The sequence below is a fragment of the Orcinus orca genome, chromosome 3 (genome assembly GCF_937001465.1).
Source record: "Orcinus orca chromosome 3, mOrcOrc1.1, whole genome shotgun sequence".
Classification (NCBI taxonomy): domain Eukaryota; kingdom Metazoa; phylum Chordata; class Mammalia; order Artiodactyla; family Delphinidae; genus Orcinus; species Orcinus orca.
In genome coordinates this window covers 24,604,056-24,748,234 of record NC_064561.1, presented here as the reverse complement: position 1 = coordinate 24,748,234, position 144,179 = coordinate 24,604,056, and positions in this window count along the sequence as shown.

Below are 144,179 nucleotides of genomic sequence, written 5' to 3'. Positions count from 1 at the left end.
TTTCCACTGTCACCTCCATAACATATTTTATTCTCAATAAATACTTGCTAAATACATGAATTTAGAAGAATTTCAAAGGGAAAAGAATTCCCAGATTCCTGGCTTGTAACTTAACCAGAGTTGAGCAGCAGAAATGAAAAGAAAAAGTAGAAGGAAGAACTCTAAACCAGAGACAATTTTCTTGCGTTATTGCTCGCTTTCTGAGATTTAGTCCAGAACTCCATGTAGCACGTAAGGTCATTGCACCTCTTGTCAGTATGGCTGAACTTGTCAATATCGTCTCAAATTACATAAAAGGAAGAGCACTCAGACAAGGTGTGGTGCTACTGTCACTGTGTGTATCTCTTGCTGGAAACCACATGGCTCTAGTTATCGTGCTTCTCCATAACTGAAGATGTGCCTTCATTAATTCAACCAGACTGGGTGCCTCTCTTGCTTGGCCAAGCTGGCTCAGGCTTTCAAAGAACAGATGACTTCATCTTGGCTCAGAAAATGCTCATTGCCCTGGCTGCATGGTGTTTTAGCTCTGATTTTAAAATCAGATGCTCACCCTTGACCTTCTCAACTTTCTGAGCCCGTTGAGCTGGTAATGGCTTTGACCTGGTGCTCACTAGCTTTGTGGAACCTTTCAGGACCAGGTAGGTACACATCACTCTGTCTGTAGAAAGCAACAGGATGGCAGTTGGCTACTGTCTGAGCTGAGAAAAACATATTAGGGTCTGAGTTGACATCTTTTGCTGCAGAAACTGGGCTTAAGGACTGACTTTCTCATCAACTCTTTGGGCAGCATAGAAAATGAAATTAACCTGACTTGAATAATAATAATAATTATTATTATTATAAATATAAATTTATAAATTAATTTTAAATACAAATTGTAAAAAATAAATATAATTATAAAATAATGCACATTTATTGAATGTGGCAGACCGAAAAATGGCTCCTCAGAGACGTCCATGTGCTAATCTCCAGAATATGTGAATATATTTGGTTACATGGCAAAGGGGAATTAAGATTGCTAGTCATCTGACTTTAAAATAAGGAGGTTATCCTGGATTATCTAGATGGGCCCAAAATAGTTAGAAGAATCCTTAAAAGTGGAGGATGGAGGCAGAAGAGACCAGAGTATATCTCTGAACCAGCAGAGCTTGTGAGAACCTCAGGCCCACCTCAGACCAAGTGAATCATAATCTTCATTGGAAGAGGATCCCTAGGACCTGGGAGAATAGCTTCTCCAAACTCTGGCCAATGATTGTCACCAGACCTCCTAATTTTTCCAGAGAAGCCAGGAAATTGGGATTTTTATGCGAAATGTCTTAGTTTTTTAATTCTTTGTAAGATAAGCACAAAATTTGGTCTGTGGGCCACTGCTTTGCAACCCCTGCTCTATTATACTTCACTCTACTTCTTTGAAAGACTTGGGATTCTGGTCCTGGTTTGAGCATTGGTGAGATGGTAATATTGAAGAAATCACTTCTCCTTTGTCATTGCCAACTCACTCATCTGCAAAATGAAGGTGGATAATAACACCCATTGCTTTATCTCTCATGAAAGTTGGAAGCAGTGGGTTTAGTGCATTCTTCTCAGATGCAAACTCAGGTGTTCATTTCAATCATTTTTATTAAAGAGTCAGTTAAATAAGCATTAGCCTTAAACACCGTTGGCCTACCGTACTATGGATTTCTAAAATTTGCAATGAAATAGAAATAAAGCCATAAACCCCAATGTAGTTTAAATGAATTATTCCTATTGAATGTGACAGATGGCTGCTGCTTTGCTGCCATGATCGTGAAGGCTGAGACACAAACAGGGCTCTGAGTGCAGTGGCTGATGGACCTTTGGGTTCAATATGCTAAGGCTATGCAAGTCATATGGGGTATCCCAGTCCTCACACCATTGTCTCTATTTACATCACTGCAATTTTCTTCATAGGGAGGCCGTGACATCATTTGGTCCTCACATGTCACAAACTCATGTCTGAGATGTGATGTTGGTCTTTGTTCCATGGAGTCAACACATTCTACACCTTAAAGCAAGCACAGGCACTGAAGTCCCACAGCTGTCTTCTACTCTATACAGGTCACCCCAGTGCCCCACAGCCAGCTCTCAAGCTTATATTAATTTTAAGCAGATTATCAACAAAATGAAATTTTAAACCGTTATTGACATCCCAGGACCCTCAGAAGATAATCGTGGATCCCCTGGGGTTCAAAACCCAGTTTACGGAACAGCAGGACTAGGGAGAAAAGCAAAGCCTCCACAGAGGGACTGGCCCGAGCCTGCATTGCTCCTCTGCCCAGAACCCACTGCGACATCTCAGGCAAGACCCCCACCGCTGAGCCTGGGTCGCCTCATTTGTAAAGTGAGGATAGCAACAGTACCTACTTTGCAGAGTTTTTGTTAAGACCAGGTGTAATGTTGTTAAAAGTGCCTGGACCCAAGCCACAGTAGCCTCTGTTATTGTGGTGAAGATCACAGGCAATGATGAAGGTGGAAGTGTTTTGAAGACTGTAAATGGTTGTTTAGACGTTAGTGTTCTGCTATTATATCAAGATGATGGTTAAAAACTAAGATGAGCTTAAAGTATGACCTTCTTCTGGAGATTTGCTTTTCAAAGAGATGCATGCATTAAAGCTAAAGTGATATAGCTTGGTAGGAAAATTTTTGTGTGGCTAAGTGGTATGGTAGGGATATTTTCAACTTGAAGGGGCTTTGGTAAGCATACTGTGCAAGCCAATTGGCCCAGAAGATCTATTCTTAGGTTATAATTTGGTTCCCAGGGTGGGACAGCATATTTGATGAACAGCTTCTCCTTTCTAAAGGAAGTGGCATTTGCCAATACGAATTCTGAGTTCTTTGCTCACTGAGTAGAGGAGAATGTCAGTTCTTTAGTCCCCTATTTTTTTTTTTTTTTTTTTTTGCGGTACGCAAAAAAGATTTTTCACTGTTGTGGCCTCTCCTGTTGCAGAGCACAGGCTCCGGACGCGCAGGCTCAGCGGCCATGGCTCACAGGCCTGGCCGCTCCGCGGCATGTGGGATCTTCCCGGACCGGGGCACGAACCCGTGTCCCCTGCATCGGCAGGTGGAATCTCAACCACTGTGCCACCAGGGAAGCCTTAGTCTCCTATTTTTAATAAGCATTTCTTTCATTGAAAGCCAAGTCCTAAGTAACTCACCTCTCCCCGCCCTGCTCCCAAAAATATCAACATTGCCAGCTGCCCCTTCATTCCAGGAGTGGTATTATAGAGAGACCAAACTGCTTGTGAAATCTCAAGTGACTCCATTGTGGTACCTTTCTACCTCTTTGATTTAAATGTCCATAAACATGAACCCACTATGTAAACCACACCCCTCCCCTTGGCACACAGTGGCTGAGGTCTTCACTCTTGGTCTAGGACCGCTTCCGTATTCTTCCTGGTGAGAGCAAGTGGCCATGTCCACATGAGGGCCACCTGTCCCGCTCTGGCCTTCCTGCTTTCATCTCTGCTTCTTGACTCCATCTCTTAAGCTTGAGATTTTAACAAGGACTCTCCTGGGCCTTGACTCTAGGCTTCATATTTATAGCATTTTCAAGTGGTATTTTCAAGACTGGAGGAAGCACGCATGAGGGACAGAACCATACCTTCACTGGGCTACGTGGCATCTTCAGGGTTTGATCCAGTCCAGACAAAGAATTTAGCCAATTGCTTGGGCCCATTGCAGCAAAAGTGGCTTACAGCAGGCACCCAGCTATGAAATGAAGGTCAGTTCTTTTGTCACTTAACAGAGAAGACATAGTAGTAAAACTGCATTCTTACAGGCAGCTATAGCCCATTCTGTGCTAATTATAAAATGGAAGTCATGAGAAAGAGAATTTTAATGGACTGGAAATTGCTACAAATGATTATTCTGTAATGTTATAAATTTTACTAATACAATGTATCCGGGAGCATAACTGTCTGTAAACACAGGTGATTAGGGTCACCTTCTATTATGTTTCTTTGTCAGTTGTTGACAAATTGTACCATGTGTATTCACTTATTCTTTACTTTTTCATTCATTCATTCAGCGAACCTTTATTAGCATTTACTAAGTCTGAGACTTAGACTTGGATTACGGTGGTGAATTACGCAGTCCAAGAAACAGTGGTTGCCGCAGTGTGAGGAAAACTGAGGAGGAGTTTGGGTCTTGAGTATCAGGTGACCAGATGGTTTTTATCAGGCAGAGGCTGGCAATACCTGTCAATTGAAAATGTTCATTCTTCTTCCTAAATTTCTAAGAGGTCTTCTCATGACCTCTCATGAGAGGTCATCTCTTATCTCATGCTCACGAGTGGATGTTGAATTTTGTCAAATGCTTTTATTGCATTTTGAGATAAGTATATGACTTGTATTATTTAGTCTGTTAATATGGTGAATTACAATGATTGATATTCAAATAATAATCATGCCAGAGGCTGGCCTTAGTTATGGTGAGAAGTGCACAGATTGGTGATACATTGGGAGGTGGAATCAACAGCCAATTAGGGGGCTTCCCTGGTGGCACAGTGGTTGAGAGTCTGCCTGCCGATGCAGGGGACACGGGTTCGTGCCCCGGTCTGGGAAGATCCCACATGCCGCGGAGTGGCTGGGCCCGTGAGCCATGGCCGCTGAGCCTGCGCGTCCGGAGCCTGTGCTCCGCAGCGGGAGAGGCCACAACAGTGAGAGGCCTGCGTACCACCAAAAAAAAAAAAAAAAAAAAAAAAAAATATATATATATATATATATATATATGTATATATATATCTTTATTGGAGTATAATTGCTTTACAATGTCGTGTTAGTTTCTGCTGTACAACAAAGTGAATCAGCTATATGTATACATATATTCCTCATATCCCCTCCCTCTTGAGCCTCCCTCCCACCCTCCCTATCCCACCCCTCTAGGTGGTCACAAAGCCTCAAGCTAATCTCCCTATGCTATGCAGCAACATCCCACTAGCCATCCATTTTACATTTGGTAATGTATACGTCAATGCTACTCTCTCACTTTGTCCCATATTCCCCTTCCCCCTGGGTCCTCAAGTCCATTCTCTATGTCTGCATCTTTATTCCTGCCCTGCCACTAGGTTCATCAATACTGTTTTTTTAGATTTCATATATATGTGTTAGCATCTGGTATTTGCTTTTCTCTTTCTGACTTAACTTCACTCTGTATGACAGACTCTAGGTCCATCCACCTCTTTACAAATAACTCAGTTTCATTCCTTTTTATGGCTGAGAAATATTCCATTGTATATATGTACCACATCTTCTTTATCCATTCATCTGTTGTTGGACATTTATGTTGTTTCCATGTCCTGGCTATTGTAAATAGAGCTGCAATGAACATTGTGGTACATGTATCTTTTTGAATTATGGTTTTCTCAGGGTATATGCCCAGTAGTGGGATTGCTGGGTCATATGGTAGTTCTGTTTATAGTTTTTTAAGGAACCTCCATACTGTTCTCTACAGTGGCTGTATCAATTTACATTACCACTAATAGAGAAGGAGGTTTCCCTTTTCTCCACATCCTCTCCAGCATTTATTGTTTGTAGATTTTTTGGTGATGGCCATTCTGACCGGTGTGAGGTGATACCTGTTGTGGTTTTGATTTGCATTTCTCTAGTGATTAGTGATGTTAAGTATCTTTTCATGTCTTTGTTAGCAATTTGTATGTCTACTTTGGAGAAATGTCTATTTAGGTGTTCGCCAATTTTTGGATTGGGTTGTTTGTTTTTTTTGATATTGAGCTGCATATGCTGCTTGTATATTTTGGAGATTAATCCTTTGTCAGTTGCTTCATTTGCTAATATTTTCTCCCATTCTGAGGGTTGTCTTTTCATCTTGTTTATGGTTTCCTTTGCTGTCAACACATGGATTTTTTGAGGACACAATTCAGTTCATAGCAATGAAGGATATTGATCTGTAATTTTCTCTTTTTTTAAGGTTTTTTTAAAAATTCATTTATTTTTATGTATTTATTGTTGGCTGTGTTTGGTCTTCGTTGCTGCATATGGGCTTTCTCTAGTTGCAGTAATCAGGGGCTACTCCTCGTTTTGGTGCATGGGCTTCTCATTGTGGTGGCTTCTCTTGTTGCGGAGAATGGGCTCTAGGCTTGTGGGCTTCTGTAGTTGTGGCACGAGGGCTCAGTAGCTGTGGCTCATAGGCTCTGGAGTGCAGGCTCAGTAGTTGTGGTGCCCAGGCTTAGTTGCTCTGTGGCATGTGGGATCTTCCCAAACCAGGGCTCAAACCCATTTCCCCTGCATTGGCAGGCGGACTCTTTTTAAAAAAAGATTATTTATTTTATTTTATTTATTTTATTTTTGGCTGCATTGGGTCTTTGCTGCTGCACGCAGGCTTTCTCTAGTTGCGGTGAATGGGGGCCACTCTTTGTTGCAGTGTGCAGGCTTCTCATTGTGGTGGCTTCTCTTGTTGTGGAGCACAGGCTCTAGGCGTGCGGGCTTCAGTGGTTGCAGCACATGGGCTCAGTAGTTGTGGCTCACAGGCTCTAGAATGCAGGGTCAATAGTTGTGGCACATGGGCTTAGTTGCTCCGCGGCATGTGGGATCTTCCCGGACCCGGGCTCAAACCCGTGTCCCCTGCCTTGGCAGGCGGATTCTTAACCACTGCACCACCAGGGAAGTCCCTGATCTGTAATCTTCTTTTCTGGATATTTGTCTGATTTTTGAATCAGGGAAATGTTATTATTAAATAGGTTCTATTTTCTCAAAGAATTTGTATAGAAGTGATATTATTTCTTTCTTAAATACATTTTAGAATCAGCTTGTTGATATCCATAATATAACCTGCTGCAATTTTTATTGGGATTTTATTGAATTTATAGATCAATCTGAGAAGAACTGGTAACTTGACAATATTGAGTCTTCCTGTACATGAACATGGAAAATTTCTCCATTTATTTGATTCTTGTTTGAATTTGTTCATCAGTGCTGCTTTTCTCTAATGATTGGTGATGTCGAGCAACTTTTCATGTGCTTTTGGCTATTTTCCTCCAGCTTTCTAAAGATTAGTGTTTATATGGTATATATTTTCCATCTTTTCCTTTTTTTCTTCCAGTTTTATTGAGACATAATTGATATACAGCCCTGCATAAGTTTAAGATGTATAGCATAATGATTTAACTTACATATATAATGAAATAACTACCACAATATTTCATGAACATCCATCACCTCACACAGATACAAAATAAAAGAAAATGAAAAAAATTTGTTTTCCTTTGTGATGAGAATTCTTAGCATTTACTCTCTTACCAACTTGCATATGTAACATACAGCAGTGTTAATTATATTTATCAAGCTGTATTACATCCCTAGTATTTATTTATCTTAATTCCTGATGCACTACATAGTGATTCAATATTTCTATATATTACAAAATCATCACTGTGATAAGTCTATTTACCATCTGTCACCACACAAAGACACTACATTATTATTGACTATATTCCCCACAATGTACATTTCATTCCCATAACTCATTTATTTTGTAACTGTAACCATCCTTTACTTTTTATAGCATTCCCCATATTTATTCAGAAAATATATTCTTTTTTTAAATTAAGGTATAGTTGATTTATAATATTATATTAGTTTCAGGGGCAAAACATAGTATTCAATATTTTTATAGATTATACTCCATTTAAAGTAATTATAAAACATTGGCTATACTCCCTGTGATGTACGATGTATCCTTCAGCTTATTTATTTTATACATAGTAGTTTGTACCTCTTAATCCCCTATCACTACCTTGCCCATCCCCCTTTCCTCTCCGCACTGGTAACCACTAGTTGGTTACCTACATATGTGAATCTGATTCTGTTTTATAATATTCATTTTTTTATATATATTTTAGATTCCACATATAAGTGATAACATACAGTATTTGTCTTTGTCTGACTTACTTCACTAAGCATAATATCCTCCAGGTTAATTCATGTTGTTGCAAATGGCAAAATTTCATTCTTTTTTTAAGGCTGAGTAAAATATATATACCACATTTTCTGTATCCATTCATCTGTTGATGGACACTTAGGTTGCTTTCACATCTTGGCTATTGTTTTTTCTTTTTTTGGCTGCGCCGATGGCATGCGGGATCTTAGTTCCCCTACCAGGGATTGAACCCATGCCCCCTGCAGTGAAAGTTCAGAGTCTTAACCACTGGGACTGCCAGGGAAGTCTCCGTATCTTGGCTATTGTAAATAACGTTGCTATGAACATTGGGGTGCATGTATCTTTCTGAATTAGTGTTTTCATTTTCTTCAGATATATGCCCAGGAGTGAAATTGCTGGATCATGTGGTAGTTCTATTTTTAGTTTTTTGAGGAACCCCCATGCTGTTTTCCACAGTGACTGCACCAATTTACAATCCCACCAACAGTGTACTGGGGTACCCTTGTCTCCACATCCTGGCGTTTGTTATTTTTAGGCTTTTTGATGGTAGCCCTTCTGACAGAGGTGATAGCTCACTGTTGTTTTGATTTCCATTTCTCTGATGATTACTGATGCCGAATATCTTTTCATGTGCCTTTTGGCTATCTGTATGTTTTCTTTGGAAAAGTGTCTATTCAGGTCTTCTGGTCATTTTTAAATCAGGTGTTTTGGTTTTTTTGATATTGAGTTGTATGAGCTGTTTATACGTTTTGGATATTAACCCCTTATTGGTCATATCTTTTGCAAATATTTTCTCCCATTCAGTAGATTGTCTTTTCATTTTGTCGATAGTTCCTTTTCTATGCAAAAGCTTCTAAGTTTAGTTAGGTGCCGTTTGTTTATTTAAAAAATATCCTTGGCTTTTAATCTATTTGTGTCTTTATATTTAGAGTAGGTTGCTTGCAGCATATAGTTGTGTCTTTTTTTTTTTTTTTTGCGGTACGCGGGCCTCTCACTGTTGTGGTCTCTCCCGTTGCGGAGCACAGGCTCCGGACGCGCAGGTCCAGCTGCCATGGCTCACGGGCCGAGCCGCTCCGTGGCATGTGGGATCTTCCCGGACCGGGGCACGAACCTGTGTCCCCTGCATCGGCAGGCGGACTCTCAACCACTGCGCCACCAGGGAAGCCCAGTTGTATCTTAATTTTTAGTCAAATCTGAAAAAGTTTATCTTTTAATTGAATTCTGTAGACCATTATTATTGATGTAAATATCGGTATGTTTGGGTTTAAATCTACTGTCTTGCTATATTTTTTCTGTTTGTTAAATCCATTTCTTGTTTATTTTTTCTTTCCCTGTCTTCTTTTGGATTAGCTGAGTCTTTTAAAATGTATATAATTCCATTTTATCTCCATATTTGCTTATTAGACATCTTGTTTATGTTACTTTTTAAAGTTGCTCTAGGGTTTACAATAAATACCTCTAACTTACTGAAATCAACCTTCAAATAACATTACAACACTTTGTGTTGTGTTAAACTCTTATAACAGTATAGTTCAATTTCACTGCATCTTGTCCTTTGTGGTGTTATGTTACTTCTAATAATACATTGTTGTTAATTTTGCTTTCAATAATTAGTTTTAAAGAGTTTAATATATGAGAAAAACGTCTTTTATATGTAGCCCCATATTTACCACCTCCACTGTTCTTCATTCCAAATTTCCATATGATATCACTTTCTCTTTTCCTGAACTTTTCCTAAATAACATTTCCTATTGAATATTTAAGCTGATAATGTTTGTAAGAGAAATTATTTACTTTATATTCATTTTGAAAGTGATTTTCTCTGGGTGTAGTAATGTAGCTTAATAATTATTTTCTCTTTCCCCCCCACCCCCAGTACATAAAACATTGTTCTCTGACTTACGTAATTTCTGATGAAAAGTAGGCTGCTATTCTTATCTTTGTTCCCTTGTGTGTAATGTCTGCAATGTTCTGTGTGTAATGTTTTTGTTGCTTCAAGGATTTTATCTTTATTGTCAGTTTTGAGTAATATGATAATGATGCTTTTCTTTGTTTATTCTGCTTGGTGTTCTCCTAGGTTCTTGGATTTGTGGGTTTTCAAAATGGGAAACATTTGGCCATTATTTCTTCAAATATTTTTTCTGTCCCTTCTACCCACGGTCCTGCCATCCACATACTTTTGGAACTCCTTTTATGTGCATATTAGACCACTTGATATTACCAAATATTGTCCAATATGTGAAAACCAATTTTTAATATGTTTTGCTAGTTGTTTAAAGTGGGAATATACATTCTCTCCCTTTTACCCCATCATAGCCAGAAGCATACTGCCTTATCTCCTTCATTTTTGTTTTGTTTCTTCCATTTAATGTTACTGCAACTCAAAATAAATCATTACTACCCAAAGAGACACGTATGGTTAATCTACACTTGATACAATCAAATACTTTAAAATAGTATACACACTTATTGTCTTTAATAGCTGTAAATCTACAGAGCATCTAAAATTGTTGCAATTTGCTGATGAATTATAGACTTTTAACTTAGGGGAGGAGTAGGGGGTGGGGAAGGTGTGTGCACTAAAGGAGAACATATTCCTTAGAGTGGTGATTTCCACCAGAGCTGCATATTTTTTTTATTGGCATATAATTGCTTTACAATGTTGTGTTAGTTTCTGCTGTACAACAAAGTGAATCAGCTATTTGTATACCTATATCCCCTCTCTCTTGGACCTCCCTCCCACCCCCACCCCCTGTCCCACCCATCTAGGTCATCACAGAACGCCGAGCTGAACTCCCTGTGCTATACAGCAGGTTCCCACTAGCTATCTATTTTACACCTGGTAGTGTATTTATGTCAAACCTGATCTCCCAATTTGTCCCACCCTTCACTTCCCCCCCTGTGCCTACATGTCTGTCCTCTACATCTATGTCTCCATTCTTGCCCTGCAAATAGGTTCATCTGCACCACTTTTCTAGATTCCACATATATGTGTTAATATATGCTATTTGTTTTTCTCTTTCTGGCTTAACTTAAACTCTGTATGACAGACTCCAGGTCCATCCACATATCTACAAATGACTCAATTTAATTCCTTTTTATGGCTGAGTAATATTCCATTGTATATATGTACCACATCTTCTTTATCCATTCATTTGTTGTTGGACATTTAGGTTGTTTCCATGTTCTGGCTATTGTAAATAGTGCTGCAATGAACACTGAGGTACATGTGTCCTTTTGAATTATGGTTTTCTCAGGTTATATGTCCAGTAGTGGGATTGCTGGGTCATATGGTAGTTCTACTTTTAGTTTTTTAAGGAACCTCCATACTGTTCTCCACAGTGGCTGTATCAATTTATATTCCCACCAACAGTGCAGGAGGGTTCCCTTTTCTCCACACCCTCTCCAGTATTTACTGTTTGTAGATTTTTTTGGTTAAGGTCATTATGACTGGTATGAGGTGATAACTTCATTGAAGTTTTGATTTGCATTTCTCTAATAATTGGTGAAGTTGAGCATCTTTTCATGTGCCTCTTGGCCATCTGTATGTCTTCTTTGGTGAAATGTCTATTTAGGTCTTCCACCCATTTTTTAATTGGGTTGTTTGTTTTTTTAAATATTGAGCTGCATGAGCTGTTTGTATATTTTGGAGATTAATCCTTTGTCCATTGCTTCATTTGCAAATATTTTCTCCCATTCTGAGGGTTGTCTTTTCAACTTGTTTATGGTTTCCTTTGCTGTGCAAAAGATTTAAGTTTAATTAGGTCCCATTTGTTTATTTATTTTTTTTATTTTCATTACTCTAGGAGGTGGGTCAAACAAGATCTTGCTGTGATTTATGTCATAGAGTGTTCTGCCTATGTTTTCCTCTAAGAGTTCTATAGTGTCCGGTCTTACATGTAGGTCTTTAACCCATTTTGAGGGGTGTTTTTGTGTATGGTGTTAGGTAGTGTTCTAATTTCATTCTTCTGCATGTAGCTGTCCAGTTTTCCCAGCACCACTTATTGACTGAAGAGGCTGTCTTTTCTCCATTGTATGTTCTTGCCTCCTTTGTCATAAATTAGGTGACCATATGTGCATGGGTTTATCTCTGGGCTTTCTATCCTGTACCATTGCTCTATGTTTCTGTTTTTGTGCCAGTACCATACTGTCTTGATTACCATAGCTTTGTAGTATAGTTTGAAGTCAGGGAGCCTGATTCCTCCAGCTCCATTTTTCTTTCTCAATATTGCCTTTGCTATTCAGGGTCTTTTGTGTTTCCATACAAATAGTAAAATTTTTTGTTCTAATTCTGTGAAGAATGCCATTTTTAATTTGATAGGGATTGCATTGAACTGTTGATTGCTTAGGGTAGTATAGTCATTTTCACAATATTGATTCTTCCAATCCAAAAACATGGTATATTTCTCCATCTGTTTATGTCATCTTTGATTTCCTTTATCAGTGTTTTATAGTTTTTTGAGTACAGGTCTTTTGCCTCCTTAGGTAAGTTTATTCCTATGTATTTTATTCTTTTTGTTGCGATGGTAAATGGGATTGTTTCCTTAATTTCTCTTTCTGATTTTTCGTTGTTAGTGTATAGAAATGCAAGAGATTTCTGTGCATTAATTTTGTATCCTGCAACCATACCAAATTCATTGATTAGTTCTAGTAGTTTTCTGGTGGCATCTTCTGGATTTTCTATGTGTAGTATCATGTCATCTGCAAACAGTGACAGTTTTACTTCTTCTTTTCCAATTTGTATTCCTTTTATTTCTTTTTCTTCTTTGATTGCTGTGGCTAGGACTTCCAAAACTATGTTGATTAAGAGTGGTGAGAGTGGACATCCTTGTCTTGCTCCTGATCTTAGTGGACATGCTTTCAGTTTTTCACCATTGAGAATGATGCTTGCTGTGGGTTTTTCATATATGGCTTCTATTATGTTGAGGTATGTTCCCTCTATGCCCATTTTCTAGAGAGTTTTCTGTCATAAATTGGTGTTGAATTTTGACAAAAGCTTTTTCTGCATTTATTGACATGATCATATGGGTTTTATTCCTTAATTTGTTAATATGGTGTATCACATTGATTGATTTGCGTATATTGAAGAATCCTTGCATTCCTGGGTTAAATCCCAGTTGATCATGGTGTATAATTTTCTTAATGTGTTGTTGGATTCTGTTTGCTAGAATTTTGTTGAGAATTTTTGCATCTAGGCTCATCAGTGATATTGGTCTGTAATTTTCTTTTTGGGGGGATATCTTTGTCTGCTTTTGGTATCAGGGTGATGGAGGCCTCATAGAACAAATTTGGAAGTGTTCCTCCCTCTGCAATTTTGGGAAGAGTTTGAGAAGGATAGCTGTTAGCTCTTCTCTAAATATTTGATAGGAGTTGCCTGTGAAGCCATCTGGTTCTGGACTTTTGTTTGTTGGAAGATTTTTAATTACAGTTTCAATTTCATTACTTGTGATAGGTTTGTTTATATTTTCTAATTCTTCCTGGTTCAGTCTTGGAAAATTGTACCTTTCTAAGAATTTTTCCATTTATTCATGGTTGTCCATTTTATTGGCATATCATTGTTGTAGTAGTCTCTTATAATCCTTTGTATTTCCCTTTTTATGGTTGTTAGTATTTGCCTTATGTTTTGAGATGCTCCTATATTGGGTGCATAAATATTTATAATTGTTATATCTTCTTCTTGGATTGATCCCTTGATCATTATGCAGTGTCCTTCCTTACCTCTTGTAACAGTCTTTATTTTAAAGTCTATATTTTCTGATATGAGTTTTGCTCCTCCAGCCTTCTTTTGATTTCCATTTGCATGGAATATCTTTTTCCATCCCTTCACTTTCAGTCTGTATGTGTCCCCAGGTCTGAAGTTGGTCTCTTGTAGACAGCATATATATGGGTCTTGTTTTTGTATCCATTCAGCCAGTCTGTGTCTTTTGGTTGGAGCATTTAATCCATTTACATTCAAGGTTATTATCAAAATGTTATGTTCTTATTATCATTTTCTTAATTGTTTTGGATTTGTTTTTGTCTTTTTTCTTTTCTTCTCTTGTGTTTCCCTCCTAGAGAAGTTCCTTTAGCACTTGTTTTAAAGCTGGTTTGGTGGTGCTGAATTCTCTTAGATTTGCTTGTCTGTAAAGATTTTGGCTTCTCCATCTAACCTGAATGATGATCCTTGCTGGGTAGAGTAATCTTGGTTCTTGGTTCTTCCCTTTCATCACTTTAAGTATATCATCCTATTCCCTTTTGGCCTGAAGAGTTTCTGCTGAAAAATCAGCTGATAATCTTATGGGGATTCCCTTGTATTTTATTTTTTGCTGTTCCCTTTCTGCTTTTTTTAAAAATTAATTTATTTATATGTATTTTTGGCTGTGTTGGGTCTTCGTTTCTGTGCGAGGGCTTTCTCTAGCTGCGGTGAGTGGGGGCCACTCTTCATCGCGGTGCACGGGCCTCTCACTGCCGCGGCCTCCCTTGTTGTGGAGCACAGGCTCCAGACGCGCAGGCTCAGTAGTTGTGGCTTATGGGCCCAGTTGCTCCGCGGCATGTGGGATCTTCCCAGACCAGGTCTCAAACCCGTGTCCCCTGCGTGGGCAGGCAGATTCTCAACCACTGCGCCACCAGGGAAGCCCCCTTGCTGCTTTAAATATTTTTTCTTTGAATTTAATTTTTGTTATTTTGATTAACATGTATCATGGTGTGTTTCTCCTAGGGTTTATCCTGTATGGTACTCTCAGCGCTTCCTGGACTTGGGTGACTATTTTCTCTCCCATGTTAGGGAAGTTTTCTACTATAATCTCTTTGAATATTTTCTCAGACCCTTTATTTTTCTGTTCTTTTTCTGGGACCTCTATAATTTGAATGTTGGTGCGTTTAGTGTTGTTTCAGAGGTCTCTGAGATTGTCTTCAATTCTTTTCATTCTTTTTTCTTTATTCTGCTTCTCAGAAGGCAGTTATTTCCACCATTCTGTATTCCAGCTCAATTATTCATTCTTCTACCTCAGTTATTCTGTTACTGATTTCTTGCAGTGTATTTTTCATTTCAGTTATTGTGTTGTTCATCTCTGTTTGTTTGTTCTTCAGTTCTTCTAGATCTTTGTTAAACCTTTCTTGTATTTTCTTGATCAGTGCTTCTATTCTATTTCTGAGATTCTGGATCATTTTTATTATCATTACTCTGAATTCATTTTCAGGTAGGTTGACTATTTCTTCTTCATTTATTTGGTTTTGTAAGTTTTTAGCGTGCTCCTTTATCTGTGACATATTTTTTTGTCATCATTTTTTTTTTTTTTTGATATGTGGGATTGTGTTCCTGTCTTAATGGTTGTTTGGCCTGAGGCTTCTAGCACTGGAGTTTGTAGGCTGTTGGGTAGAGCTGTATCTTGGTGCCAAGATGAGGACCTCTGGGAGACCTCACTACGATGAATAGTCCCTGGGGTCTGAGCTTCTCCATTAGTCCAGTGGTTCGGACTTGGAGCTCCCACCGCAGGAGCTCAGGCTTGACCCCTGGCTCATGAACCAAAATCCTGCAAGCCACATGGGGTGGAAAAAAAAAAAAAAAGCAGAACAATAACAAAGAGTAAAAAATAAAATAAGATTAGAAAACTAACAGATATGTTAGAAAAAAGAAAAATATGGGTGAAACAACAACTGGAATGTAAAACAGAATCACAATAGCAAAAAAGACAAGAAAAAAAAAAGGCGGAAAAAGCCTTGGCTGTTGGGGATGGGGCTTAGGCAGGGGTGGGGTTTAGGTGGTGGGTGGGGCCTATACTTAGGACCCACAGGTCTGGAAAAGGCCCTGGGCAGGGCGGCAGGTGGGACTTAGGCTCAACGCAGCAGGAGGGGCTCAGGAGTGCCTCTGGCCTCGGAGGGCAGAGGACCAGCTCTGGGACCCCACCAGGCTCCCTGGGTCAGAGTGCGTGGTGAAAATGCTCATGGCGCTTCCCCTGATCCCCTAGCCCTGGAGGGTCTCCCTATATCTGCCTCTCTCCCCTCTTTCCCCCTCTTCCCTCCCTCCCATACCCCTAGGACCTACGTAACCAGAGGGGTCCCTGGAGAACTAAGGACAAGGTCCAGGAGCCCAGCAGGCTTCCCGGGGCCTGAGTGGGTGGGGAAGTGCCCTTGGTGCCTTGCTTGATCCTCTGATCCCAGAGGGACCCTCTCCATCTGCCTCTCATCTTCTCCCCCTGCCTCCCTCCTACGCCCCTAGGACCCACATGGCCCGGAGAGGGCCTTGGAGGGTGGAGGACCTGGCTCGGCAGCCCAGCAGGCTTCCTGGGGCCTGACTGGGTGGGAGAATTGCTAGGCATGCTCCGCCTGATCTTCTGAGCCCCTCAAGGTACCTCCAGGCATGGGAACACTTCCCCTCTCCCAGCCACCCCTCAAGGGCGCTGGTCCTGTCTGGCTTCCACTTCTCCTCCCTCACTCCCCCCCACATCCTACCCTGTCACTTAGGGGTTCTTCCCATCTCCTTGGGCATAGAGTTCCCCCACCAGCATCCGGCAGGTACCCTAGGTGTGGGGAGACATGAACTCCGCGTCCTCCCATGCTGCCATCTTGACTCTGCCCCCCACACTCTTCATTTTTGAAAGTTTTCCATTAGGAATGGAATTCTGGGTTGATGGTTCTTTTATGCCTTTGTACCTTTAAAGATGTCATTCTATTGTCTTCTGATTTGCATAGTTTCTGATAAAAATCTTGCTATAATTCATATCTTTGATACTCTATAGGTAGTGTACTTTTTCTCAGCTGCCTTCAAGATTTCCTTTTTATCTTTGGTTTTCACCAGTTTGAATATGTTGTGTATAGGTATTTTGGGTGAATTTGGATGGGAGGAGTATTTATTCTGCTTGCAGTTCCTTGAGAGTTTTGGATACGTGGTAGATGTCTTTTATCAGTTTTGGAAATTTTTCAGTCATAATCTTTTCAAATATTTATTCTACTCTATTTTTTCTCTCTTCTCCTTTTGAGATTCCAATCATACACAGGTTCATCTAGGTATAGCTGGACTAGGAGTATCTTAGAAAAGGATTCAGGATAGGAAATCCATTCCTAAAATAGTCTATCATAGTTATAGAAAAGGAGGAGCAGGGAACATCTAGGTGACCATGTTATAATGGGACTTTCCTTGTTGAAGAAATGACGTGTTTGGAAGGGGGGATCCTGCTTGGAACCAGTGGCTGGAATCAGCCTGTTTTTTCACTGAGTAAACTCAGACCTCTGACTCAGTATTCTTACTAAACTACTGATGGAAGAGATTAAATGTCCCAGGTCATCTATGTTTGTCTCCTTTTATACTATATGTCATTTTTACAACTGAACTATATAACTTAGAGAACATTCCATATAGTTAATATAGAGTTACCTCATTATTTTTTCAAGGCTGCATTGTGTGCTGTTGAATAGATGTAAGCTAATTTATCTAATCTTAACTGATGGACATTTAAAATGTTTTCAACTTATTGCTAGTACATCAAACATCTCAATTAACATTTTTGAACCTGTATATTCTGTATGCTTAGGCAGGAATAGTTGGGAAATTTTGCTGTCGTTGTTTTAATTTTTTTTTCAGAATCCAGTTATACCTGACTGAGTCCATCATGTAGCTTAATTCACAGCATGGCATAATGTCCACATAAAATCTCTTAACTTTAAAAAGTTTTATTATCGTTTTCCACTTATCACCTTCCTCATTACCACTATTTTCACCACAGGCATCTACTCTTGTATATCTTGTGTGTCTTTTCTACCCACATTTCATTGTTCATTTCTATTATATGTGTATCTCCAAACGCTTAGTGTTGTTTGGGGTATATTTATACTTATATTATGCTTTAACTTTATACTTTTTCTTATTTTTATGCACATTGTATTTTTGGAATCATTCCACATTGCTCTATGTCTATCCAGCTCACTTATTCTGACCATTGCACAGAATTCAAACATGTGATAACTACGGTGGCAGGAAAATTCCTGGCAGCAGAAAGTATATTCAAACAGAATATACTTTTATAATTTGGAAAGGTTGTGCTAAGATATTTTCAAAATGGCTGTACTAATTTTCAATCACAACAGTGTAAGACGGTTTCTGTCTGCCTCCATTCTTTCCAACAAGAGGAACTATCAAATGTTTTAGCATTTGCTAGTTTGCTGAATGAAAATGATATTTTGTTGTCTTTTCGATTTTCATCTACATAACTATCACTGTACATGGGCACAGGTTCTTATGTTTGCCAGTCACTTGTGTTTCTTTTTATTTTCAATTTCTTATTCTAACACATAGCCTTCCAATGTCCTCAGCTTGACAGTATAAAACTATGAGAATTTCCAGCTTGAAACTTGGGTGATGATGAAATTTGAGGTCATTAAAAGCTTAGGTGTGTTGTGGTTCCTGGGGCCAATAAAATAATTGTTTGGATGACTGTGTTGTAGAATTGTAGACTATGGACATGAAATTAAGTTAACCAATATGTCTGACCAAAAGTCACTGAGGGCCCATTTTAGCTTAATTGTGATGTGTTCTGGCAGCTCCTCCTCGTTTCAAAACTCACAGGCATGCCTACTTCCTGTTCATCAGGCACATTAATTTGTCTTGGAGCTTTGTGGAGAATGAGACACAAGACACGTCAAGACACATCTGGTACAGTACAAGGATTTCTCTTAGCTTCTCCACCCCCCTCTCCTGCCAGACTTCTCCCCTTCCTTGGAGACAGACCATCTTCCTTATAGAAGAGGCCTCAGGCTTCCTTCCCCTTTGATACGTTTTTGTTAATCAGTCCTAATGCTCCATGAAGTCTCCACCCCCTTCACTGACAACTTGGCATTTGCCTTATGTGACATCTTCAAGAGTCCTTAAGACAGCAAGGGAGGTGACAGAGAGGGCAGTGGCAGGGGGAAGACCGAGGGAGGTCAGGCCCATCGACAGCAAGCGGCATCTGTCATGAAGAGGTTGAATTAGACCCTCGTCCTTGATGGGAGCTGATGTTCTGTGCTGTCGGTCTCTTGGCAGAGCTGAACCTGGCTTCACCTTATGGGTAGACACTGGAGCCAACACAGTATCTGCTTAATCTCAGTAGCCATGGTTAGTGTAACGGGGAGCAAGCCATGCCATCTAACTGACTGTTATAGTGGGGGGCCTTTGTTCTGCTGAGTACTTGGATGGGATTGGGTGCGCAAGTTTGGGGTGCAGCTGGGAGCCCTAGAGGGACAGATGAGGTCATGAGTCCGGGGTCTTCTCGGGAGAAAGCAAAGAGAAAACTACTTTGTGGGGAGGGTCTTTATAGAAAAGCATGTGTACTGGGATTTGAGGTTGGCAGCTGTGTGCCAAGTGAGGTAAATCTTCCATTCAGTAAAGTCACACACTCAGGAATATGGGGGTGTATGGAGGCTATGGGAGGAATGAAAATGGTCATAGAAGCATGTTTGGGGGGTTGTGCCTAATATGTGCCAGGGACCGTGCATTTCATGGGTAATCCCACGTCATCTACACAACATTCCCATAAGATATTTTTATCCCTGATGTGCTTCATGATCCTACTTTTATATTATTAGTCTTACAATAGCCCCAATAAATTGTTCTTTTCTCTGCTTCAGCCAGGACTAATTTATTTTGCAAAGAACAGTAACCTATTCAAATTATCTCAGAAAAGGTGGTTCTCAGTAGGTCACAAGGGAGTATCATGAAAAACAAAAGCAGGACATTGACTTGGGTGTCACGGGAAGTAGAAGGCATTGGGCCACCCCTTTCTTTCTCTCCGTTCCTGGGCTGTATGGCTTCTCTGCTGATCTGTTTCTTCTCCTGCCTTTCTCTGAAGACGAGTTTCCAGCTATCAGCTTTCCAGCTGACACCTTCCTAAAAACTGATCCTAAATCCCAGGCTGTCAGCTGCAGGCTTATCAATGTCCCACTGGAGATTTTTGTGTCTCTGGGTCTAGTTCTGATAGGAGGGAATGTGATTGGCTCATCAAAGGTCAGGTGGCTATATCTCAACCAATCACCTGTGGCCAGAAACTATGGGATGGCATAGTTCCAGCAGGAGCTAAGGGGGTGCCCTGCAATGTGTCTGACAGAATGGGGAGCCAGAGATGGAAATGCTTTGACTCCAAGGAATGGGTGGTGAGTAACTAATCAAGGGCTCTGACAGTTGGGACCAGTGGTAAAGATCGGGTTGGGGATACTTTATGTTTATTATCTAGCTGTCTCCTACTGTACTTTTGGGTGACCAGCCTTGGATGGTGTAGTGGAAGTTATTTGTTGAGAAATAAATAATCCTAGAACTTTACATTAGGAAGAATCATTCATCAGGGCTCTTTGGTTCATAAATAACTAACCCAGCTCAAAATGGGTTCAACCTAAATGTTAATGTAACTGAAAGGCCCAGGTGTCCTCTAATGCAGCCCCCATGAGGCCTCAAACCAGGTCATCCAAACTTAATCTCATTAATTTTGTGGTTGTTCCCTTCATTGCTTTCTGCATATAATGCATTATTTCATGGCCATCTACCATCTGTCTAGATTCAGCTTCCCCTTCTGGCTGGAAAACTCCTAGTCATCCTTCAAAACCCAGGTCAAATGTTACCAGCCACTCCTTGTACTTGCTGACTGGCCACCTGGCTCCACGCAAAGCTCATTGCTCTTTTTTCAGGGTCCCCAAAGCCATTTATTCATATTCTAGCACAAGACTCACTGCACTAGGTCACTAGCATGGTGTATGTATGTATGTGTTTTAATAACCTATGTGGAGAGATGGTAGGGCTCTCCAAATCTGTACTTTTCCTCTTTATCTTGGTCACATGGTTCAGTCACATTTTCCAGCCCCCTTTATGTTAGGTGGGGCCACATAACTGAATTCTTGTCCTACTTAATTGCCTGCCATTTTCAGGCCTCACCCCACCCCCTTTCCCCCACCAATCATCTTGCACAATCCTTCTCTGTGGCCACGTGTAGAGGATCTGGATGTGCACGCCAAGACCCTAGAAGGTGGTTAACCCACTGTATGGAAGGATACTGAATCCTCAAATGACGACATGGAGCAGAGCACCGGCAAATTGAAAATATTGTGAGTGAGGAAGAAACCTGAATTGTATCAAAACAACATTTTGATTATTATCTATTATTGTATAACAAGCCACCTCCAAACTTAGTGGCTTAAAACAAATGCTATTTTTAATTGCACGCAATTCTTCATGTGGGCTGGGCTTAGCGGGTAGTTCCTCCTCTGGTCTTGCTGCTGGTTACTCACGCAGCCCGCACGTTCAGTTGGTGGGCTGGCTGGAGGCGGGGTTCAGGTGGGACACTAGGGTGCAATGCTTCTTTCTCTCTCCATGTAGCATCAGGACCTCTCTCCTTCCCCATGGCCTCTCGTGTGGTCCTTCGCTGGTCACTCCGACAGCGTAGCCAGACATCTTGTATGGAGCTTATAGGGCTATCAAGAGTGGGAAAGTGGAACCTCCCAGACCTTCCTAAGGCTTAGGCTTGGAATGGACCCAGCATCACTTCTGCTGCATTTTCTAGATTCGGGCAAGTCACAGAGCCAGCCCAGTTTGAGGGAGAGGGCTGTATCAAGTGTGAATACCAAGAGATGTAGTTTATTTGGTGCCGCTGATGTGACAGAACCCCACAGCCATGAGATGAAGGGCTTGCTTGTCACAGCAAATGCCTGTGCTCACAAATCAATGCCAACAGGTCAATGTTTCCCAAAGCGTTGTTCTCTTGTTACCTTTATAATGTTTGCACTTTCTGGGTACCATCTTTAATATTATTTACTTAATGTTTCTTTAAATCTGTTAACTTAAAAATACAGACAAATTCATTGAGAAATACAATTCTGTATTCCTACCATCAATAAAGGGCTGAAAGTGCAATTCCATGTTTCTTCAGTTCTCATTAAAATAGATACATAACTATTTTTAAACATTTATCAACATATCCCTTAAAGTCTTCTTGAAATCATCACAGATGGGTCCAGCCCCAGGCTTAGAGGTTATACAGATGCCCAATGAATTTGGTTGAATTGAATTTTATGGAATTTAAACCTGCTTTCCTATAATTCATTCCCACTAATCGCCACCTAAACCCAATCTGATTCCTCCTCTGTCTGACCGCCCTTGAATATTTGAAGAATTCTCAAGGAAATGTTCTGAACACTCTAATTCCTTCAACATATCCGGTTTCCTTGAAGCAGCATACCACTGAGCAAAAAATAACCTGGCCCACTGCACGAACCAACTCCAAATACAGAAGACTGCCCTGACACTCAACGTATCTGCCCTGTGGGGTGGCTGAGGTCCTAGGAGCCAGGCGGCAGGTGGGCAGACATGGTGATGACACGTCTTTTCTTGGTGGTGATGGCAGCCAGTGTGTTCCTCTCAAGCCTGGCTCTGTTTCCATAACAACCACTGTGGTGACCTTACCTCTCCTTGTCCCATGTCCCCAGGGCTTGGAGACACTGCTCCAGAATTCACATCCCTACAGAGGTCTGATTCTAGTGGCTCCTACTCTGTGCAGCTGCTCAGACGAGACCCTCACACCTTCTCTGGAGGATCTCAGTTTCTTCCCTCACGCTCTCTCTTTCTTTCTCCCCCCTCTCATTCCTTTTCACCACCAAGGCACTACCTTTCTTTAGTTTCTCTCCTGAGTGTTCAGAATACACTTACCATGCTTTTCTTGTGGGTGAAGTGGCCCATGCCTCTGCTCTCTTAACACTGCAGGAATGGGAATGGCTCCGTTGGAAGGTTCTGGAAAGGAGACCCCTGGACACTAAAGAGCTGGGACATTTTCTGAGTAGGAAGGCATCATTAACCAGTTATGGTTTGGCCTCTGTTTCTGATTCCAGTGGGAACCTGATGTGATTTCTAAACTCTAATTCAGGGACCTTGGAAGCCTGGGAAAGGTGTAAGGGACATCCCACCACAAAAGATTTCATTCTTAGAGTCCTGTGGTCGTGGCTCGGTGAGGCAATTGAGGCCCAGATAAGAGGGCCTCATTCTTTCAGGAGTACTGCCTATACTCCCCCATGGGGACCAGACTTCAAGTGAAGCTTAGCTCCACCAACTGCATGAACTAGGCAAGCCTGGGGGCAAGTCCTGGCCCTACCGCGCGTGGGTGTGTGGCTTTGAGCAAGTGGCTTCTCCTCCTAGGGGCCTCACAATAACTGGGTACGTTTGACTTGGGCTGTCATGTGCTTTCTGTGCTGAAATGCAGGGGTTCTCAAAGTTTATTTGGCTTCAGAATCCTCTACACTTGGTATAAATGCAGATTCCCGGGGCCCGCTCCATTTTTAACTCCATGATGTGGAGGTGAATCTGCCTCTCAAAGAACTCCTGGTATTGGGAGAGATGGTCCCAGGTCAGATTTGGAGAAATTCTAATCTAAGGTATAAATAGCTTGTCGGTGGAGACTCCAAACTTCCACCAACTGTAGGCATTCTGCTCCCCAGCAAGGCCTACTCACTCGCACTCACACCTACTGTGTGGTGGGCTGTGAACTAGACACTGGAATAAGGAAACGAGGGAGGACAAAGGCACACCCTCAGCTCACAAGGAGGCCTGGCTGGAGGGAGCCCCACCTAGAAATATGAGACAGGCAGGTCTGTGTGCTGCTAGTGCCCTCTGGTGGTCAAATGTGGAACCACCGGTACATCCCTCTGGGAACCCTTGATTCTTGGTTCACTTGAAGAATCATTAACGACCACTAGGGCCATGTGCGACTGGGAGGAAATGGATTTGATCAGTGCCACCTCTTGATGCAGGTAGCCAGGTCAGGTGGAAAGCTCAGGAACCCTGGAGTCAGTGAGATATGGATTCAAACTCTTTCCCCATCACATCTATTTGTACAGGCCATTAGCTTTTCTGAGTATCATTTTTCTGATCTGCAAAATAAGCATAAGGGAGGGGGGATATTCCACCCCTGGGAGGCCTTGAACTTCTCTCTCCTCTTGGCCCTGGGTTTTTGTCCCTTCTCCCCTGATGCCGAAAACTTGACCTCTGTGCACTGGTGCTGAATCAAATCTTGGAGACAGAGTTTTGGGTGAAGTAGAAAAGAGGAGCTTTATTGCTTTGCCAGGCAAAGGGGGACACAGAGAGCTCAATGTGTCCCAACCCAGGGGGATTTGGTGAGGAGTCTTATAGCAGTGGTTCAAGGGCGAGGCTGCTGATAAGTTTCAGGGTATGTGCAGGGCCTGCATTCCTTTAATCTGGCCGCAGGTGGTCTCTTGATGAGCTTCGGTGTTTCTCGAGGTTATCAGGCTGTGACCTTCTCTCTGGAATGAAGAATGCTTCATCAAGTAGTTAGCATCTTCCATGTGTTGGGGGGTTTAGTTCTGTAGAAGAGAGCAAAGATATTATTATGTGTATCCCTTGAGGGGGAACCAGGACCCTGCCCCAAGGCTGCACTACTGTTTCTTTGTTGCTCCTGCCCTGTCTCTGCATCCCCTCCCTTCCCTGATTAGCAACTGTTTGCATCTGCCCTTTGGAGCTCAGGGAAGGTCACGGAGGCTGAAGCCTATTTCCTACAAACAAGAACCTGGGGACACAGAAAAGCTTCCATGCCCAGGAGCCCCACAGGGTCCTGCTCACCCCCAGCCACTGTTTAGGACCCACCTTTGTCCTGGGAGCCTTAGGTAGAGAATGGCCCTCCCAGATGTGCCTGAGAAGACTGAGGGTCCTCGGTGAAAGCAATGATCCGTCTTCCCTCTAACAGACACTGGCCCCTGTGCAGCCCCGACCAGGCCGGCACGAGGCCCCCTGACCTTGTCCTGGTGGTGGAGGGGGCGTCCCAGTCCCTGCAGCCCTCCCAGTTACCATCCTCGTGCTCTCCCTCCTTCTTCCAGCCTGTGCAGTGGCTTCTGTAGTCTGGGGAGCTGGAAAATTTCCAAGTGTGCATCGCAATTGTTCTGCTGTATATAATCACTGGCTTTTGAACTTAAAATACATAAATGTGTGATTTTCTTCTCTGATGCCACCATGACTGGCACCGCCCAAGGCAGTGGGTGATTCTCGGTGAGCTGTCAGGCTGGGTGGGAGCGCAGGCCTCAGGGTACAGGCAAGATGCATCCCGAGTGCAGAGATAAGTAAAAGCACGTCAGCTGGTACTTGAAACCTTATTGCACACATGCTGATGAAAATGCCACCTCCCAGAGATGCTCTGAGGGTGTGTGAGACTTTACAAGGAAGGTGGCTGGTGCAGGATGGGCACCCTTCTCTTTTCCCTAAAAGCTAACTCATCTGATGCCCATTTTGTTTTTTCCTTCAAAAGGAAGTTTCTTTTGCTGTTTTCTCTTTCAGCAAATGCAGAAAGGCTTGGAAGACAATGGAGGCCTTTAGCAAACTGGAAAGGTTATATAGGGAGCATCTGCAATGAGGCAGGCTCTGTCCTAGGAGTAGGGGAGACAGTGGGAAAATGCATTCTCGTACCACAGAGCTCTCAATCCAGACGGGCAGTACGCACAGCCAGAAATAAACCCCTAAAACGTCAGCTGGGGAAGGTGCCATGAAGAATAACCAAGGGGGGCCGGGCCGGGTGGGAGAGGGGGACAGCCTCTCTGAGAAGATGCCACGTGAGCCGAGATATGTGCGGAGTGAGGGACTGAGTCTGTGGACATCTGGGCAGGAGCGGTCCAGCTCTTTGCCATCCCCGAGCCCAACTGTCCAGCTTGGCCACTGGTGACGGGTTGCTTGTTTCATTTAGGTCTTCCTTGGCCCCCTGGCAAGGAGCCAGGGCATGGACCAGGCACTCTGCAAGGTCCTGGCACTGGGGTCCCAGTAGTTATGCTGGCTTCCCATCCTCTTGTCGGCAGAAGAGGTCAAGGGCATTTGGAAATGTGTGAGGAGCTGACATGGAGTGATACCTTGCGGGTGGGTTTCGCAGAGAATGGTTCTGAGCACCCAGCTCCTTCCCTCTAGCTGCTTCTCCGCCTGGCGGTCTCTTCGCCCCCTCTGGGTTTTCCATGGCTGACGCCTTCTCATCCTTCAGATCTCAGCCCAGATGTCACCGCCCCAGAGAAAAGCTAGTCACAGCCAACCCTGCTGCACCCTCTACTACATCACCTCTTTGGTTTCCCTTACAGCTCTCGGCGACCTTGGAAGCTGCTTGTTCATTTCTGTCCCTCTGCACTTGGACGTCAGTTCTGACGGTTTGTCTGTCGTGGTCCCCTTGGACCCCAGCCCACAGGACCACCCCTGACACATGCACGCCCACGACACAAACATGTGGATTGAAGGGCTATCTTCACCCTTCAAATCTCAGGGCACCCTGGATTTCTATTCCCTTCTATAATCGCTCTTCTCTTTGGGTTCTTTAGAAAGTAAACTAGGGCTTCCCTGGTGGCACGGTGGTTGAGAGTCCGCCTGCCGATGCAGGGGACACGGGTTCGTGCCCCGGTCCGGGAAGATCCCACATGCCGCGAAGCGGCTGCGCCCGTGAGCCATGGCCGCTGAGCCTGCGCGTCCGGAGCCTGTGCTCCGCAATGGGAGAGGCCGCAACAGTGAGAGGCCCGCCTACAGCAAAAAACAAACAAACAAACAAACAAAAAGTAAACTATAACTATATAACAGCAAAAAGAAAAAATGTGAATAAATAGTTCTCCCACTTTAAACATTTTTTCGAGGACCTTCACTCCGCTTCCGAGTGCAGCCCTGCCGTCCCTCAGCTGATCCACCAACTTGGAATCGGCATGTTTTCAATGACATACTTCCAGCACTTTCCCTCGTTACAAACGTTTCATAAATACATGAATAATTCTAAATGACTGTGTAATATTCCAGACACCATTGCTTGTACCTTCTGTGTGTGGGTTACTCTTTATACCGTGCATGGGGTTGAGGGGGCATTCGATTTCTCCCCTCAGCCCTGCTAGGGAATGCATTTTCTTTTCTTTTCTTTTTGTACAGCAGGTTCTTATTAGTTATCTATTTTATACAAATTAGTGTATACATGTATGCTAGGGAATGATTATTAATAGTTTACAGATGGAAAAACTGAGGATCAGAGAAGTGAAGCCAATTTGCTCAAGGACACACAACAAGGATTTAAATCACGTCTGTGCTCTGAATGTCATTCAAATCTGGTGGTGGTGCTGAGCAGTGAGGTTTATTCATATGTTGGTATTATAGACCAGTGTCCTCCAAAATGGACACTTGTAACTGGGGTGTGGGGGGCATGAGACGATTCATTGCAGTGAGCAAAAAATCTAGTATAGCAATTTCTATTTCTTTGTATTCCCTCCATAATTTTTAACATTATATATGTTCGAGAACACCCATAATTTATTAGTCCTGCAGCAAGCACATATCCACTGATGCTTGAACTTTTTAAAAAAGATGTGGGCTGGGCTTCCCTGGTGGCACAGTGGTTGAGAGTCCGCCTGCCGATGCAGGTGGGTTCGTGCCCTTGTCCGGGAAGATCCCACATGCCGCGGAGCGGCTGGACCCGTGAGCCATGGCCGCTGAGCTTGCGCATCCGGAGCCTGTGCTCCGCAACGGGAGAGGCCACAACAGTGAGAGGCCCGCGTACCGCAAAAAAAAAAAAAGATGTGGGCTATATGCAAAACATCTTGATGAACATCTTGTACACACAACAGTAGCTTAAGGCAATGATTGAAAAGAAAGAGAAAGCAGCAAGAGTGGGACATCTACTACATCAAAGACTTTGAACATTTTTAGGTTTTTCTCCTTCATTTATCTGCTGAAGTCTTGACTTCTCTCCACCAGGTAGTGTTCTTTTTTTAAGATTTATTTATTAATTTAACTTATTTTTGGCTGCACTGGGTCTTAGTTTCAGCATGCGGGATATTCTCTGAGGCATGAGGGATCTTTCATTGCGGTGCACAAGCTCTTTTGTTGCAGCGCATGAGCTTCTTTCTAGTTGCAGCGCACAGGCTCCAGGGCTCTGTAGTTTGCGGCACGCAGGCTCTCTAGTTGAGGCGCATGAGTTCAGTAGTTGTGGCACGCGGGCTTAGTTGCCCCGTGGCATGTGGGATCTTAGTTCCCTGACCAGGGATCCAACCCATGTCCCCTGCATTGGAAGGCAGATTCTTTACCACTGGACCACCAGGGAAGTCCCTGAGATAATGTTCTTAATGTGAGAGTCACCGAGCAACTCAGGAGTTGCACGCCCAGCTCGCAGGATGGGTGTTCCCCATTCTCCCTGTGACAAGCCAGGATACTCAGTGGAGAGATCCCTGGACCAGGCATCAAGTCCTGGCAATCACTAGATGTGTGATTATGGACCTTCATTCATTCCTCACTCAGCAAGCCATCCCCACGGTCCTACTAGGTACTGGAGTCTGAGCTATGCAGGAGGAGTGCATACCAGGATGAATACCATATGACCCAGTCCTCCCAGAGCTGGGTAGACAGAGATCATTGCAAATACTGTGTCTCTGCCAACGTCCTAGTATGCAGAGTTCCAGTGGGAGCATAAGAGCTGCTTTGGTGGAATTTTCTTGAGGGCTGGGGTAGGGAGTGTTTCAGAGAAGACTTCCAGAAAAGAGGTGCCTGAGCTGGGTCTTGCAGGATGAACAGAAGTTCACCAGATGAACAATGGATGTGAAGGTTCTGTGCCAGCATGCAGAGGCTTGGCATACCGAGGTAGGTCTGGGGCTGCACTAATTTCCCATTGTTGGATCACGCCTATGGCAGGGTGTGGTTTGGGGAGGTAACATTGGAAAAGCAGGCACAGCCCAGATCACAGAGGACTCTGAATGTCATAGGACTTGACATTGCTCTAAAGGCCATGGTTAGCCATGGGAGGGATAAAGTAGGAAAGTAGCCATTTAAGTATAAATTATTTGTACGATGTGAAGAAGGAGAGAAGGGGGTTTTGCGATAAGTAGAGGAGATCCAAGGAGGGGCTAGACCAAGGCAGTTATAGGGGAATGGAGCTGAGTATAAAGTTATGGAGGAGGTAAAATTAGTGGGACCTCATGGTTGACTAGATCCATTAAGCAAGGGGAGCCCAGGTTGTTTTCAAGGATGTGGCTTGGGAAACAGTAGTATTATTGACCAACATGGGCACTGGAGAGAAGGAGCTGATCTGTAGGGAAGAATATTGTATTTGGAAAGAGATATCCAAAAGGCAGCTGGTGGTGTGGGTCTGGAGCTCAGAGACAAGTCCAGGCTGGGGACGGGTGGACTTGGGGCTCATTAACTTAGAGAGGGTTTGGGGGAGCCCCAGGAGTCTGCAAGGGAAAGTCTACAGATGAAGGAAGCTTGGGGAATGTGAACATCTGAGAGGAAAAATAGCCCTGGCTGACAGCATTTGCCAACTGCTGTGGTGTAAATATTCCCACCACGACTGATTGCAAGCTACCAATGAGTCACTGAACACAGAGTTGGACAGTGATGCCTACCGTGAGCTCTTGTGGGCTGGAATGAGCCAGCTGGACATACAGCAATAGTCACACTCCAAGTGTGATGAAATGTCTCATCCACTGGCAATGGGCCTCTTTGGAATTTTTCTATACAGCCCATCCAATGAATTGTACATATCTCCCGTGTGCATTTCCATGTGATGCAATCTCAGTAAACAGATGGGGACTTCGTTTTGCCTGCATCAATGCAGAGTGTACAGAACCCCTCCTCTGCCTCCTCAGTGGTCCCAGTCAGGCCCTGCTGGGTCTGCAGGAATCCCTGTGTCACCTCCCAGGGAAGGCCCGGGGCCCCGAGTGCTGAGCTTCTGAAGTTTCTGGAGTTTCCAGGTGGCGCTGACCCAATTTCAAGTTCTCCCATACCTTCTCCAGCACAAGGAAAAGTACTTTTTGTTTTAATGTTGCTGAGGAAAAGGTTGAGGCTCTTAACACAATTTTAAAGTCATAGCAGCACAGCGTTTTCATCCCTTAGCATTTCATCTCTTTTAATCAAATCGTGTCAATTTTGGGGGTCTTGTTTTCTGGGCTTTTCATTGTCACTTTGTCGAGCCTCCCTGTCTCGGTTTGCTTTTCTCTTCTTTTGAGAGTTATAACGCCTCAGACACCCGCACAAGCTTCACTGCTGTTGTGGGGTGCAAGGCAGCTGCGCCACTCAGTAAAGCTCAGTAAATGAGGGCCATGGGGAGGCGGAGGAAGCTGGGGTGGCAGGAATTGGGGGGATGGGGGAACGCCTTCGAGGTGCAGCTAATCAGAGCAGAGAAGCCTCAGTTCTTCCCCATCAAAGGCCATGAAGCAGAGCAGAGGGAATAGGGACCTGGGGACTAGAGAGCTCTGGGGTCCATCCCTTCTTCCTCTGTGGCCTTGGACAAATTGCTTCATGGTTCTGAGTCTCTGTTTCCCATTTGTACAACTGAATACATACTTCACATGGGTGTGGTTCTATTTTTTAAAGATTTTTTTTTCTTTATGTGGACCATTTTTAAAGTCTTTATTGAATTTGTTACAACACTGCTTCTGTTTTATGTTTTGGGTTTTTGGCTGTGAGGCATGTGGAATCTTAGCTCCCCAACCAGGGATCGAACCCGCACCCCCTGCATTGGAAGGTGAAGTCTTAACCACTGGACCACCAGGGAAGTCCCACACACGGGTGTTCTGAGGATGAGAAAAGGGGTCTGCAAACTCTGGGCTCAGTGTCTGGCATGTGGGATGTTCTTAAGTGAAACTGAACGTATAACAAGTCACACAAGCAGGCAGTAGCTGGGGTCTGGTCAGGAGCTCAGCACTGAGGAGGAGATCTGAGAGGGGCTAGAATCAGGGTGAGCAGCAACTGTGGGGGATCCTTCTGGGTGCTCCACTACCCAAATGACCAGGCTGTGGGTGTGGGAAGGGAGTGGGGTCCAGCCCCCAGGAGAACACACTCTTTGGTGTTTGTGCATAGAAACAGCAAAAGCAGCCCCTGGGACAGAGTGAGGGCTCAAAATGGTAACTGCTATGATTTCTCAAATGTCTTGTTTTTTTTTCCTAATTACAAAAGTTAAGTATGCTCAGGTGTAGAAATCATGTGAAATACTAAAAAGAACAAAGAAGGAGACAGAATTTACCTTCAATCACAAAGAGAAAAACATCACTTTTTATTCAATGCACCTATGTGTTTCTAAAAATACATCTTTGCCTATGTATTATATCTGCAGTTATAGTTTCTGATTTTTTTTTTACTTAATATTACATCAGTAAACACTTGCCCTTGTCATTTCATAGTTGCTTTAAAAATGTTTTTAGTGACTGTCCAATATTCTGTTTTAAAACACTGTTGATTCATTGTTAGCTGTTTCCCTTTTCCCCCCACATAGAAAAGTAATTCTTTGAAGAGCATGCTTGTAGCTGAGACTTTGTCCCTACCTGAGATTATTTCCTGTTATGGACTGAACATTTGTATCCATCCACTTCCCTTCCCAACTCATATGTTAAAAACCAATACAACTGCAAAGGGGCCTTTGGGAATTAGGTCATGAGGATGGAGCCCTCATGAATGGGATTAGTGCCCTTATAGGAAGAGGTATGATAGAGCTTGCTTCTTATCTCTGCCATGTGAGGACAGAATGAGAAAAAGACCATCAGCAAACCAGGAAGCAGGCCCTCACCAGACACCAAATCTGCCAGCACCTTGATCTTGGACTTCCCAGCCTCCAGAACTGTCAGAAATAAATGTGTGTTGTTTACAATACTCAGTCCATGGTAATTTGTTATAGCAGCCCAAACCCACTGGGACATTTCCTGGGGCTGTATTTACAGAAATGGATAATGTTGAAAAGGCATTGAACATTTTAAAACTCTAGATCCATTTTACCCTTCACAAAAAGTGTCCAGATTATCTATCCATCAGCAGCATCTGTGTTCTAGCCAATCAGTTATTTGTAGGTAAACTTCTTGAGGGTCTCTACGTGTGTTTGGGGAAGTCCACACACTTCACATTAAAGAGTGAGACATTATTACAGTAATGAAGAAGATTAAAATAAAACCAAATGATATAGTTGGCTCAAATCAAAGAGAAACATCTCCATAGACCAGAAATAGGACTGAAATTCCAAGTAGTAGGTGATCCTGAAGGGATGTGGAACACACATAAGAAGAAATGGCTGAGAGTTCAAGTTCTGTGAGGTGAAGTGGTTAAAACTGTTCTGCAATGGAGGTGACAGAGCCAGGCTCATCGCCAGAAGCACATCCCCATGCTCTTGAAAAGGGTTGGAAATCTCAGCTGCCATGCTTCTTGGTCTTACCCCTGGGGAGCTTCAAGCAGAGAGAAGGGCACATGGATCAGTGGCAGATTCAGGAGCTGTGCCAACTCCCCAGCTCTGTGACACGATCTGGGTGCTCATCAGTACTGTCTTGGCAATAAATATAAACTGCGTTTTGAAGTCCTGGACTGGGTCCTGGAGGGCCAAGGGAATACAGATGCAAAGCCAGCAGATGTAGGAAGGTGAAATCCAGAAAGGAGAGGAGAGAAGAGAGAGAGAGAAAGAGAGAGAGATGGAGGAATTTTCCATTTAAATGAGCCTACAAACCATCAATCATAAAATTCATGAATAAATCTCATGCTAAGAAAGACAACTACCAAATCTGACCATTGGAATGCGAATTTGCTTTGGAAATTACCATTACATAAAAGTCTAAAAAGGACTTTCAAATAAGAATGTACAGACTATTCAGAAAAATCAAAGTACAAGAAATGAAGAAATACAAATAACAGAAGAATACAAAAAAGAAGCAATCACAGATCTTTGGAATAAAAAAAAAAAAAGGCAGGAAAAAATGGAAGTGTTTTGAATTGGAAATGGGTACTGAGGAATACAACTAGGTCACAGCATGGAGAGCAGAGAGTTTAAAATATAAGTCCAAGCAAGCAGTAAGGAGACATGAAGGTAGGTGGAGGGACCCCAACATTTGTCTTATGAGTGTCTTATAGAATGGAAGAGAAGCACTGTTTGAAGATATGCTTACTGGGAACATTCCAGAAAAGAAGTGAGATATGAGTTCTTATATCAAAAGATCACTCAGAATCCTGAAAAAGGAGAACTAAAAATAAATTATACTCACCCACATTGTAATGAAACTGTAGAACATCAAGGCTAAAAAAGAACATATAGAGTCATCAGAGGAAAAATAAAAGATTATTTATAAAAGCAATTACTTATAATAGCAATTTTTTATTTTGGCAGACTTCTCATCGGCAATGGTGTCCTTTTCTTTTAATTGAAGTATAGTTGATTTACAATGTTGTGTTAGTTTCAGATGTACAGCAAAGTGATTCAGTTGTACACACATATATTTCTATTTTTTTTTCAGATTCTTTTCCCTTATAGATTATTACAAAATACTGAGTATAGTTCCCTGTGCTATATAGTAGGTCCTTGTTGGTTATCTATTTTATATATATTAGTGTGTGGCAATGGTGTACTTTAAAAAGGTAAAAATGACATATTCTTAAACTTCGATGTTATAAAATATAACCCAACTTATATTTTAAGTTAAACTTGATTAAAATTCAAGAATGAGGGCAAAAGAAAGATACTTTCTGACATACAGAAAATAAGTGTACTGCCTAGAGACCTGTATTAAAAGAATTATCAAAGGATGCATTTCAGCAAGAAGAGAAGTGAACAGAGAGAGGAGGTATAAGGAGGGAACAACGTTGAGCAGAGACATGGATAAAATACCTTGGCAAACTGAATTAACCTTTGATGTCAAAATCATATATAATGTTTCTTTTAAAGGGTAAAACTAAAACTCTAAATAAAAATAAAGTGTGGGTATGGGTGTGTGCCGGTGCATGCATATGTGTTATAGGTAAACCCTGCTAGGTTATTGTGTCAGCTATCCATCTAGTGCCACTTCTCTTCCAAATCCACCCTTCGTTGCCGTGTTTGCAATGCTGGAATTTTTCTCCCTTGCCAACTGGCATGATGTTAAGCTTTCTCAGTAGACAGAACTGGAAGGACATCGGAAGAAGTAAGGGGCTCTATTTTTGGCAAGTGTTCCCGATGGGACGTCCTGTGGCAGCTGCCCTGTCAATCCAGAGGGCGGGTTCCCTGTGCATCACCCTCCGGTGGATTTCCAGGGGTAAATAGGTTCAGCTTGCCGCAAACTTTTCTGCCATCCAGGGACCCCAGATGGGCTCCCTCCAGTGGGGTCTGGATCCATCCTTGAAGAACAAGACCTTGTCCAGCTGTGTTCCTTCCCTGGGTGCTACAGCTCTGCGTATTCCCCACGGATAAAAAAAAAAAAAAAAAAAAAAAAAAAAACTGAAGCAAATATGACATAATGTTAAGATCTGATAAAGCGGGTATAGGTATGCGATTATGAGATTACAATATTATTCTCTACTGTTGATACATATGAACATATGAAGTACTACATAATTAGAACATATGTAAAAAGTCTATGGGTTAAAGGCACTTACATGTCAAGGAGGAAGGCTATTTGAGACTCAGATAGGAAACTTGATAAATATTCCCCGCTCCCCCCCTTTTTTTTTTTGCCACAGTGCGCGGCATGCAGGATCTTAGCTTCCCGACCAGGGATGGAACCCGTGACCCCCGCATTGGGAGCATGTAGTCTTAACCAGTGGACTGCCAGGGAAGTCCTGACAAATATTTCTTGATTTGAATTGGAGCAACCTTGCAACTTTATTTTGCCAAACTTTGCTTTTTCCTTTGATGGGAAAATAATTCCTGTTAGAGTTTTGGGGATGGGGTAAAGAGGACGAGGAGAGAGCCCCAAGTACGTTCCTCCCCTTGGTCCACAGTGCAACCTCTTCTGTATGACAGTCAAAGCCCTTTCACCTGATTCTCATCTCTCACCCAGTCTCATCTCCTGCCATTCCTCCCATGCACATACTCTGCCGTCATAGTGAACGTTCTTCCAATTTCTGAAATGCTATGCTTTTTTATGACTCTGTGCCTTTGCACACGCTGTGCCATCTTCCTTCGATGCTATTTCCCCTTTCCTTCTTGGCAAGCTTACTCTACAGATGACTCCACCTCCTGTCTGAATCCTTCCCCAGCCCCGCAGTGGCGTGAGCTACCTCCAGTCCACATCCTCACAGTACTTTGCACAGCCCCCATCAAAAAGCGTATATGGGGCTTCCCTGGTGGCGCAGTGGTTGTGAGTCCGCCTGCCGATGCAGGGGACACGGGTTCGTGCCCCGGTCCGGGAGGATCCCCACATGCCGCGGAGCGGCTGGGCCCGTGAGCCATGGCCGCTGAGCCTGCGCGTCCGGAGCCTGTGCTCCGCAACGGGAGAGGCCACAACAGTGAGAGGCCCGCGCAGGGCAAAAAAAAAAAAAAAAAAAAAAAAGCGTATACGTGTATATACAGTGCGTGTCTGTGATCCCACCAGATAGCCCCTCTTTGAAGACAGAGGCTGTGCTGAAATGGCACAGCTAAACTTATGCATTGTACCTACTGTTCATTCAGCACAGGGCACAGATTATATCTAACCGTGTCAGCAATCAATTTCTATTCTGCAGATGAGGAAATCAAGTCTCTGGGAGGTTTAGCAAGTTGCTAAGATCACACCTGGAAAAGGGTAGAGTCAGGATGGAAAATCTACATCTGTCTGTTTCCAAACTCCTACTGCTCTGTGCTGTGTCTCAATCTTATTCATCTCTGGGTCCCCAGGGTCTGGTACACAGCCAAGTACATAGTAGACCCTAATAAATATTTGATGAATGAATGAAGAATAAATGAATGCACGAGTGAGTGAACAAGCCCAGGAAACACTGGAGGCAGAAGGCATCTTTTTTGGAATGTATACCAGGAAGAACACGTTTATAACTTCTGTGTGGAGACCAGATAATACTAATTGCACATTATTTCTACTTTGTATTCTAATGGGTTTACAACAAAGGACATCTGGGCAGGAAAACAGTGCATCCCACACATTTCATTACTGATTAAAATGGTTTAAAGTGTAATATGAATGACTTCAAATAAGCAAACCAAGCAAATGCAAGAAACAGCAATAAGTGGAATGTAGAAATGGAGCTAAGATAAATTGGATCTGAAATATTTGGGTCTCACGACTGAGAAATCAGAAAACAGGGTTGCTTGCTTTAGCTTTGCTCAGCAGGCAAGTTAAAAAGACAAAGACAAAAACCAGAAAATAACAACATTGATGTGTGGATTCTTCAAGTACATGTGGTGTTTCAAGAGGTCCTTTCATCCAGAGATCTCGAAGTATTTAGCGAATTCTTTTATCGTTTTCGGAACAGATGCCAATTAAAGGAAAAGCCCCACCAGCTTAGCCTTGGAGATGGAAGAATAAGGAGCTTCAGGTATCAGTACGGGGGCTGAGGCTGACATTTAGGCAGGCAAGGAAGTGCATGCTGTCTCTCAAATGATGCAGGAGCCTTTCGTCTGTGTGATGTGCTCATTCATTCAGCAGAGCAGGGCTTAGCTGTTGGGGAGGTCAGGGAGCGAATACTAGCTCTGGTACTTTCTATCTGTCCAACTGCAGGCATGATGGTGACTTTCTTCTTTGAGTCATTTCCTCAGCTGTAAAATGGACATGACAATACCTATTATATCTGATGTTATTAATCCTCATTTTACAGATAAGAAAAATGAGTCTCGGAGAAGTTAAGTGACCTGTCCAAGGTTGTAGAGATAAGAAGTGGTGGTGTTGGAATCCAAACCCTGGCCTCTGACTCAATCCTGTATGGTTCCCCAATTCCTCCATCCCATTTCCCTGCCTCATCTCTCTCTATTCTCGTAAACCAGTGCAGAGATGGCACAGAGGCGATGCTGTAAAGATGGAAGGAGATGGCTGTGTCAGGCCCCTCAGGGTCACCAGTGCAGCTTGCTAGCCTGGCCAGCAAAGCAAGACTAGCCTATTTGCATATATACATGTATATGTGTGTATATATATGTATACGTGTGTGTACATACACACAGTGCAGAAACTACCCATTTAATCTGAGTTTGCTCTAAGGCGGCATGCTCAGAATTACCACTTGATACTAACTAGACACTCAGTACACAAATCCTTTAAGTCGACACCCAAATTATTGTTCTGTGCTGATTATTGGTAACTTTAAAAGACGATCATTTTCTAAATCCCATTTATTTTTCTAAAGGAACATATTTACATTTTAATAAGCACCTTCAAGGAAGTTGTGATAACCGTGAAGATTAAGAATCCTTGGTGCAAATTAGTTGGAGGAGGTTCCAGCCGCAGGAAGGGTTCTCTCAAAGCTGTCCTGTTCCATGGACAGGGCTGTTGCTCCATCCGTAAACATCTCTTCCCTTGCAGAATACACACCGTGGCCACTAGGTGGCGGAGTTGTAAAGCCAAAGACCCAAGAGCCAACACTTAGAATCTCCAGAGTCAGAGAGCACAGCCAAGTTCATCCTTGACAGCTTTGAAGTTTGCAGGCAAAAGAGACTTCTTCTGAAATAAACCCCCCTTTGCAACCAGGGGCTCATCGTTTAAGTAAATCTGGCATTTCCTTCCCCTGAGTAAATTCCTTTGATCTCCATCCATCCATCCTTCCATACCTACTAAATATTTATGAATACGTAGTATGTACCAGGCACTGTGCTCAGCAGTGAGGATACAGCAGTGAACAGATCCAGAACTCACTCTCAATGAGCTTACATCCTAATGGGGAGAGATGGACATTAAACCAATAATCAGACAAATAGACAATTGCTACCTGGGATACAGGTTGTGAGAGAAGGCCTCACATCACCCTGAGGGACCTGACTCTTATGATGAATGCAGTAACTAAGAGGTGGGATGGATGGGGTCTTCTGAGATGAGAGAAGAAAATGTAGAAAGGCGCTGAGTATAAAACGAGCATGGTGAGTTCAAAGCAGACCTGCAGGGCTGAGGGGAGAAAAGAGCAGTGGGAGAGAAGACTGGACACCCAGGCTCATCAGAACTTTTCAAATTCAAAAATTGAGACCACAAAAAAAACCATTTAGACCACATTTTCATAATAATTTGTTTGTTCTGCCCTCGTTCTTTTGCTTTATTCTCCGATAACTCAGATGGTTTAGATTAAGGTGACGAATGAGGCTAGGGCTACAGTTAGGGTGAGTGTATACATTGATTTGATAGGGAATTTCAGATCTGCAGAATTGGGAATGTTGGAGGGATGGAGGGTTGAGAAAAAGTTGAATAGATGGGTTTATCGTCTGCCTTATTCTAGAATGTCTTCTGGGAAGTTAGATCATAAAAGAAGCCGTGGGTGTGGAGGAAATGATGCCCTATGATGTTCCTTTGTCATCAGAGAGAGGGGACAAGGCTGAACAGGGCCGAGGCACAGCGGTGGGATCAGGCACTAGCCTCAGACAGACTCAGGTTTCGTTTCCAGGTTGTCACTGCCTCGCCACATGCTCTTTGGCAAGAAAATTTCATCTCTATGAAACACCACATGGGGATAGTAACACCCACCTTATAAGATCAAGTCAAAACTGCAGAAGCGACTTCTGTGGAGTGTTTCACTCAGTGGGTGTTATGATGACAATCGTGAACTCCATCCTGGGTCTGGGCATCCAGTTTGTCCATTTGTTCAGTCAAAGTCACAGAAATGGTAAGAGGAGGTGATTTGAACTGGTGACCTGAACGCTTGTGTTTCAAAGGATCTCCAGCCCTGAAATCTCTCATTTTGGGAGTGTCACCCAGGCCATTCTGCATCCCACGCCCTCAGTCACCTCAGCTCTTTTTACATTTACTTCCTTCCTGGAAGTACAGAGAAGACAATTCTAGATTTAGCGAGGATCTCTGTCGCTGTCCCGTATCAGATCTTTGCTGGGATAAGGCCCTCCTGCATAACACCATCATCCACATTTGTAAGATGGAGGTCACCAGGTTGACCTCGCAGGCTTGTTGTGAGACTGATTCAATGAGACGATGAAGAAAAAACACAGAGTCCAGTCTTTGGGGAAACGTGAATGTTCCACCGACCGAGGGCACGTGGCCAGGAAGAGGCTGCGATTGAAACCAAGCTTCCTGCTGTTTATGAAATTCTAGGCTGCTTTGGCTTGTCCTGTTCTCTGAAGCAAGGCATCCCAAGTCTTTCAAAATGCAGCACACGGAGAAATCGTTGTATTTGTTCAGCGCGGTGAGTTAATCCGAACAGACTTCCCGTGGCCGTTGACTGGAGGAGGGGAGGGAAGGGGGGTGCTCCAGCTGCACTGGGGGTGGAAGGATAAATATTGTGGCACGTCTGCAACCTGTTCAGACTCACTATGGCATGGGGGTTGGAAAGCTTCGTAAACTCCACTGCATGAAAGAATCACCCAGGGAATTTTGAAAAGACCCCAGGGCCCAAGGTACCTCCAGCAACATCAGGACCTCTGGGAGTGACAACCAGACATCAGAGCCTTAAAGTTGTCCAGGTGCCTCCAACGTAGAATCAGGTTTGAGTACCTATGGTCCAAGGAGGCTATCCTTTAAAAAATTTCTTCTTTCTCCCCCAAACTTGGGTGGGATTTGTCTCTAAATGTTGAGCTGAGATCAGGCTGTTGGTGCTGTAGTATCTGGTTCACGTGGTAGGGGGAGCTCTTTGAAGTTGTTTGGAAGTAGGGCTGGGAAGAGGCTCAGACCCAGGGGTTAACTTTTGCCACCAAGGAATGAGAATGTGAGGAGACACTTACAGCAAGCTCCTTAAAGAGGCGTCATTTCCCCTTGACACTGGTAGAACCCACTCTCTCTCCCAAAATGGTATGCACAATCATTTTCTTCAATTAAACCATCATTTCTGAGCACCTGCCATAATGTATCCAGGGTTGTGTTCAATATCAGTGATACACAGTTGCAGAAACCACAGTGAAGAAACTCTGAGCTGTGTGTGTGTCTGGCAGGGGAGGGGGACACGTAGACGACAATGCTATGAGTTAAGAATTGTAATCAGGATCTGTGAAAAGTGCTATGAGAAGCCAATGAAATGCTGCCTCACTTAGTCTAAAGGGAAAGGTTCCCTGAGAAAGTGGTATTTCAATTGGGTTTTTAGGGATGAATAGGAGTAATCTGGGAGACGAGATTCTTGTTGATGATATGCTTGGGAAACAGCTAGCCGTTGGTTAGTGGAGAGAGAAACCAGCTGGATCTTGGTGAGTCTTAGAATGCTAGGCTTAATTTGGACTTTATATCGTAGGAGGTGAGGAGTCCCAGAAAGAGAAGAGGTGTGATCATTTTTTTCCCAAGGATGATACGGTACCACCATGAATCAAAAGTAATGAACTACTGTGTAGTACTTTAAATGATTCAACCAGGGCTACATAAAACGTAAGAAGCAAACAGCATGAGAAGACATACAGCATGATATTACTAATTTGAAGTTTAAAAACATGCCAAAAATATAACGTATTGTTTATAGCTCTATGCTACATATAGTAAAAGTACAGCGTCATGCCTGGAAATGACATGCAACAATTTCTGGATCATGGTTCTTCCTGGGGAAGGAGGGAAGATGTGAGATCAGGGAGGGATGTTCAAGATGGTTCAGTTGTCTCCACAAGCTTTTCTTTCTTCACGTAAACAGTAAAAAGATATGAAGTAAATGACAAAATGGTGAGATGTTTAAGGGACTGAACCCATGTCCCCTGCAGTGGAAGCACAGAGTCTTAACCACTGGACGGCCAGGGAAGTCCCGGATTTACATGTTAAAGTGATAACATTTTGGGTTTTTTTGGGTTAAATAAAATATTTTATTAAAATTTTAAAAAAAACAGGGTGTGTACTATATGATCTCCCCTAAGTTTCTCTCTATTAAAAATATACATAGTAAAAATATTTTGAAAACAGAATCATATATACAATGTTGTTCCCTCTCCAAACACCCTTTCCATTGATCGTGTACTTTTTAGTGCCCGTATGTTTCCCAGCATACGCATTTAAAAGAGAGTTGTATCCAAAAATGTTCTCCATAAGAAATCATGGAACAATTAATTTCACGGGCTTTGGAAGTAGTTTAAAGATGTTCAAGATAAAGGTTTCTCCCAAGCTTTGAAATTTGCTCCCCCCTTTTCTTTCATTAGAAATACTTCCATGGTAACGGGCATTGTCTTCAAAGCTCAGAGTCACACTTTGTGATTTGAATATGGGACTGAAACTGGCTTCGGCCGTAAATGGATGGAATATGAGAAAGATTTCACAGAATAAAGGCCTCAACCCAAGTCAGGAGTATAACTATAGTCATGATAGCTTCTACCTACTCTGTGTTCACTGTGTCTCAGGACATTTACTAGCTCACTAAATCTTGCCCAAAGCCACATGCTACTCCCATTTTACAAACGAGGAGTTGGGGTTCCTAGAAGGTAAGGTACTTGCCTGATGCCACATTGGAAATAAGTGGTAGACTCAGGCCTGCTCCTTTGGCTCCAAAGCAGGGACATACCTCACCAATGTCATGGCTTTGCAAGACCTTTGTTATTCGGTACGAGCAAGTGCCTCTGAGTGATATTATGTTAGACTAAAAAATACCCTGTGCTGGACACTGTCATGTGCACACCAAGAGTCAAGACAGATCAAACATTTCATCTTTGCTTGAGAGAATGCCTTGGTTGAACTGACCGGAACGTCTGAAACAGGGCCAACAAACGTATTTTGTCCTGAATTTTCCAGAGAAGGAAGAAATTCATATTCTTTGGGCAAACTCCCAATGTTTAACATTTGGAAGCAAATTTAATTTTTTTTAGTACACTTTGCAAGCCAAATAAAGTATAACTGGAGGCCATGCCACCTGTCCATTTGCAAACTCAGTTACTGGCGATGAGTGACCTCAGAAGAATTTTAAGGAGGGAAATCAACGTTCGAAATAAACACTAGAAAAAAACCTGTTAATAAAGTACAGCTAAGATGATCAGACCTACTGCAATAAGGGGGGATGACATTGTGAAAGAGTCTTGGTGGCATCTCAGAATGGGGAGACAAAAGGAGGATATTTATAGCTTTAGGATCCAGGCTGGGTGATTTGAAGGTGGATTTTGCAAAGAAGAAACTTGGGCTGGGCAGAGTTTATACCCAACAGCTTTAGGTTGGGTGTGGGGTAGGGGTCATGAGGTGAGTCTTGGTGGGTGAGTTATTCGTCTTGATAAGTCAACTATTTTAGTTAGTTCCTTGTCTTAGCTTCTAGAAGCATTTTTTTATTGTAGTAAAATATGCATAACATAACTTTCATCGTTTTAACCATTTTGAAGTGTTTGGTTAAGTGGCGTTAAATATATTCACAATGCTATGCGACTATCACCACCGTCCAACCACAGAACTTTTTCATCTTTCCAAACTAAAACCCCATTCCCATGAAACACTAATTCCTCATCTTCCCCTCCCCACAGCCCTTGGAAGCTAGCATTTTGCTTTCTGTCTGTATGAATTTGACAATTCTGCGTATCTCACTTAAATGGAATCACACAATAGTTGTCCTTTTGTGACTGGTTTATTTCATTTAGCACAATGCCCTCTAGGTTTATCCATGCTGTAGCATGTGTCAGAATTTCCTTCCTTTTTAAGGCTGAGTAATATTCCATTGTATGGATATGCCACATTTTGTTTATCTATTCATCCACTGATAGACATTTGGGTTGTTTCTCCTTCTTGGCTCTGCTGAAAAATGTTGCTAATAACACAGGTGTACAAATATCTGTTCAAGTCTAGGAGAAGGTATTTCTTGAAGCAAGTAGCTAAGTTATTTTTATTTATTTCCTGTTCTCAGAATTGTTTAACGTAGCATCAAGAAAATATGCCCAGCGCCAGAATTGTTTATCTCAGGGACAAGGAATTAAGTTGATCCACTTTTCAGGTCAGACTGTGCTTTGGGAAGATGCTTCTGGCTGCGAGGTGTGGTTTCTGGCACAACTCTCGCACTGCAAACCTTTTTGAAAGGTGAGTTGCCCCAGCCTGTTTCCTTCTCTCTGTAGTTCAAGAAAAACCATGCACTCTCGAATTACCTGCAGGCCACCAAGATGCGACAGTAGGAGCCAGAGCATGGCTCACTTTGCTGGAAAGCCCTGAGTGTATGTGCCAGGTCATTGGGACATTTGGAAACATGCCCCTTGATGGCTTTCCCAGGCCCTGGCTCCAAATGGGTGAGCAAGGATGGTTGAAGTTGCCAGGTGGACGCTCTTTAAAATGATCTCTGTTGGAGACTCAGGTTCCCTTGGCTCCTCTTTTCCCAATCATTTGCAGTCATTCTGAATTTTCTGAAACCTATCCCGGGGCTTAAAGGCAGAACATTTTTGCCTAAGAAGCATCTTCAAATTTTAATGTCTAATGGACTTATCTCTAAAATGAATAAAATAGATGACTAAAATCTATTTTATATATAGAAGTGTGCATAGGTCAATCTCAATCTTCCAATTTATCCCTCCCCCGCTCTTTCCCCACTGGTAACCATAAGTTTGTTTTCTACGTTTGTGACTCTAGTTCTGTTTTGTAAATAAGTTCATCTGTACCATTTTTTTTAGATTCCACATATAAGCAGTATCATATATTTGTCTTTCTCTGTCTGACATGAATATGTATAACTGATTCACTTTGCTGTATACCTGAAACTAACACAACATTGTGGGTCAGCTATATTTCAATTTAAAAAAAGGAATAGGTTTAACCTTTCTCTTTTCCAAGACCCATACATGGGTCAGTAGCCACAATAATTTACCCTGTCTGGAAACACTCACTGAAGTTCTATCACAAGAAATATTTCTCTGGCTCTTACTGTCTGCATATCACTAGTGCTTGCAGAAGATGCAAAGGTGAGTCTGCCAACAGGTAGCCTTCTATGTGAGCCATAAGTCATTTCCTCTTATGTTATTAATTCCTACTCTTTGCATGTGGAACCCATGCTATGGTTGCCTCTAGGTCAGTGGTTCTTAAGTGAGGACATCTTGCAATGTCTGGAAATGTTTTTTTGTTACAGCTTGGAGGGGTTGGTGTTTCTGGTTTTTGGTAGGTAGAAGTCAGGGACACTGCTAAACACTGTACAATACAGAGGACAAGCCCCTACAACAAAGAATTATTTGGCCCAAAATGTCTATAGTGCTGAGGCCAAGAAGTCCTGTTCTATCCCTTTTCCTATGCCTTTACAACTGGATGTAATAAACGTTGCTAACACATTTCTATACTCTAGGCGCTGCAATCATATTTAGTCCTAACCAAAAACCCTGCCACCAGCAATCCTCATTCACAGAAAAAGAAACTTAAACTTTAAATAAATGGCCCAAATTCCTACAGCTAGAAAATGACAGAGCTGGGGTTTGCAGAGAATCCAGGCCATCTGCATAATTGCAATTTAGTTGTAGGGAAGATACCGTGGCTCACCTATGCCAGCATGATGGGTGGGTTGTTCCAGAAAACTTCTGCCTGGCAAAGAGGAGACTATAAATCCATGAATAACTTCATTATTTGCTTCAGGAAGTTCCTTTAGATCCAGTTATTAAAGAGAGCCCTGGATTTTCCACCAACCAACAGTCTGCGTGCCAAGCCCCACTATACCACCCTGACCTTGCTGTGTCCACCAACCCTAAATTATGGAATCATCAACTTTGTCCACTCAAATCAGATCCCTTTTTTGGAAAAGGCATTAGACCTTTTTTTTTTCTGCGTTACGCGGGCCTCTCACTCTTGTGGCCTCTCCCGTTGCGGAGCACAGGCTCCAGACGCACAGGCTCAGCGGCCACGGCTCACAGGCCCAGCCGCTCCGCGGCATGTGGGATCTTCCCGGACCGCGGCACAAACCCATGTCCCCTGCATCGGCAGACGGACTCTCAACCACTACGCCACCAGGGAAGCCCGGCATTAGACCATTTAAGCCCAGACCCTGGGGTCCTATAATTATCCTACTTCAAATTTCCCTCTCTGAGACATGACTAAGATTCTGACCACGAGTTCTAATAAATGTAGCTTTGCCTTAACAGCTTTCCAGTGGTATCTTGGGGAGCTCAGTAGCATCTAAGTTGTCTAAGCCTAAAGCCTTCCACATTTTGCCATTAGTTAGACCATTTTCTAGTACAGGTTTGATTTTAGCCTAAATGAGGTAATACTATACATATCATCCTGTGACTTGATTTTTTTAAAAGTTAATATATTTTAAGGATTTTTCATGGTCAGTTAATATAGGACCACCTCATTCCCCCCCAATGGCTACATAATATTTAATTGCACTGATATACATATCTTAATCTGTTTAGCCAGTCCCTTATAGATAGAAATGCAGGTTGCTTTCATTCTATTAAAAAAGTTATAAATAAGACCACGATGTAACCCAACTTTGTGCTCACATTTGAGTATTTCTGTAGCTTTCGTTTTCAGAAATACAATTGCTAGAATAATGTCATGTGAATTTTAAGTTTGAGTAGAAATTTGTAAATTGTCCTCCAAACTGTACCGATTTAGCAGTCGGGGATGAGAATGTTTCCCCACATTCTTCCCAATACTTGACAAATTGGAGGCACAGCCCCAGCTTGGCTCCAGCTGTCTGTTGCCATGTGGGAATTTAAGCCTGGTGGCAAAATTAAAATCTGATTTTTCAAAAGAAGCCGACATTCAGACACTTTAAGTAAAAATCTCCCGATTTTTAAATGTTGACAACTAATTCCATTTTCAAATAAACACTCTCTGCAAGCCATTTTCAGCCTGCATGCCACCAGTTAACAAACTCTGGGGGAGCTGATCTCAGACGCACATTTCTCCTCTGACTAGATAGAGGCCAAGCCACCACAAGGCAGTGAATTGGATGACCAAGTGTACAGGTTAGAACAATTGTTTCCCTGGGACCCGTAATTACAGCCACTCCAGGGTAGAATCTCTGTTTCTTAGGTTGGGTTGAGGGCCTCAGGTGAGCTTGTAAGTCATAACTGACAGCCTATTTCTAGAGTAGTCATGCACATCCTGAACTACAATGGCTAGAGCAGCCGGGGGTAGGAAGCCCAGGCGGCAGGAGAACCACCACCACCTGCAGCCGCTGACTCTCCTGCAGGAGCAATTAAGACTCTGTTGAAAAGTAGGATAAAGAGGAAGCCCAGCAGCAGGTTGTTTGTTAGGGCACCCAGGGATCCCCCTTGATCTCCTCCACCTCCTGATGTCTTAGCAGCACCTGAAAATGTCAGCAGGTGCTGAACTGAACTCATTGCAATCTCTCCTGAGTTTCTCATCTTAGAAATGTCACCATCATGTGACATTTGTGATACATGTCACTATCTAAATGACACTTAGAATGTCACCATCATTCATCCACAATGAAAGGACTGCACTAAGGTGTTTCATACCTCCATGCATGCACTTTGATCCCCACATGTCTGGAGAACACCTGCTTGCCCTTCCGGGTGTAGTTCAAATGCTGATTTCTCCATGGTGCCTCCCCAAACTATAGTTGTGGCATTACTTTCTCCCCATCTGGTTTCCCTCAGCATTTTTGCCAGCTCTCTTAAAATATCTATCCCATTCTAGTGCAATGTTCTCTTACCTCTTGGTCTTCACAACTAGATACTAAGCTCCTCAAGGAGGGCTTATGGAATGTAAATTGATACAGCCACTGTGGAGAACAGTATGGAGGTTCCTTAAAAAACTACAAATAGAACTACCGTATGACCCAGAAATCCCACTACTGGGCATATACCCTGAGAAAACCATAATTCAAAAAGAGTCATGTACCAAAATGTTCATTGCAGCTCTATTTACAATAGCCAAGACATGGAAGCAACCTAAGTGTCCATCGACAGATGAATGGATAAAGAAGATGTGGCACATATATACAATGGAATATTACTCAGCCATAAAAAGAAACGAAATTGAGCTATTTGTAATGAGGTAGATAGACCTAGAGTCTGTCATACAGAGCGAAGTAAGTCAGAAAGAGAGAGACAAATACCGTATGCTAACACATATATATGGAATTTAAGAAAAAAAAATGTCATGAAAAACCTAGGGGTGAAACAGGAATAAAGACACAGACTTACTAGAGAATGGACTTGAGGCTATGGGGGGGGGAAGGGTAAACGGTGACAAAGCAATAAAGAGGCATGGACATGTATACACTACCAAACGTAAGGTAGATAGCTAGTGGGAAGCAGCCGCATAGCACAGGGAGATCAGCTCAGTGCTTTGTGACCGCCTGGAGGGGTGGGATAGGGAGGGTGGGAGGGAGGGAGACGCAAGCGGGAAGAGATATGGGAACATATGTATATATATAACTGATTCATTTTGTTGTGACGCTGAAACTAACATACCGTTGTAAAGCAATTATACTCCAATAAAGATGTTAAAATGAAAAAAAAAAAAGGAGGGCTTACATCTGATTCACCTGTGTATGTTTGATAGCTGACCCATGGTAGGCATACAACAAATGCTTCTTGAAAAAATGGATGGGCTGGGACAGTTTTAAAATGCGTCCACAAATTCTCTGACATTCCTTCCACGAAGAGGTGGTACCTGTGCCCCTTTCCCTAAAAGTGGATGGGCTTTTGTGACATTTCAACCCATAGAATATGGTAGAAGTAAAATTATGACTTCTGATGCTGGTCATAAAAAGTGATTCAGCGCCCACCTTGCTCATTGGAACATTTGCTTCTGAAGCTTTCAGCTACCATGTAAAGAGTTCAACTGCCATGAGACCACTATGCTGCGAAGAAGTCTAAACTAGCCCAGGCATAGAGACCACACAGAGAGGGTCTGAAACTAGTGGGGGGAGTGGAGAGAGAGAGACAGAGAGAGAGGGAGAGATCCAGCTAACCCTTAACTGCTTCAACCCAATGCCATCCCAAAACTAGTCACCATCTGACTATAACTGCATAAAACACCCTGATCCAGAGCTGCCCAGCTGAGCTCTTTCTGAATTCCTAACCCACAGAATCCATGATAGATAGTATAATGATTGTTGTTGCTTTGAGCCACTAGTTTTGGTGGTGATTTAAGAGACAACAGGAATGGAATGCTGTACTTGCAAGTTGGGTGCTGCATGATACTGGCTTTGAGACTGGGTGGTAGGTAGAAGCTGGAAGGGCCTCGAGGAACCTCTTAGCAGAAGCCTTGAGGCTGTCAGTGAGGACTTAAATGAAAGTTGGGAGAATGTTATTAGAAGGTGAATGTAAAGGAAAGGAGACTTTTGCTATGTAGTGGTGGAAAGTGTAGCAACATTGGTACCTGTTACCTGTGGTAATGTGAAAATAGAAATGTACCTAACCTGGTGATGTAGCTGGGAAGATTTCTGGGTAGAGTCCCAAAGGTGCTCCCTGACTTGTAGCTGCCTGTAGGAAAATGTGAGAGGAGAGAGATAAACCAAAGAACAAACAATTCAATTTTTGAGTAGATTTTTGGAGAAAACCTAGAGGGATCAAGAAAGTTTTTCTGACCAGCAAAGGAGTCTCAAAGAAATAAAAGACCTCAGGGAAAAGATCAAATTCAGGGTGTTGTGAGTGTGGTCTCAGGGTAAAGATGAAGCTCAGGGTATGACTGTAAAACCCTTTCTTAGGATTCCCCCTAAATCTAAGATTGTGCCTTAAAGACCTTTTCAGACAGACAGATATCCTCCGAAGGATTTTATGAGCATACTTTGCAAACCCTCTTTGTCAAATAATAGACAGTAGAACTTCCAAGAATTTTAAAGAAATTATCCCACAGTTGCTTCACGGGAGGCCCAAAATAGGGAGACACTTTTCCAGGAGACACCTGTGGCTTCTAATGGAGTGGATTATAAATTGGTACACAGGAAACCCACAACGTTTTTAAAGAAATCTCATCATCTTGGGATGAAAGGGGCAGAGAGAGCACAAGAAGGAAAGAGATCTTTGGTTCCCCAATCTTTTCTTCATAAGAAGTAGACTGCAAATATGAGCCTTTTCTTATGGAAAAAGTCCCTTCCCCTTTAATTTGGGTGGGTTTCCGCAACTCTTTAATGGCGGAAATGGTGGAAATGGCACTATATGACTTCTGAGACTGGATGATAAAAGACAATGCAACTTCCCCCTTAGTTGCTAGAACACTCGTTCTTGAAGCCACCATGTAAAAGCAGTCTAATTTCTTTGAGACCAACATGCTATGAGAAAACCCACACTTCATCCCACACAGAGAGACCACCACACAGAGAGACCACACGTGGAAGCCCTGGGAACACAGGAAGAGAGAGCTCCCAGGTCAGCTCCCAGCTGCCTCAGACTCCCGAGGTTCCAGCCTACTCATCCAACTGCAACCAGTGAGAGATCCCAATCCTTAACTGTTCATCTGATCCCGCTCTGAATTCCTGACCCATAGAAACCCTGAGAGATAATAATAGTAACACAGTTGTTGTTATTTTATCATTAAAGTTTTGGGTGATTTGTTACCTTAGCAATAGATAACTAAGATACCTGCTTTATAAGCTGTGGTCTCACTGAGAGGATTGCCTTTCACTAGTTAAGAGAATGACATTACATTTGTAGAGTCAAGTCAGGAAAGCCATGACATTTACAGATTTTATTTAACAGCAAAGAGAAATATTTCCTTTTGCTGTAAACAAGATGCTGTCAAGCTTAGTTCTGGAGAACTGTGTGGGAGTTGGGCAGAACGCCTGGCCTGGGTTTCCATATGGTACATTCAAGATGACTTTTCTGTTATCTGATGCCTTGAAGCCATACCTCAACATTTGACTTTCTTTATCTGTCTCCCTTTTGACTCAAACATTTCTGCTTTCTTCCTAAAGCATGAGACATACTTGTAATGCAAAGCTAAGTTGCTGCTAGAGCAACAGAAAAACTAGTAATTTAAGGGAAAAAAAAATAGTCATATTGAATATTTCTAACAAAGGATTAGATATTTGTCATATTAGAAAGAATCCAATGTTGATCATGGATTTTTGTTTTGTTTCATGAGGCTTATCTGGGTATCATGCTAACTATTTATGTGAGATTAGAAGTTATAAAAATGAATACCAGTGGTTATTTCTGGTAAAGGGATTGCAGGTGATTTTTCTTCTTATCTTTGCTTTTCTCCATGTTTTAATACTTTTCACAATTAAACTTATATTAATTATTAGAAAAAGAACATATTATGACCTTGGAATTAGTATGGCATTATTAAATAACACACCAAAAGCACCCACTAAAAGGAAAAAAATTGATAACCTTCATGGTATTAAAACTAAGATCTGTGAGCAAAAACTTTCATAAAGTGAAGATGGAAGCCACAAATGGAGAGAAACACATAATTAACAAAGGATTGATATCCAAAATGTATTAAAAAAATGCTCTCAAATCAATAACAAAAGGACAAAAAATCCAACTGGAAAATAGGCAAGAGACATTAAAGAAGAAGATCAAATGGCCAATAGACATATGAAAAATCATCAATTTCATCAATATTCCGAGAAATGCAAATTAAAACATCAATGTTATGCTATTTTATATCTACCAGATTGAAAAGAAAATTTAAGTCTACAATATCACGTGCCAGTAACAATATGTAGCTACAGGTGTTCTTATCCATGCTAATGGGAGTGAGATTTGTTCAACTACTTTGGAAAACATTTTGATACTGAGGAGTGAAGTTGATAATGGTCACTCCTTCTATGCTGAATATTTTCTGCCTTTCCAGACCCATTCTCCTCTCTTCTCCCCACTGTTCTGTGCCAGGGAGGCTGACCCATATGGAGTGGGTCAAGGTCTGCCTCTTGCTTCCAGTTGGGTCAGAGAGAAAGTTCTGGTCCCAGTGGAAGGTGAGCTCTGGTCTTTTCCTTCCATGAATTCTCATCCTCAAGCCTACATTGTGCATGTGCCTTTAACATATGTAGTGGCCTCCATTTTACTCATGCTTAAGTAAACAAGTCACTTTAGTCTATGCAGATCAGTCCAATGTCTTGCCTGTTCCCCTCTCTTGGAGCTCAAAGGATCCACTTGGAATAAAGAAAAGTGAAAAATAAAGAAACAACAACAAAAAGAACCAGTTTTAAAGAGAGAAAATGCATCTTTCTGAGCTTCATTTGGGGTTAAAATTCTAGCCACAGGAAATGATAATTGAGTAGACATTAATGTGCAAAGTGCTGTCTAAATAATTCTGGCTGGCAATGGTATTTAATTATAATTTTTGAAGAAGAAAAACACTTAAAGAGATGGTCAGGTTAATAGGGTACTAATTCCATAAGGCAAGAATTTTAGAGAGTTGATGGGAAAGTTGCCACATTAGAGGCTAATTTCTTTTAGGCAAAAATCAATAGACAATTTGGAGGTTAAAGTGAAAGTGCTTTTAAGTTGTAATGAATGATGTTCTTGTAAGAGATTAGCGCTATTATCAGATTAGAAGTGGAAAGTTTGGAGGAGGGAAATTTTACCTTTTCTCTGCATAGTCTACCTGTTTTCCTCTTCTTACACCAGCTCTTCCAAGGAAGGAAAATTGACCAGTCTGACTGGTCAGAGACTAAGACCTCTGTAGGGCTATCCCTGGCCAGTGGTGGGACAGGGGTCACCGAGTGTCAGAAAAGCTGTTTTACTTTCTGCTCCCCCCTCCACCCCCCGCCAAGGTCACCTGTGTGGGGCTTGCCCCTTGGGGCTGGGTCAGCTGATGTCTCCCCAGTGAGATTCAGGTAGATTAGGGGCTCAGTGTCCCTCAGGTCCCAGCTATCCCTTTTCCCTGTCTCCAGCCAAGATTCCCCCCTCCCCCCACTACCCATGCAAGCATGGTTTATTATAAGGTCACAAGATTTAAAAACAGGAAGGAAGCAGGAGACTTTATGCCTCAGACTCGAGCATCATTCTCTAATTCAGTTTTTACCAGGGAGACCTGCATCACCATCATTTGTGTGTGTGTGTGAGAAAGAGAGAAGAGAGAAAGAGAGAAGATGGAGGGAAGATGGGCTGTCTGTTATACTTTCAATAAGTGATATATATTTTTCCATTGTTCTTTGTTTGTGTTAATATTTTTGCAAAAAAAAAAAAAACCTTTACAGAGAATAGGACAAGTAGGGACATCAGTCAACAAAACCTACTCTGCATCCTTAACCCCCCACCTGTTCTCCAACTCCAAGCCTGGCTCTATATCTATGTAAGTTTGCCAGTGAAAATGTAAGACACCCAGATCAATTCAAAATTCAGATTAACAATCATTTTTTTAGTGTAAGTATATTCCACATATTTCATGAGACATACACTAAAATTTGTTTATCTGAATTTCAAATTTAACTGCTTCTTGTATTTTTATTTATTAAATCTAGCAATCCTATATCTATGCTCTGCCTTTCTCCAGAAGCAGTTAGTTTAATGTCTGAGAACAAGGACTCTGGAACTAGAGAGAACCAGGTTTGACTCCCTGTTCTGTCACTTGTTAGCTGTGAGACCTTGGGGAATACACATCACCTGAGTTTCCTCACCTGAAAAATATGGATAACAATGGTGCTCATTTTATGGGGTTGTTGTAGAGGCTAAATAAGTTGATGCATGTAAGGTGCTGAGAACACTGCCTGGTACATAGTACGTGTTCAATAATGTTTGTATTAAGGGGCTTATATGGAATGGCAGGAAAGGTGTTGGTTCACTCAATGGTAATTATTGGGTGCATATTCTATGCTCCAAATTGTAGATATAGTAGATCTGTGTATGCATACCCATAAGCTTCTTCACATAGAATCCAAGATTTGTGCCATGTCTTCAATACTCTTTCTGTTGGAGCCCATCAACCAATGAATCTCTCAACTCTTCTTTAGTGAGAGAAGGACACTAAAATGCTCTGGAAGTAACAGTCTTAAATCCTCTTATAAATATGGATAAAAAGTAGTAGGGGGCTTCCCTGGTGGTGCAGTGGTTGAGGGTCTGCCTGCCGATGCAGGGGACATGGGTTCGTGCCCCGGTCCAGGAAGATCCCACATGCTGTGGAGCGGCTAGGCCCGTAAGCCATGACCACTGAGCCTGCACGTCCGGAGCCTGTGCTCCGCAGCAGGAGAGGCCACAACAGTGAGAGGCCCGCATCCTGCAAAAAAAAAAAAAAAAAAAAAAAAAAAGTAGTAGGAAAATTTCTATCCAGAAATATGTTAGATCTTTTTTCCTTTTGCCAGAAAATGAAATATATGACTGAGCTTGTGGTGAAATGGATGGATGCAAACTAGCACTAATTTTGCAAAGTATAAATGAAGGAACACAGAAAATATAATTTTACTATTTTATTCTTTTTATTATTATAGAAGCTATTAAAGTGTCCAGAAGGACTCATACCAAACTAGTAGTGGCAGTTTCATCTTTGATACAACAGGGATGGGAAAATTCATTTTTCTGTTTTCTTTGATTTTTTTTTTCCTTTACAAAACCATTTTATATCCTACTTGTGCAGTGAAAATATTTTTTAAAATAATAAAATCTAGACAAGTAATGTCAGTTAATGTGACTTCATTTCAAAGAGCACCCTCTCATTCCCTATTCTCACTCCCAGTGGAGGCAATAAGAGCAGATTTTTATATAACCTAAAAATTTTCTGTGCAACAACAAGCATATATATGACATAGCATTTGAAAACCACAATGAGATATCATCTCATTCCTGTCAGAATGGGTATTATCAAAAAGATAACAAATAACAAATGTTGGGACTTCCCTGGTGGTGCAGTGGTTAAGAATCTGCCTGCCAGCACAGGGGACACGGGTTCAAGCCCTGGTCTGGGAAGATCCCACACGCCGCAGAGCAACTAAGCCTGTGTGCCACAGCTACTGAGCCTGTGCTTTGGAGCCTGCGAGCCACAACTACTGAGCCCACGTGCTGCAACTACCAAAGCCCATGCAACCTAGAGCCCATGCTCTGCAACAAGAGAAGCCACAGCAATGAGGAGCCTGCGCACCGCAGTGAAGAGTAGCCCCCGCTCAAGGCAACTAGAGAGAGCTCACATGCAGCAATGAAGACCCAATGCAGCCAATAAATAAATTAATTAATTAATTAAAAAAAATAACAAATGTTGGCGAGAACATGGAGAAAACGGGACTCTTGAACAATGCTGGTGAGACTGTAAATTGATGTAGCCACTATGGAAAACAGTATGGAGATTCCTCAAAAAATTAAAAATAGAACTAACATGCAATCCAGCAATTCCACAGCTGGGTATACATTTGAAGAACATGAAAACATTAATTTGAAAAAGTATGTGCATCCCAATAAAAAGAATGAAATTTTGCCATTTGCAACAACATGGATAGACCTGGAGGGTATAAATGCTTAGTGAAATAAGTCAGACAGAGAAAGAAAAATGCTGTATGTTATCACTTATATGTGGAGTCTAAAAAATAAACAAAGGGATGAATAAAACAAGACAGAAACAGCCTCACAGATATAGAGAACAAACTAGTGGGGAAAGATAGGGGTAGGAGATTAAGAGGTACAAACTACTATGTATAAAATAAATAAGCTACAAGAATATATTGTAGAGTACAGGGAATATAGCCAATATTTTATAATAACTTTAAATGGAGTATAATCTATACTATGTTCTGCACTTGAAACTAATGTAATATTTTAAATCAGCTATACCTCAACAAAAAATAAATAAATACATAAATAAAACTTCTCTAAAATAAATATGTAAAAGTAGTTCATGTTAGTTGTAAGAAATTTGAAAGCACTAAAAATGCATTAAAAAAGTTAAAAAAAAAGTAAAAAAATATCAGCTGTATTTCTATACACTAAAAATGAACAACCCAAAAATGAAATTAAAAAAAAAAACAATTCCATTTACAATAACACCAGAAAGAATAAAATGTTTAGGAATAAACTTAACAAAAGAAGCTCAAGACTCATGACCTGAAAATGATAAGACATCAATGAAAGATATTAAAGACCTAGATAAGTGCAAAGACATCTGTTCATGAATTGAAAGACTTAATATTGTTATAATAGCAATACTCCCCAAATTGACCTACAGATTCAAAATTCCAACAGCCTTTTATCTTTTTTTTCAGAAATGGATTGGCTGATCCTAAAATTAATATAGAAATTCATGAGCCAAAACCTTCTTGAAAAAGTGCAACAAAGTTCTTCCCAATTTTAAAACATACTAACAGCCACAGTAATCCAAGAGTCTGATTGGAATAAGTATAAACATACAGATCAATGGAAGAGAATTGAGAGTACAGACATAAGAGTGCCAAGACCATTCAATGGGGAAAAAACAATCTTTTCAATGAAAGATGCTGGAGCAACTCTATGTCCACATGAGAAAGCATGAAGTTGGACCTCTACCTCACACTATGTAAAAATTAACTCAAAATGAACAAAAGACCCAAATGTAAGAGCTACAACTATAAATCTCTTAGAAGAAAACATAAGTGTATATCTTTGTGAGCTTGGATTTGGAAAAAGTTTATTAGATATGACACAAAGCATAAGCAACAGAAGAAAAAAATAAATAAATTGGACCTCATAAAAAGTTAAAACTTTGTATGTCAAAGGACTCTATCAACATAGTTGAAAAGAAAACCTACATAATGGAAGAAACTATTTTCAAGTATATATCTGATCAGGGTCTACCATTAAGAATACTTAAATAACTTTAACAATTCAATAATAGAAAAGATAAGTAACACAATTAAAAGAGAGAAAAAGGATTTGAATAAACATTTTCCCCCAAAAGATATACAAATGGTCAGTAAGAACATGAAAAGATACTGAAGATCATCACTCATTAGAAAAATGCAAGTGAAAAACACAATAAGTTATCACTTCAAACTCACTAGGATGGGCATAGTGATAATAATTTTTAACAAAACAAAAAAACACATGTATTGATGAGGATGTGCAGAAATTACAACTTTCATACAGTGCTAGTGGGAATGTAAAATGGTACAGATGCTTTGGAAAACAGTGAATTCCTCAAAAATTGAAACACAGAGTTATCATATGACCTAGCAATTCCACTCCTAGGTGTATATGCCAAAGAATTGAAACATACGTTCACACAAAAACTTCTATGTGAATATTCTGAGTATTATTCATGACAACTGAAAACTGGGAACAAGCAAAATGTCCACTGATGAGGAATGGATAGCAAAATGTGGTATATCCATACCACGAAATAGTATTCAGCAAAAAAAGTAATAAAGTACTGATACATGCTACAACATGTATTGAGGTGCTGCCATGTTGGGCGCATAAATATTTACAATTGTTATATCTTCTTCTTGGATCGATCCCTTGATCATTATGTAGTGTCCTTCTTAGTCCCTTGTAATAGTCTTTCTTTTAAAGTCTATTTTCTCTGATATGAGAATTGTCACTCCTGCTTTCTTTTGATTTCCATTTGCATGCAATATCTTTTTCTATCCCCTCACTTTCAGTCTGTATGTGTCCCTAGGTCTGAAGTGGGTCTCTTGTAGACAGCATATATATGGGTCTTGTTTCTGTAACCCTTCAGCCAGTCAGTACCATTTACATTTAAGGTAATTATCGATATGTATGTTCCTATTACCATTTTCTTATTGTTTGGGGTTTGCTATTGTAGGTCTTTTCCTTCTCTTGTGTTTCCTTCCTAGAGAAGTTCCTTTAGCATTTGTTGTAAAGCTGGTTTGGTGGTGATGAATTCTCTTAGTTTTTGCTTCTCTGTAAAGGTTTTAATTTCTCTGTTGAATCTGAATGAGATCCTTGCTGGGTAGAGTAATCTTGATTGTAGGTTTTTCCCTTTCATCACTTTAACTATGTCCTGCCACACCCTTCTAGCTTGCAGAGTTTCTGCTGAAAGATCAACTGTTAACCTTATGGGGATTCCCTTATATGTTATTTGTTGCTTTTCCCTTGCTGCTTTTAATATTCTTTCTTTGTATTTAATTTTTGATATTGATTAGTATGTGTCTTGGTGTGTTTCTCCTTGGATTTATTCTGTATGGGACTCTCTGAGCTTCCTGGACTTGATTGACTAATTCCTTTCCCATATTAGGGAAGTTTTCAACTATAATCTCTTCAAATACTTTCTCAGTCCCTTTCTTTATTCTTCTTCTTCTGGGACCCCTATAATTCGAATGTTGATGTGTTTAATGTTGTCCCAGAGGTCTCTGAGACTGTCCTCGATTCTTTTCATTATTTTTTCTTTATTCTGCTCTGTGGTAGTTATTTTCACTATTTTATCTTCCAGATCACTTATCTGCCTCAGTTATTCTGCCTCAGTTATTCTTCTACTGATTCCTTCTAGAGTATTTTAATTTCATTTATTGTGTCTTCATCACTGCTTGTTTGCTCTTTAGTTCTTCTAGGTCCTTGTTAAACGTTTCTTGTATTTTCGCCATTCTATTTCCAAGATGTTGGATCATCTTTACTATAATTACTCTGAATTCTTTTTCAGGGAGACTGCCTATTTCCTCTTCATTTGTTTGGTCTGGTGGGTTTTTACCTTGTTCCTTCATCTGCTGTGTGTTTCTCTGTCTTCTCATTTTGCTTATCTCACTGTGTTTGGGGTCTCCTTTTTGCAGGCTGCAGGTTCGTAGTTCCCATTGTTTTTGGTGTCTGCCCCCAGTGGCTAAGGTTGGTTCAGTGGGTTGTGTAGGCTTCCTGGTGGAGGGGACTGGTGCCTGTGTTCTGGTGGATGAGGCTGGATCTTGTCTTTCTGGTGGGCAGGACCATGTCCGGTGGTGTGTTTTATGGTGTCTGTGTATTTATTATGATTTTAGGCAGCCTCTCTGCTAATGGGTGGGGTTGTGTTCCTGTTTTGCTAGTTGTTTGGCATGGGGTGTCCAGCACTGGAGCTTGCTGGCCATTGAGTGGAGCTGAGTCTTAGCGTTGAGACGGCAATCTCTGGGAGAGCTCTCATTGATTGATATTATGAGGGGCTGGGAGGTCTCTGGTGGACCAATGTCCTGAACTTGGCTCTCCCACTTCAGAGGCTCAGGCATGACACCCGGCCGGAGCACCAAGACCCTGTCGGCCACACGGCCTGGTACATGGGGCGTTTCTTGCCTTTTAGGAAGTCTGAAGTCTTCTGCCAGAGTTCAGTAGGTGCTCTGTAGGAGTTGTTCCACATGTAGATGCATTTTTGATATATTTGTGGGGAGGAAGGTGATCTCCACGTCTTACTCCTCCGCCATCTTGAAGGTCCTCCCCCATGTTACAACATGGACGAACTTTGTAAACATTGTGCTAAATGAAAGAAGTCAGACACAAAACATCATATATTTTATGATTCCATTTGTATCAAAAGTCTAGAATAGGCCAATCCATACAGACATAAAGTAGATTAGTGGTTGTCAGGAGGTGGAAGGATCAGGAAATGAGGAGTGACTGCTAATGGGCACAGCGTGTCTTTTGCGGGTGATGTAAATGTTCTGGAATTAGATAGTGGTGAAGGTTGCACAAACTTGTGAATACACTAAAAATCACTAAACTGTATACTTCCAAATCATGATTTTCATGACACGAAATTATGTATCAATTAAAAATATTTTAATGATTTACCTTCACATATTTAGTCAACTGATTCTGCATGTCTGTGCCTATTCATTTAACAACAATTTGTCAAGTGTCATCCATGTGTCTGACACTAATGTCCCTCTGGGGAGGATGAAACAGCATGGTCTCTGCCTTCAGGATCTATTCAGAGGGGAATGGGCCCTGGTGGAGGTGGAAATCTGTATGAGGCATGCGGGAATTAGAGACAGCATTCAAAGAGAAAAGCTTGGGAAGGTAATTTTGGTAGGAGGAGAGCTCTGGTCTTGGAACTGGACTGCTCTTGTCAGCTGGCAGATTGATAGTTATCTAGCAATTTGTATCTCTAGGCCTCTGCCTGGATGATAGCTACTTAGTTATTTAGTATATCTCTAGGTATCTGTTGCTTGGTTCTGTCTGTTTTCCTTTCTTATCTCCAATGTGCATTTCTTCTTTCCTAAGATTTTCCATGAGAGGATATCTGAGGATCCTTCAGCAACATGCCTAGTTTACACATAATGTCCTACATATATTCATCTGATTTAAGGACAGGAAGCTCATGGCAAAAACTGGATTTTATAGAAGCAAGGTCAAGGATTGTCAGAATGTCTCTTTCTTTGTGTGAAATTCATCCAAATTCAGATTCTCAGGAGAGTGAGCACCCAGCTGGCCTTCCTTAAGTCAGGGGCGATTTTTAGCCAGCAGGGGCACACGTCTTGATTAACAGTTTCACTAAGACCCAAGACCGTATCCCTTAGGGGATACTGGATACTCCACAGGAATAGGGTCGTTAAAAAAAGGAGGGAAGACAGAAACTAATGCCCTTTGTAACCCTCCAACTACACACGTCCCATGAGCCTTAACCACCCTGGCCTCACAGAGTCTCACGCATAATTCCTTCTTTCCATTCCTAGTACAACATGCTTATGAAATCCCCACAAGAGCATCCAAACCAGCATCCTCCCCCAGCACCTCTTGTGGATTAAATGGCATAATGGATGTGAAAGCCCTTTGCAAATTGCAAAGTAGTTTACAAATGTGAGTTATCACTTAGAGCGGGGACTCTGCTGCCTGCAGAGAGCAGGGCTGAGCTGGGGAGAAAGGCCAAGGGACACAGCAAAGCTTCCGTTGGCAGACTTATTGGATTTCTAAGGGAAAGAAAATGTTTCTTTGTATTGCTAGCTTGTAAATAGCTGGCCTCCTTACTGATTAAATAACTTCCTAAACAGCCTTTCAGCTAGAATTACACTCTGCTCCAGGCCTCAGACTGAATGAAAATGAAATAGGGAAGGCCAAGGGACCTCCCTGATCTGAGGGACAGGGAGGGAAGAATTCTATTTATTGCCCTTCCCTTTCCTAATTAGCCTGCCCCTTCTCCAGGGGTGAATCCTTATTGGACTAAAGCCATCTGCCTCACTACAGTGATTGGCTCAGAGATGGCAGAAACCCAGCACAAGTCAATCAGGACAAAGCTTTGTCCTGGCAACAGCGGGTGTTTCAGGCATGATCAAGTGATCCAAGTTGGTCCAATCAGAGTGAAGCCTGGTATTTTTGTTTAAAAACTGAAGAGAAGGGAAAAAAAATCTCTCTTTCCTTGTGGACAATTTGGGTGTGCACGTGAAGTCTGGAACACTCTATTTTGCACTGTATCCTCTTTTGAAAGGAGTATCAATTCAAGGAGGAACACAAATAAAATGATGTCACTTTTGAAACATGCTCTAGGTCTCCTTCCTTCAGGATATGAGATCCTTTGAAGAGACTTTGAACTGATAACATAATTTCTCTGTAACGTGTAGTTATTAAAACACATCCCAGTCCATTTAAAAACTCTAATATAATGTCTGATTCAAAATTATCTCCTACTTTCAGCTTATGCCAGGCCAGTGACTTGATGACTTTAAGAAGAGGATTGGGGCATAGTCTGCCCTTTGATTTGTCCTCTCTTTCTATGTGGGGTTGAGGAATGGGCATGCAGTCTGCCTCTGGGACACCCCATTCTCTTCCCATCTTTGGATCTAATCTTCCTGGGACTGGGATGGGAGGCAGGAATAATTGAAGGAAGGAGAGTTCATATTCCACAATTTCCCACCTGACTATGATTAGGGAGGCCACTCCGGCATCATTAGTTGGTGTGTTTTTTTCCTGTCTGCTACTGAGGGCTTGTGCTGACATGCTGGGGTCTGTATGTGTGGTGAGTATGATTTTTGGGGCGGGGTTTAGTATTGCTTAAGTCCCTTTATCGCTGATGAATTAAATAATTATTGAATAAATTATGATACAGTCACTATGGAAAGCACTATGGAGGTTCTTCAAAAAACTGAAAATAGGACTACCACATGATCAAGCAATCCTACCTTTGGATATATATCTAAAGGAAATGAAAACACTATCTTGAAGTTATATCGGTACTGCCATGTCCATTGCAGCGTTATTCACAATAGCCAAGATATGGAAACAACTTAAGTGTCCATCAACAGATGGATGTAATGCATAAAGAAGATGTAACACATGGGAATATTATCTAGCCATGAAAAAGAAGGAAATTGCTCCACTGGCAGCAAGGATGGACCTTGAGAGCATTATGCTAAGTGAAATAAATCAGACAGAGAAAGACAAATAATGTATGATCTCACTTATAAGAAGAATCTTAAAAAAATGAATTCCTAGAAACAGAAAACAGATTGATAGTTGGCAGGGGCAGGGGGTGAAAGGTGCGGTAAATGGGTGAAAGGAGCCAAAAAGTACAAATTTCAAGCTATAAGTTCTGGGGATATAATGTACACCATGGTGATGATAGCTAACAATACTCTATTGTAGATTTGAAAGTGGCTAAGAGGGTAGATCTTAAAAGTTCTCATCACAAGGAAAAAACTGTGTGAGATAATGTATGTTAACTAAACTTATTGTGACAATCATTTCAAAATATATGCATATATCAATTGATTACATTGTATACTTTAAACTTATACAATGTTATATGTCAGTTATATCTTCATAAAACTGGGAGGAAAGCAAGTTATGCACAAGATGAGAATTTAAAAGAATATTTATATAACCATGAGTTGGGTAAGGACTTTCCAAGGATTACATCAAAATCAGAAGCCATGAAGGAAAAGATTAATGGATCTGGGGACATAAAAGTTAAAAACTGTAGTTTATTAAACAATACCACGAGCAAAATTAAAATGAAAGTGCACCCATGGGAGTGAGGCAGGGGTCTACACCACATATAATAGATATAAAACTAATGTCCTCAGTATTCCAAATCCTTTTACCAATCAATAAGAAATCAATAAACAGTCAAATCAAGTTTGATTTGAAAAGTAGTCAAGCCACAAAAATGAAAACCCAATAGTGAATAAGTAAAAAATACATTCAGCTTCACTAGTAATCAAAGAAAAAACAACACTCCATAATTAAATACTGATGTAGAAATTTTGCATCAAGTTTTTTTTTTTTTTTTTTTTTAATCCTCAAATGGCTAGCTGGCTGCCCTAACACTTGCATAATTTATGTATTGCCTCACTTAGGTGAAACAGCTCCTTTGTCAAACAGTGTTTTATTTGACCTCTTTTCATAGAAAGGCTGCCCTTTGCCAGGTGTAGGAGAGAGATGAGGATTCTAGGTGGAGGGATCTTCATTTGCAAATGTGTATCCTGGAGTGTGTTCTGCAAAGAGCTGGAAGTTTCGCGAGGCTGCAATGGGGATGAAGTGATGGGAGCTGGGAGGGTGGAGGTGGGGTAAGACTGGAAGGGTGATACGGGGCCACCTGTTGTGTTCTTGAAAGCCATGCTATGGCTTCCTGGCTTTATCCCTTAGGAAAGGGAAGGTCATAAAAGGTCTTTGGACACTGGGGAGAGACCGATTCCCAGCAGCGGGGGTGGGAGGACTTCTCAAGAATTGCTACCTAGGAGTCCCTTTGCAACATGAGTCAAAGCATTACTTTTCTAGTCAACCAAACTTTTCTTGCTCATTTCTCCACTAGCTCCAACCCTAGAGGGGCAGAGACCTAGATTGGCAAGACTGAGGAAGGATGGAAGCATACAGCAGGCAGGAGGAAGGGTACCTGTGTTGTTATTCCCACCGTAGGTGGCTAGCCTGCCAGAGGAGAAGGAGAAATTATGATTCATGCGTGGGACTAGACCTTTTAACCACTGTAATAAGACTGTTTGGGCAATCAGAATGCCTGAAGGAATTTTGTTATCTAAGAATGACCAGAAAAAATCTTGGAGCCCATCCTGAATTTCCTCCAGGGACAGGAAGAGAACTTGCCTCAAAAGATAAATTTAAAGGGATACCACCGATAAAATTAAATTTGCATTCTGCTGTTATCCTCCGAATCAAGCTTGTTTCATAAATTGGTGGCTATTATTAATAGCGAGCATGTGTCTACTCTGGTGAGATACCGCCAAGTGATGCACATTTGTGATCTCATTTAATCCTCAGCATACCCTGTGAAATGTGCATTTGTAGCCTCATTTTGCAGACAAGCATTAAAAGGTTCAGGGAAGTTAAGTACTGATACCATGCCCAGCTAGCATTTGCCAGATATGGGATTTAAATTCAGATCATATTGACTGTGCTTTTGACATTGTCCTTTTGTCAAGTCAGCCCTGCCTCGCTGCACGGCTTGAGGGGGACCCATTCCTTGTAATGGGACAAAGAATGATGAACCCACAGCGCTCTCAGTGTTTCATCTTCCCCCTGCCACTAAAGAGAGCAGTGGTTCCCTCCCCTCTTCCACCTTTGCTTCATGGTTTAACTTCTATTGTTCATGATCAGAGTAGGAAAAGGAACACAGAATATGGATGGGGAGAAAGAGGGACAAGGGAGAGAGAAGAGAGTGGAAGAGGGCAGAAGGAGGTGTTTTTTGGAGAAGTTGGGAGCTGGAAGCCAGGGAGCAGGCTGCAGAATGTAAGACCAACTTGGAAAGGTGATACTGCACTGTACTGGAGAAACACAAGTAAAGGGCTTAGGTTACACTGAAAATGATTTTTGGTTGCTGGCCTGTGTCTGTTGGACTGAGACCCTGCTTAGAGATCCTGGACACTTGGGTCACAGTTTCATAAACATTTCATCAGTAAGAAGTAGGACCATGTGGGCCAATAATTGTGTCCCTTTACAGCTGAACAGAAATGTACACCTTGCTAAGAACTTTAACTTAGACTCTTTCTTTTATTACTCATGCAAACCTGTAAGATAAATGACTTTTTACTCATTTTGTTAGAAAATTCATACTGCATTATTAAAGAAACTCTGTAGAAAATTAGGCAGCACCTGAGAGTAAGAAAATGTTATTCCCAAGAAGTGTGGGGACAAAACCATTCGTGGCTTTTCAGCAATGTCATAGGGGGAGTGTTTCCTACACAGTAATGTTAATAATAACCACTGCTATTTAATGAGCCCTTCTAGGTGCAGTGTATGCATTATCTCATTCAACAGATCTTGAAATTTTCCAAAGGAGATATTGTTCATCTTCCCTCTGTGCAGACGAGAAAATTGAGATTCCAAGATGGTAAGTGTATTAGGTTCCTGGGGCTGCAGCAACCAAGTATCACAGATTGGTGGCTTTAAAAATAGGAATTTATTGTCTCATGGTTCTGAAGGTTAGAAGTCTGAAATCAAGTTGTCAACCAAGCTGTTTCCTTCTAAGGGCTGTGAGGGAGAATCTGCTCTTTGCTTCCCTCCTAGCTTCTGGTCACCTCAGGATTTCCTTGGCTGTAGATGTCATTCACCCTATCTTCACATGATCTTCCCTGTGTATGTGTCTGTGTCCAAATTTCCCCTTTACGTGATACCAGCCATATTGGGTTAGGACCCATCCTGAAACCTTAAGTTGATCTGAACTTGATTGTCTACAGAAGACCTTATTTCTTTTTTATTTTTTACATCTTTATTGGAGTATAATTGCTTTACAATGGTGTGTTAGTTCCTGCTGTATAACAAAGTGAATCAGCTATATGTATACATATATCCCCATATCCCTTCCCTCTTGTGTCTCCCCCCACCCTCCCTATCCCATCTCTCTAGGTGGTCACAAAGCACCGAGCTGATTTCCTTGTGCTATGCGGCTGAGAAGACCTTATTTCTAAATAAGTTCACATTCCTAGGTACAGGGGTTAGAACTTTAACATCTTTTTTGGGAGGGAGGGGACACAATTCCATCCATAGTAGTAAATATCCAGCTCATGGCACCAGGACAACATGTCACAGTGGAAATGAGCAGCATTGGATTCAAACTGCGGCTCCCACAACATATTAGCTGTGTGACCTTTTGCACATGACTTCATCTATTTATTTCTGTCTCAGTTTCCCCATTTGTTAAATGGGAATAAAAAGACCTGTTCATAGGATTGCTGCCAGAATCAACTAAGACAAAGTCTCCACTTGAAAATCTCTGGGTTGTCACCTGTCTCAGTCCCCCTCCTTCAAGGAGGAGGCAAGGAAGAAAAGGATCAACCAGCCAGCTCTGGAAGAAACCACTCACTGCATGTAGACTCAGCCCCAGTTACTGATTCTCTTGCAAAGCTTCTTAATTTTCCAAAGGCCTGAAATTGCAAAGCTAGTTTCTGTATTGACTTATGAAATAAATGAGAACTTAGGAGTGCTGAGAGGGTGACTTAATAATAACCATCAAGTGTACGAGAGGTAATTTTATGCAGGCAGGAAGCCAAACCTTTTCCATTTCTATTGGGCAAAAGATAGAGAAAAATGGGCTCATGTTTCTTCAGGAGAAATTTAAATAATACAGGCCTTGCTTACAGGGCTGATAGCAGGGTTGGCCTTGGGTGACCCTGGGAGTGAAATGAATTTGGTTATTCATGTCATTTCACCTTCCCTTCAGCTGTTGTCAAAAACCCAGTTTTCTCAAGCTTCCCACTAGCATCGCCAACTTTGAGCAGAATGAAATATACCATCTCTTCCAATTAGCATTCATTCAGCCATGTGTTCACAAATATATACTGAGCACCCACTGTGTTAGCGTAGGCTAGCTGCTCTACCAAATAGTTCCGAAAGCTCAGTGGCCTCATCCAATACGTTTCTTTCTTTTTCAACAAATGTCCAACATGAGTGTCCCTGGTGAAACTGTCCCTCAAGGCAGTTCTCCTCCAAGTGGCAAACTCAAGGACCCCAAATCCTTCCATCCTTTAGGTCCTCAGAGCTCTCTCCATGCAGACAGAAGATGAGAAGGCAGGAACAACTGTGCTTGGGAGAGTCTAGTAGACCAGGTCTGGAGGTGGTGACATCCTTTCTGACCACATCCCGTTGGCCAGAACTCAGTCACATGACCTCACCTACCTGCAAAGGAGGCTGGGAAATGTAATTTTCATAAGAAAAAAAGAAAAAGGTAAAATGCTAGCCAGTCTCTGTGGCAAATCCATTGTGGGAAATAGTTGCTCTCTCCTGTCTATTTCTTGTGGCACTTTGTATATTTATTTAACAAATGTTTATTTATACATATGCTGAGCCAAGTCCCATGGTGGGCGCTGATTCATATCAGCTGAGCCCTGTCCCTGACATAACATTACACTGTATTTGCTTTTCCACAGTTTTGTGGAGGTCACCTTAGGTGTCATGCACTATTCTGCTGTACTTGCTGTACCCGTGTCTCCTTATCCTTTCAATGTGCATCTTCCAGCTGCCCTAGAGCGTTCTCTTATTCCTTGGGCTCAGGAAGTGAATGTCTTCTAGGATTAGCCCTCGGCCAAAGCTCGATGGGCGTTGGTATCTAATGCCTTAGTTTGCCGTCCCAGTCCAGGATGATTCTGAGCTGTGTCTGTCTGGCCTACTGGAGTTCTCCTGGCTTGATAAGTGCCACCTGGCTCCACAATGCACTCTAATTGGCTGTCTTCCTATTTTAGTCTCACTTCCTTACTTCCCTACCAGTATTTCCCTTCACTTCCCAAATTCACGACTTGTACCCAAATCCCTATCCCAGGGCCTGCATCGGGGGAATCAAAACTAAGAGGTTATCTTTGCCCTCAGGGTGTTTGTCCCTTCAGGGAGGAACTGTCTCTCACTCACCCTTGTTTGCCCAGAGTGTGGAATAGCTGCGCATCTGTTCTTCCAACAAGCACACAGTGAGTAGCCGGCCTGGGCCAGGCCTTGTGCTTGGTGATGGCAACACGAGGAATCAGTGAGTGAAGAAGGCTGCGCTGCTTCTGCAGGTGACAGCTCGAGGTTCTGGCATGTTGAACTTGTGGTCCCAGTGGAAACTAGTCTACAGATTAACTTCTCTGCTAAGCTCCTTGGTATGGATGCTTGATGTGTATCCACTACCTACTTAAAAAAAAATGTCCTCCTAAATTTCTTGCAAGAATCTCAAACCTTGGAAAACGAGAAGTAGAGCTACCCTGATGATCCTGTAATCCCAATCCTGGGCATATATCTGGAGAAGAACATAATTTGAAAATATACATGCACCCCAATGTTCATAGCAGCACTATTCACAATAGCCAAGACATGGAAGCAACCCAAGTGTCCATCGACAAAGGAATGGATAAAGAAGATGTGGTGTATATATACAGTGGGATACTACTCAGCTGTAAAGAAGAATGAAATTTTGCCATTTGCAGCAATATGGTTGGACCTAAAGGTTATCATACTAAATGAGGTAAGTCAGACAAAGACAAACATTATATGATATCACTTATATGTGGAACCTAAAAAGAGGATACAAATGAACTTATTTACAAAACAGAAATAGACTTATAGACATAGAAAACAAACTTAAGGTTACCAAAGGGGAGGGGGGTAGAGGGATAAATTAGGAAAAAAAAAAAAAAAAAGAATCTCGAACTTGAATTCTTAACCTTGCTCCCTCACCTCCTTTAGTTTTAATTCAGACACCAACTTCTCAGCCAGGCCCTCACGGATCATCATTTTTAAAGTCGTCACTCTCCCCTCAAAATTCCCTACTCCCCTCCCTGCTAAGCACTTATCACCAACTAACTACAGATTTAACTTCAACTTACTGTTTTGTCTGCCTTTTGCCACTAGAATTTAAACTCCACAAAGGCAGGGATTTTCATCTGCTTCATTCACCACTGCATCTCCAACAACTAAAACAATGCTGGCCACATGAAAAGCTCTCAAACATTCATTTGTTAAATGACTGAATGAATTTGTTGAATAAATCAAAGTTTTCAGCGAACAATTAGAAAAACGTGGTTGGCGTGTGGAAGAGAGAGGCCAGCTAAGGAGTGTGATAGTCCTATAGATGTGGAAATGAGAACTAGAACACGGGCAGTGATAAGAGTCCCTGCAAGAGAGAGAGGGTAAATAAGTTCATTTGTGTCATTTTTTTTTAGATTCCACATATAAGTGATGTCATATGATATTTGTCTTTGTCTGACTTACTTCACTCAGTATGACCATCTCCAGGTCCATCCACATTGCTGCAAATGGCATTATCTTATTCTCTTTTTATGGCTAAGTAACAGACTCACAGACATAGAAAACAAACTTATGATTACCAAAGGGGAAAGGTGCAGGGGAGGGATAAATTAGGAATTTGGGAGTAACATATACACAGTACTAAATATAAAATAGATAACCAACCAGGACTTACTGGTTATAGCACTGGAAACTATAGCACAGGGAACTATACTCAACATTTTATAATAACCTACATGGGAAAAGAATCTGAAAAAGAATATATTATATATATATATGTGTATACATACATATGTATAACTGAATCACTTTGCTGTACATTTGAAACTAACACAACATTATAAATCAACTATACTTCAATAAAAAAATAAATGAAAAAAAGAGAGACAGGATAGAAAAAAGAAGACAGTGTTTAGGATGGCTCTCAGGAAGTTCCTATGGGGCAGACAGAGGAGGAGAGAGGAGCGGGGGGACGAGCCAGCCAAGAACTGAATGGTTAGGGAGAAGGGGATGGCAAGGACCCAGGCAGAATATGCAAATTAAGGAGAAGTATACACATGCTCAAGATTTTCAACAGTGTTTTTTTTTTCATTCTCCTCTTACTAGTGAATAACCTTTGCTCAAGTCATCCTTTTTAAGTTAGATATTCTATCAGGACTTTTTAGCTTTGTTCTTTTTAATGGTGAGATCTCTGGAAATATTTATTGATAAACAATTTGTTTAAAAAATGAAACTCCTTAAAAATTATCTCCCATCTGGAAACAAAATAAAACTAGTATTTAAGATGAAATTCATTCCTCTTTTCTACAGCAGGATTGCGCATCCAACGTGTGCTGCCTGCCTGCCTGCCTGTGAATTTCCACTCAGCCATTATGCAACCTTTTTTATTTTTTCTTTTCTAAAAATGAGCCTGTGTTTCTGAAAAAAGCTACAATAGTCATCTTCGGCAATTACAAAAATGTCCCCAGATTAAGACATTCATTTCTACATGTGGCAAGGAGAAAACAGCAAGAAGCCATACGTGCCTTGATGGTGGGGACATCACAGTCTTTTGGTATAACCATAGATATGGGAGTTTTGTTTTTGTCTTGGTGGCATGTGATCTATATGGGCAGCCTTGAGTATGTGGCTGACTAGATGGGGTGCTAAGGCATGGAGCTTCCAGAACAGTGGCTGCTAAACAAAGACATTGTTCTTTGACTTCAGAATACATTACATAATATTTCAGAATATTTTTCCATGTAATTTTAAAATTTTAGAACAGGGAAAAATTCTTAATGTTCTCCAGCCCCTTCTTTTGGATTAATTGATTTATTTTTAGACCTAGTTTAGCAAGATAGTTAAAAGCTTTCACTGTCGTTTAAGACAGACGTGGGCACTCATCTTTGCTCCACCAGTGACTGATTGCGTGGCCTTGGACAAGCCATTCAAGCTCAGAGTTTTCTGATCTGTAAAATGGGAATGATGAAAACATTGAGGATATCAAGGTTATTATGAGGACTAAGCATGTACCAGAGTGCCCAGGACACAGTGTGTATTTGGAAAAGCTTGACTATTATTGTTATCGTTAGAAATAATCTATGTTCCTGGAGCGGTCATCTCTTGCTTTTAAATGTAGTGAAAGTCATCTCTTTCTAGTGACAAGGGTATTTAAGCGATCACTTTTATTTCTGGCAAGAAGACAAAGGTCAAGCTACTGACCCAGAAGTGGCGAAAGTCTCTTGAATGAGGATTATTTGCTTTGCCAACAGCCTAAATCCAGGCTCTTCCTCTCACCTGTGCTGGGTTTAGACCAGAAAGGTAGAGACTGTGGGATTCCCCTATATAAACAACTATTCTAGAATAGATCATAAAGAGAATGACCTGTTTCAGTCTTTCCCTGGGATTCTTCCCCAGGCATGATCTATGTTGATTCAAGGGGATACAAACTTTTGATCCATCCATAAAAGCAGCAGAGGTATATTTCCTACCTACCCAGAACCAATTTTTGATTTAGTACCAGGAGTCCAGGAAAAATGCAACATTCCATAAAATATTCCTCAGTAGCTACTTGGATGTGCATCAGGGGCTGGGGGGAGGTGGAAGGCCTTCTACTTTTTAGCTGACAGCTTTGCTCAGCTTTGCAATGAAAATCTCCTGGGGGGTTAGTACTTTTGGCTGTCAATTGAAACTTAGCAAGTTCAAATCTGGCTTTGACATCAAGGTCCCATCTATCAAGGAGTGTATCATCTAGAAGTACGGTCTCCAAAACTTTTTCCTTGGGTACACCAATTTGTAAAAAAAAAAATTGAGCATGCATCTTCAATAATAATTTCTGTTTATAAATTATATTTTGTACTTCTACACTAATATATTATAAAACATGTTTAAGAAATACAAAGCATTTTAAAGCATACCAGTCAAAATAAGTATTTTGTAAAAATAATTTTTTTCATCCTTTCTTCTTACATCCAATTTATCTTGCATATGGCCAAGGGTGATGGATACCCCCAACTCTGTAAGAGGAAACAGGACTGGAAGCAAAATATTGCATACCCTGTGGTAGTTGATGGGCAGAAATAAGCAGGTGATGACCATTGAGTTGGGTCATGAAGGATGAATGGTTTTCCAGATGAACAATAAGGGAAAGAGAAATTCTAAACAGAAACACAGAAATAAAAGTGTGCAGGGCTGCAGAAGCATGACAGAGTGAAGGCAGCTGAGAGAAGATAGTGGGTCAGTTATGTCCGAATGACAGTGCTTACAGGACAGAGTGAGGAATAGAGGTCTGGAAAGGAAACACAGCACCATCTTAAGCAGGGCCTTAAAAGCCAAGCCAAGGAGGGAGAATTTTACCTTGTGGAAGAGATAAGATCAAAGGCTGCTCTGAGGACAATGTGGAAGGTGGGTTAGAGGAGGAGACATTAAAGGGATATTATTAGTACACTTAAGATAACTCAGGGAATAGATGATAGGGATGGAAACCAAGGAGAATGGTAGTAGTGATGGAGGAGAGGAGATAGTTTGGAAAGCTTAAAATGGAGAAGTTAAGATTCTATAAGTTTGGGGTGAGAGAGAGAGCTTAGGATGATAGATAAGTGTCTGGATATATTACAGAGCAATTTTCAGGCCCTCTTAGGAGTAGATTTTTGGTGCTAGGGAGAATTCTCTTGGATGACAAAGTCAATCACGTGCTTAAAATCTTTTGTTAGCTTCTCATTTATAGTTTATCACATTCATGACCACAGTTCTTCAGCTCTCTCTGTATTCACAGCTTTTGCCATGGGGCTGCTCAATTCTTCCCAGGAAAGAAGCTATTTTCTTACCCCTTGAATCTGAGCTAAACCACCTGCATTTCTTTGTCCAATAAAATGAGATGGAAGTGACAGTGCAGCTGGGATGCTGATGCCTGCTCACTCATGCTTCTGCCATCATCCTAAAGTGTACTTGCCTAGGCTAGTACACTGGTCCTAGGGTGAGGAGACTTTCCTAGGCAAGGTGCCCCAGGCAAGCTCATTCTAGAGCAGAGCCTCCAGCTGACCTGCAGGCATATGAGAGCATAGCCAAGATCAACTGAGCACAGATAAGATTAAGGGAGCACAGCCATGATCAACTGAACACAGATAAGATCAAAGGAGCTCAGCCATGATCAATTGAATACAGATAAGATGAAGACAGCCCAGCCATTACCAGTTGAATACAACTTAGATCAGTCACTCCCACCTGAGCCATAAGCATGTGATTTACAATTGATCATTGTTTTAAGCCAATGAGATGTGGTGTGATTTGTTATGCAGTGATAGCTGACTGATACTCCATTTCTCTTCAGATACAGCTTTTAACTCCTCAACATAACCTAAAATATCCTAATCGTTATGCCTCCTTTTGAACTGTATCTCTTCTATATTCTCCTTAGGTTCTTAAGATCCAGACACACCAGTCTTTCAATTCCCCAACACATCACACCCTCCCCACCCCAGGGTGTTGTATGTCACTTTGTTTGTAATGCTTTCCATCTCTTTCCACCCTAACCTGGTACCCATAGTTAATTTCTGTTCATTGTTCCAAAGTCATTTCAAAATTAGTTTCCCCAGGGAAATTTTCTCTGATCTTTGTGCTGAAGTTAGCATCTCTCATTCTTAGCACACTGTACCTTTTATTTACAGCCTTTATCATAATTATAACTTAATGATTGCCTACACAATCAGTTGTAAGCTCTGTGAGGGTAAGGACTGTGATCTTCTTTGCTGCCTAACACAGATTGAGATAAAAAGAAATAAAATGAATGAATGATATGGTGGATAGAGGATTCTTGAAGTTCTTGTCTCTGATCTATGAAGTCCCTGAAATAATAAGCTCAGGGACACACCTTCAGCTGTTTTCTTGCCTCTGCTGAGGAGGAAGGGAGATGGAATCTGCCTGAGTGGATACACTTGCCAAAGAGACTTCGCAGCTGTCACAGTGTTTCCACCATCAAAACAGGGACTGAAGGAACCACAAGGGAAGAGAACCAGTGCCAACTTCTGGGGGAACTGTAAGGACCAAATTTGGCTAAAGATTCTTACAGGCTTCTCTGCCTGCACCTGCAGTTGCTTGTAGGCACAAAATGTTTTGCTCAAATAATTCCACCCACAATTAACCAAATGAGTGCTCTGGGGCGCTGTGCTGTATTTAACTGAAAGTCTATCAAATCCTATGTTTTGCTACGACTTCTATTTCTCTCAGAATTATCGCTGTCAGGATATCATTTTGAATTAAGAAACTTGCAATTTCAGTGGGCTTGAAAAGTTCTTTCAATAGTTGGGTGACTATCGTGTCAACCTCTTCCATGCCAAGAGTGGAGGTTACAGACTGAGCGCTCTGGGCTTGGGCCTTGGTTTATCCCTTTCATTCAGTTATTCCTTCACTATTTGTCTCCGCAAATATTGACCAAATGCTTGATTTGTGCCAGGAACTGCATGAAATGGGAATATAAATACTAAACTCTAAGGATTTTGTGAAAAGAACATGAAATTAGAAACTTGAAAGCTCCTGGTTTAAATTCCTTTCCAAGACCCCAAATCCCTACATTTTCTAGCCCCTTCCTAACCTCTCAGACCTGATTTTCTATCATTCTCTCCCTTCTACCTTCTCTATTTTAAAGACACCTGGCCTCCTTTCTGATGCGCAAATATGCCAAGCTTGTGTGATTTCTGTTCTCCATGTCTGGGACACACACACACCAGATGAGATATCTCTTGACATTTGAGGCTCAGCTCAAATGTCCCCTTCTCAAGAGAGGCTTCACCTGAATGCCCAACACCTATCCACAGCTATTCTGTTACAACACATCTTTTGTTTCTTATCTCTATCACTGCTGAAATAGTCTTACTTTCTTTATTTGTTGACTTGTTATTGTCTGTCTCTCACACTGTAATGTAAGCACCTGGTGAATTACTTTGCAGGTCTGGTGTCAGAACGTTTGGGGAGTTCCTGTCTAAAACCTTCTATTTTTCTTTGTGCAGTAGGAGGGGAGGTTATCTGCCTCGAGTGAGTGGGAGGTGGTGGGGTAGGAGATTTGAGAAGTGTGGAGAAATTTGAAATAGTTGTCCTAGAGAGTGGGAGACAGCTTACTCAGGAAGATGAAAGCTCTGAGGCCCTAGGTGAAGCTGAAGATATTCACGTTTTAGTGGCACCAACATGCAATGTGATGGAATTTCCTCCCATAGGGCTCAGCAGCCTGGGCGTGAGCAGGGAGAATCAGATGGCGGGGTTGAGAAAAGGTTGGAACTTGTCTGGCAGCCGTGACAGAAGCACACTGGGTTCAGTGAGTTGAGGCTACTGGCAAGAGGGATGTGAAAGTCATGAGTTTTAAGGTCCAAGCTGGAGGAGATAGAAGTGGAGACAGGAGAGGGGGATAATAAGAAGGAAGCCAAGAGATCTCCCTAATCCTAAAGATCAGATGTGGTGGAAGAAACCACCTGAGAGTATTGGAAAGATAAGAGGTTGTGTTCAGAAAGTTAGGTGCCTGAGCTGAATACTTCCTAAGAGTCACCTTGGGAGTGAGTGGGTAAAGGGGAGAGAACGTAAACATCATTGGGCAAAAAGAATATCAGAGGTGAAACCACGGTATTGGATCAGTTGGTGCCCATGAGGATGCTGGAATCACTTTGACCTCAGTAGAGATTGGGGAGGGGAGGGGAGAGGGAAAGTGGGAACCAAGAGCCTGAGTCTTTAAGGAGAGAGAGAATTGAGGGTGAGTAGGAGAGACCAGCAATGAGTAAAAGGCCATGAAGCACAGCTGTGTGAGGGCAGAGGAGCAGGAGTTTCATGTAAGGTTGAAGAGCAGTAATCTAGAAGTGGAGAGAAGGGGGATGCGGAAATGCTTAGTTCGGTTCCCCACCTGTGGAATGGACATCTAGGTGAGTGAGCCATCTCCATTTAGAGGGCTGCTGGGAGAGTGGTGGCTTCAGGAGAAAGTGAAGTCTCCACCAACGAGGAAGATGGAACAGAGACTCAGTGAAGAGGCTGAGGGTGTATGGGGGTTTATTTCCTCTGAAAAGAGGATCCCAGAGACATCTCAGAAGGATTCGGGAATGAGGAGAGAAGTGGGAGTTTTGTTCTGGAGAGAAAAGGCACAGCAGAGAGCAGGATGATGACAACAACTGCAACAACATTAACAAAACAACAACAATGTTCAATATTACTTTATCAAGTTTCACTCAACAAGTATTTCTGGAGCACCAGTGTTCTAGACACCGCTTTTACAGTGGTGCAGAAGGCAGACAACGTGCTCTACCTCTTGGAACTTACCTTCTAGTAAAGGAGAAAGAAAAAAAAAAAAACGGACTATGTGTGTGTGTGTGTGTGTGTGTGTGTGTGTGTGTGTAGTAATTTCAATAGAGATAAATGCTATCAAGAAAAGGAGAAATAGGGTCTTCCCTGGTGGTGCAGTGGTTAAGAATCCACATGCCAATGCAGGGGACATGGGTCTAAGCCCTGGTTCTGGAAGATCCCACATGCCATGGAGCAACTAAGCCCGTGCACCACAGCTACTGAGCCTGCGAGCCACAACTACTGAGCCCACGTGTCACAACTACTGAAGCCCATGTGCCTAGAACCCGTGCTCTGCAACAACAGAAGCCACTGCAAAGAGAAGCCCGCACACTGCAACGAAGACCCAGTGCAGCCAAAAATAAATAAAATAAATAAATTTAAAAAAAGAAATGAAAAGCAGAAATAAACCATGGTTAAGATGATAAAGAGTGAAGGACCCTGATGCTTTAGATCTGAGAGAATCCTTAGGGAAGGATTCTCTGGGGAGGTAGCATTTGAGCACAGATCTGAATGAAGGGACAGATGCATAAGGCAAATATCAAGGGTGGTGGATCCCAGGCAGTGGAAACAGCAAGTACAAAATCTTTGATACAATAAATGCTTGCCACATTCAAGGGAGAGCAAGGAGGTTGGTATGACTCAAGAGTAAAGAGTAAGGGATAGGGCTGGCAGCAGAAAATAGAGATGATGAATGCCGGCTCCCTGAGTGTATCACCAAAACCACCTGCTGATTCAACCAAACCAAGTTTATTCTCATGCAAATAAGAAAGGACACTATTTCAAGAGTCTTAGCAGTGCCTCAGACAAGGAAGGGCAAGGTCGGGATTTATATGAGATTTTTAAAGTCTGGTTTAGGTCAAGTCTTGCAGTGAGTGAGCTTGGTTAGGACTGAGTAAGAATCATGATATAATAGTTTAGGACTGGTGGGTACTGCAAGGTGGGTGTTCTGAGGTCACGGGTTCAGTGTCTTGGGCTGTAAACTATTGTCTGATGCTCTCTACTGAAGAGTTGATGGGTCTGTCAGAAGTTTTGTGGAATGAACAGTAAAGTTATTTGGCAACTTTCTTCTTCCAAGGCAGGAGTTTCCTGGACTACTAAAATTGAGTTGATGAAGAAGTGGGAAGTAAAATCATACTAATGTAGACAATAAGATATGGACGTGTAGGTGGTTTCAGTCCTCAGGGATCATGTAGGGCTTTGCTGGTCATGGTAAAGATCCTGGATTTTGTTCTGGGTATGATGATGTCTATGGAGTAGCTTTCACTGTATCACACATTAGCCCCAAACTTAGTGATTAAACCTATAAACATTAAAATTGATTATGCAGGTTGATGATTTAAGCTGAACTCAGCTGGTTGATTCTTCCGTTGGTTTGTCTGGGCTAAATGATGCATTTGTGTTTCAGCAAGGCAACTTTGCTTTGCGGGGGTTTGCTGGATGTCATCTGGACAACAAGGGCAACTGGATCTCATGTCTCTCATCAACTAGTGTCCTCGGCTTGCTTACACTGAGGCTCAAATTTCTAAGAACAGCAACTTAGGGCAAGCCCCAGTGCACAAGCACTTTCCCAGTCCCTCTTGCATCATATGTCTATGGTACCATTGGCCAGAGCAAGTCAGCCAGCAATGCCTAGAGTCGGTTTACTCAAGGGTAGGTCGCTACCCAAGGGAAGGGTCTACCCAACAGCATAGATACAGGAAAGTGTGAACAAATTTGGAGTCATTACTGCAACAATCTATGATCGGCAACTTGAGAGCAAGGAGTGAACGTGCTGACTTACGGGATGACTCTGCCTCTTGTGTGAAGAGACAGTAGGGAACCAAGACACAAGGCAGGGAGACTGTCCACACTGTAGGATTTGATAGGTAAGAGATCAGTGGAGACCATGGAAGGTTTCCTGGAGAAAGGAGACTTTGATTTAGACCTTGAAGAATAGGTAACATTAGCATAGGCAAAGGTGTATGTGGAGTAAGGACTATTTCTGCAGCCATGAGTATCATGAAGAAAAGCCTTGGGCAAATCATTCTCCTCTGGGCCCCAGTTTCCTCATTTATATAATGGGGAAACAGGAAGCAGTCGACCTAGATGGACTCCGTCCATCTTTATAATTCTATGATTATGTGATACCTGGGCCCTTTTTACTACAAGTAACTATAAGTAACAAAGAAAACATTCTTTAAAAATGAAATAATATTAAAACAAAAAAATAAGCTTAATAAATGTACCAGAAGATTTGCCTGAGATCCTCCATTGCCCATGGAATGAAGTCCAAACTCTTTCAAAAGGCCCACAAAGTCCTTTTCAACCCGGTTGCAAACTTCTTTTTGAACTGCCCTGTGCTCCAGCCACATGGGCTGCTTATTGCCTCTGCAATGTGCCACACCCTCCATGCCTCTGTGCCCCTTCTCAGGCTGCTCGCTCTGCCTGCAATGCCTTTCAATGGCTTTTTTTTTTTTTTACATCTTTATTGGAGCATAATTGCTTTACAATGGTGTGTTAGTTTCTGCTTTATAACAAAGTGAATCAGTTATATATATACATATGTTCCCATATCTCTTCCCTTTTGCATCTCCCTCCCTCCCACCCTCCCTATCCCACCCCTCTAGGTGGTCACAAAGCACCGAGCTGGTCTCCCTGTGCTATGCGGCTGCTTCCCACTAGCTATCTGTTTTATGTTTGGTAGTGTATATATGTCCATGCCACTCTCTCACTGCGTCCTAGCTTACCCTTCCCCTTCCCCATGTCCTCAAGTCCATTCTCTAGTAGGTCTGTGTCTTTATTCCCGTCTTACCCCTAGGTTCTTCATGACATTTTTTTCCTTAAATCCATATATATGTGTTAGCATACAGTATTTGTTTTTCTCTTTCTGACTTACTTCACTCTGTATGACAGACTCTAGGTCCATCCACCTCACTACAAATAACTCAATTTCATTTCTTTTATGGCTGAGTAATATTCCATTTTATATATGTGCCACATCTTCTTTATCCATTCATCCGATGATGGACACTTGGGTTGCTTCCGTCTTCTGGCTATTGTAAATAGAGCTGCAATGAACATTTTGATACATGACTCTTTTTGAATTATGGCTTTCTCAGGGTATATGCCCAGTAGTGGGATTTCTGGGTCATATGGTAGTTCTATTTGTAGTTTTTTAAACAGTAATCAAGACAGTATGGTACTGGCACAAATACAGAAATATAGATGAATGGAACAAGATAGAAAGCCTAGAGATAAACCCACGCACATATGGTCACCTTATCTTTGATAAAGGAGGCAGGAATGTACAGTGGAGAAAGGACAGCCTCTTCAATAAGTGGTGCTGGGAAAACTGGACAGGTACATGTAAAAGTATGAGATTAGAACACTCCGTAACACCATACACAAAAATAAGCTCCATGGCTTCTTCTTTGCTATGCTCCCACCCTAACTCTGCAAATTCAGTACATGTGCCACCTGCTTCATGACTCTCTTTCCATTCTCAGCCCCGAAGCAGAGGCTTCCTCTTCTATGCCTTCTGTATGTTCGATTCATCATTCTTTCTCCCAACTGACTGTGAGCTCCTCAAAGGCAGGAATAACACTGTTTTTAAACAACAGACATTGAGTGTCAAGAATCCAGGAGAAGCTTAGCTGATGGTTCTGGCTCATGAGGTTGCAGTAAAGCTGCTGGCCAGAGGTGCAGTCATCTGAAAGCTCGACTGAGGCTGGAGAATGTGCTTCCAGGCTGCCTCACATGGCAGGTGGTAGGAGGATGCATTTACACACCACATGGGCCACTCGCAACATGGTGGCTTGCTTCTCCAGGGCGAGGGATGTATCTGGCAGCTGGATGGAAATGGCCAGAAGACTGGGCTTGGCTGGGCCTCTCACTTTCTCCATGTCATCTCAGAGCCTCTCCCTCTCCACCTGGTCCCTCCATGAGGCTTCGCCATGGGGTACCTCCAGCAGCACAGCTACATGGTAGCACAGGACTATAGATTGCCAAGCAATTTCAAGTACTTTTCCTCTGCAGAGCTTGCCTCTAAGTAGCTCCAGTCACCTTTCCATGGGGTAGGTCACTTGTCTGAACTGGCAGAGCAGTACACATATTTTCCCTGTATGCTCAGCATGTAGGTCCAGAATTGGCATTCAGAAAACTTCACGTCACTACCTCTCTGAATGGTAGCTGACTCATAAGTGCTTATCAGGCTCCGTACTGTACGATAGTTTTTATAAATGCTGTCTTGACCCACCTAAGGGGGTTCTGGTTAAAGGCCAATCAGTTCCCCTTCTTGAGCAGCTGATTATGTCTGCGCTTTTGACCACCACCTTGACTGGGTTCTCACACTCCAGACAATATGCTCCAGCCCTAATTGTCCCAGGGCCGGCTCCCAGACAATCAGGGCCAGCTCCTATATCCCAGAGCCTACTGAAATCACTCAAATCGGCCAATCCTAAGCCTACTGACCTTCCCTTGCACCTTCCTTCTTAAGGAAACCACAGTAAGGTTGTTTGTCCACAGTTCCTCCTTATCCTTCTGCCTCCTGACTGACCCCTGTGCGTCCCATGAGTGGGTCTGGCTGGGGTGCTACATTCCCCCCAGGGAGCTGTGTGTAACACTCTGGTTTCTTTCTCTTGATCTGTGTCTGGCCTTATTGTACATCACCCAAGGTAATACGGTTAAAACGTACACATCATCGTCTAAATGTATTATGGTAATGGTGGGTGCTATAACCAACCAACACTTCATCTCTGTGGCTTGTTACAATAGTAGTTTATTTCTCGCTCAGTGTGCCTGGTGGGCAGGAACCTCTCCTCCACATGACGTTCCAGAGACCCAGGCTCCTTCCAGCGGTGGCTCTGCCATGCCCCAGGATTTTGGAGTTTTCTACTGGCTCCTCTGGACTCTGCTGGGATGCTTCACTTTTATTCACATCCAATAGGCCTGAACTCATTCACATGGCCACGCTTAAGTGCCAGGGTCCTGAGAAATGTAGTCTAACTAGTGTCCATGAAGAAAAGGGAAGAAATTTCATGAATACTTACAAACTCATGAATGTATTATATAATTTAATCCTTATAACTACCCTATGAGGGAGATACTACTCTTTACCAACATTTTATAACTAGAAAAACAGAGGCTCAGAAAATTTTATTAATTTTCCCAAAGATACACAGCTTGTAAGGGAAACTTGGTTTTGACTTCAAGTGGTCTGGTCATAAGTCCTCCATTTTAATCATTATATTACACTGCTGAAAACCACTGAGTTGAAACGATTTTCCTTGGTGAGAATCAGGCTGAAGTATCAGATTCACGGACAGAAATTCTACTGTGCCTTCTAAGCAAGGCCACAGCATGTCTCAAGTCCAAGGGGGAGCTGTTCATATCATATCTATATGAATGTTCCTCCCTGGAATTGTGCAGTGCACAACCTATACAACCTTCCATAGCAGCCCTGCTTCTAAGAGACAGATAAGTTCAACAAACATTTCCTATACACCTGCTGTCTGGCAAGCACCAGGCTATATACTTACCTGCACGTTATTTCATAACAGGAACTTCCTAAATATATGTTTGATTACCTGGCTATGGATTAAGCAGAGCTCATTGCCATGGAATTTTCTGGTCAGCCATATCCTGCCCTAGTGGAAAAGGGCTTTGCTCTTTTGAAAACTTGTCATCTCTTAGGACCCAGCCAAATGCCCCTTAGTGCCCACATCTGTACTCTTGCCTCCACCGCTGGTTGGAACAGAGACAAATTCCCTTCACATCTCAGTCTAACTGAGCATGCAGTGCACAAAAGAGTTTGACGATGCCATTTTGCCTTTCCCCTCTTCTGTTTGGATAATTGCATTGTCAAGAATTACTTATCATGCATTTAACACTTAATACCTATTTATTATGAGTTCATGTAACTGTTATTTAAAGAATAATCCATGCTAACTCTTTCTACCCCCATTTGATGCCACTCTGATTCTGTAATTGCTGGTTTCTGCGATATTATGCCACAAAATCTGAAAGCATAATTGGTTGTTTCATTCCAGACAATACGTTTTCAAGATGCTTAAAGCTTAACTGACAGATTTGGAGGCGAGCAGAGGCAGTCAGGCAAGCATGCTCACGGCAGGCTGGTCTTGCAGAGTAATTTATGCAGGAACCATAGGGGACTAAGGAGGGTAAAATTGTTTCAAATAAATGAAAGGGAGGAGGAACACAATTCTTTTGTAAAGACACTTTGTTTCAAGTTTTCAGCAGCTGGCACTGCTTTTTACTGGAGTTAATCAGCCCCAAATATAGGAAGAGTATAAAGCAACAATGTGAAAAAGGGGCATATCGCTCAACACAGGGCGCATTCTGGAGCTGAGGACTGATTGTGGCTTTGGGGTGGGGTCCCCAGGTTGGTCCTTGTTAGCCTGCCTTTCCTTCCCCAGCATGGTTTTAGCTCTCTTAGTTCTCTTTTCCTGAAGGTTGCTTATGCTCATTTGCTCCAGGATTCTTGTTCTTCATTCCCATCAAATAATGACTATATATATATATATATATATATATATATGTATATATGTATATATGTATACTATATATGTATATATACTATATGTATATATACTATATATATATATATACACACATATATTATATTATTTTATTTTTTTTGTGGTACGTGGTCCTCTCACTGTCGAGGCCTCTCCCGTTACAGAGCACAGGCTCCGGACGCGCAGGCTCAGCAGCCATGGCTCACGGGCTCACGGGCGACATGTGGGATCTTCCTGGACCAGGGCACGAACCCGTGTCCCCTGCATCAGCAGGAGGACTCTCAACCACTGTGCCACCAGGGAAGCCCCATGACTATACTTTTTTAAAACAAGTTGTTAGAGTTGGATATGTGAACTATCTCATAACTCATACAACCACCTACCTGTCTCCTCCCTCCCTCCCTCCCTTCCTTCCTTCCTTCCTTCCTTCCTTCCATCCTTCCCTACTTCCTTCCTTCTTTCCTTCCTCTCATTGACTTCTACTCTATGACGACAGTTCACTAAGTTACCCATTGTTTTCTGGAGGGAACAGAGAGAGTAAAAGAAAACTACAGTAGAGGGCACTAAGACCTACTCTAGAGGGAGGCTGGACCCCAGCAAGACCCTACGCCCCGGACCCCACGGAGCTGTGCAGCCCAGCTCAGAGACACGGCTCTGCCCCAGCTGACCTTCATCTACATACCTCTCTGACCAGTGCCACGTAAGAGCACCAGTCCTGCAGGCTGGGGTGGCCCTCGGCAGAGTCAAACTCATCTGAGGTTCAGAGCTCCATGACCTAATTCACCCCACTGGGGAGGTGTTAATGATTTGCTTTGGGGGATGCGTGTTTCATTCTGGTGATCAATAAATGGATAAATCATAAATCACATATTGAATATCTGTGCCAGGTCCTGTGACAGATGCAGAGAAAGGCACAAAAGATCAGCCAGGGTCCTACTCCCCTAAAGTCTATGTCCCAGATGCAGATAAAAAAATGTGCACCTTAGTTTCCTTTTCTGTAAAGTGGAGAATAAAATGGCTTCTCCGTCATCAATGAACTGAATAAGAGAATGAGTACAAAATGCAAAGCCTAATGATTTACAAATAGAGAGGGAATTATTTAGCTGGAAATACAGCTAACCAAGATTGGAAAAACCACAGGAATTGCCATAGGGCTACAGAAGAGCAGAGCTCCCTGCCCTTATATTTGTCAGGAATCACATGCATGAGATCACATAGTGCCCAGACAGGGCTGCCCGCGAAAGCGATGCTCCCAGTGGGAGTTTCTGAGCCAGGAGGTCACCAGGAGGCAGTGAGCTCAGGAAAGGAGAAGAGACTGAAATACATGCTTTGAGAATGTATTTTACTTGTATAGGTCAGAAAAATCATCTTGTTGCAGGAATGCCACTGGCAAATATTAAAATCTATCATTGGTTATAAATCATCGTGGGCACTGCTTTTTTGTTCTTTGGAAATTATATCTTGGTAAACTATTTCTGCCTCAGTAGAAACTAAGTAGAAGAACCCTCCCTCCCTTCTCCTAGCTCCCTTCGCCTTCTCACTGATAAAATGACTGTATCTAAACGTTGAAGAGTAACTGCTGACTCCATAGAGTAGAGGTGGGTTGAGGGCACTCTGGAAGGGGTCCAAGTCCAGGCCTGGCTCACCCCAGCACAAACGCCCCTCTGCTGGGGGTGTCATGTTGGCCTCGCACCAATGAGTCGTGGCAACTGGGGCTCCCTGAACCCAGGAACTGGTGATTAAATTATGAGTATCTCTATTTATGAATGTGAAAAGGCTCCCTGTGTCCATCTGGGAGCCTGTGATTAGCAGGACATGAGTACAATACAAGCCCCGTAAGTAATAATTAGAGACAGAATAACTGGCCAAGCTATTTGTGCTCTTCTTGGTACTAACATCTCCAAGGGTTGGGTTTCCAGTCCAGTTATTTTGTTTGACAGTGAGAACCTGAAAGGCCATGGGGCCCAGCTGGTTCTTAGGCGGTCTCACCATTTAGTGCTCCTCGAATGAATTGTTTGCAGGTTAAAATGGAAAAGGAGGTCTGACTTCCACAGAGCAATGAGCAGAAGCCATGGCTGAGATCATTATAAAGCCAGTGACCCTATTTTCACCAAAAAAAAGAACAACTTCCTCATCTCTGCTGTCCCCGATCCTTGCAGAACTGAAGGCCAATCTGTTTGGTGGCAAGTGGCCATCAGCTGGTAGCTGGGAAGAAAATTATTGTCTATTAACATAGCTGCCAAAATATTGCTAAAAATAGTATCATTTCTTCACCTCAGTGTTGCTTCAAAGCTTTGGGTTGCTAGAAGCTTGTAATTAACACCCGAGACAGGATGAAATGGGTTTCCTGCACTATATGCCTCTCTGGGCTTAAATGGGGGAATGTCTCTTGAATGTGGCTCGCTTCCACTTGCTGATGAGGCCTTTGGTATTTGTTGGTGGGGAAAACCTAAGCCCACTGTAGCTGTGAGATTTTACCAGCATGCTTTTATGTGCCTGTCTACTAGGTACAGAGCACTGTGCTAGCCCTGGCGAGACAGCAGTCTCAGCCTGGCATGGTCGATGGGGATAATGTATGTTCTGGAGTCTTTTAGGTACTCTTCTAAGGGCTTTTCATGTATTAGGTTGTGGAACTCCCACAACTGGGACCCAAGAGGCTGGGAACCATGGTCACTCAGATAGTACGTAGATTTCTTCATCATGATACTGTACAGGTCATTGTAAGACATAATAAATGCTATAATGGAGAAATGTACATAGGTCTGTGGAGGTTCTAGGAAGAGTGACCAGATTCCTGGAGTCTCCTGTATTCCCCCAGTTCTATCTGAGTATTTTTGATCACATAGCACTATTAGTTTAAAAAACCAAAACAGGGCTTCCTGGTGGCACAGAGGTTGAGAGTCCGCCTGCCGATGCAGGGGACACGGGTTCGTGCCCCGGTCCGGGAAGATCCCACATGCCGCGAAGCGGCTGGGCCCGTGAGCCATGGCCACTGAGCCTGCGCGTCCGGAGCCTGTGCTCCGCAACGGGAGAGGCCACAACACTGAGAGGCCTGCGTACCACAAAAAAAACAAAACAAAAAAAACAGAACAAAAAATGAGCATTTCCTTTAGTGTGTTTTTTACCTCACACATTGTACACTTGTACCACTGTACTAACATACTTTAAAACACACACATACAAGGTAGAAATGAAAAGAGATGAGGTATTGTTTGGATTAATAAACAAATGAATGAAAATGTTCATAAAATGAAGAATGATAAACTACCATGTCAGTGGCCCCCTGATTTCTGGGGAAATTGCATGAAGACCATATCCTGGCCTAGATAGGCCACAGGGCTGACTTATTTCTGATTCTCTGAATTTCTTAGGTCAGTTTGTTTGTCACTCAGAATGTGGGAAGGAATGTTCAATGGTCCCCTGGCTAGTTAGCAAGGCAGTTATGACCAATTGTTCAGAAAGTCCCAGAGGCTCCACCTATGCCTCTGAAGGGCCTTATGTAGTTTCATGGCATGAGATGTAGGACATTTTGGGGAGCATGAGATGCAGGATACATGTGGACCACACACAGAAAGATAGTGTTTCACCAGGACAGACCCGCAGTCACCCATTTCTGTGCTTGCCATCTACTTCTTGTGAGAATATGGCTTTGCCTCTCGGAGACTGCATCCTCTCATCTGCGGATAAAGCCCCATTTCACCGAGTTTCCTGTGAAGAATAAACCCAATGGTTTAGTCTAAACCAAAAGCACTTTGAGGCATTTCTGTAGGCACTGAAAATTTTCAGGGCACCTTCCTGTATGGGGTAGAACAAGCCAAGCCATATTCTTAGGACAATCACTCTGTGTCAAGCCCTGTGCTAAGCACCTGAAACACCAAGATGACTTTATTATGGTTCCTGGCCTCAAGCAGCTGATATTAGGGGGCGTCAGAAAGCTAGTCTTGAAAATTAATTACAATCCATGTGGAGAAATGTCATGCAGCCCTGAAAAAGAATGAGAGAGAACCACAGGAAAGTAGATGAAAATGTTTCATACAGTGTTGAGCAAAAGGGATTTCTGTTTATTTCGTTGGCTGGTACTTCACCATCTCCTAGAACAGGGCCAACAACATAAGACCCACAGGCTAAACCTGGTCTCACCCCCGACCTAAAAGTGGTTTTTACATATTTAAAGCATTGTATGAAAAACAAGGATATGTCCTGGACATCAAATGTGGTGAGCGAAGTCTGAAATATTTACTATCTGGCCCTTCACAGAAAGTTTGTTAATGCCTTGTATATTTTAAATATTCAGTAAATATTGCTTGAATAGGTGAATACATATATACTATATAAAAGTGCACACAAAAGTCTTTTACATGGGTACATGTAGCAACTACACAGAAAAAGGTCTGGAAGGATGTACACCAAACTTTTAAGGTCCATTTTCTCTGAAGATCAGGGAATGAAAGTAGTCTTCTATCTAATATGAAATTATGTTTTATAAGAAGAGTATATTCATGGATTACCTGTATAATTAAAAAGGAATTAATATTTTTTAAAAAATTCCTCCATTAAAAAAGTTATTATTACCTATAAAATGATAATAAATGATAGTACAGTCTCATGATAATTAAATGAGATAATGTATGAAAAATGCCCAGCATGTAATCAGCACTCAACATTTGTTAGTTGTTGGCTTCAAAAGAATTGCTCTCAGTCCTGAGTTCCCTGTCTCAGTTAATGACCTCAATGCCATTTACCCAAGCCAGAGCCCTGGTAGACACCTGCCTCTCACTACCCCACATCACGCAATTGGTCAGCAAGTTCTATATCTCTTCCCTTAGAGAAAATTGTCATCTGAATATTGCAATGACTTTCTCACTGGTTTCTCTTACTCTGTCCTCTTCCCCTTCTAATTCATCTTTCCCAGTGTATAGAGTGCCCATCCTGCCCTGTTTACAGGCCTCTGATAGCCTCTGCTACAGCATCAGAGCCAAACTCTGAGTGTGATATTCAAAGTTCTTCCATAATCTAGACCCCCACCCCCACTGCATCCTATGCAAAGGTCTCCCTGCTGTTTTCAGAAACACTTCTAGGCCCTTACACAGCTGTTTCTTCTCTTCTCTGGCATGCCCTTCCCCACTCTCACTCCTTTCCAAATATCAATTTATACTTCAAATACTGTCTCCTCTAGAATGTCTTGCTCAAATTCATCCATCCATCCATCCATTCACAAATGTTCACTGCAGACCTATGTCCTATGCACTTCAACTAACCCTGAAAAGGCAGTAATTATCAACATAAACACATGCCCTGCCCTCTAGTGCAGTAGACTCTAAAAGAAAGGGAGTGTAGTACTGAAAGGGATGTCCAGGATGTCCACCTGTCCTGCTGCTAAATCAAACTTTACTCTTTCTTCAGTATTGCATACTCATGCCCAGGGAAGGGAGTTCTAATCACTTTTCTTGAATTTAAGGGTTTTTTTTTTGTCTCCCACTAAACCCTGAAAAAAGTTAAAAAATAAAAAACCTGGAAAGTAGTTTGGACCTCTACACATAATTTGAAGTCAAAACGCAATTTGAATCCTGGCTCCACCAATTACCAGCTGGGTGACCAATTTTCCCATCTTTACAATGGCGATAAAAGTATTCACTTCGAAGCTCTGATGGTTGGGGCCAAATCTGATAGAGTATATTCTGTTATGAAGACTCAGTTGCAATCAACAGGAGCTTATTTAACCCACTTGAGCTGGTGAGCTGATGACTCACATGATGGCAAAATCCAAGTATGGACTCGCTTCACACACAGCTGGATCCAGACGTCCAAAACAGAGCTTTTGCCTGCTTATTCCTCTCCTTGCTGCAACCCAGCTTCATCTTGAGACAAGACAAAGTCACAAGAAGCCGGAGGCTTTATGTCTCCATAGCTGTCAATGTCAGATAGAGGCATCACCTCTTTGTTAATAGGTCCAGGGTATATCCCACAAGAGAATCTGGTACCCTTGTAAAAGGACTAATTCAGACATGAGAGACGGCTCCCCATTGCCTCCTTTCCCCTCCCCCATTTATTTTTTGCTACTTCCCCTGCCCCTGTGCTTTGACTGATGACAAACTCCAGGGCTGGTGCAAACAGCTTTCGGAAATACAGTTCAGACAATTATCAATATTCACGACACTTTCATGGTCGTTAATGGACGTGTGTAGAGCAGTAAAAATTTTGAATCACTTGATGTGCATGTTCCCAGATGAGGTTGGACACGGCAGTGCTCTCTGCCTTCTTGTTTCAGCCTCATGCAGCGTTGACCAGAGGATGGAGATGGTAGGGAGGCAGTAGAGTGCGGAGCAAGAACCTCTGGCTCTGGCGCCAGTCGGACACGGTTTGAATCTCATCCCTGGCACCTATTTGTGTGGTTGCCTCAGGGAAATCATTTCTGAAACTTATTTTCTCTTTTGGAAAGGAAAATAGAATCTTCCAGGATGAGCTTTTAGGATTTAAGTCTCTAATTTATGTGAGACTATATTTCCTTCAGGAACAATGGTTCAGCCTTCACTAGTTCATTGTTCATACCATGAATAATGAGAAGTGACTGTATGTATCACTTGTGAATATTATGTTCATAGATTTTGTGGGGTTTTTTGATAGATGTGTTTAAATTAACAACCTTAGTCTTTTGGCTCAAGTATTTAGTTAGTTTACATTTATTATAATTAATGATATATATTTCATTGGTTTTTTTAGATGCACATTTTTCCACCTTGACATCTCTGAAGTTGGTATGCATTCATTGTTGGCCAAGTAGCAGTTGTGATATAGTTGTCATTGCCTGAGCAAGGGTGTTCACATCTTTAGAGTGGGTGTCAGAAGCTTGGAAGAAAATCCCGGAGACAACAGTAGAGCCCTCTTTTGTGAAATGATACATCACCTAAGCTCTTAATGGCACAGAGTTTGATGTTGTGTGGAAAAACACAGACGTCTTCAACTCTGAGTCAAAAAGAAAAAGAAAAAGTTTTAGAAAAAATAGATTCTGAATGTGAGGGAGCTTTAGAAACAGCTTTACCTATTTATTTAACTTATGATCTCCTTCTCCTGCATGCACAAGAGTGATCAAAGTTAAAAAGAAATCTGAAAAAGCTCTTTCAATAGTACAAAATAAAATTCTAAGTATTAAGGAAAACATTGAAGCAGTTTTGATGGATGATATTTTTTCTTTATTAAAAGTACATAAAATAATGATGCCTCTTACAATTAATTCCTCTTGGAGTCCAAATACAGCTCCTTGGATGTTTTATAACATCTTACTTTAGGATTTCTACTTCTCACCTGTTCTCTTTATGTCTTCCTTTTTGTATTTATTTTTGGATCACTTTGCAAGTCTGGAGGAAATACACTCTGTTTTTAATCTTTGGTGTTTACCTGAAAAATTACATCATATATAATTAACTTATCAAAGTAGAAATTAATCAAAACCTTTACTCTTTCCCCAGAATATATAAAAATCTTAGTGTTAACTGCATTTACCCATCTCCTAAGGGAAATGCTATTGTAGTTTGATATTTTTTTAAATTTTATTTATTTATTTATTTTTATTTTTGGCTGCATTGGGTCTTCGTTGCTGCTCACGGGCTTTCTCTAGTTGTGGTGAGCAGGGGCTACTCCTCATTGCAGTGCATGGGCTTCTCATTGTGGTGGCTTTTCTTGTTGCGGGGCATGGACTCTAGGCGCCCAGTTGTTGTGGCTCACGGGCTCTGGAGCACAGGCTCAGTAGTTGTGGCGTGCAGGCTTAGCTGCTCCATAGCATGGGATCTTCCTGAACTAGGGCTCGAACCCATGTCTCCTGCATTGGCAGGTGGATTCTTAACCACTGCGCCAGCAGGGATGTCCTGTAGTTTGATATTTTTTTTTTTTTTTTTTTTGCGGTGTGCGGGCCTCTCACTGTTGTGGCCTCTCCCGTTGCAGAGCACAGGCTCCGGACGCGCAGGCTCAGTGGCCATGGCTCACGGGCCTAGCTGCTCCGCGGCATGTGGGATCTTCCCAGACCGGGGCACGAACCCGTGTCCCCTGCATCGGCAGGCGGACTCTCAACCACTGCGCCACCAGGGAAGCCCTAGTTTGATATTTTAATTCCAGCTTTTAAATGTTAAAACCCTTAGACATTATTACAACTATTTCATATAATTGTTAATTTCCATTTGCCCATACATTTAATACTTTCCTTGTTCTTTTAGTCCTTCTTGTATCTCAGACCTTCCATCTGGGGTCAGTTTGTGCCTGAAGTAGTGAGTTGAGTCCTTTAGTATTTCCTTCAATGAGGTTCTGCTGGAGACCAATTTTCTCTCTCTCTCTCTTTCTTTAAAAAATATTTTATTTTTACTGAGCCTACAATTCTAGATGGGCAGTGTTTGCTTTTTTTTTTTAGCACATTTAAAGTAAGATTCTACAGGGTTTGGGGTTTCCATTTGGCTATTGAGAAGTCAGCTATATCCATTGTTCCTTTAAAAATCATTTGTCTTTTTTCTCTGCTGCCTTTAAGATCTTTCTCTCTTTTTTTTTTTTGCGGTACGCGGGCCTCTCACTGCTGCGGCCTCCCCCGTTGCGGAGCACAGGCTCCGGACGTGCAGGCCCAGCGGCCATGGCTCACGGGCCCAGCCTCTCCGCAGCATGTGGGATCCTCCCGGACCGGGGCACGAACCCGCGTCCCCCGCATCGGCAGGCGGACTCCCAACCACTGTGCCACCAGAGAAGCCCAAGATCTTTCTCTTTGCCTCTGCTTTTTGGAAAGTTCACGACAATGTCTAGATATAGATTTTTTTAAAAATATATTTTGCTTAGAATTTTCTAGGCCTCTCATATCTATGCATAGGTGATTTTTTAAATCAGTTTTAGAAATTTCTTACCCATTCTTTCTTCATGCATTGCCTCTGAACTTTTGTCTCTCTCTTCTTCTGTACCTCTGAACACAGGCATGACCTTCTCAATGTATTTTTCCTTATTTATTACCCTCTCTTATGTATTATTCATTCTTCTTTTCCATAATGCATCCCACATAATTTATGCTCTAATTCTCTCTTCTGCTGCGTCCAATTAGTTGCCAAAATGCCCCATGAGTATTAATTTCTCATTACTGTATTTTTTTAACTTGTAGAAGTTATATTTATGTTTGCTTTCACATCTGCTACATCATTTTTTATTGCCCCCTGCAGTTATTTTTAAGTTCATCTTTTATTTCTTTAAACTTGGTAAACAAAATTGTTTTAAAATTTAAAGTCTGTGCAGGTTCATTTCCACTGTCTCTTGCTTCTCATTCATAGATCTTGTTTCTTTCTATGCCTGGTTATCTTTGATGGCATGTTGTTCATTGTTTTTTGTTTTTTTTTTGGCGGTACGCAGGCCTCTCACTGTTGTGGCCTCTCCCGCTGCGGAGCACAGGATCCGGACGTGCAGGCTCAGCGGCCATGGCTCACGGGCCCAGCCGCTCCGCGGCATGTGGGATCTTCCCGGACCGCGGCACGAACCCATGTCCCCTGCATCGGCAGGCGGACTCTCAACCACCGCGCCACCAGGGAAGCCCTGTTCATTGCTTTTGAACAATTATTTTTGGGGGGCTCCCAGTGACCCAGGAGACATCCCTTTGCTTTTTCCAAAAGTGCCTGAGGCCCTACCAGTCAGGATCATCTCATGCCAAATTCACAGCTTAAGGTTCCTGAGTCCACCCAGCCTATGCCTTCCCAGAAAGCACATCTGTAAGAAAGCTGGTCTACAGACATAATTTCTCAGGATTATTTCCTCCTCTCATTTCCTTCCCTCATGCTTTGTTAAGTGCCAAACTCAGAGTCTCTGAATTTCACCTTGGTGGAGGAGTGCGCGTTTATATTTGGTTTCTCTTATCTGAACACTTTCGGGACTCATTTCAATGTGAGGAGAATGTCCTCTAAGTATTCCCAGTTTGGTCCTTGGTTTCTGACTCCCTTGTCCTTCAACACCCCTTTACAGGATCCCAAATGGAAATTATAAGTTCTCTCAAAGAATAAGTGACTTTGGTACTTTTAAATTCCCCTACTATCTCATTACAATTAGCCTGCAAGAAAGGACAACCTCATTGCCTTGAGTCTTCAATGCTTCAAAGGTGGTGTGTTTTTTAGACATCACGTGGTAATTTCCATTGTTTTCAGTTAGATGGTTGATCCAAAGAATCTAGTGTCATTATTGGAAACCAGAAGGGACATTTGGAATTTGCTAAGATAAAAATTTCAAAATGAAAAACAAAGGCAGACTGTCATATAAAAATTTCTGGTCCAGCGCACTATATCTTGCAGATACTCTGTTTTCCCTCCAGAAAGGAAGACATCCCCATATCACAGGGCTATTTTGAAGATTAAATTTGATAACATGTGAAATTCCGTACTGAGGCGCCATTGCTGTTCAAGGAAAGTTTATTAAGTCTGTAATCTAAGCAGAACCTGAAAACTTAATTTTTCCACCTACTGTTAATGCTAGGGGCAATCACTATGGGGTTAAAAAAATGACTTGTCACATGGCTGAGCAAATCCTTAGAAACCAACCCCGCCCCCCCGCCCCCCGCTCTCGGTCTTTGGGGGATTTCAATCAGAAAGGATCAGGGTGGGTTCTCTGAGCTCTCCTGGAATGGCAGGCCCAGAGGAAAAGTCAAGCTGAAGTGCTTAGGGGCAGGACAGGAATAAAGACTCAGACGTAGAGAATGGACTTGAGGACACGGGGAGGGGGAAGGGTAAGCTGGGACGAAGTGAGAGAGTGGCATGGACATATATACACTACCAAACGTAAAAGAGATAGCTAGTGGGAAGCAGCCGCATAGCACAGGGAGATCAGCTCTGGACTCTGTGACCACCTAGAGGGGTGGGATAGGGAGGGTGGGAGGGAGGGAGACGCAAGAGGGAAGAGAGATGGGAACATATGTATATGTATAGCTGATTCACTTTGTTATAAAGCAGAAACTAACACACCATTGTAAAGCAATTATATTCCAATAAATGTGTTCGAATACCTGTTCAAAATTTAAAATAAAATAAAATAACTAAAATACTTCACTAGAGATTAGGATTCAAGTATCAGTTTGATTTAATGATTCCAGAAGGTTAATGCACATCCCAGACAGTCAGCCAGTTGCACTCAGCTGGTTTGGAGCCAGCAGGATTATGCTGAGGGTACTGGTATCTCTTTGGCAATTTTGACATATTTGAGGAGCTGGATGAAGACTGTGGATGGAAAGCAGTGAGTAAGGAGGATGGAGTAAGAAGAATGGAGGAGATGAGATCAGACAGGAGGGCAGAATTAATCTAGATCACAGAGGGGACTTTGGAGGGCATACAAGGGCATTGAGATTTAATTCTAGGTGTAATGGAAAACTGTTGAAATATTTTTAAGCAACACATAAATATTCATAGCAGCTTTACTTATAACAACAACAAAAAATACAAATAAGCCGGATATCCATCAACAGGTGATTGGATAAACAAGCCATGGTACATCCGTGCAGAGAAATACCACTCAGAAATAAAAAGGAACAAACTACGGATACACACAACGGCGTGGATGCATGTCAGGAATATCGAGCTGAAAGAAGTCAGACACAGCAGAGCGCACACTGGATGACTCTATAAGGCAGAATCATCTCTAGTGACGCAAAGCAGACCAGGCTTGCCTGGGTCTGGGGAGGGAGGGAGATTTACTGCAAAGGGAACAAGGGGACTTTCTGGTGTGATGGAGACGCTCTATGTCTTGATTATGGTGATGGCTACACGGGTATATAAATTTGTCAAAACTCATCTATCTGTGCACTTCAAATGGGTGCATTTTATTTTGGCTAAACCACACCTTGATAAAGTTCATTTTAAAACATCACCAGCAGGTAAGATATAAATTATGGTGACCCCATTCTGAACCAGAGTGAGAGTTCCAGGGTAAGGAGAAAATGAATATACAGATGTACAAGTCACAGGACCCTTCAGTTATTAAACTCAAATTCCCAGTTGGATGTTGAGACTCTTGGTTTCTAAAGCAAAAGGGGAAATCAATGTGTCCAGGTGTTTCTGTCTTCAGAATGATACTGTCCAGGAGTGCTCTATGGGAAAGATGTTCTCACCTTCGCCTAAACATGGGATTCTGTGCTCTTGAGGTGGTAAATATCCTGCACAGGGTGACCATTGTGACCAATCAGAGCTAAGCTTTAAACAAGGTCTATGAGACACTCCCTCTTGGCACTGTTCCATGGACTGGGCAGTGATGGAGATGAATCCCAATTCTGACAGGTTTGGCAAGACCGCCCTCCTCCATGGGACCTGATGTGTTTTTGGTTGGATTTGGAGTTACCACTGAGAGCAATTGATCTGATTGGGTGACTCACTGCCCTACATCAGCTTTCTCAACCTCAGCACTATTAACATTTTAGAATTGAAAATTCTTCATTGTGGGGTGTTGCCCTTTACCTTGTGAGAAGTTTAGCAACATTCCTGGCCTCTGTTAGATGCCAGCAGGACTGCACCCTCCCACCTCCCAGTTTTGACAGTCCCAAATGTCTCCAGATATTGTCAAATGTCCCTGGGAAGTGGGGTAGGGCACAAAATCATCCCCAATTGAGAAACACTGCCTTAAACCTTCCCATGGTTCTCCATCGTCCAGGAGATGTAGTCTGCACTCTTTAGACAGCTTGGGAGAACTGTGTCATCTTCTCCCTGTCCCCTCCAGCCTCACCACCATTCTCTTCTTCACATAATCTGGTCCAACAACAACAACGCATCAACCTGACTCTCTAAACACTGTCCTCTTTCTTGCCTCCATGCCTTTGTCCGTACTGTACCCTCTTCCTAGAAGACCCTCTCCTCCCTTCACTATCTTTTCCCAGCCAACTTTTATTTAATATTCAAAATTCAACTCAAGCATTACTTCCTTTTGATGGTGGCTTTTTATTATAAAACCTTTTCCACTATTTGATTTTCTCACCATGAGCCAATAGTATTTTGGTTTGAACAACAATAAAAAGTTGCTTTTCTAGAAAGCTTTTAGACTCTGCCCAGGCTGGGCCAATTCTCCTGCCTCTGGCCACCACAGAATTTTCTTTCTTCCATGCCATTTGTCACACTAGGAGTAACTGTTTATCTGTTGGCCTCTCCCATCAGCCAGGGAGCAATTCAGGATAAGGGCTATTATCCCCGACGTGTACCTGGGCTCAGCACAGACCCTGACCCAGAGACGGTCTTGGGGAAGGCCCCATCCCGATGACTTACCTGTGGGACCATCACACACAAGAAAGTCTCAGGCCATGTTGATGTCTGTGTGTGATGATGGTGATGGGGGGGTTTCTGTCTTATCAGGCAAACACCCCACCCAAATGCAGGGGATGGGCCTGGTGAGCTCTCTGGGTTTCATCCTGCCTCCCTGGTCCCATTGGACAACTTCATTGGGTGGGAAGCACAGTAGAATTGTATTAAGAAATCATGCTATAGTTGGAATGAATCCGCAGCAAAATATCACTTGGAACTAGAGGAGATTTTTTTTTCTCACTGCTGCTTACACAGCTAATGGATTTTGACATGAACTTTCCGCACCATCTTGGGAAAAAGTGCCCTCAGCTGAGAGGGGTGACAGAGGATCACAGAGCAAAGGGCAGCTGGGCCCGGGCTGTGCTTGGCAGAGTCGGTTGGAGGGTCAGGGGGGATAATCTCCATCATCCTGAGAAAATGCTTTGGAAGCCCTGGGGACTTGAAGCACTCACGGGTGACTGGGACTCAAGAAGAGGAAAATCTCAGGTCACTGCAGAGCTGCCCAAGGGCCTTGCGGTGGGAGGGCACAGCTAAACCACCTAAGGCTTCTTCTACCGTGGGATCGTGCTTTGCTGTGTGACCACTGTGTTTCCACTGTTGTTGCCTGTTATCTTCTGAGCCTTCCCCCGTGAAGACAGCAGCTAGGACGGAATTTCCCACTGGGGCCCTATTGGCATGAGGGGAGGGTCAAGTTTTTGTTATGAGGGACTGTCTTATACACATTGTCAGAAGTTCAGTCGCCCTGGCCTCTGGTCACTAAAAGCTAACAATGCCCCTCCCCCCAGTCATGGTGACAACCCCAAATGTTCCCTCCCACTTTGTGTCCCAACGCCTTCTAGGGCAGTGGAGCCCTTCTACACTGGGGCCTTTCATGCTACCTGCTGAAGGGAAGCACGATTACAGCTCAGCGTGGGAGAACTAAAGTGTCCATATTTAGGTTTTTTGGCTCATGAGAAATTTTTTTTTTAACATCTTTATTGGAGTATAATTGCTTTACAATGGTGTGTTAGTTTCTGCTTTATAACAAAGTGAATCAGTTATACATATACATATGTTCCCATCTCTCTTCCCTCTTGCGTCTCCCTCCCTCCCACCCTCCCTATCCCACCCCTCTAGGTGGTCACAAAGCACCGAGCTGATCTCCCTGTGCTATGCAGCTGCTTCCCGCTAGCTATCTATTTTACGTTTGGTAGCGTATATATTTGCATGCCACTCTCTCACTTCGTCCCAGCTAAAGACGCAGACGTAGAGAATGGACTTGAGGACACGGGGAGGGGGAAGGGTAAGCTGAGAACGTGTCTTTTAATCTCTCAAAGCCCAAATGCTCAATGACTGGGGCTGCCTTTATATAGACTGGGGTCAGCCATTCTCATCCACATCTGTGTGTCACATCCTGCTGCCACCTGACTTTGTAAGTCAAGTTTTGTTGGTACACAGACACACTCATTCAATATATGTTTTCTGTGGCTGTTTTCATGCTGAGATGGCAGAGTTGAACAGCCATGACAGAGATCACGTGGCCCAAGGAGCTAAAAACGTTTATTACCTGGCCCTTTAGAGAAAAAGTTTGCTGACCCCTGTCATAGACAATAAATAGTTTGTGAATGGCCAAACTTTTTCATGTTCCCAGAGGAGAAGGATTCTCCAGCTTGGGAAGGAGGGATCCGAGGGGAAGCAAGAGAACCACGATGTCAGTGTGTCTCTGAGAAGGGGCTCCGCACTGTGTCCATCACACCTCACAGACCACGTGTGATCCACGGGAGGAATAGAGGTGATATACCGCAGAAGTGGCAAGGAGTCAATGACAGAGGGAAATTGAGTCCCATTTTGTGGGGGAGGCCTGGGGCACTGTGTTCTCAGTTTCCCAACACTATAGAAATGGCTTCAAAATGTTATCTAAGGAAATGAATCTGAAACAGCTTTAGAGAGCTCCCACTCACCCCAGTGTGGTGTAGGGAGTAGCATGGAGGCAGGGTAGACCTTAGGCAGCTTCTTCAAGGTCTCCATAGCCCTAGAGTGGCGTAAGGTAATTGGGAGAGTTGGCCAGGCCTTGTGAGGTTCGTGGTCAGGATGCGGAGAGCACTGAAGGTTTCTGCTGCTAAGAATCAGTTGGGAATGTGGACCTATCAGCGGATGCCAGCTGGGGTAGTGGGAGATGTCTAAGGACCAGACTTCCCTTCCCGTGATGTTTTGCACCAAGCATGATTCCTTTCCTCAGCATAGATACAGCTCCGGAGATGAGGGTGTGGACCTTACTGATCAAGTTTTCATTTCTACTTCCTGGTGGAATGAAAACACAAATCAAAAGTAAGTTTGGTTACTTGAAAAATAAATTGATTTTACTGTGCAGACAGGTTTGTGGACTAAGCGTCACACCTCCAAAACTCATGACCCACATCTTCTTTGCACTCCCCTGTGTCAGTCACCGTACAGTGTGGGGAGGACCCGGAAACAAAATATGTAAGGCCCCTGGCCTCCAGGAGCTCTCAGGATAGGTGTGGAGGGACCAGTTCTATCACCATGCAGGGCAATAACGAGCTCCTAGGCATTTCCATGTGAAGAGTGGGTGGGAGATGAAACTGAGGGGGCAAATGAGGCAGAGAGTCAGATGCCAGGGGAGCTACTGGAAGATCTAAAATCTTCTACTAGAAGATTTTAGGCAGAGAGTGATAGTTGCATGCTCGTGCATTAGACAGGGCCATCCGGAGCACATGGAGGCTGGGCTGGGGCCAGGAAGACAGTGAATAGATGGGTGTAGTGGTCCTGGGGAAAGCAGGATGTTCAGATCAAACACAGGAACAGCTGGGATGCACAGGAGGAGGTGACATAAGTGGGACGTGTTGGAAGTTGGGCAGATGGGTCTAGTAGCTTGTCAGCTGGGAGAAGAGGATTTGCAGGGCATGTATTGAAAGGGGATTCTACCACTCCTCTGGATCTTGTAACTACACTGAATGCTGCCTTCAAAATACTCATGAGGCAAGTTTCATACTGTGATCTCATCGCCCGGCTAAGGAAAAGCAGCGTCTGAGAGTGTAGTTTTGCACAGCCGTGCTAAGCTACAGTTGAATCCACAGAAGTAGAAGCTCATCTTTGCTTAGCACATCACGATTTAAAACCTTTACACGAATTATCTGTGAGTGAGGGATCACTAATCTCCCCACTGGAAGATGAAGAAAACGAGCCATGGGGAGGCCAAGTGACTTGCTCCAGATCACACAGGTCATAGATTTGGTGAGAACTGTCAATCCCTTTTTGAGTCATTTGCTTTTCTCTTTCTTTGTCTTCTAATCCAGGTCTCCCCCTTGCCAAGAGGTAGATTTTATTACAAATAATAATAATAAGAGGAAGAGGGGGAGAAAAGGAAGAGAAGGCAGAAGGGAGGGGAGAAGAGAAGGAATTACTACCCTTCTGCCTGTTGAACTTGGTGATGGTCTCCATTCTGCTCTGTGTCCATCTCCTGAGACAGGCAGAAGATCCAAAAGGTGGAGAGAAGATAGACTCTGGAGTCTGAAAATCTTGGCTTTGAACTTCATGCCCATCACTCATCTAGATCTTTGACCTTGGACAAATAGTTTAACCTCTTTGTTCCTCAGTTTCCTCATCTGTCAACTGGGGATGATGTTAGGATTGGGAAGATTATATGTTATGACGTATGTAAAATTCTAGGCATGTAGTAATCCTACCGTAAATGTTGGTTATAATTATGATTTCATATTTCTATCGTTGGCACTCACTTTTGGCTTTCTGTCCATAGCTCACTCCAGGCCTTTTGGAAACGAGCTGCCCCTGCTCCAACCCTGAGACCCTGGCATTGCGGACAGGTCCCGTCACCAGTGGATGCTCTGTGAGTGGGTGAGTGAGTGATGGAGTGGTCCCATCTCTTCAGTAACACCCCTAACACCCACCCACCTCCCCATTTCTGGACATGGTTTTCAATCTGAAACAGATCTTGATTCTTGATGTTTAGTCCTGCAGCCTGACCTTTCCTGACCCCTGAATTCAGGCCAAAATGTCTGGTTGCCAGGCCCAGGGTCTCAGCCTCTGTTTTTAGTTCCTGCCCTACCCACACCATGGCCCTGGTCCTCATCTACATGTTAATTGCTTGTATGATCTTGAGAAATTTACTTACTCTGTCTGTGTCATAGTTTCTCCCACTGTAACATGGGGACTTTATAATAGTACTTTAGAGGTACAATACCTTAGAACAGTTTCAATCAGTATGATTTTGTCCCCAGGGGATGTTTGACAATGTTTGGAGATATTTTTGGTTATCACAACTGGTGGGTGGTTGCTGTTACTGATATCTAGTGTGTAGAGGCCAGGAATGCTGATAAGTATTTACAGTGCACAGGGCAACCCTTCACAACAAAGAATTACCTAGTCAAATTGTCAGGAATGCCAAGGTTAGAAGCCCATAGTTAGAGAGCTGCCATGAAGGTTAAATGGTAAGATATATAGAAAGAACTCACAAATGTTAGCTACTGCTACTAATACCATTATTATCTCTCACACTCTTGCCTGTAGAATGGGTCTCATTCATTCATTTATTCACAGATATCTAATAACCCTCTGCCATATGCCAGGACAGTTCCGAACACAGCAGCGAACAAGACTGAGGGCTCCAAAAGGGCTTTAGCTCGTCTACTGCTCCCAGTAGACGAGGAAACAAGGAAACCCCAGATGTTGATAAAAGGCTCTGCAGATGTGAGGGGGCCTGGGAGACTACTTGAAAGGAGAGGTCAGGCAAGACCTGGGACAGAGTGAGGCTGGTGTCAAGCAGGAGCCAGCCCTGCAGAGACCAGGGACCAGGCCACCCCAGGCATAGGGCAGTTGAGCTTGGGCTGAGATGGTGCCCCAGTAATGACCTGAGTGTGTGAGATGCAGAAGGAGGCCAGCGTGGCTGGAGCAGGGTGGGACCTGGGGAGCATGGTGTCAGAGGAGGTTAGAGAGAAGCAGGGGCCATGTGATGTAGGGATGTACCAATAAAGAGTTTGGGTTTTATTTTAAGGATAATGGAAAACACTGGAGAAATGTAAGTAGGAGAGTGAAATAACACCACTTACATTTGTATGGAGAATGGTTTCAAGAAGGCAAGAATGAAAGCAGGGAGGCCAGGAAGGAGACTCTTATCCAAGCAGGAGATGAAGCTTATACTAGGAGGTGGTGGTAGACAGCAGGGAATTGGATGAATTAGAGATTCCTTTTGGAGATAGAGTTGATGGGATATACTGATGGGCCGAATGTGGAGGCTAACACCTTGATTTTTAGCTTGAGCATTTAAGCATATGGTGAGACCTTTTACTAAGATGGTGGAAGGATGAAGGAAGTGCAGTTTGAGGTCATGTTAAATTTTAGTTCCCACTGGACATTTTTGTGGAGATGCTCAACAGGTGGTCCGGAGTTCTCTGGAAAGGGCAGAGCTGGAGCTGGAGACCGCATAGTCACTGGTACTAGGTGGTATTTAGGGGTAGGGAGAGCATGTCCCCAGTGGCTGGGTCCGGGAGAGAGCCCAGTGGCACTCCAAGCAAACTTTGGACCCTGGCAGGGGAGGAGCAACCAGGCAGGTAGGAAGACAACAGGAGAGTGAAGTGTTCATGGTACGTCTGCTCACAGAGTGTTAGGAAGATGCAAAGAGAAAACAGATCTGGAACATACAAGAGTGAGAGGCGGGGCCAGACCCTCAAACCCAAGTCCTTAAACCAATGTGCCCATCTAGGGGAAGGAGAAGGGGACAAGCATTCCTTGTGATCCTCCTGGAAGGTAGATTTGATTACCATCCCATTTTACAGATGGGAACTATGAGATCAGACAGGCGAAGCAACCTGCCTCCCCACTAAACGTTGGACTTCCTTGGGGTTTGTCCTGAGTTCTTTTCTCTTTCTACGTAATTGCCCTGGATGATCTCACGTAGTTCTGAGGCTGAAGGCATGTTAAGCTGATAATTCCTGAAGCTAAATTTTCAATCCCGACCTCTCTCCTGAATTGTAGACTCATGTTTCCTACTGCTTACCCACCTCTAGACCAGGGTGTTTCCCAAATGTATGTCTACAAACTGAACTCCCAGTCCCTCCCCCACCTCACACCTTTCTCTTCAATTTGTTTTTCCTCCTGACTTTCCCTTTCTTGGAAAATAATACCCAATTCACTCAGTTGTCCTTTTAGACATCTTCCTTGTTTAGCTCTCAGAACTCATTTATAACCAAGACCTATTTTTTCTGCATCCTAAATTTCCCTTGAATAAGTTCACATCTGTGCATCTTTGCTGCGATCCCCTATCCCCCCACCAAACTGTCATATCCTCTGTATTGGGTGACCGCAGCAGCCTTCTAAGTGGCCTCCCTGATTTCACTCTCCTTCTCCTCCAATCTACCTGCAGCCAGAGTGATCTTGCAAAAAAATGTAAAATAGAATACATCATTTCTTTGCCTAAAAACTCTTAGATATAGTCTTTTTTAATTTAATTTAATTTTTTTCTTGAAGTATAGTTGATAACCAATGTTGTGTTAGTTTCAGGTGTACAGCAAAGTGATTCAGTTATACGTATACATGTATCTATTCTTTTTCAAATTCTTTTTCCATTTAGGTTATTACAGAATATTGAGTAGAACTCTTTGTGCTATACAGTAGGTCCTTGTTGGTTATCTATTTTATATATAGTAGTGTGTATATGTTAATCCCAAATTCCATTCTTAAGACAAAAATCCGAAGTCTTTCATGGCCCGCCTGGCCCACATGTTCTGGTCCTGCTTGCCTTGCCACCTGCATCTCGTGGCAAATGCCTACTCCCCTTCCTGGCATCTCCTGCAACCCCTTTGCCTCAATTCTTGGTCATGCCCAGCCCTTTCCTGACTCCAGATCTCTGCCTGTGCCGTGCCCTCTGCCTGCAGGGCTCTCCTTCCTGCTTTCATGGCTGGCTCCACATACTTGAGGTCTTTTCCCAGACCTCTTTAGAGAGGCATAACCTGACCACCCTCCCCAAGGACAGTACCCTTCCTATTAGCTTATCTCATACCCTCATTCTTTTCTGTGCTGGTACTATTCCATTACTACAACCTATAATTCTACACTTGTTTATTTGCTGATTGGGTTCTTATCAACCTCCCCTATTACTAGACTCCAAGCACCACAAGAATAAGGATTTTTTTTCAGTGTCATTCACCATTGTATCTGTGGTGCCTTGCCTTGTGCCCAGCACACAGTAGGTGCTCAACAATAGTTACTGAATGATGAATGAAGGCCACAGAGCCAGTAAGCGTCAAAGCTGATTGGATGTCTTCATGACTTCTCCTCTTGTTCTATTCTGATTCAAACTCAGTAGCTTCCTTGAAAATACACACTCTTTTGTTTACAAATAACCTTCTGAGCCTGTGTAGCCTGACATGGGGTAAGAATTTCCTCCCAGCATTGCATGTCTGTTCAGTCCCCTCGCAGAAGGCCTGGGTTTGGGATCCTGGGCTCTGGAACGCCTTCTGGCATTTTCTGCTCAGTGAGCCCATCCATTCCCATTTTCTTCAGCAGAGCTGAAGATGTAAATGGCAAAAGGCCTTCTTGCAAATTGCTGGGAGAACGCATGTTCCTGGCCAGGAATTCCTCTGCTGCTGCTTCAGGGATGGTGGGGGTGGGGGATCTCCATGGGGGGTTGCGTTGGCTGCACTGTTTGTCACTGGTCTGTGTGGCTGGGGCTGGCAGAAGAGGGGAGCCAGGGCAACTGCCATGCCCAGCTCTGGGGATAGCATGCATGTATGGTTGGGTGGGGGACAGCCTGGGATCCAGGCATAGCACACAGAGCTGAAATGCTGGAGCCCGTGCCCATTCAGCTTACCGTGCAGCAGTAGTGACCCAACCTAGGTTGACTGTGAGCTGCCATCAGGGGTGGCCAGACGGGAGGTGCAGCACCAGGAGATGTGTTTATACATAATGGGAGTCTGGCCAGGGACTGGTGGTCCTGGAGGACTGGGCAACCCCAGGAGACTGGCAAGAGTTAGCTGGATACCAAAGTCCCAGATTAAAACCTGAGGGTAGGAAGGAGGGACTCTGGAATATCAGAAAGATCTTGAGTTTTGGAATCAGAAAGACCTAAACTGGAGTCTTTTTTTTTTCTTTAATTTTTTTATCGAAGTATAGTTGATTTACAATGCTGTGTTAGTTTCAGGTATATGCAAAGTGATTCAGATATCTATCTATCTATCTATCTACATATATATATATTCTTTCTCAGATTCTTTTCCCTTATAGGTCATTATAAAATATTGAGTATAGTTCCCTGTGTTATACAGCAGGTCCTTGCTTGTTACCTATTTTATATACAGTAGTTTGCATATGTTAATCCCAAACTGCTAATTTATCTCTCCCCCCTTCCCCTTTGGTAACCATAAGTTTGTTTTCTACGTCTGTGTGTCTATTTCGGTTTTGTATATAAGTTCATATCTTTTTTTTTTTTTAGATTCTACATATAAGTGATATCATATGATATTTGTCTTTCGCTTACATCACTCAGCATGATAATCTCTAGGTCCATCCATGTTGCTGCAAATGGCATTATTTCATTCTTTTTTATGGCTGAGTAATATTCCATTGTATAAAGATACCATATCTTCTTTATCCATTCTTCTGTCCATGGACACTTAGATTGCTTCCATGTCTTTGCTATTGTACATAGTGCTGCTATGAACATTGGGGTGCATTTATCATTTCTAATTATGGTTTTCTCTGAATATATGCTCAGGAGTGGGATTGCAGGATCATATGGTAATAAGCAGGAGTCTTGATTCCTCTCCTTACCATATGTGTGTGGTTAGGCGAGTCATGTCATCTCTCTGAGCCTAGGTTTTCCCAATTATAGAATGGGGAGAATTACCCTGGCTGCAAAAAGTGCAATGGTGATTAGAGACAATGCATGGAAAGCACCCAGCATGGAGTCTAGTGCTTAGAAGGCTCTCAGCCATTGGCAGCTCCTTATAGAGCAGGGCCGTGGACGGAGACTCAGAAGGAACTGGCAATGGTGACCAGAGCCAGGCCCCTGGAAATGACAGGGTGACAGGGACCCAGGGAGTTTTCCTGGGATACCTTGTATACACCAGGCCCCAGACTTATTGAGAGCACCTTGGCTGGGAGGGTGGGGGGGCAACTTGGATGCCCTAGAGATGTACCTGGGTGCTGAACTAGTTCCTCCTCTGTAGTCCAATAGATGGTGTTGAGGGTGAGATGACCTGGAAGGATGCAGTGGGGACCAGGATGAGCTGTGTGGAGTAAGCAATAGGGACCCACATTTGGGGATCCTGGTTATTTTATATTGTTGTTTATCCTTTCAATAAGTACTCAGGGAGCCACTTCTATATGCTGAGGCTTTTACTTAGAGCTGTGTTAGGGAAGCTCACATTCAATCATTCATTCACTCATTAATTCATTCAGCCAGATAAACTTGCTAGATATCTACTCTGTGAGGGCCCATGGTGGGAACAGAGAGGTGAATAAGGCACAGCCCCAGCTCTTGAGGAGCAGATGGGGTTGGAAGGGAGCTATAGAATGATGACCAAGCACCCAATCTTTGGAGACACTGTCCAGGCGTTGCTCAGCCACCTCTGCATATATAGCCACATGATCTGGGCTGTCACCTCACTTCATTGGCCTCGGTTTCCTCATGAGATGGCTGTGAGCACTGAGTATAAAGTTTTTAAGCAATGCTTGAGCAGCAGTAAGCTCTCAATAAATGTTAGTGATGGTGACAATGATGATCATGATGATGAACAGAGGGGGACCAAGTAGAAAGTTCTGGGGACGGGGCAGTTAGAGGAGGCATTCTAGAAAAGAATACTTTTTAAAAGGACTAACTAGCCTTTTAGTCTTGTTTTTCTTAGAGGTTGAAGAAGGAATCCCCAAGCAGATAGGGTGGAAAGGGCAGTGCTGGCAGAGAACAGCACATGCAAAAGTGTGGAGGCAAGACATGGCCATGACTAGTTGGGCAGAGACCCCCTAACCCAATCATAGCCTCCTTTTGCTGCACTAAAGGGAGGATGGAGTTTTAAATTGAAAACTTTCAGGCTGCATGTCATTCACTTAGTCTCCCACAAAGGGACAGATTTCTAGGAGGTTTGTTCCCACGTCCAGCTTGAAGCTCACCTTCTGTCCTCCTCTTGGGCCGGGAAGTTGGACCAGCCTCCAGCAAATATTTATGTTGAAATATTTGGAGACGGCACAAGATCTGCAGATATTTTCATAATCTCTTTCACGGTTTACACAGCATGCCACCTGCCTCTATCTCCTGACAAGGAAAGAAAGATTTTAAAGAAATGGGCTGGAATGAACGAAGAGAAGTGACGTGGGATTTTTATCTGAAAAGGCTTGCTCCGGAGACATAGAAATTGAGCCCAGGCTGAACTGGGAGAGAGAGTACATTCTAGGTGTCCTGACAGTGCTCTGTCAACTGTCCTAAGTGCTTTGCAACCTCCTAAGCATTCCCACAGTCATCTTCTTTCATAAGTCTCACAAAAATCCAGTTAGGAGGGACTGTGATCCTCGTATGACAGATGGGGAAACAGAGGCTTAGAGAAGCTATAGGACCTAACTCAAGGGCACACAAGGGTATATGGCAAAGTGGCAGATTTATTTCCAAGAGTGAAGCTTTGTGAATTTTGGCTTTAAAGTGAGTTAAAAGATATTTGAGGTTTTCATAACTTATTTTACGGAAAGCTTATTATATGCTCCTATCACTGTACATGGAAGGAGTAATGCAACCCACCCATTCTCTTATGCCACCCAAGGTAGGTGCAGGGCAGAGGGCCCCACATTTCAGTCTCTGTGTGTGCCTCCTGTGTAGGCTTCCTTGTTCCTTACCTCCATCTTCCTAATCCCATCTGTGGGCTAGATGATATGAGTGAGGCCTTGGAGCCACCACGGGATGGCAGGGACATGAGACGGATGCAGTCTGGGTTCCTGTGTCACCGCTTGGAAGAGAATGGCTTAACCTACATCAGACATGGACAGGAATAAGAAGTACCCTGTTATGGTACTGAGCCACGAAGATTCTCTTTTGTTTGTTACTGCAGCATAACATAGCCTATCCTCACTAACACGCTGCCTTGCCATCCAAAGTTTCGACCCACTTCCCCAGGGAAACTCTACTCTTTGCAACAGGAGGAAAGAATTCAGTTCCTCATTGTGTCCTTGACTCAAGCACATTTTCTACCCTTGGCTTCATCTGGGTGTTTGTGGGTGTCTGCTCCATCCAGGCTCTGAGTGGGGTGATAGTGAGTTCTCTGCAACCCAGTTTCTACACCATCCATGACTAAAGTTAGGTTTTCTCAGAATGTTCTAGAAGTAATACACCTGTACAAGTTTCTTCAAAACAAAACACAGTCTACTCTTCCATGAGGAACATGCTTCTCTAGTTCATATAACTCCAAGCTTCCTTCTTGAAAAAGAGCAACTCTGGCATCATGACGTCAAAGCACACCTGTTCATGAGAGTCACCTGGGGAAGGCAAGTGGCAATTTAAATCAGCTCTCTCAGGAATAAATCACAGTGTTCTCATTTTATAGGTGAGGATGAAAGTCCCAGAGAAGGAAAGGTACTTGCCTAAGGCCACATAGCTGTTACCCAGAAGAGGCAGTAGTAGAATCAAGACTCTATTACTTTAACCCACTTTTCTCTTTTCTGTACCCCAATAGAGCACCCCAGGGTGCATGGACTTGGTCCATTCTTGCCCTGGTAGGACAAGACAGCAAACCGATATTTATTTTCCCAATTAGAAACCACAAACAGCACAGCCTTTGGAGTCGTAGAGGAGTGGAATCCTCCTCTAGAGGAGGTTTGGAATCAAAGCGTGGTAGAGGTTTGGGATCAAAGCGTGGTTCTGAAAATTATAAGCTGTGTAACCTTGAAGAGGTCACTTGCCCTGTATGAATCTCATTTTCCTCATCTGAAAATTAGGATCATCCTCACCTACATAGATTAGATAACACCTGAAAAGCACCTGACACATAATAGGAGCTCAAAATATGTGACTTCTTCTACTCTTTCACCGTATAAAAGCCCTGTGCAAAAGGGTTACTGACAACTACAGAGAAAGCTGCCTCTTCTCAAGGCATGGGGACAATGTCATTGGCTAGACTGGCAGCAAGCATTAAGAGTCCATGTAGCATTGTGGTGAGCATGGGAGCTCCGGAGTCACATTGCCTGGTTTCATAGCTTGGGTATGACTTTGAGCATGCAACTTAAACATTCTGTGCCTCAGTTTCCTCATCTGTCGAACAGGGTTAACAATAGTACCTACTTTATAAAGTTGGTGGGAATATTAAAAGAGTTAATGTGGGCTTCCCTGGTGGCGCAGTGGTTGAGAGTCCGCCTGACGATGCAGGGGACATGGGTTCGTGCCCCGGTCAGGGAAGATCCCACGTGCTGCAGAGCAGCTAGGCCCGTGAGCAATGGCCACTGAGCCTGCGCGTCCGGAGACTGTGCTCTGCGACGGGAGAGGCCACAGCAGTGAGAGGCCCGCATACCACAAAAAAAAAAAAAAAAAAAAAAAAAGGAGTTAATGTGCTTTGAAAGAATGCTCAACATCACTAATCATTAGAGAAATGCAAATCAAAACTACAATAAGGTATCCCCTCACACCAGTCAGAATAGCCATCATCAAAAAATCTACAAACAATAAATGCTGGAGAGGGTGTGGAGAAAAGAGAACCCTCTTGCACTGTTGGTGGGAATGTAAATTGATACAGCCACTATGGAGAACAGTATGGAGGTTCCTAAAAAATCTAAAAATAGAACTACCATATGACCCAGCAATCCCACTGCTGGGCACATACCCTGAGAAAACCATAATTCAAAAAGAGTCATATACCACAATGTTCATTGCAGCTCTATTTACAATAGCCAGGAGATGGAAACAACCTAAGTGTCCATCATCGGATGAATGGATAAAGAAGATGTGGCACATATATACAATGGAATATTACTCAGCCATAAAAAGAAATGAAATTGAGTTATTTGTAGTGAGGTGGATGGACCTAGAGTGTGTCATACAGAGTGAAGTAAGTCAGAAAGAGAAAAACAAATACCGTATGCTAACACATATATATGGAATCTTAAAAAAAATGGTTATTAAGAACCTAGGGGCAGGACAGGAATAAAGACAAAAATGTAGAGAATGGACCTGAGGAGATGGGGAGGGGGAAGGGTAAGCTGGGATGAAGCAAGAGAGTGGCATGGACATGTATACACTACCAAATGTAAAATAGATATCTAGTGGGAAGCAGCCACATAGCACAGGGAGATCAGCTAGGTGCTTTGTGACCGCCTAGAGGGGTGGGATAGGGAGGGTGGGAGGGAGACACAAGAGGGAGGGGTTATGGGGATATATGTATATGTATAGCTGATTCACTTTGTTATAAAGCAGAAACTAGCACACCATTGTAAAGCAATTATACTCCAATAAAGATGTTTAAAAAAAAAATTAAGCACAGAAGGAAGTGGGCTAGGTCAGAGTTTCAAAATGGGGATCATGGGCTGTGTGCACCAGAGGCCTACCTTTCAGGGGCATGGGCTAGGCAGCTATATCCACCAACTACTGCTGTGTCAAATCCACCCCAACACTCAATGACTTAAAACAATCATTGTTTATTTTGTCTCATGTGCTTGCGGGTGGGCTGGAGGTCAGCTCATCTAGGTCAGCGTTGGCTGAGGTGACTCTATTCCAAGCGTCTTTTATCTTCTTGGGACCAGGAGGCTATCCTGGGCATGTCCTTCCCGTGGCAGTGCCAGAGATGTAAGAAAACATACCCCAAGGTACAAATACACTTCAAAACTCTGATTGTGTCACTTCTACTAACCATCCATCAGCTAAAGTAAGTATGACATGGCCAAGCCCAATGTCACAGTGGTGGGGAAAGACCTCCCTCTTGAGTGGGAGATGGCAGAGTCATGTAGTGAGGGTGTGGACTCAGGGGTGAAGAATCAGGGCCCGTCTACCACAGTGGTCTCAGACAGGACCTGCAGGTCTAGATACCTAGCAGACTTCTGCTAAAAGAACAACTGATATATACTGTTTGCTTTTAAAATATTTGTTTGTTTGTCATTTTACCAATCTAGCTTGGTATTTCACCCATTCTTGAATCAAATGCCTATTTCCTTGGAATTTGACTAAGAGCCTCCACTCAAGTTGATTCAAGCTGTTTTCACATCATTGACAATGTCTATGCATGTCAACGCAATCTGCTAAGGATGAAGGAAACCAGTACCTGACCCTTTAGCGAAAGAGTGTAGAGATCAGAGCTTCACCTCAGAGTCACAATCCTATCCCGTCCCCAACGAGGGCTGCCATCACCCAGTACTCAGAAGGGAGAAGCTCATTCATCTATGCGTTCATTCATTCACTCACTTGTTCAGTAGCTCTTCTCCGATTAACTTCTCTGGTACAGGCACTGTTCTAGAGGTGGGAAAATCTACAGTGAAAATTCTAATTAAGGAGACAAAAAATATACATACTCAATGCTCTTGGATTCTGTTAAGTGCTATGAATTTGAAAAAGCAGAGAACTAGGGTAGAGAGCAGTGTCCACAGTGGGGCATGGAGTGGGGCTACTTGGATGAAGTCAGGGCCAGATTCCACAAAAAGACCTTTGAGCTGACGCCTGAGGGCAAAAGGGAGACTGCTATGAGGAAAGTCTGGGGAAGATTGTTCCAGGCAAAAGGACCAATGAGTGAGAGACCGGTCTGAGGTTTGAGTGGGGTCACATTGAGCAGGCCCTTACGGACCCTGGTAGGAGTCTGAATATTCTAAGCATAACAGGGTCCCTTTAGGAGGTGTTAAGCAGGGGTGAAGTTTGATCTTATTAACATTTTAAAAAGTAATGACTACTAGGTTGAAAAATGGATTGAAAGATGGCTTGAGTGGAACCCAAGGAGATCAGCTAGGAGGTGACATAGTTTATGTCATGGCCTGAAATCTCATTTCAGATGCAGCCTCTACCTTCGTATAGAGAACTGGGAAGACTTAGGGCAAGGGAGAGACTTTAGGGCACCAGAGACAAGAGGGAGATTCTTTTCTAGCATCTCTCTGATTCCACAGTGTGAAGATGGAGTTCAGGCATAGGGGATGGGGAATCTGGAGCCCAGGATCTTATTGTATTTTCTTTTTCAATTACTTTTGATGGCAGGTGTGACAGAGATGGCTAACTGACACTGGGATTTGTGCTTCTCTCCCATGGTAGATTTGTTGCTGTCAGGTGACTGTCCTGCCGTTGACTATATGTCCTGCCCCTCTGAATCTGGGAAGAACTTTGAAATTAGTTCTGACCAGAGTGAGATGCTACTAGAAGTGAAGTGTGTCATCGTGGGGTCAAGGTGGCTATGTGGCTGACATGCTTTCACCATGAACTCTCCTTCTCTTTGATGCTGACCTTCAATCCCAAGTGTTGGGATGGTGGTTTCACAAGAAGGAGGAGAAATGCCTAATCAGGAAAATCTGTGTTGGATTTTTCATGAACAAAACCTTTAAAAAATAAAATAAAAATAAACCTTTATGTGTGTAGCTCTGAGGCTTGGGGATTGTTACGACAGTTAATATTAGGGTAAGATCCTGACAAATACAGCCAGAGATGCTGTTTTCCTATTTTTGGTAATGGCATAAGTTCCATAAAAATAAGTTTATTTAAATAAGAAAATGAACATACTTAAGGAATAATGTTAAATGAACAATAGCCCAAGTGTACACACATAAAGCAAAGCATAGTTCTTAAAGGGCCAAGTTTGGGAAGTGCTGGCCTATAACAAGAACAAAAGATCTCACGTCAACTCTGAGGAAATGGAAGGGAATTAAAGACTCGAGAATTTCATGAAGGAAACAGTAGTAGACAGTGTGAAATACTGAGGGTGGAGGTGGGTTCTGTAGGAGAAAATGCTGACTGTGTAAGATCAGGGGTATGTTATGGCAGTACAAGCAGAGTTAATCTGAAGATGAAGCAGTGTGATCCCAAGGCCTAAAGAATTAATGTATCAATAATTTATAAGATAGATGTGACCCTCAGAAGTGTTTGGATAGGCAGGCACAGTGTTTTTTTTAATAAACTAAATTAAATTAAAAATCAGAAGATTTTACATAAAAATCAGAATTCCTGGTTTCTCTTGAAAAATCAGAAGATTTGGTAAAGTTTCAGTATACAAAATTAATGCACAGAAATCTCTTGCATTCCCATACACTAACAATGAAAGATCAGAAAGAGAAATTAAGGAAACAATCCCATTCACCATTGCAACAAGAAGAATAAAATACCTAGGAATAAACCTACCTAAGGAGGTAAAAGACCTCCTTACTCAGAAAACTATAAGGCACTAATGAAAGAAATTAAAGATGACACAAACAGATGGAGAGATATACCGTGTTCATGGATTGGAAGAATCAATATTGTGAAAATGACTATACTACCCAAAGCAATATACAGATTCAATGCAATCCCTATCAAATTACCAATGGCATTTTTTAGAGAACTAGAACAAAAAAAATCTTAAAATCTGTATGGAGACACAAAAGACCCTGAATAACAAAAGCAATCTTGAGGAAAAATAATGGAGCTGCAGGAATCAGACTCCTTGGCTTCAGACTATACTACAAAGCTACAGTAATCAGGACAATATGGTACTGGCACAAAAACAGAAACATACATCAATGGAACAGGATAGAAAACCCAGAGATAAACCCACGCACCTATGGTCAACTAATCTATGACAAAGGAGGCAAGGATATACAGTGGAGAAAAGACAGTCTCTTCAATAAGTGGTGCTGGGAAACTGGACAGCTACATGTAAAAGAATGAAATTAGAACACTCCCTAACACCATATACAAAAATAAACTCAAAATGGATTAGAGACCTAAATGTAAGACTGGACACTATAAAACTCTTAGAGGGAAACATAGGAAGAACAATCTTTGACATAAATCACAGCAAGATCTTTTTTGACCAACCTCCTAGAGTAATGGAAGTAGAAACAAAAATAAAAATTGGGGACCTAATGAAACTTAAAAGCTTTTGCACAGCAAAGGAAACTATAAACAAGATGAAAAGACAACCCTCAGAATGGGAGAAAATATTTGCAAACGAATCAACGGACAAAGGATTAATCTCCAAAATATATAAACAGCTTATGCAGCTCAATATTAAAAAAAAACCAAACAACCCAATCCAAAAATGGGCAGAAGACCTAAACAGACATTTCTCCAAAGAAGACATACAGATGGCCAAGAGGCCCATGAACAGCTGCTCAACATCACTAATTATTAGAGAAATGCAAATCAAAACTACAGTGAGGTATCACTTCACACTGGTTAGAATGGGCATCATCAGAAAATCTACAAACAACAAATGCTGGAGAGTGTGTGGAGAAAAGGGAACCCTCTTGCACTGTTGGTGGGAATGTAAACTGATACAACCACTATGGAGAACAGTATGGAGGTTCCTTAAAAAACTAAAAATAGAATTATCATATGACCGAGGAATCCCACTACTGGGCATATACCCTGAGATTTTCAAATTTTGAATTTTCATAATTCAAAAAGATACATGCACCACAATGTTCATTGCAGCACTATTTACAGTAGCCAGGTCATGGAAGCAACCTAAATGCCCATCAACAGACGAATGGATAAAGAAGATGTAATACATATATACAATGGAATATTACTCAGTCTTAAAAGAGAATGAAATTAGGTCCTTTGTAAAGATGTGGATGGACCTAGAGACTGTCATACAGAGTGAAGTAGAGACTGTCATACAGAGTGAAGTAAGTCAGAAAGAGAAAAACAAAATCGTATGTTAACGCATATATGTGGAATCTAGAAAAATGGTACAGATGAACTGGTTTGTAAGGCAGAAATAGAGACACAGATGTAGAGAACAAACCTATGGACACCAAGGTTTGGGGGAAAGCAGCCAGGTGGGGGGGGTGGAGGTGGGATGAATTGGGGGATTGGGATTGACATATATATACTAATATGTATAAAATAGATAACTAAGAAGATTCTGTTGCACAAAAAAATAAAATAAAATAAATTTTTTTCTAAAAATAAAAAAAAGGAAAAAAAATTAAAAAAAGGAAAAATCAGAAGATCTGGCCCTACTGGACCAGCATTCCCACCTGGCAGCCTTCAGGTGGAGCTGAGAGGCAGATGTCACCTGTACAAAAGCATGTCTCCATAGCGAGCACCAAATCCTTATTTTCTCCCTGACCCCTAACCCAAGTCACTGTGGCTATTTCTCACGGGCATTGGTGCTTTGCTTTTGGAAGAGGAATATTTCTCTATACCCACACCTCTCTCAAAAGAGGAAAACCAAACTGTTGAGACAAAAAGGGCCATGTGTTTCAAGAAAAACTGGAGAGAACACTTCTTTTGGTGGAAGTTAAAAACATTCTTATGAGTTTAATATGCAAATAAAGTGAGTCTGTATTGAAAGACTATATTGAAGGTTGTATTGAAAGAATACAACTGATGACACCATCAAAAAACAAAGGGTTAAAATTATATCCAGTATGTGGGAAAGATGTGTGATGAAAAGCTTATTGGACAGAAAAGGCAGTGAAATCACTGCAAGGTTCGTGTTTGAGTGCCAGTAAAATCAGCCATAGTGCAGTGAAGGTAAATCGATGCATTTGATCGTTTGGTCCAAATCACTGATTTGGGTTACTTTGCTGGGCTCTTTAGACGTTTGAGTGTGTGACCTTTGGCCATCAGCAAGCACAGTGGACCTTTGGCAGCTCTAGGGAAATGGAACACAATCAGAGAACAGGGAAGAGTTGAGGAATTTGATGATCTCGCCCCCCAGCACTATGCCTTTCTTTTCCCCACACTATGCCTGTCTTTTCCCCACACCCGATCCTCACTTGCCCCTTTCCACTCTTCTCTTCACCCCTGTGTCTTCTGTCAACTCCCAAAGGAATTGGAAAGCTCCCAGTCATTTCTCACTCTAGCTTTTTGCTTCTCTTGATACTGAGAAGAGGAAGAGCCATCTCCTTCCAGTTGTATGTGGCCAGTTCAGCAGGCAGAGAAGCTAAGTCTGATCACAGGTGCAGCCCTCCAGGGACCATGTGTACAAATGCAAAATAGAAAATCCCTCCTGGGTACTCCCTCCAACTGAACGTGGAGATCCAGAGAAAATAGGTTTATAAGGATAGAAGAATTTTTTTTTAATTTTAAATGTTTATACAATTTTTAAAAGTTATTTTCTATTTACAGTTATTACAAAATATTGGCTATGTTTCCATTTTGTACAATACATCCTTAAGCCGATCTTACACACAGTAGTTTGTGCCTCCCACTCCCCCTGACTGCTGTATTGCCCTCCCCCGCACACTGGTATCCAATTTTTTGTTCTCTATATCTGTGAGTCTGCTTCTTTTTGTTATATTCACTAGTTTGTTGTATTTTTTAGATTCCACACATTAGTGATATCGTACACTATTTGTCTTTCTCTGTCTGACGTACTTAGCATAGTGCCCTCCAAGTCCATCCATGTAACTGTAAATGGCAAATTTTTGTTCTTTTTTATGGCTGAGTAGTATTTCATTGTATATGTATACCACATCTTCTTCATCCATTCATCTTTTGATGGACACTTAGGTTGCTTCCATATCTTGACAATTGTAAATAGTGCTGCTAGGAACATTGGGATGTATGTACCTTTTTGAATTAGTGTTTTTGTTTTCGTCAGATATATACCCAGGAGTGGAACTGCTGGGTCATATAGTAGTTCTGTTTTTTAGTTTTTTGAGAAACCTCCATACTGTTTTCCACAGTGGCTGCACCAATTTACATTCCCATCAACAGTGTACGAGGGTTCCCTTTTCTCCACATCCTTGCCAACATTTGTTATTTGTGTTCTTTTTGATGATAGTCATTCTGACAGGTGTGAGGTAATATCTCCTTGTGGTTTTGATTTGCATTTCCCTGATGACTAGCAATGTAGAGCATGTTTTCATGTGCCTGTTGGCCATCTGTTGTTCTCTTTGAAAAAACGTCTATTCAGTTCTCCTGTGCATTTTTTAATTGGGGTTTTTTTTTTTGATGTTAAGTTGTATGAACTGTTTATATATAGTATAATATATAGTAATATATATTATAATATATATAGTAATTCTTTATCAGTCGTATCATTTGCAAATATTTTCGCCCATTCTGTACGTTGTCTTTTTGTTTTGTTGACATTTTCCTTTGCTGTGCAAAAGGTTTCAAGTTTAATTAGTAAGAGGAAAGAAATTTTAAATTAGAGAAAGGGATATTTAAAAAGAAAGATAGGGAAGAACGGAGGAAGATAGAAAGAGAAATGGATGCCATCTAAGCCCCATAGCCTAATCACGACACCAAATGCCCAAATAGTCCAAAATCCCTAAAAATGTCTAATATAAATCCTAAAGCATTATTTGCCTAATGTATAAAACAGAATAATGGGAGGGTCAGGGGTTTTAGGGTCAAGGCCAACCAAAATTGAAATCCTGGCCCCACTATCTATGCTCTGTTGACCTTTTACAAGTTGCTCCCTGTCTGAGTCTCAGTTTTCTCATCTGTAAAATGGAAGTAAAATTCCTTACCTTATAGGAGGTTGGAAGTCATAATGAGATCACATGTACAGGGGCCTGGCACAGCACCTGGCACATAGCAATTGCTCTGGGAAGGTTAGGTTTTCCCCTTGGCTCGGTTTCATTGAAGCCATTGATTCAGATGATCTCCTTCGAGGCAGATACACCTGGGCTCACAATTCCTTGGGCTGCACTGTGATAACAGCAAAATGTAGGAAAGCCACACTCCCATGGGAAACTTTGAGCCTGTACTGAATAGCTGTATTCACTTACATTCCATGGATATTTTAAATTTTCTGTGGGATATAGTGGAAATAACACTATTTGGAGTCTGACTGACCTGAACTTGTAGTTCTTAGAAACCCAGAGTTCTGGAGAACAATAAGAAAAGCTACCCTTCCCCTGGCATCTACTATTAGATGACATATCTCATTTAGTTCTCTAAACCACCCTGTGCTGTGGGCATTATAATTTCTGTTTTACAGATGAATAAATGGAGGCTTACAAAGGTTAGGTGGCTTGCTCAAGGTCAAACAGGTAGTAAACGGTGACACTGGAGTCCAGTGCAGACATAGGAGGACTTTGCTCTTACCCATTATTGCAACTGTCTGCAGAACCCACCCTGCAGGGAGTTTCCCCCTTTGCTGTACTCCTGTCCCCCACCCCATCTCTCTCCTTCTTGGCAGGCCCCCAGCCTACAGGAGATGCTCACGTGTCTGTCACTGGGATCCCATCTGAATTGTTATCTGCACCTGCCTTGAGGATGCTCCATTTCTGGAGTGTCCCTCTCTTTTCTCACTGCTAACGAACTTATCATGAAGCTGGGTATGGGACCTGGCACATAACAAGTGCAGTGCCCAATACCCCTTAATCTCCTTCTCCTCTGACCCTCCTACCCCAAAGTGGGGACCACATCACAAAAAGTATGCCTTTGACAAAAGACTTGAATAGACATTTTCCAAAGAAGACATACAAAGGACAAATAAGCACATGAAAAGATGCTCAACATCACTAATCATTAGGGAAACACAAATCAAAATCACAATGAGACACCACCTCACACCCTTTAGGATGTCTGCTATCAAAAAAAAAAAATGACAGAGAGAAAATAATATTGGAGCCCTTGTGCATTATTGGTGGGAATATAAAATCATACAGCTGCTGTGGAAAACAGTATGGCGGTTCCTCAAAAAGTTAAAAATAAACCTACCATATGATCCAGCAATTCCACTTCTGGGTATATACCCAGAAGAATTGAAAGCAGGGACTCGAAGAGATATTTGTATGTCTGTACATAACAGAATTATGCACAATTGCTAAAAGATGGAAGCAACCTAAGTGTCCATCGACAGAGGAATGGATAAGCAAAATGTGGTATATACGTATTGAATTCAATACATTGAATATGAATATTATTTAGCCTTAAAAAAGAAGGACATTCTGACACATGTTACAACATGGATGAACCTTGAGGACATTATGCTAAGTGAAATAAGCCAGGCACAAAAGGCAAATACTGCATGATTCCACTTAGAAGAGGTACCTAGAGCAGTCAAAATCACAGAGGCAGAAAGTAAAGCGGTAGTTTGCCAGGGGCTGGGAGAGAAGGGAATGGGATGTTGTGTTTAATGGGTATAGAGTTTCAGTTTTGCAAGATGAAAGAGTTCTGGAGATGGATGGTGGTGGTGATGGTTGTACAACAATGTGAAGGAACTTAATATCATGGAACTGTATACTTTAAAATGGTTAAGGTGGTAAATTTTATGTTTATATGTTTTTTAACACAATTTTTAAAAAATGAAAAAAAAAATATGCCTCTGAGACCCGCAAGCCTTTATTATTTGTTCTCTTTTAGGAGCCTTCGCTTATTTGAAATATCATTTTGACCATTAAAGGTGCACTTAATCTGTCTCGTTTGTGAAGTCTTGTATCCCCTGAAGCCTGAAGAGGGGAAAATGCCATCTTAGGATCATTTCATTATGCAACACTTCACACAACACCCGGGAGGAAATGGCTCCAGAAGAAAGATAAAAATACATTCTGAGATTAAGAAAAAAAAAAAAAAAAAAAAACCAACCAAAAAAGAAAAAAACAACTGCTGCTGTCTCCTTTTTCTCCATGACTTCAAATCCAGACAGGCAAAAGTGAGTAATTTAAAAAATTCGGGTGCTATTTAAAGTGAACTTTAATAACAACCAAGCAGTACCCACATTAATAGCATGGCAGGCAAGTCTGTGCATTGGATTCTGTCACCCAAGGGCCTGATATCCCAAAAGACTTCCCCACAGAGTATAGACTCTGTGTTTAGGCATGTGAAGGTTGTTTTTAGGATTTTTCTTTTTTTGTGCCAAAAAAAGGTGAAAAACTCACTTGACTCATAAACTGTCTTTCACCTTCCTTCTCCACTGTGTGAATAACCTTAGATGATACACAAAGTCAGACAAATGCTGATTTGGGGAACTTGAGAAGGTCAGGTATATACGTCCATGGACACACACAGGTAAGTAGGCAGCTATGTGGATATGAAAGATAAACAGAGAGAAAGAGAGAGAGACAGACCTGAAGAGTGATATGGGTACATTCTGCCATTAGGATGTACCTAAGAGCCTGGATCATTGCAACATTCGGTGCTGGATAAATAGTGCCCCCCCCCCCCCAAAAAAGACAATACTCTTGGAACATCCTCTAAATGTTTCCTAAATGTTTGGTTTTTACATTGCTTCCTCTACCTCTATTCCTCTATTCATGAAATGAATATTCTTTCATTATAGGATTAATAACAGTTACATTGACATGTTCAAGATGACTGTAAGGGGCCCATTTTTGGAAAATGTAGTCTGTGAGGACAATGATTACCCTTGCTTCTGGTCAATTTTATGTGTGTATGTGTGTGTGTGCACACGCCTACTAAGTACCGCTTACTATAATAGATCCAGAAGGGTTACAGGCATGAATAAAACACAATTCCACCTTCCAGGAGTTAACAATCTTGTGAAGTTGAAGACAGACACGTCAACAGGTCACCATATTTCAGAAGTTGCTAACCCAGCTCCCAGAGGGACTGGGCAGGCTCGTGCAAGTGTATGAAATGAACCAAGTGGGATGACCTGCGAATCAGACTGCATGTGCCCCATCTGAAAGGGGAACCAGGAACTTGGCTCTATCTGATTGTTGCCATGCAGTAAAGCAGCCCAGGATATCCAGAGCCTCTGATTTTTAAAAAGCAGCCCAAATGTAGTTTTGTGTGTGTGACAGTTCCTAATACTGACATTTTGCCAGGTAATTCCATTGTTTAACAATCAGTGTGCAGGCCAAATGTAATACAGAAGAGGACTAGGTTCAGCCAGTGCATCCAGTAAAAACCTCTGATATCATAAAATGTGAAGACAATAAGGGAGCAGATTGACCGACTAATTTCATAAGCTGAGGAAGGGGTCAGGGAGAGGGAGAATGTCACAGCGTAGATGATATCTGAACTGGATCTTGAGAGATAAATTTGCCAAGAAGAAAACTAGAGGGAACAGCATTTCTGGCAATAGGAACAACAGTCACCAAAGCACAGTGTGGTGAAAGGCATCTGTGTTTAAGGAAGAGACAATTATTCCACATGATTGAGGCAGAGGATAGGTTAGTTTGCTGGACCTGAGGCTGAAATGGTACTGAGGCCAGATAGTGATGAGTCTTCAATGCCAGGGCAAAATGTTTTTAGGGCAATGGGGAGACATCCTGGATTTGTAACTAGACAGGGATAATATAACAAGATTTTGTTTAAGAACAGTCACTGATGGCCCTTATAAAAATGGGAAGGAGGTGGAAACATTGGAGGAGGTCTAGGTGGGAGATGAAGAGGGTTAAATGGGGATGTAGAAGAAGAAATGTGTTGATAGAAATTTGAGAAGTAGAGATGATAGAATTGTTTTATTAGTAAGAATAGTCTAGGTTTTATTGTAGTGACAAGCAATCCTCCAAATCCCAGTAGCTTTAAGAAAAATTACTTCTCACACTACAGTCCATCTCAGGTTTTTAGGGGATTCTGTTCTGCATCATATTCATTTGTTTTTTTATTGAGTTATAATTAACATACAATACTATATTAGTTTCAGATGTACAACATAGTGATTAAATATTTTTACACATTATAAAATGATCACCATAATAAGACCAGTTACCATCCATCATCATACAAAGTTGTTACAACCTCAATGACTATGTTCCCTATATGTATGTTACAACCCCATGACATTTATTTTATAGTTGGAAGTTTGTACCCCTTAATCCCCTTCACCTATTTCATCTATCCCCCAAACCTTCCTCCCCTCTGGCAACCACCAGTTTGTTCTCTTTATCTGTGAGTCCGTTTATCTTTTGTTTTGTTTGTTCATTTGTTTTTTAGATTCCACATATAAGTGAAATCAGACAGCATTTATTTTTCTCTGTCTGACTTATCTCACTTAGCATAATACCCTCCAGATCCATCCATGTTATTGCAAATGGCAAGATTTCATTCTTTTTTACGGCTGAATATTATTCATTCACATATACATACATATATATGTGTCATATATATATATATATATCTTTATCCATGTATCAACAGACACTTATAGACACTTAGGTTGCTTCTATATCTTGGATATTGTACAGAGTGCTGCAGTGAACATAGAGATAACATATATCTTTTCAAATTAATGTTTTCATTTTCTTTGGATAAATACCCAGAAGTGATATTGTTGTATCATATGGTACTGAAATATTAATTTAGAGGCTAATAGACTTTCCACCTTCTGTCATATAACCAATCATGTAGAAGGGATAGCAATATGGTGAAATGCACACTGACTTTTAAAAGCTTCCATCCAGAAAGGACACATGTCATTAATACTCACTTTTGTTTAACCAAGACAAGTGACATGGCCAGTGACCAACTCAAGGGGATCAGGAGGTATAATACTGCCTTGTTCCCTAAAGGTGGAAAACCAGAAATATTAGTAAACAGCACTACAAACTTACAGATTTAGTGACTTATTGGATATGACATCAAGAAGAGGAAGGAGGAAACTTCCATTTGTGGCCATGACAGAGTAACAGATACTTCCTGCTACTAACAAACATAAAGTTGTACAAAACACATGAAGTGACTGTTTCAGACCTTAACAACAGGAAACCCAAGACTGGATTCCTTGAGAAAAGGAAACATGCACGCACGGTAAGTCCACATGTTTGCCTGGGCTTTTTGCCTGGGATCACTTTCTGGGCCACTGTGCATCGTGGTGAGACCAGAAAAGCAAGACAACCTCACTGAACTGAGGTGGTAAAGATCAGAGTTTCATGCTACTGAAGTGACTGGAATTTGCTGGCCAGGGTACCAGAGGTGAGGGAGATGGGCAGAGGGAAGACCCCAAAATCTGCATTAGAGTTCCCCTGGCCAAGGACTAGACTGCTCACAGATAGGCAAGATTCCACAAGGTCTCATGATCACCCCACACATTCAGTGGGGATGCTCAGAAAGGACATGTCTTGTAAGGTCCTAATATAAGGGCCACATCGTGGGGCTATAGACAAAGTCGAAGAATAAAGTCAAGCTTGATAGAACCATTGGGATCTGCTAGTTCTTTCACTGCATGCCAAAGCAAAGCCTGCATTCCTTAAAAATGAAAAACATCATCCAGTCTCCCTATGATGTATCAACTACAATGCCCAGAAAACAGTAAGAACTTGTTGGATATGCAAAGGGGCAGGAAAATGTGACTCATAGTCGAGAAGAAAAACCAGTCAATACAAAGAGACACTGATTTTCCATCTTTAGGGCACAAGATAGGATTATATCTCCCTATCCCCTGGAGTTGGTCATTGGCCATGTCACTTGTCTTGGCTCAACAAAAATGGGTAGAAATGACACATGTCCTTTCTTTTGCAATTAGCAGACAAGGATGAGAGTAAAATGACTGAAAACATTTTTGTTGTTGTTAACTGACTTAAACAAAGACTCAGTGACTTATAGGGCCATATCAATTGGTCGGACATATGTGTAATTGGAGCCACAGAGGACAGGAGAAAGAGACGGTGGGCAGAAGAAATACTCCAAGAAGATTCCCAATATACCAATTCCCACACTTGGTGAAAACATGAACCTAAAGATCCAAAAATCTCAGGAAAACTGAAGACATATTAAAACAGAAAAAAGCACACCTACACACATAATATCAGACTGCTAAGAACAAAAGAGAGAGAAATTTTTAAAAAGTACCCAGAGGGGAAAAGACACATTAGAAATAGGAGAACAACAAATGGATAACAACTTCTATCAGAAGCAACAGAGGACAACTGGATAGCATCTTTAAAACACTGAAAGAAAAATAAGTTAACCCAGAATACTATATCCAGTTAAAATACCCTTCAAAATGAAGGTAAAATAAGGACATTTTAAAATAAGCAAACTCTAAAAGAATTTGTCTCCAGCAGAACTTCACTATAGGAGATACTAAAGGAAGTTTTCCAGAATGAAGGGAACTGGCACAAGATGGAAACTAAAACCTCAGAAAGGAACGAAGAACATCAGAAGTGGTAAATATATGGGTGAGTCTAAAACGCTAGCTGTTTTCCTTCTCTTAATTTCTTTAAAAGACAATTGACAGTTTAAGTAAAAAAATAATATTAATGTTACTGTAGGGTTTACAATGTATGAGGAAAAAATATACAACAGCATACTGCCCCAGGGATGGGGACAGTAAATGCAATTATACATTTGAAGATTCTTACATTTTATTGAAATGGTATGTTAATTTTAATTATGCTGTGAGAAGTTAAAGATTCATATCTTTAACTTCGTGGAGCACCAATGAAAAAATATTGCAAAGTGGTATGGACAACAGGAAATAACATAAACTTTTAAAAATATTAATTAATCCTCCCCAAAGGATGAATGTTGGAATAGAGGAACAATAGAAAACAAATAGCAAGATGGTGGACTTAAACCCAAGCATATCAATAATCACATTAAATGTACACGGACTAAATACTACAAAAATGTATGGGGAAGAACAGGAGAAAGACACTTATAGCTCATGAAACAATGACCCACAGAAGGTAGGAGGGGGGAGAGATAGATTGGGAGTTTGGGATTGACCTGTACACACTACTGTATTTAAAATAGATAACCAACAAGGACCTACTGTATAGCACAGGGAGCTCTGCTCAATATTCTCTAATAGCCTAAATGGGAAAAGAATTTGAAAAAGAATAGATACATATATATGTATAAATGAATCACTTTGCTGTACACCTGAAACTAGCACCACGTTGTAAATCGGCTATGTTCCAATATAAAATAAAATAAAATAAAACAAAGAAGATAGGTGTAATTAGACTCAGGCTCCCATGTACAAACGTATCCTTTAGGCCGGGGGTCCCCAACCTCCAGGTCACAGACCGGTACCAGTCCATGGCCTGTTAGGAACAAGGCCGAACACCAGGATGTAAGCTGTGGGAGAGTGAGCGAAGATTCATCTGTATTTACAGCTGCTCCCCATCGCTCGCATTACCACCTGAGCTCCGTCTCCTGTCAGATCAGTGGTGGCATTAGAATCTCATAGGAGCGCAAACCCTACTGTGAACTGCACATGTGAGGGATCTAGGTTGCGCGCTCCCTATGAGAATCTAATGCCTGATGGATCTGAGGTGGAGCAGAGGCATGATGCAAGCACTGGGGAGCGGCTGCAAATACAGATTATCATTAGCAGAAAGGTTTGACTACACAGAGACCATAATAAATCAACTGAATTGCTTGCAGACTCATATCAAAACCCTATCAGTGAGTGGCAAGGGAAAACAAGCTCAGGGCTCCCACTGATTCTGCATTATGGTGAGTTGTATAGTTATTTCATTATATATTGCAATGTAATAATAATAGAAATAAAGTGCACAATAAATGTAATGCACTTGAATCATCCTGAAACCGTGACCCACCCCTGGTCTGTGGAAAAATTGTCTTCCATGAAACCGGTCCCTGGTGCCAAAAAGGTTGGGGACTTTAGGCACTGACCAAAGAAGTGACAGGATTAAAGTCCAGGCCATTTGCTATTCTCCAAGCTGTGTGTCCTAGCACAGAGTTCTGTCTACAGCAAAGCATCTTTCTCTTTCAAATATGTCCATGAGGTGAGGTGGGGGGAGGCTGTGTCTGACTAGAAGGGCTGCCGTTTTCTAAATTATACAAATTCCTATATGGACTGGCACTGGTCTCAGACAGGAGGTATGACTCCTTGAAGGCAGACAAGAATGGGGAGTGTGGTTGCAGCTATGATGACCTGGACAGTGGGTGGGCTGGGGAGGACAGGACCTTATGAAGTTGCTAGCCTGGAGGCCTCTCCCCTTCTTTTGTGAAGCAGAGTATACTGTGATAACAAAATATCACAGACTGGGTGCCTTAAACAACAGAAATTTATTTCTCACAGTTCTGGAGGCTGGAAGTCCAAGATCAAGGTGCTGGCCAATTTAGTTCCTGGTGAAGCCTCCGTTCCTGGATTGTGGATGATGTCTTCTCGCTGTGTACTCACATGGCAGAGAGAGAGAGAGAGGGAGAAGAGAACACATGAGTCCTCTGGTGTCTTTTCTTATAAGGACAGTAATCCTATCAGATCAGGGCTCTACTCTTATGACCTTATTTAACCTTAACACTTCCTTACTACAAATACGGCCACACTGGGGGGTTAGGCCTTCAAACTATAAATTTATTTGCCTCCATAACTAAGATGAAACAATTCAGTCAACGACACACCGTCTCTTGGCTAACTGGGTTTTATGGGAAATATGCCAAAGAGAAATAACCACAGAATTCTGACATAACAGATCAGAGAGAGAAAGGTAGGTAAGAAATTGTTCTGCTTGATGGACAGAACTGGGGGATGGAGAGGGGCCACAAAAGGTCTAAGCCTTGAGCCCATCCAAGGCTATCCTTTGGAGGGACCATGCTGAGGGAAATACTCCCCAGCACTTAACCCTGTTCCCTTTCTGTGGGAAAGGAGGGGGGTATGAAGTGGGTGGAGATGGAAACCCTGCAATGGAGCTGTGTCCCAGGAGAAATCATTAACGGCATCTGCCTTAGATGAAGCATGGCGGGACCCATGACAATCTTCTGTTACAGGGGCTCAGGCAGATTTGGTGGGGGATAAGTTAACAGGGGGGTAGATGTGCACATGCACAAATAGTGTGAGGGCTGGACCCTTCCAACCATTCCAGTGCTTTCCTTTCTGTCTTCAACCCAATCGATAGGCTTCTTGTCATAAGGCACCACAGCTCATGAAAGCTACAAATGAGGGGTCAAATAGGAAAATTCAGAATAATTGAGATCAGACCTTCTTTGAATTCTTGGAGCCTTTCTTCAAATCTAGGGAGAGATCTCCAGGGCAGAAGGGTAGTGGGGAGGAGGCAGGGGAGTAGGCATCCCTGGATTTTTCCCTGTTTGCCATGCCAGGATTGGGACAGATGTGTCTGTTGAAGATGGGTCCCATCTGCCTTACCAAATGCCGCCCCCACCAGAAAATTTCAGATATCTGGAAAAAAGTCAAGGCAGAGAAGAAGAGGGAGAAGGTATATATTCTCAGGAAGCATCTACCACAACCATGGAGTGGAGCAGGGTCTCCACCTGGCTACATGTTAAAGGCAGGTTGGGGGCAGCTTCCAATGTTCCACAGGTCCTAGAGATGGATATATCTGTTTTTGCAGTGAGATTCCCAGAAGCCCTTCATTTAAAAGATGTTACCATGTGGATGCATTCATTCTACCAACATCTGTGGACAGCTGCAATTTGCTTGGCCCGCTGCTAGTTACGAGGATGAGCCCCACAGAACTTAGTGGTGGGAGCCCTCCTTGAATGCTGACTGTCCTGCAGAATAATATCCCTTCCAAAGTAAGCTGAGAACATGGACCACACTTTTCTCCACTACCTAATGCAGAAACAGTTTTGCTCATTCAATTGAATCATTCAACATTTAATGAGAGCCACGAGCTGGGCTCTGTCCTGGGCATACAAAGATAAATAAAATATGATCCTTCCTTCAAAGAGCTCCCATTCCAGTTCATCTGTTCAAACGCTCCTTAGGAGGAAAAGTTTAGACACTTGACTTAGTTGAGACATTACTCATTGATGTTCCCTTGCGGTCTCTTCTCCCTGTCCTGTAGGCCTTTGGGGCACTCAGAAACTTCCACACTAGAATGTGGAGATATTGGAATACTTGTGCACCATTAATGGGAACGTAAAATGGTGCTGGTGTTATGAAAACAGTTTGGTGGCTCCTCAAATAATTAAAAACAGAATTACCCTGTGAACCTGCAATTCTACTTCTGAATATATATCCAAAAGAATTGAAAGAAGAGGCTCAAAGAGATATTTATATACCCATGTTCACAGCGGCATTATTCACAACAGCCAAAAGGTGGAAACAACCTAAGGGTCTATTGATGGATGAATAGATAAACAAAATGTGGGATGTACATTCAATGGAATAATATTCAGCCTTCCATATTTCAGCATATGAAATCCTGTCATATCCTTCAACATGGATGAACCTTGAGAACATTATACTGAGTGAAATAAGCCAATAATAAAAGACAAACACTATAATTCTACTTATGTAGATCCCCCTTTAAAATAGTCAAAATCATAGAGACAGAAAGTAGAACAGTGGTTGCTAGGGGCTGGGTGAGGGAGGAATGGAGAGTTATTATTTAATGAGTATAGAGCTTTAGTTACATTTTCATCAGCAGTGTACAAATGTTCTAATTTCTCTGGAGACTGAGTGGACAACAATGTTAGTGGACCATACACTTAGAAATAAAGATAGTAATTTTTATGTTGACATATATTTTACCACAATTAAAACAAAACGAAACGAAACCTCCACACCAGATAGTGCTCTGTTATTGCATACTGAACAGTGCCCAGAGCCAGGTATTGACTGCCCTGCCTACCTAACTTTCATCAGGTTAAAGCCCATGCTATTGGGAATAGTGGGCAAGGCTCTTGGCAATCTGACCCCATCCACCCTGATGGCCTCTGCTTTCCCCCAGACCCTGTCCAGCTGCACTGCCCTCACTGGACAAACCAAATGCACTGTTTTGTGGACTAAATGAACTTTTGTGCCCATTTTTCAAAAGACACACGTTGGAGGGATGAGTTGAGAATCTTACTGAGGAACAAGAGTGCTAAGTTGTCTTTCTATCAATTGCTCTGATTGTTGCTTAAAAAAAAAAAAAAAGCACTTTTGGTACATTCTTATAAGCAGAGTGAGGCTGACTGAGCCACACAGGATCAAAGCAAAATGCTGGTGATATTTACATGACTACAGCTCCTGAACGGGACTTTTCCATTCTCACCTCCATCAGAAGCCTGGGAGTTAGGGATTATCTCCATCTTATAGGTGAAAATATGGAGGCTTCTCTGAAGGAAGGTCACACAGCTAATAATGGCAGAGGCGGGGCTGGGGACTCTGTTTTCTGGCCCTCATGCCATGCTCTTTCCTGTATACCAGCTGTTCTCGAACTTGAGCATGCATAAGCATCACTTGGAGGGTTTGCTTCGTGCAGACTGCTGAGCCCCACCCCAGAATTTCTGATTCAGCAGGTCTGGGGTGGAGTCAGAAAATTTGCTTTTCTAAAGAGTTCCCAGGAGACGCTGACGCTCTGGTCCAGAGGCCACACACACTTTGAGCAACAGTTACCAAAGTTACCTGGTCCTCTAGCCAATGGAAGTTTCCAAGATGGTCCTTGCCTTTTGGGCAACACGCTACCATCAGGGATCTGTAGTGGTCACAGCTGAGTTTTTGGAGGGAATCAATATATAACACTTTTCTCTTTCTTCTGGAGTTTGGAACCAATTGAGAAATGAGGCATGGGTGGAAGAGAAACATTTATCTGCTTTCTTACTGATAAAGCTGATTGAAAAACAAGGTTTTAGATATGTGGTCACCAGAGGTTTCCTAAAGAGTTGCTTCCGAATTGAAACTTAACCACCCAAAATGTTGGCCTTAGTCTTGCTGTTAAAGCTCACCACGTAGTGGAGAGTAAATTAGAATGGATTCTCTCTGGAGATGGGAGGTAGCTTCAAATATAGAGCCCGGAACTTGGTCGTTTTTTTCTCCCTGGGCAAGAAAAGCCTCTGGCATCTGGTATCTGGTCACGTGCTCATAGCTGGGCCTTGGTGTTCTCCTGTCCAATGTGAAAACAATTTCTCAGAACATCACCATCAGACAAGACCACTCTGTGACCACGATGACTATCAAAACAAAAACAAGACCCCTCTGTAATCATGCCTGAACAAGGACAATTACATGAACATTGTCCAAACCACAAAATCCCAAACATCCCTCTCTCCTTGCTAACAAGAGCGGCTGCTACTTCTTTACCAACGACAGCATCAGCCTCGCTCTGGTCTGCCTTCCCTAGGGATAAGATTTATGGATATGCCCAATCATAGAATTACCCTCACTTCCATGAAGCATCCAATTCAGAGTAAAACCCCGTTTCCTAAACTCTCCCCCAAATCACCTAACACAAGCGCAAATCCTTTAATAAGTCCTTTATAACATCCGCTTACTGAGATGCCCCATGTATCCCCATGATATATACACTCTCCCTTGCTTCATGAGTAACCAACCCCAGTTGTTTAACTACAGGTGTATTCCTGGTGGTCTTTGACTTCAAGACATCAGTTGACATCCCAAAGTCACTAATCAGGGGAGGAGTGAGGAAGAGGTCGGGAAGATGTGGAGTGTGCCTCCCGTGCTATTAGAGGGGAATAATTATGATGTCCACCAACAGTTAGCTGGCTGGCCCAGTGGATACTGAAGGCCTTCCATACCCACCTGCCAGCTGGTGCCCCTCGGTTTGGACCTCAGGTGATGGGGAATTCTCAGCTTCCTCTTTCAGCTCTTTAGCTCTGCAGGAAATTCTTCTGCTTGAGGTCCCTACCTGGTTCTGTGGTTGGACCCCATCTCCTGAGAAAGTCCAATGAAATGTGACATTAGATTCCTAATGAATGGGGCAGTTCACCAAACATAACAATGACAAAAACAGCCACCAACAGACGACTTATTTACCCAGAGGAGGAAGCGTGCAAAGAAAAGGAGATGGCAAAGGACAATTCCCAATGCCAACATGGTTTCAGCCATCCATCCATATTGCTGGTCTCCACCGTGGTGTGGAAGTTAGACAGGGAAGCGTGAAACGTAAGGGCAGAACTGTAGTAGAAGGGACTTTTGTCATAGGCACCATTTACAGACTCCCTCCGATGCACCAGGCACCAAGTAGGCACTTTGCCCATCAGGCCTCATTTAACTCCCAGGAAAAAATCCTTTGCAGAAGAGAGCAGTTTCACTTCAGTTTTTGCTCCTGAGAAGAGCAGGACTCAGGGATGCAAGGACTTGCCCCAGATCACCCAACTAGTGAGGTCTGCCTGCTGCCGGACCCCACATGCCAAACCACTACAAGATGGCCTTTCACCATCCTCCAAAATCTAAACTATTTTAACTGCTCTGGCTAACTACCTAATCACTATTTAAAAAAAAAGAACACTTTATTATGTTAACCAAACCTCTACTCTGCAATTAACTCTAATTACATAAGCAATTAAATTGGGAGTAAGATTATTTTGCAGTTTAAAGCTATTTATGCTGACACTAGATTTTTCTCTATCTAATTAGTTCTTATTTCTTGGTTATAATTGTTATTTAATTAAGAGCGTTTCTGACTCTGCCCGCACGTTTGTCTAAGTGCCAGCCTGTGTACCTGAGCACATCACGTCTGCTCTGACGGGGCATCCCAGAGCGGGGACAGAGAATTGGTCAATTCTGTGGAGCCACAAGAAAGCAAGCTTGGCTTTATTACTTTGTCACTCAAAGGTAGGAAGGAAATAATTCCAACACATGGTGTTGGGTAATCTAATTTATAGTATATTAAGTGCTCTATGTCATTAACGACTCCAATCACTAGTATGAAACTGGGATCCTCAGTGGGGTCACTCAGAGTCCTAGAGCTAGCTTCAGTGTTTGAGAATGTCCCAGCGGGGACTGTCTATATACCCACAGTGAGTCCACACAGGCTGCCTCAATCTGTCTCTGGCTGGATTCACACCAATTTAAGGGGACCCTGTCAATAATGGCTTTATCATCAGCAGTTGACTCATGCCAATCAGAAACTCTGATAAGATGTTGATGAAGTCGTAGAGCTGGGTGCCGATTAAAGGGCTGACATTCAGATAGCCATGGGCTATCAACAGAGAAAAATTGAACACGGTCCCCTGGGTGTGATAAGTTTAGAAATCATTGACTTTACTATAGGTTGATGTTATTCAAAAGTTGGCTTTACAAATATTAGCTCATCTAACTCTCATCTTCTTTCATTACACTTGTTCTGTGTAGGTACCCTGAGACTCAACCCTTCCACATCCATGACCAGATCATTTTGACCTTCACTCACAAATCCCCTTTGGACCCAAAGAAGGTTGCCAGATATTGCAAACATTGCATGAGGCATACTCTAAAACATTGTTCATCGTTTATCGAAAACTCAAATTTAACTGGGTGTCCTGTATTTTGACTTCCTAAATCTGGCAACTCTACCCACCCCTAATGGTTTAGGAAGCTTAATCTGTTGAAGGAGAAGGTGGCCCCTTCCCAAAGCATCTTCCCATGGCCTTATTATGTTTCAAAAGGTCGTAATTAAATAATAACATGTAACACTTTGAAATAGATTTTTCAACCTTTCCAAATATGAGGATTCTTTCATTATATGTAAATATTAGAGGTTTTTACATGATAGCTGTTTTGGTTGGAAAAAAAAATCATGAAAAAATATTAAGTTGTATTTTGAGAAACCTTTCATGATGGTGGGAAGGGGAGCCCTAAAGAACACCCCCTGCAAGGAGTTGAGATTTGCTCCTTAGAGACACTGGCCAGTGCTCACTGACCCCTTCCCCATCTCCCCAGCCTCCCCAGGACACACATTCGACAGATTGGACTTGTCTGAAGTCTTCCATGGGCCAGTAACTTCCAACCAATCCAGGGCTTGGTGGAGGAGGTAAGACTAGCCTGGGCCCCCTAGACCCTCACACAGGTGCTCCCTCCACACTTCCACCGCACCCAACACAGCAAATGCCCTCTTCGCAAACTCAAAAAACAGCTTCTTACCTTGGAGAGTGGTGAGTTTCTAAGCCAGAGAGTGATTTTCAGTCTCTGCCCCACTTTCTTAACTAGCCTCACCTCTGTTGAAGGCCAACTTATCCAATAGACACCGTAGAATGCACCAAAACTGTTTGAATTTCTTAATCAGGTGGGAAAAAAATGAACTTGTAGGTCAAAGAAAATGTTTTAATATAGGATACTAATATATTTGTCTTTATACCAATACAGTCATTAAATGCCATTTTTAACATTATTTTTAATAAAGAAGGGGACCCACAAAGGCAAAGATGCCCAGGGCCCATGAACGTCACAGTGCAGCCAATCTCTATGAACTCTGAAGAAAAATGCTTTTTAGAATTATTGTCGCAGGAGGAAGATGGCAGTCATGTGTGGAGGAGAATCAGACTTGTGCTTAACCATCTGTGACCCTCATTCCAAGGTGGATTTCAAAAAGCCTTAGAATTTCAAAAAGCAATGGAACAGAAAAAGCTAAAGGCTAAGATGAGCTTCCTGGCAGCCAAAAAGAAGAGAGCATTCTATTCTCTTACAAGAGGCACAATGTGTAGACATTAAAACACAGTGCTTAGGGAAAATCTCTTATGCGGATACTTGGACAGACCATTGTCTGTGGGGACGGAATGCAATGGCTTACCTTCCTTCTGAGGAATCTCATCCAACTTCTTAGCACAGCCTGTGAGGCCCTAGATGACCTGATCCCCACCTGTCTCTCTGACCTCATCTCTCACTCTGTGCTCCTGCCCTCAGCATTATTGAGCATGGTTGAGATTCTGAGCCTTTGTATTTGTAGTTCCCTCTACCTGAAAAGCTCTTCCCCTTGATCTGCTGCTCCTTCAGATCTCAATTCCAAGGTCAAATCTTCCAAAGGGCCTCCTCTGACCTCCCCGCTGAGGTCTCCCCCACATCATCCTCTCATTCTGGTCTTGCCTTGTTTTATTTCGTCTGTGATATTTATTGCCATCTGAAATTGCCTGTTGGTGGGCTGATTGTTTGTCATCTGTCTCCCCACTGGCATGGAAGCTCCTTGCAACCTTTGTTGTCATTTTCTTCTGCATCTGTCTGCCTTCTGCTTGGAACTCAGTAGTGGCGCAGTGAATTATTGAATGAATAGATTTAGGAAGGTACATCCTTGTAGGCAGCAGGGGACCTGGCTGTGCTGTGAATTGACAGTGTTGTGATGGAATGCAAATTTGCAGGTGCAACTGTGGAGCTGGGACAGTGCAGAATATTCTGTGTAATAATGTAGACAAGAATTTTCAGCCCCAGGAATCCTGGAGGAGGAAGTAGGGGGCATGCCTATATACTTTTTTCTAATCACAGGCAATAGTCTGTCTCTCAATGGGGAGAGAACCTTTTCCCATTGGGTCCTCTTAAAGAATATCTATGTAGTCAGGGGTCTTTCTGACCAAGAAAGCATCTCTTAGTTGAGTCCTGCCATCCCCAGGCAGTACTCTGATGGTGACTCATCCAGGAGGACAAAACCAAGTGTCCCTCACATTGCTACATTTTCATGAGATACTTCCTCTGACGGTAATGTAAACACTGTAAAATATTGAAAACATCATCGGGTCACAGTCAGTGCATTTGTTCCGAAGCCACATTCCAGCCAAGTCCTGGGCTTGATGAATCGACCTGAATGCAGCTATATTTAGGCCTCTGCCTGCAAATGTTTCTGTTTGTCGCTGAGCCCCAAGGAGTAATTCCAGAGAACATCTCTAGTGTCCCGGTCCCCATGGAAACGTTCTCGCGCTTTGAGTGCCAGCCCCAGAAACGAGGAGGAGCGTCTGTGCCATTTCCCCTCTGCCACTGACACAGAATCCGAGTTTTGGTGTATGAAACAAGCCCAGCCTGGTCCTTGGTCCTCAGTCCTGCTCTGGGAAGAATGGGTCAGTGTGGTTTGGGATAGTTCATGGCATAGCTTTATAAACAGCTCTTCATCTCACTCTTCTCATTTTCACACCTTTGTCATATTTCCACATCTTAGTGCAATAGGATAATCGGGAGCACAGAATCTGTGCATTCTAAATAATGGCATCTGATTGGAAAAAAGAAAGGAAGGAAGGACGGGAGGAAGGGAGGGAGGGAGGGTGGAAGAAAGGAGAAAAAGAAGGAGAAAAGTGATAAGATAACAAATTGTTAACTATGTGATACCTGGGGAGGACAGTGTGTATCCAGGGCAGGGGGGCATTCATTTTTGTTTTGTAGTATTTGAATTTTTTTCCAACAGTGGTCCTGAGTTTCTTCTATAATTAACTAAAGAAGAAGGGTTCACTATTATTGAATGCACCCTGAGTTGGCCACCTACGTGTGCTACTTTTTATCCATTTCAACCGTTCAACCCTGTTTCACCTTTGTTATCTGGAATCTCGAAGAAATTATGGTAGTGCAGGGACTTCCCTGGGGGCACAATGGATAAGAATCCACCTGCCAGTGCAGGGGACATGGGTTCGACCCCTGGTCTGGGAAGATCCCATATGCCTCAGAGCAGCTAAACCCATGAACCACAAGAACTGAGCCCATGCTCTGGAGCCTGTGAGCCACAACTACTGAGCCCACAAGCCACAACTACTGAAGCCCACGTGCCACAACTACAGAAGGCTGCACACCTAGAGCCCATGCTCAGCAAGGAGAAGCCCACATACCACAAAAAAGAGTAGCCCCCGCTCACCACAACTAGAGGAAGCCCGTGCGCAGCAATGAAGACCCAATGCAGCCAAAAATAAATAAAATTAAATCTTTTTTTAAAAAGAAAAGAAATTATGGTATCCCAGAAATAGAATCAAAGTAGATTTCCAAAGTCAACAATAAACCATTCATTTGTTTCTAGAACCTCACTCCTCCACTAACCTCAACCGTAAGTTTAGCTATACCAAACTTACTGCATATGTCCCAATTCATCAAGACGTGTACATGACATGTGTGCAGCATTTGATATATCAATTAGACCTCAACAAAGTTAAAATAAATAAATTTAATTTCTGTTTTCATCAAAGTTACAATTTGTGCCTAGTTCAACAGTCAAATAGCACCACGAGGCTTAATGTACAAAAACATAAAATAAATAGAATGGCTCTCCCCTCTTTACTCCAGATTTCTGCTTCCCAGGGGAAAGATCTTTCAATGGTGTGAGCTCTTCCTTCTGGCTCTTATCTCTGTGTTCTAAGCAATGCATCTCTCGTACTGTTTCTTGATGTTCTAGTTTTAGACACTGTCCATGGACTTCGTCCTATGGAAGATGATGAGGATTTAGATCTCTTCTACATCCTCCACTTCAACATATGCTTTCTCTCCACGCATCTTCCCAACGAGGTGGTGTCATAATGTTTAGTTAGAGCTAATATTCTGTGTACACATTATGCCCATGTATATACTATTCAGAGCTGAGTCTTGTATGACCGTATTTTCTTTCTTTTGCAACTATTTGACGTCTCTGGAATGGTCTCTTTTTCTCATGTGTTCAGTTTTTAATAATGCCTGCCGTTAATTCATTCTAGAATTCTCTAACAGAAGTGCCAATCTCCTCTCAATACATTCATCAGGGATTTTACTGGCTTCATCTTTTCATGGCGACATTTCTGTAGGAGGTGCTTTCCCCACCCTCTTGGGGACTCCCTCTTCTTCTTGTTCTGGATCCCATGTTTTCTGTATCCCACATCTTCCTCTGTCTTGGTTTCTCTCTCTTGTTTTAACAGAGCACACCTCCCAATTAATTCCTGAAAAGGGATGGGTAGTTCTGTTTTTTCCCCCACCTTCATATTTAATTGTTGGATAGGTATGGGAATCTAGAGTGGACACCATATTCCTGTAGAGTTTTGAGAGCACGACTCCATTTTTCGTCTTGTTCTTGAGAGTCCAATGCCATTCTAATTTCTGATTCTCTGTATATAACCTATACATTTCACTCACCCCATCCCCTAATTTCAAGGCTTTAATTTTTCCCAGTACTATTAAATTTTCTAACGAGGTGATTTGTCCTTTTTTTCATTTTTATCCTGCATACTTAGTGGGCCCCATCAACTTGGAATACAGCTTTAGGAAACTTTCTTGTGTCATTTCTATGGTAAATTCTTCTCCTCTGTATTTAATTTTCTTTACTCTGAAACTCCTCTTTTTTTTTAATATTCGGCTCCCAGACTGGTTCTATAATTTTTTTAAATTTATTTTATTTAAGTATAGTTGATTTATAATGTGTTAACTTCTGCTGTACAGCAAAGTGATTCAGTTATACATGTGTATGCATTCTTTTTTATATTCTTTTCCATTAGGTTTATCACAGGATATTGAATATAGTTCCCTGTGCTATACAGTAGGGTCTGTAAATTTTTATTAATTCTTCTCTTTTTTTCCATTTCTTTTTCTTCCTGTTCTCTATTCTGAGACATGATCTTTACTTTAACTTCCTAAACCTTCTTGCGACTTTTTAATTTCTTCTGTAATATTTTTAAGTTCCAAGAAGTCTTTATTTTTCTCTGAACACTTCTATCTTGTAGCCTTTCTCTTTTTGTTTCATAAATGCTCTCTCTCTCTTATTTTGCCTTTTGTATATATATTTTGCTTTTTACAAAATATTTCTTTCTATTTCTCACTCCTAGTTGGGTTTTTGGTTGGTTGGTCGGTTGGTTGGTTGTTTGGTTGGCTGGTTAGTTGGTTGGTTTGGTTTCTCTCTTGAATTGCTCAAATATCTAGTGATACTTAGCAGTCCATTTGCATTACACTAGAAAGAAGATTAGAAGCTCCGTGTACACGGACAGGACTGGTTGACTAGTTGACTGATGGCCTTCACTGTGGGGTGATTTGGTCAAGTTAATTCATCGGGGACCAGCTCCCCACAACTATAGTTTCCTGTAGTCTTTTTCTCTTAGAGTAGCCTGTTTCCTGCACATTAATCCTATTTCTTACTTGGAGTTTGTAGAAGGCTGGATGACAGTATTCTTAGCCCTGAGATAGGAAAGGTGGCTGGTGGAGGAGGCATCACACTCACCATTTAGCATATGGATTTTCATCTAATCTCCACGATCAATATGACAGCTCTAGCCTCAGATGAATCTGGAATCCCAGAATCCAGTCATCATCTGGTTCAACACCACCAGGGAAAATAAAACCTCAGTCTTTTGCAAAGGTGAAGGAGTGTCACCTCGGGCAGCATGGGGTGGATCAGGGGTCCAGGTTGAACTGCTTTTTATGCAAAATGTAAGCTACATCTTTAGCTTTCAACCTCATCTGTCCTAACCATGCATCCCTTTACAGGAATTAACTGGAAGGTGTGCTCTGCTAACACAAGAGAGAAAAACCAAGACAGAACCAAATCTTCTGAGGTGCTGCGGCGCGACTCAGGTTACGTTTAAACATTCTCCACTTTTAGTGGAAGGTTCAGCTTTCTCTTCTGCCAGGTCAGTGATCTCTTGATTTTCAGTCGTCAGACTTCCACAATTTTGTTGTTCTTGTCTCTTCACCCAATCTCTGTCCTTGTGTGTTTATGTCTGTTTTTAAATCTTTTTTACTGACATTTGTGTGGGCTTTCTGGAGAAAGCAGCAGGAAAACCGTGTTCAAATTCCAGTCTAAGCAGAAGTCCTCACACTGGTGTTTTCTGTGTATCCTGAACCCAGGATGTGCTTGAAAGTCTGTTTTCCTCCCACCTGCCTGGAATAGGCTCTCCTCTCTCGGCTACCCAGCAAGTCACCGGCGTGCATCTATCGAGACCCGAATCAAATGACATCTCAGCTCCCTAAGCAGAGTTGTCACGTGTTCTTCTGAGCTCTCCTGGCACTCTTTCCACGCTTTAGTTTTCATTGCATAGAGAAAATATCAACTATGAGAAGAGACTCCATTTTCTGTTGGTGTCACGGCTCATAGCCATTTCTTTCATATTTTTATAACTGAGCTTTATATCTCGATTTATTTTTAGGTTAGCCAGATTATAACAAGTGCTTTTCTTTGCAATGGAAATGTATGTTGGTCACATTCTTTCTGAATGTTTGCTTTGCTGAAAACTTCCTCTCCTTCCCTCCCACGAACGCTACTCAGGCTGAGTAATATCCTGGGGTCAGAGCAGAGGCAGCCCTTGGGGAGGAGAAAGGAAGGCACTTGCTCATGTGTAAGGGTGTCTTTTCTGACTTCGCTGTCGTGGCTCCGTGTTAGTAGGAGGCATCCACATCCCTGCTGACCCCCTTCTCTGACTAGTGCCCTTGCATGCTATAGATGCCCAGTGAGTGCTGGGACGGAGCACAGGCAACATCCCTGCTCCTGACCAGTTTCAGTTTTCAGTGCCAGCCTGTAGCAGCAGCAGGATGGAGGTTGCCCACTGCCATCCTCCCCGTAGCCCAGTCAGTTTGAATTACTTCCTCCCAATAGCCTTTGCCTAAGAATCCTATAGCATCTCAAGCGGGTTGGCACTTGTTCCAAATTCTATATCCTGGAGTGGTAGTTCAGAAGTCAGCCCTCCTTGCTTAAACACTCGACGTAGGCAGGCCTCATTCCCTGCACCTCAGCTGAGCTGCTCATCAAGGTATCCATCCTCCCAAACCATACAATCTCCACGAGTCAAGGGATGCTCATCAGCTAAGAACAAGAATTCTTCTTTTTCTTATTGCATAGATTTCCCGTATCATTGTATCCTTTTGGTAATTTTGCTGGGAATTTGGAAGGAGTGGAGAATTCAACGCATGGGTTTCTGACGTTGCCATATTGGTCCAGTGGTTGAGAAAGTGATCCTCAACTTTCTGTTCCCGATGTTTACCAGGTGGACTTCAGAAATGCATAAACCAGACACCATAGAACTGATATTCCTGATCATTTATCCCTTCCTTAAAAGGTACACAACCCATTTCATTTAGGCTCTGGACGTTCACCCGTGGAGGGCACCTTTAACACCAGCATCGTTGTCCCCAGCTACTTATTTTCCCTGAGACAGTCATAGGCTTTGCCTGCTTTTTTTTTTTTTGCGGTACGCGGGCCTCTCACTGTTGTGGCCTCTCCCGTTGCGGAGCACAGGCTCCGGACGCGCAGGCTCAGCGGCCATGGCTCAAGGGCCCAGCCGCTCCGCGGGATCTTCCCGGACCGGGGCATGAACCCGTGTCCCCTGCATCGGCAGGCGGACTCGCAACGACTGTGCCACGAGGGAAGCCCCTTTGCCTCTGTTTTGAGTGTGTCTGGGTTCAGAATCCAAATGCTTGAGTGATGTCCATATAAAATGATGGCTTGTTGGCTAGTGGAGGCCTCTGCCTCTCCAGGTCTGTCCCGTCCCATTTCGGTGGGCGGATGAAGAGATGTGATCCAAAGAGAAGTCTGGACTGGATCTTTCACAGTCAGTTAGGGCAGGCTGAGAGAAGGGCAGGTTCCTTCTTCCCTCTCAGGGTGACAATGTGAGCCGTGCAATTGTAATAGCCAGAGATTTTGAGGTCAGACTCCCCCCACCCTTCTCTTTGCAGGCTCTGGAAGCCGAATTTCTGCCTCATAGGAGCTTCTAGAGGAGATGTTGTCAATGTTGAAAGGAGATGCAAAGAGGGCTGCTTTCCAATTAAAGGCTTGCTGGGGTGGCTGGATGCTTTTTCAAGATCGGGGGTTGTAGGTACCAGATATCATCACCGTCATCACCTTAATAGCTACTATGGGCCCCAAACAAATGGGGCTTCACTTAATTCCTATAAGGAATCACCTTACCCTGTAAGGTAGTTGTTAATATTCCATTCTACAAATGAAGAAATTGAGGCAGCAGTGCTTACCACGTAGGCGTCCAATAAATAGTTATGAGTAAATAAATGAATGAATGGATGAAATGACTTGCCCAAGACCAGACAGCAATTAAGTGGAGAGGGAGGAAAATTCCAGATGAGCCTATTCCTCATGTATCAAGGAAGGCAGTATAAGAAGGTCAGTGCACAGCAGGGTAACCAGCTGGGACTTGTCCAGGTGTAGCACTGAAAGTCCTGCATCCTGGAAAACCCCTCGGACCTGGGCAAACCAGGTCGGTTGGTCTGCCTGGTATACAAGATCTTCTTGCCTGCTGGAAAGTAAAATAAGGATTGGTTCAGGAAAGACTGACTCAGATTTAAGAGAATGATGAACACATAACCAACAGGTATGGTACTTTGCAGCCCACCAAGCATTTCCCTATCCATCATTTCAGTGTTCACAGGGTCAGGTGTTTTAGGCTTCCATGGTATCCCATGGTAACTGAGATCAAAGGTGTTCATTGATATGTTCAAGGTTAACTTATGGGTAAACACCAGGCATGGCATTTTTCAGGGAAATAGAGAAGATCATTAACGAAAATGATGGTGCAGGCGCGTGGATTTCGGGCAGTGGAGTGGGGATTCAGAGCTCCAGAAAGGACACCGGGGAGCAGCAGTGTGTCCTCCCACCTGCCAAACCGGTTCACATGGTATGATAAGGAGGCACATCCCGGCCAGGCTCTCCCTGGCTATGCTTGACCTTGAACAAGTCACTGATGTCAGAATTTTGGATTTTTTTCAGTTACGCAAGGGGGTTACTGAGTCATACCTGACATGCTTTTTGCCAAGAATTAATGACATAGATCATATAAAGTACTCAGTACAAATTTCCTTCGATAGGAACATGAGAGATGTCTGTTCCCTTTCAGATTGCTCAGATTTTTGTTCTCTGTTGCAAACAGCAGAAATCCAATTTAAACCAACTAAAATTAAAAGCAAATTTATTGACTCATGTAACTAGGTGCTTTAGGGCAGTGGTCCCCAACCCCCGGGCCGCACAGCAGGAGGTGAGTGGCGTGCAAGCCAGCAAAGGTTCATCTGCCGCTCCCCAGCGCTCGCATTACTGCCTGAACCATTCCCCCCAACACCCCGTCCATGGAAAAATTGTCTTCCATGAAACTGGTCCCTGGTGCCAAAAAGGTTGGGGACTGCTGCTTTAGGGTTCAGCATGGCTGCGAGGATGGAGGGCGTCCTCATGTCCCCAAGGTTAGTTGGTTCCTTCTCTCTCTCTCTTATTCTCTCTCTGTCTCTGGACCTCTCAGCTCTGTCATCTTCTGTATGCTGGCCCACTCTCACTCACTTTCTGGGCAGGCCTACTCTATGCAGCCACCTCTGGGTCCAAGCATACATTTTACAAAATAGCAACACAAACATGAAATCCATCCTGGGGAGGTTATGGATTGACCCTGCTTGGGAATGGCCTCAGTCCTGGGACCCATGCTTGTGTCCAAGTGAACTTGGGTCTTACCTAGGACATGGGTCTACCCTTCTCACTGCGACCTCGGATGAGCATGTAATTTATCCTCCAAACTGGGATTCTCTGAGGAGTGAAAGGGGATGTCTTCATAATTAAGCCAGGACAACAGGCAGAAACCAGACTCAGCAAACTGGGATGCATGGTGACCTCCTAAGTGCCAAAAGAAGGGAATCAGGAAAAAGAGTAATCGCTGTCACACCCAACACACACATTTTTGTATTTATAATGTCCTCTGTGGATTTGTTTAGAAAATAGCGTCCTGTTCCCAAACGTAGAGCATCTGAAAAACATTTGCGCGGAATCCTTAACTGAGACAGTGATGTTTCAAGCAAGTATCTTTCAAACCTTTGGGTAATTTAAGCAATAGTAGACCTGCCTTGATGATTCTTATTCCTGATGCTTGCATTCAACGGCTACCGTTCCCTCTTCTATAGCTCCCCGAACTCCAGTACTTCTCAGTTTGGGGGACAGCCCGAGGCCTCCTGCCATTAGCACGTCCCCACTGACGCGTCTCCGAATGTCTCCCTGCCAAGCAGTTACAGTGACCAATTTAGAGGTAAAATGTTCAGCATCCTTCTCAAGATGTTGGGAGATGGGGTGAATCCTTCAGAACGCCTCTTTCTTCTCTGGCCTCCCCAGGGCCACAGGAATTAAGAATGCGAGTTTTGAATCCACACAATCCGGAAACTCCCAAGATGCCCTGAGACTCATCATGAACCTCATCATCACCAGCCTCAGGTGCCTCCTCTGTAAAATGGGAAACATCACTAAAACCATTTTTTAAAGCGTCTAGCACATAAGAAGTCCCCCGTTAATGGCAGTGAATGTGATTTCCACTACTATTGTTATGGCATAACTCACCACTGGATTTGAACTTTCCAGGGCAGCTCTTGCTACGTTGGCAACTTCTTTCATCTGTAACATTTATTCATACTCTGAATCTTCACCACTTTACCAAAAAGCTCCATCCAGACTTGTTTCTCCCATTTGTTCTGGTTAACCGGAATCATAATGGGTACCTCCCCGCCCATACCATTTTCCATTTAGCATCCTGGCCAGTGAATTCCCCACAGTGCCTGCTGGAGATGCTGGCTGTGAACAAGAGAAGGGATAACAAAGTGCTCTCCAGAGGGGATGCTGAGGTGTGTTCTGTGCGTCTCTGAAAATCCTCTCTGCGGTTTCTAAGCTGTCTTGTGGGTCTTGCTTCAGTAACCTGCTTTAGTGCATCCCCTAAGCTACCTCTCTAAATCTCCTCTTTACCTCTCCTTTTGGACTCTATCACCCATTTTTCTTCCTCTTCTCTGGTATAAAAGCAGCAATAGCTAACAGTACTCTGTGCTAAGCATTGGGCTAAACGCTTTACATCTTTCTAACAACACTATACAGTAGGTTCTTTTATTACATCATTTTTGCTACGGGAAACTGAGCACAGAGAGGAAAGGTAGATGCCTTGTGGAATTTAAGCACAGGCAGTGGCTCCAGGGCTGACATTCTTAACTCTACTGAATTGCCTCTCACCATGCAGGTAGCACATAGTTGAATGACAGATGACCTATAGGTCACTATCATTTTAGAATACCTAGTACAAAATGTTGTCTTTTTTTTTCTTTCAATTGCATTTATGAACTTGCCATTTTATTACTTTTCAACCACACTGAGAGGGGGAAGGGAAAACCCTGTCCCACTTAGCTCCTGTATGAATAGAAAATACAGACATAGGAAGATGGGAAAACTCTAAATACACAGAAGGATGATCTAAAAGAGATAGAAACTCCAGAAAAAAGCAGGAATGACGCTAAGTGTGAAAAACCCGGTCCAGTCAAGAACGATGTGTTCCAGTTTATCTAATATTTTAGCTAATAGTCACCAAAGGACTCAGGGTAAATTTTGCAAACGCTTAATAACATTCACAGTTCTGCTTCTCTGGAGAACCCTGCCTAATACAATAACATTCTTGAAAAGGCAAAATTAAGAAACAGAGGACAGGTTAGTGGTGGTCAGAAGCTAAGGAGATGGGGGGCAGGCAGGAAGTAGGCGTGGTTATAAAAGGGCCACAGAAGGGATCGTTTTGATGAGGGAATTTCTCTGTATCTTGACTGTGGAGGTGGTTATATGAACCTAGACCTGTGATAAAACTGCATAGATCTAAACACACACACACACACACAGGTGTGCACACGCACAAATGAGTACAAATAAAACAGGGGAAATCTGACAAAGATTAGTGGATTGTGTCAGTGTCGATCTGGTTGTGATATTGTAGTACAGTTTTCCAAGATGCATCACTGGGGAAAACTTAGTAAAGGATACATGGGATCTCTTTGAATTATTCCTTCCAACTGTATGCAAACCTCTAATTATCATCAAATAAAAATTGAGTACAGCCACTGTGGAGAACTGTGGAACCAGAATGGAGGTTCCTTAAAAAAACTCAAAATAAAGTTACCATATGATCCAGCAATCCCACTCCTGGGGATATATCTGGAGAAAACTCTAATTTGAAAAGATACATGCACCCCAATGTTCATAGCAGCACTATTTACAATAGCCAAGACATGGAAGCATCCTACGTGTCCATCAACAGATGAATGGAGAAAGAAGATGTGGTATACACACACACACACACACACACACACACACACACACACACACACACACACACAATGGAATATTACTCAGCCATAAAAAAGAACAAAATAATGTCATTTGCCATAACATGGATGGACCTAGAGATTATCCTGCTAAGTGAAGTAAGCCAAACAGATAACGACAAATATCATATGACATTGCTTGTATGTGGAATATATAAAGAAAGATACAAATGAACTTATATACAAAACAGAATAGACCCACAGACTTAGAAAACATATGGTTACCAAAGGGGAAAGTGAAGGGGGAAGATAAATTAAGGAGTTTGGGATTAATATGTACACACTACTACATATAAAATAGATAACCAATAAGGACCTACTGTATAGCACAGGAAACTATACTCAATATTTTGTAATAACCTATTAAGGAAACAAATGTGAAAAAGAATAGATATATATGTATAACTGAATCACTTTGCTATACACCTGAAACTAACACTGCATTGTAAATCAACGATGCTTCATTAAAAAAATTTGATTTAAAAATGGGAATAGCTTCCCTGGTGGCGCAGTGGTTGAGAGTCCGCCTGCCGATGCAGGGTACGCGAGTTCGTGCCCCGGTCCGGGAAGATCCCACATGCCGCGGAGCGGCTGGGCCCGTGAGCCATGGCTGCTGAGCCTGCGCGTCCGGAGCCTGTGCGTACCGAAAAAAAAAAAAAAACAAACAACAACAAAAAAAATGGGAATAATCATCCTTATATCACAGAGCTGAGTTAAAGATGAATGAAATGTTGCACATAGAAGCATCTGGCTAAAGGCCTAATGCACAGTAGGTCTTCAAGAAATAGAGAGTGTTTCTCTCATAACAGGGGGTTCTATTTAGGGCAGCATCATATAATAACATGCAGGGGAGTGAAAAGAAAAGCTCTGATCACATTTGAAATAGGAGGCAAGTAGATAGAAAATCAGTTATAAGGAAAAGCAAAGTGCTTGTTAAAAAAGACAATTGTATTATTTAATATATATAAAATTAGGCAATACGTTCACACAAAGGAACAAACTAGACAACTGTTTGTTAGCTAAGAGCCTACTTCTTTGCCAATGCCAAGTTCTGCTTCGAGTCTTCATACGTGTTGAGCTGCTTCTGAACTTGTGGAGCAATTTTCAAATTCATAACAGGCCCCAGGAATTTTGATGAGTACCTTTGAACAATCCAGTTTTTTAAAATCCTAGCCGAAACCAGACTCCCAGAAAGAGGTGTGTGTGCAGTTACTCTCCGGGGACAGGAAAGATGACAGGGTTTTAAGTGTCTGTAATGTGCTTGGTGCGCCCTTTCATGTGGGGCTGACTCAACCTCCTTGAATCCCTGCTTCTCCCCCTCTGGCCATTTGGCTTCATTAATAGGCTCCCGGATTGCCAAGAGGAGGCAAGACAGAATTCATTTCATTTCCTGGGTTTTATATGAGGCTTAGTTTTTCAAAAGAATCTGCCAGTGCCCTGGGCTACTTCTTAGGAAGGAAACCAAGCAAGCTTTCCAGTCCAATATGTCTTTCACAGGAGAATGGGAATTCAGGAAGTAAAGTAAGAAATACAGTGACACGGGGACTGCATGTTGCAGTCTTATTTTAGTCACACTGCACATGGGCCCAAGGTAAACATGTGAGGTGCTCTGGTCTAAAAACGTTCTTGATTGTAAACTACAGACTTTAGTCCACTGAAGTAGAACAGAGTTTATTACAGAGCAGTGATGGTTCATCTTTTTGTTTGTTTGTTTGTTTTTACGGTACGCGGGCCTCTAATCGCTGTGGCCTCTCCCGCCGCGGAGCACAGGCTCCGGACGCGCAGGCCCAGCGACCATGGCCCGCGGGCCCAGTTGCTCCGCGGCATGTGGGATTCCTCCAGACCGGGTCACGAACCCGCATGCCCTGCATCGGCAGGCAGACTCCCAACCACTGCGCCACCAGGGAAACCCTTTTTTTTTTTTTTTTTGTACACACATCCAGGCTACATTTAAAACCCCCAGGTGGTTAGGTGTGACCAGGTAACTAAGTTCTAGCCAATGGGATGTGAGCAGTCATGACCTGTTCCTTTCCCAGGCCTGGCTCACTAAGACCACCCACATGCAAATCTCCATTTAAATTAAATTTTAATGGTATGACAATTATAGATTTGCATACAGTTGGAAAGAATAATACAAAGAGATCCCATGTATCCTTTACTCAGTTTTCCCCCATTATACATCTTCTAAAACTGTAGCAAAGTATCACAACCCAGATAAACATTGATACAATCCACCAATCTCTGGATGTAAGAGGTAAATAAACTTCTTGTACGGAGCCATTGAGATACTTGAGGGGTATTTGTTACAGCAGCAAGCTTTAGGACACTTAGAATTTCTAGAAGGGCCAGGGAAGCATATTTAGATGTTATAGAGCTAGGCACAAGTAGCTAAGAGATAGACCCTGTTGTCTTAGTCTGTTCAAGCTGCTATAACGAAACACCACAGACTAGGTACCTTAGAAACAACAG